Raw genomic sequence first — 144179 nt, forward strand, 5'->3', positions numbered from 1 at the left:
TAATACAGGATGTAACTCAGGATCAGTACAGGATAAGTAATGTAATGTATGTACACAGTGACTCCACCAGCAGAATAGTGAGTGCAGATCTGGAGTATAATACAGGATGTAACTCAGGATCAGTACAGGATAAGTAATGTAATGTATGTACACAGTGACTCCACCAGCAGAATAGTGAGTGCAGCTCTGGAGTATAATACATGATATAACTCAGGATCAGTACAGGATAAGTAATGTAATGTATGTACACAGTGACTCCACCAGCAGAATAGTGAGTGCAGATCTGGAGTATAATACATGATGTCACTCAGGATCAGTACAGGATAAGTAATGTAATATATGTACACAGTGACTCCACCAGCAGAATAGTGAGTGCAGCTGTGGAGTATAATACAGGAGGTAACTCAGGTTCAGTACAGGATAAGTAATGTAATGTACACAGTGACCCCCACCAGCAGAATAGTGAGTGCAGCTCTGGAGTATAATACAGGATATAACTCAGGATCAGTACAGGATAAGTAATGTAATGTATGTACACAGTGACTCCTCCAGCAGAATAGTGAGTGCAGCTCTGGAGAATAATACAGTATGTAACTCAGGATCAGTACAAGATAAGTAATGTATGTACATTGTGACTCCACCAGCAGAATAGTGAATGCAGCTCTGGGGTATACTGTATACATCTTATATTTCTAAAGGTAAACTCCTTTAGATAAAACTAAACTCTGCTTCTGCCCTTGAACCCCTGCCTGTATCTGCCTGCATTAAATTACTTCCCTCTTCACAACTCTAAAGATTATAACACTAGGTTGGTCAGCTGAGCATGTCACATAGTCATTATAGTGTCAATTTGCCCCAATTGTGATGGTGACCAATACCCACCTTGACCCTGGGTCTTCCCATGTTCCTCTTAGTCTGGTGTCGACAATCCAGTGCTGTGAAGAAAGTTTTTGTTGGATTTATTGTTTTTTGAGACTGTGGAGACAGATGAGATGTCAAAACTGGTGTCAAGACTCCTTTATCTAGTCTTAAAGGCCTTTTTTCAATTTTAATTCCAATTTCATACTTCCTTCACTATATCTCTGCTCATTCTCGGCTTCACAACTGTTGCCCACGACAAGATATAGTTTTCAGTTACACCTGAGGGATCTCAGTACATGAAAATACACATTTTCTAATAAAATGAAGAGTTTATGTCAGAAGAGGAGAGGGGGTTAGACGGCTGAATGACACTACTGGAATTGTCTTCTTGTCTTGACTGGTGCCGAAGACGAATGTTGGCTTTAAGTAGAATGGACAAGCCATTTCTCATAAGGTAAACAGAGACCTTCAAGGAGAATATATTTCTTATCTGTCGCAGGTGTATGTCATGTATACAGTGCTCTGCTGATAAGCGTGGCATCTACAGTAACATATGTCTTCTTCAGTATTAGTCGATTCTCTCTATGTATCACAACCGTCAATTTTCCAAGCCATTTCTACAGATATTTTATGCCGGAACGGTAATCTACAAACTTCTTCAGCAGCTGCAAAACTTGTATTATTTTATCATTTTCACAGTAAGAAAGAAAACAATGATTGACTTTCTGAAGGCCACAGATTGGTTTGCAACTAAGACGCTCAAGGCAAAACTGAGGAAATCCTCATATGTTTACCCACATTGAGAATCAGCAATGAGTGAGGAGGAGGAGGGAGCGACGTGGAGAAGAACTGACTGAAGTGATCAATAGGGGCAGAATTAAACTTTTACTGTGTACTCTGAATAAGAATTTTAATAACTCCTTACAAAAACTCCAGATGTTTCACATTTAAGGGTATAGTTTTGTGTGTTCAGCTCTTATGCAGACCTATGTGTCTCCATGGTTACAGACTACAAGCACACCTGTGTAGTCTGATCCAGACATCCCATCCATCTGCTTCATCTTCTCCATACTGTAGGTTCTCAAGTAGAGGGGGTCGAGGGAATAGCACCGTAACCAACCACAGTCCTAACTGTGACAATTGTCACTATAACAGAGATCTCCTCTGTACCTTGATAGTGACCACGTTGGGAGTACAACAAATGAAAAATGTATAGCTATTAAATTCATTTACTAAAAATTGATCAACTGTGTCTGGTACTAAAGCCCAAAATGTCCTGGAACTGATGTGGTTAAAGTTCAGCTTTGATTTGGAGCCCCTAGCTATTGCAGTCGATGGTGTCCTTTTTTGATGCTTGAGACCCCATCAGATGCTGAAAGGAAGAGGAAGAATCTCTTGGCTGAATGATTTGCCCCTTTAGCTCCCAAATGGCATTTCAGACCCTAAATGATTCAAACTTCTGATAGGTCTTTAGGGTGAGGAAGTCTGGGTGGATTGTTTTGTTTTCAGTGTATATTTATGTGTGTATTGAGTCCATATTTTGTCAGTAAGAAGAGCAAGAATAAGAGCAGGAAGATGAAAAATACGGTAGGAGGAGAAAAAAAAGATGAAGATGAATGAAGCGGAAGAGTAGGAAAAGGAATATGAGGAAGAGGAAGTAAAATAAGAGAAAAATAAAGAAGAATAGGAAGAAGTAAAAGAGGGATAAGATGAGAAATATGAGTTGGAAAAAGAAGAGAAGGAAGAAGATAAAGAGGAAATAGAAGAGTAGGAAAGTGTAGAGAAAGAAGAAGAAGAGGCTGCTGAAGAAGAGGAAGAAGAGAAGGAAGATGAAGAGGAAGAACAGAAGGAAGATGAAGAGCAAGAACAAGAGGAAGAATATAGGGAGGAGGAAGCGGGGGAGAAAGATGAAGAGAAAAAGGAGTAGGAAGAGAGACATAAGGAAGAGGAAGACAACAATGAAAAGAAGGAGGAAGCTAAAGAGGAAGAATAATATCATGAAGAGGAAGGAGTAGAGGAAGAATAAGATGAGAAATATGACTTGTAAAAAGATAAAGAAGAAGAGAAGGAGAATGAAGAGGAAGGAGAAGAAGAGGAAGATGAACAGGAAATAGATGTGGAAGATAGAGCAGAGGAGGTAGATGATAGGAAGAAGAATAGGAGAAAGAGGAAGCAGAAGGAGAGGAGAAAGAAGTGCAGGAAGAAAAGGAAGAATAAACGAAGTAATTTGAAGAGGAGGATTAAGAATAGAATTAAAGTAACATGAAAAGGAAGTAGAACAGGAGGAAGATGAGCTGAAAGAAGAAGAAATGGAAGAAGATGTAGAGGAAGAAGGAGAAGCAGGAGAAGAAGATCGGAAAAAAAGGAGAGGAAAAAGAAGAGGACGAAGAAGCGGAAGATGATGAATCTGTAGAGTAAACAGAAGAGGAAGGAACAGGACAACGAGAAGGGGATACTTGCTGCGGTGCTGACTTCCCCTGTTGTCTTCTCTTACTGTTGACTCTATGTCTCCGCTTTGGAGTAATAGATTTTAAATCACCACCTTCTCCTTATGTTCATGAACCTGATAAACACAATGGCCTCTGGGTAATGCAACATTTGTAGATAATTATTAAGGAGCCGGTAATAACACCGTATCTATCAGACTGGAAAAGAGCAAAAGCCTAAACCATAACTTTTATTATTAACAATTAAAAGACGATTTAGTAAATGGATGTGTGAAGCCGCTGTAATGTGGATACAATGGAAATGTCATCAGACGGTAATTCCTAGGTAAATAAGATACAAGTATCCCGGGTTATAAATGAGGATGACGAGAGTGGAGTCGCTCGTGCTGCTGTCTCCTCTCCTCGCTGATTAGAGAATAACCTACAGCAGTGTTTCTTAATGTATCTAAGCCAAGTCAGATAGGTGCCCCCAAGGCTATATAATCCGTCATGATTTTGAGATGCTTCAGCTTTAAGATGGTGAGGGAAATGTCTTACTTCACAAACTTACTTAGCATAACATAGCCACAGTGCCTCCATAACAATGACAGCTACAGATGTCCACCTAACAGAACCAGACCATAGTTACCATTACAGTGACAGTGCCCCCATAACAATGACAGCCATATATGTCCCCATATCAGAACCAGATCAGAGTTACAATTACAGTGCCTTTCATAACAGAGACAGAATAGAGCCCCCATAACACAGTAAGAGACACAGTACCCCTATAACAGTGATGCCAGTGTCCATATAACAATGACAGCCCCGTATGTCCCCTTAACAGAACCAGACCAAAGTTACAATAACAGAGACAGTGCCTCCCATAACAGAGACGAAATAGAGCCCACATAGCATAGTGACATCTACAAAAGTCCTCATAACAGTGTCAGCCACAGTGCCCCATAACAGTGTGTCAGCGACAGATGGTCTGCATTACAGTGTGTCAGCCACAGTCCCCCCATAATAGTGTATCACCCAAAGAGATCTTATAACAGTGAAAACTACAGACCCCCCACAACAATCAATTTGTACTGGCATTTGTTATTTTGTATTCCGTCCCTTTGAAATCCCCTGAATGATGAAGAAATTTGCAATCTAGGGGTTATGGGCTCCATTTATATTTACAAAGAATCTAACATTTCTAAAAGCAGGTTCCATAGACCTGGACTATACGGGACCTAGAAGGTATGTGTACCATAGAGGCTGCTAATGAGCTTGCTATGGGGCCCCTGAAGAAGAGGTTGACCGCATGGGTGGTCAGAACCTGCACAGGGATCCCCTTACCACAAGTCCTACAACATTAGCAGACAAGAGTCTGGGGAATTCATCTCATGGCCATGGAGAGGAAACGCGCATCAAGTCCTCCTGACGCAGGAGGTGTGGGATGTGGTGCTGTTCATCAGTATCAGAGAGGGGTCCCCTTTAATCATTGCTATGGTGCCCCCCTGATCTCTGTGTTGGACAATCATATGGGTGTCCCATCCCTGTATTTGACCACAGACCTCAGTGCTGAGCTCATGTTTCTATATAGAATGAATACTAGCATTTATAGACGCAGCAATCTTCTGTAATTCAATAATAATATACAGTGTTTTCTGCAGTAATCACCGAATTCAGCTGCAAAGCAATGTCTGCCGTGCACTATGGATTTTGTATCAAACAGTACATTTTTTCAGCTGGCACGTTCAATGCTCCGACTAGAACTTCCCATTAGATCAGGCAGCCAAGGGTGGAAGTCTCAATATATTATACAAAAACGTTAAACACTCATCGCACGCTGATCCGGTGGTGGGGGTGACACGCTGCAAAACAAGGCTGGTTTTAAGGGATGGCAAACTAGACAAGAGCCGAGGGCCCCGATATACTAGAAGGGCCCTAAGGACAGGAATACTAGAAGCAAAACATTCAGCATTATTTAGCACTGTATAGTGGTATTATTTGGGAAATTAACTGCAGTATTATATGGCAGTATTATGTGGGTACTATATGGCAGTATTATGTGGGTACTATATGGCAGTATTATGTGGGTACTATTTGTTAGTATTAATTGGCTTCTATACGACAGCATTATGTTGGTACTATATATAGCAGTATTGTGTGATTACTATAAGGCAGTATTATGTGGGTACTATATGGCAGTATTATGTGGGTACTATATGGCAGTATTATGTGGGTACTATATGGCAGTATTATGTGGGTACTATATGGCAGTATTGTGTGGGTACTATATGGCAGTATTATGTGGGTACTATATGGCAGTATTATGTTGGTTCTATATGGCAGTATTATGTAGGTACTATATAGCAGTATTATCTGGGTACTATATGGCAGCATTATTTGAGTACTATATGTCAGTATTATGTGGGTACTATATGGCAGTATTAATTGGGTTCTATACGACAGCATTATGTTGGTACTATATATAGCAGTATTGTGTGATTACTATAAGGCAGTATTATGTGGGTACTATATGGCAGTATTATGTGGGTACTATATGGCAGTATTATGTGGGTACTATATGGCAGTATTATGTGGGTACTATATGGCAGTATTATGTTGGTTCTATATGGCAGTATTATGTAGGTACTATATAGCAGTATTATGTGGGTACTATATGGCAGCATTATGTGAGTACTATATGGCAGTATTATGTGGGTACTATATGGCAGTATTATGTGGGTACTATATGGCAGTATTATGTTGGTTCTATATGGCAGTATTATGTAGGTACTATATAGCAGTATTATGTGGGTACTATATGGCAGCATTATGTGAGTACTATATGGCAGTATTATGTTGGTTCTATATGGCAGTATTATGTGGGTTCTATATGGCAGTATTATGTGAGTACTATATGTCCGTATTATGTGGGTACTATATGACAGTATTATGTTGGTACTATATGGCAGTATTATGTTGGTTCTATATGGCAGTATTATGTAGGTACTATATAGCAGTATTATGTGGGTACTATATGGCAGCATTATGTGAGTACTATATGTCAGTATTATGTGGGTACTATATGGCAGTATTATGTTGGTACTATATGGCAGTATTATGTGGGTACTATATAGCAGTATTATGTGCATTCTATATGTCAGTATTATGTGGGTACTATATGGCAGTATTTTGTGGGTACTATATGGCAGTATTATGTTGGCTCTTTAAGGGATTATGTAGGGATACTGCATATTAGTTAGGTACTATATTGTTGTATTATATGGGTACTATATAGCAGTATTATAAGGGTACTATATGGCAGTATTATGTGAGTACTATAGGGCAGTATTATGTTGGTACTATATGGCAGTATTTTGTGGGTACTATATGGCAGTATTATATTAGCTCTTTAAGGAATTATGTAGGGATACTGCATATTATTTAGGCACTATACGGCAGTATTATGTGGGTACTATATGGCAGTATTATGTGGGTACTATATGGCAGTATTATGTTGGTACTATATGGCAGTATTATGTGGGTACTATATAGCAGTATTATGTGCATTCTATATGGCAGTATTATGTGGGTACTATATGACATTATTTTGTGAGTACTATATGTCAGTATTATGTGGGTACTATATGGCAGTATTTTGTGGGTACTATATGGCAGTATTATGTTGGCTCTTTAAGGGATTATGTAGGGATACTGCATATTAGTTAGGTACTATATTGTTGTATTATATGGGTACTATATAGCAGTATTATAAGGGTACTATATGGCAGTATTATGTGAGTACTATAGGGCAGTATTATGTGTGTATTATATGGCAGTATTTTGTGGGTACTATATGGCAGTATTATATTAGCTCTTTAAGGAATTATGTAGGGATACTGCATATTATTTAGGCACTATACGGCAGTATTATGTGGGTACTATATGGCAGTATTATGTGGGTATTATATGGCAGTATTATGTAGGCTCCTTAAGGGAGTATTATATGGATGCTACATATTCTTTAGTCACTATATGGTGGTATTATGTGGGCTGTATATGGCGGTATGATCTTAGCACTATATGGTGTCACGTTGGGTGCGTGGACCCACTGGGCCATACTGCCTTGATGGTATAGCAGCTGGCAAACAGGGTACAAGTCAAAGTCAATAGTTCAGATAGGTGTACCTGTGGTAACCTCTGACAGTAGCAAAGACAGGCTCGGATGGGACCTTGGCAGCAGGCTAACACCAGGCGTGGTGTAACCAGGAAGGCATAGTACACAACACAACTCGACTCCAACTCTAAACGACGCTTGATCCAGGATAGCGCGGGACACGGGATACATGTAGCAGGAACGGAAACACTGGGAACTAGGAAACACTTAAGGTACCATTTGCAGAGACGAACATAGGTAAATGACAACAACGCTCATGCAATGCAGGAAGGGGCAGGGCCCGCCTTATAGTCCAGGGTGCCCATAGGCTAATTTGGTTCTTTAATTCAGGTGCGCGTGCTGGCCCTTTAAGAGCGGGCAAGAGCATGCGCGCGCACCCTGCGGGATACAGCAAAGTGAAGCGGGAGTGAGCGCTGGCGTCTCCTGAGGAGGAGATGCGGGCCAGCGCTCACTGATCCATGGCTGCGGCCATCGGGAGGTGAGTAAACCTGACGGCCCGCGGCCATGGGTATTACAGTATCCCCCCTCTTATGCCCCCTCCTCTTGGGACCAGAGCGAGAGAGAAACTTATTCAGGAGTAAGGAGCATTGAGGTTCTCCTCTGGCTCCCAGGACCTCTCTTCAAGACCAAATCCCCTCCAATCGACCAAATAAAAGGTTCTTCCACCCACTCTCTTTATGTCCATGATCTCCTTAACCTCAAATGTATCTGATGAACTGCTGGGAGCCACTGCAGGGCTAGGTATCTTGGTGTAGAGGTTCAGGACCACAGGCTTCAGGAGAGAGACATGGAAGGAGTTGGGGATCTTGGGGGTAGGAGGCAGCCGAAGCTTGTAGGAGACAGGGTTGATCTGTTGCAAGATCTCGAAGGGTCCGAGGAACCTGGGAGCAAATTTGTATGATGGCACCCTCAGCCGGATATTTCTGGAAGACAGCCAGATTATGGTACCTAGAAGAAACTGGGGAAGTGTTGTTCTCCTTGTGTCTGCGTTACGTTTCATGCGGTCGACCGGCAGCAGAATGGATGATCGGGTCTGCTGCCAGATCTGCAAGAAGTCCCTAAAAGCAGAATCAGCTGTGGGCACCTCGGACATAACGGATACCGGGAGAGGAATTAGTGGGTGTTGGCTGTAGACAATGAAGAATGGTGTAGTTCTTATGGACTTGCTTGTATGATTATTGTACGAGAACTCGGCCCAAGGAAGAAGCTGCACCCAGTCATCATGCTGCTTGGAAATGAAGTGTCGTAGGTAGCTCTCCATGATCTGATTGATCCCCTCGACTTGACCATTGGACTGGGGATGGTAGGCTGAGGAAAAGTCCATCTTTACATTGAGAAGTTTATAGAGGGCTCTTCAGAACCTTGAGGTGAACTGAACCCCCCCCCCCCCCGATCAGACACGATATGCCGAGGTAAGCCGTGCAGGCGGAAGATGTGTTGGATGAAGAGGATGGCCAGTGGTGCAGCAGAACATAGACCGGTCAACGGAACAAAGTGAGCCATCTTCGAAAATCGGTCCACCACCACCCAGATCGTACTGCATCCCGCAGAGGGAGGCAGATCAGTAACAAAGTCCATTGCGATATGCTGCCAGGGAATATCGGGCACAGGCAGCGGCTGGAGCAGGCCAGCAGGTTTGGAGTGAGCAACCTTGTTAGCTGCGCACACTGAGCAGGACAAAACAAAGTCCATGATGTCCTTGGGCAGAGTGGGCCACCAGAAATGACGGGCAATGAGGTCTCGGGTCTTATGGGTACCCGGCTGACCTGCCAGTCTGGAGGATTCTCCCTCTGCCAGGCGCACAAAAGTCCTCCCCGGAGGGATGTCTCTAACTTGCAGGGGGTTGACAGAGACAATGCAAGACGGATCAATAATATTTTGTGGAGACTCCATGGTGTCCTCTGTCTCGAACGACCTGGATAAGGCATCGTCCTACACATTCTTGTCGGCTGGACGGTAGTGGAGCTCAAACTGGAACCGAGCAAAGAAAAGCGACCATCTGGCCTGACGAGGGTTCAGCCGTTGGGCTGTCTGGAGATAGGTGAGATTCTTGTGGTCAGTAAATAGCAGGATGGGATGAACTGCGCCCTCTAGGGCCTCCACTCCTCCAGGGCCAATTTGATGGCCAGTAAATCCTGTTCCCCAATCGAGTAGTTGCGTTCTGCGGAAGAGAAGAGTTTAGAGTAATAGCCACATACCACTGCCTTGCCCTTGGAACCTCTTTGGAACAGAAGTGCACCGGCACCAACAGAGGAGGCGTCCACCTCCAACTAAAACTGTCGAGATACATCTGGATGATGGAGGATAGTGGCTGACGTGAAGGCACTCTTCAGGCTATTAAATGCGGATTCCGCTTCTGGAGTCGAGACCTTGGTGTTCATGCCTTTTTTGGTAAGGGTAGAGATAGGAGATATCAGTGAGGAGAAGTTTGAAATGAACTGACTGTAGAAATTGGCGAATCTCAGGAAACGCTGTATGGACCACAAGCCTTGAGGATGTGGCTATTCCAGGATGGCCTTTACCTTCTCAGGATCCATTTTGAGGCCTTGATCCGAGATGATGTAGCCCAGAAAGGGTAGAGCATTTCTTTCAAACACGCACTTCTCCAACTTGGTGTACAGGCGATTCTCCCTTAATCGCAGCAAAACTTAAGAAGTCATCAAGATAGACTACTACACAAACATAGAGAAGGTCACGGAAGATGTCATTAACGAACTCTTGGAAGACCACGGGAGCATTACACAGGCCGAAGAGCATTACTAGGTATTCATAATGTCCGTCACGGGTGTTAAATACTGTCTTCCATTTGTCACCCCGGCGAATCCGGATTAGGTTATAAGCCCCCCACAGATCTAGCTCTAAAATTTCGGGCTCCTGATATGCGATCAAACAGTTCTGAAATCAATGGCAACGGATATCTATTTTTTACCGTGATCTGGTTGAGACCCCGGTAGTCGATGAAGGGTCGCAGAGAACAATCCTTTTTCTTGACGTCGAAGAACCCGTCTCCTGCCGGGTAGGAGGACTTCCGTATGAAGCCCCTCTCCAGATTCTCCTTAATATAGGCGGACATGGACTGAGTCTCTTGCAAGGATAGAGGATATACCCTTCCACGGGGAAGGGATGCACCAGGAATCAGCTCGATAGGACAGTCATATGCCCGGTGTGGGGGAAGCGTCTCCGGGCGCTCACTGATCCATGGCTGTGGCCATCAGGAGGTGAGTAAACCTGACGGCCCACGTCCATGGGTATTACTGTATTCCCCCTCTTATGTCTAAAAAATAACAAGTTGGGGAGGATGTTTACTTTTTCTGTTACCCAGAGCTTCACTTTCTATAAAACTGTTAAATATTCATCATGTTTGTAAGTTGGCAGGATCAGAGTTTCAGGATGAATTGAGGATTTACTTTTATCTCTTATTATATAGAATTACAATAAAACCATGCCGCTACAATGGTTCCCTTGAAGAAAGCTGAAGGTTTGTTACAATTGTATCCAGTCAAGACAATCCTCTGTGAGCTTAATATATCAGCAGCACAAATCCCTCTCTGGTTCGAATAGCTTGTTACAAGGTATCAGACGACATGATTGAAACAAAACCTCAGCTGTGAGAAGTATTAGGTCAGGGAGGGTTTTTAGCCTCCGGGTGATACATTTCATACGTTTAACAGGGAGGAATATAACATGTATTTCAGATAAGGATACAGCCCCTTCAGAAGATTATGCTGATCTTTATCGGATTATTATAATTCAACGTAACCTGTATGAATGTTTGTGAATCTCAAGAGTATGCAGCCCCTGCTGCTGCTCAGGATAGACCGGGTCACTCTGGAACCATCACCTATGGGAGGCGTGAAATTACGCAGGGAGACCTCTCTCTCCACAAACTTCTCGATGTACCAACAAGGCAGCGACACAAAAGGTTAAGCTGCCCTTCTCTTCTACAGGGGGTGTAGGATTGGGTGGGATGGACAGATGTTGGGACCTTCCTCCCCCAGGCATGGATGTTGCGGTGGCATGATCCAGGAAGGGGCTTCATTCTCATTTTTGGTATGGGCTCCCCCAAATACTGTGTAAGTCGATTCTCTGCACATGTGTTGAGTACACCATAGATTTCTCTGCCTCATCATGTACACGGCCCTCATTCTACTCCTACATTTCCAAGAATGACAATATCAATATATAAAATAAAAAACAACATGTGATTAACCCAAATCTCAAAATTGGTTTGTTGTGACCATCTATTGAGGTCCATGCTCATATCATTGTTTCATTAGATCCAAGGTCGGGATGAGGGGTAGGCAGAGTAGGGATCTGCCTAGGATGCCATTAAAGGGGGTTGGGTGCAGAATTTATGGATTGGTGGGGAATGGGGGGTCTAGCTGACAACTATCCTATTGAACTTCAGGGGCCATGGGCAGGGGGTGCATCCTAAAATCCCTTGCCTTGTTCCGCTCCTGTCTGGATCCATCAACAACTATGACAATGGCTTCCTGCTTTTAACTCCATCCACAAAGAGAAGGCTGGATATGTCAATGTCCTTCTCATCTGCTGCTTACACAATAGGCTCCTCAGACCTAGAAACTTCTATGGAGCATTCAGAAACCTCCGTTCACTCCGAAAGGTTCGATCCTGTTAATTAAAGAGTGAAATGAAAAGTTATCTCCACTTTCCTAACAGCTCATATATAATATGTAAATAGCCCGAAACGCGTTAGTTTGTTGTTATCTCCTCTCCTACAAAACTGCACCAATTAAAAAGTTGAAACAGGGAGAAGGTGGCTGCGAACAAGTCTGAACATTACGGCTCTCTATCAGCAGCATAATGTCATGCAAATTACAGGGAAGATAGAGAGCGGGTTATTGTCCCAGCTGGCAGTGCAGCTTCAGTCGCCGTCTCCACCGCTCGCCTCTATTATGTTAATAGAATATTAACGGAATATTTCACTTTTTGCTGTGCTGATCCATTAAAAGTTTGTGAGACCTACAAATAATTCATTTCTTCTCCGGGAACAATGGAGCAATTAACAGTCTCCCGTGTTAAGTAGATAGAAATCAAACGCTGCAAAATATCTCCCGAAAGAAGGAGGCGGCGGCGGCCCTAATATCCAGAATATCATCACTGAATACAGCCTATATCCTGCAGGGGGGGGGGGGGGTAACTGTATGGCACTGTATGGGGGAATCTGTGGCAATGTACGGGGCGGGCATCTATTGCACTTCAAAGGGGAATCCGTGGCACTGAGACATCACCGGCACTTTAAAGGGGCATCTTTTGAACTTTATGGAGGCATCTCTGGCATTTTCAGGAGGAATCTCTGGCACAGCATGGGGCATCTCTGGCACTGTATGGGAGCATCTCTGGTACTGTATGGGGGCATCCCTCTCACTGTATGGGGGCATTAATTGCACTGCATGGGAGCATCTCTGATAATGTACGGGGGCATCTCTGGCATTGCATTAGGGCATTTCTTGCAAAGTATAGGGGCATCACTGGCACTTTAAAGGGCATTTCTGGCACTGTATGGGGGTTTCTCTAGCACTTTAATTGGGTATTTTTTACATTGTATGGGGCAGGCATCACTGGCACAGAATGTGGGCATCTCTGGCATTATAAGGTGGCACCTCTGGCACGGCATAGCGTCATCTCTGGCACTTTAAGTGAGCATCACTAGTACTCTGTGGGTATATCACTGGCACTGTATGGAAGCATCTCTGGCACTGTATGGAAGCATCTCTGGCACTTTAAGAGGACATCACTAAAACTGTGTTGGTGCACCTCCGGCACTTTGGGGGGCATCACTAGTACTCTGTAGGTGTATCTCTGGCACAGTAAAGGGCATCACTAGAGCTGTGTGGGTGCATATTAGCCACGGTAAGGGATCATCTCTGGCATTCTTTTGGAGTACCTATGTGGCATCAATGACTCTGTATAGGGGCATATCTGGCATTTTATTTATGTAGACTCTAATACACAATGAGACATGTCATACCATATTGAGAAGGACAACTGTGCATCTAGTGTAAAACATTACTTGCTTATCCTCTACTGGTCGCTGTTGTTTTGTCCTGATGTTTACAGTGTCAGCAGCTGAATGTGGGAGGTTCTGCAGTGTGATTGACAGTAGCAATGGCCTTTGATCTATGGCCTCAGCCCCTCCCCCCACACTTTTTCTGATACCTTTTTCCCCAATTGTCAAAAAAGCTGCCGTGGCATTCAAGTCGCACTGTGTAGGACTGATTTACATAAGTTACCAGCATTTTTCGTGCCAGTAACATCCAGGTGTAGTTCAGTTACTTCACTGATATGTGTAAAGGTGTACATAAAGGAGAAGGAGCCCTATAACAAACTTAAAATAGCGCCCCATCTGGTACTGGCTGACGTCACCACACACCTAATCACCATAGACATCAGTCATCTGATTATCATCAGAGGCAGGATTACACTGACAGATAACACCACTATCATAAAGCTGGGAGTAGATGACATAGGATCCACCATTAACAATAGGTAATGAAGACAGTTCACCTCCCTGCACAATAACCTCAGTATACGACTCTAAGCATGCCCACTACACTCTCCCATAAAGGTAAATAGGTGATGGTGACAGCTCACCTCCTCCTCCCCCCTGCACAGTGACCTTTGCATATGACGTAGAACATGCCCACTACACTCTCCCATAGAAGAAAATAGATAATAGTGACAGCTTACCTCCTCCTTACCCCTCCTGCACAGTGACCTCTGTACATGACACAGAGCATGCCCCCTACACTCTACTATAGAAATAAATATCGTTGATGACAGCTCACCTCCTCCTTTCCCCTCCTGCACAGTGACCTCTGCACATGACAACGAGCATGCCCCCTACACTCTACTATAGAAGTAAATAGGCGATGATGACAGCTCACCCCCTCCTTCCCCCTCCTGCACAGTGACCTCTGGACATGACACAGAGCATGCCCCCTACACTCTACTATAGAAGTAAATAGGCGATGATGACAGCTCACCTCCTCCTTTCCCCTCCTGCACAGTGACCTCTGCACATGACAACGAGCATGCCCCCTACACTCTACTATAGAAGTAAATAGGCGATGATGACAGCTCATCCCCTCCTTCCCCCTCCTGCACAGTGACCTCTGCACATGACACAGAGCATGCCCCCTACACTCTACTATAGAAGTAAATAGGCGATGATGACAGCTCACCCCCTCCTTCCCCCTCCTGCACAGTGACCTCTGGACATGACACAGAGCATGCCCCCTACACTCTACTATAGAAGTAAATAGGCGATGATGACAGCTCACCCCCTCCTTCCCCCTCCTGCACAGTGACCTCTGGACATGACACAGAGCATGCCCCCTACACTCTACTATAGAAGTAAATAGGCGATGATGACAGCTCACCTCCTCCTTTCCCCTCCTGCACAGTGACCTCTGCACATGACAACGAGCATGCCCCCTACACTCTACTATAGAAGTAAATAGGCGATGATGACAGCTCATCCCCTCCTTCCCCCTCCTGCACAGTGACCTCTGCACATGACACAGAGCATGCCCCCTACACTCTACTATAGAAGTAAATAGGCGATGATGACAGCTCACCCCCTCCTTCCCCCTCCTGCACAGTGACCTCTGGACATGACACAGAGCATGCCCCCTACACTCTACTATAGAAGTAAATAGGCGATGATGACAGCTCACCTCCTCCTTTCCCCTCCTGCACAGTGACCTCTGCACATGACAACGAGCATGCCCCCTACACTCTACTATAGAAGTAAATAGGCGATGATGACAGCTCATCCCCTCCTTCCCCCTCCTGCACAGTGACCTCTGCACATGACACAGAGCATGCCCCCTATACTCTCCTATAGAAGTAAATAGGCGATGGTGACAGCTCACCTCCTCCTTCCCCTTTCTGCACAGTGACCTCTGGACATGACACAGAGCATGCCCACTACATTATAGATGTCAATATGTAATTGGGACAGCTCTGCTCCCCCTTCCTTCACAGTGATCTTCACAAAGCATGTTCACTACACTTTCCCATAGATGTCAATAGGTGATAGGATCAGTGCAGGTTCTTCCTCCTTCCCTGCATAGTAATCTCTGCACTATGTCTGATGTTTCCCTTTTTATTTCCTGAGTATTACATTTTATTTGCTAATAAACAGAAAACTTTTTGCAAAATACACAAAAAAGTCTTGAATTACCTTCAAGATAATAGGACATCAGACTCTTCTCTGCTGGACTATTGGAATTGCCAGATTATCAGAAAGAAGTGTCCTGGAGGAAGAATGTATTTCTATTGTAGTAGATTTAGTAGCCTGACAGAATGACACATGGCAGCATCTCTTCATCTTCCTGTGTCACTTGCATTCTCAAGGCTGGAAACATCCCAAGAAGTCCATTTACCCTGAAGAACAATGGAGGAGCGTCCTCATCGATCAGCCCTGAGAGACATTATTTTGTTGGTGCTCTGACTTCATGCCAGGGTGTTATATGTATACAGAGATGAGTGATCGATCTATCAGGAAGACCTATGATGGGCTCAGATATTGGCAGACACCATGTACCAGTCATAGATTACATCGTCTGCCTCTCACATCTGGAAAAAAAGCCTGAAGATGAATTGTCTTCATATTAAATATCGAAATATGAGACAACAGAATCGGCTGAAGTATCAGCATCATTAATAATTTCCTGTAAGACGCAAGATTCCTATATATTTGTTTTTTTATATTTTTTCATTGCCGACCTAAAAGTATATATATGTATAGTACAGTATAGGAGGTCGTTTCGGTCATTTTTTTTTATATGTATTTTATTAAATAAAATTTTATTTATGTTTTTTTTTTTTTTTTTGTACTTTATATATAAAAGAAAGAATTATGTTTTTTTTTGTCCTATATAGAAATGTTCACTTTCCGGTTATAGACCATGCAGCTGCTATGGGGCCCTTGGGGAGAGGGGGCCCTGTCCGGTTGGCCTATCACCTCTCCAGAGGAACGACATTGTTAGTATAGGGGGTGAGGAATTGGGCCAAGGGTCATGGAAACATCTCTGCCCTGGGTGGTTAAACCAAGCATCATAATTGGGGTCCCCTATTTGAGCTTTGCTATGGGCCCCTTTCTTCTATGTGGCTGGGGGTAAAGTTTAGTAAAAGTGTATAGTGATGATTACTGAGGATGATGAGGATGATGATGAGGACTGGTGATTTCTGTCGCTGTTTTATGTTTTAAGATTATTCATTATTTATACAGTAAATTCCATTAATCTGGCATCAATGGGACCTGATAGGTGCAGGATCGTCCGGTATTCTGGATTATTGGACGGTCATAGAAAAGTATATGAAACTCAACTGTAATTGTGAGGAATATTAAATAAAATATTAACACACACACAATGTGCTGCTAGACTTGTCCCCCTAGCGCCGGATTATCAGACTTTCTGGATTATCAAATGCGGAATTACAGGAATCACAATTTGAATATTATTCTCATCCCACATTTGGTAGACACCAGATTTCCTGTCATAATTAACCCCTTGAGGTGCCGCAGTCTCTTGTCCTCATCAGTAGACGTCTTGTTGGATGCAGGTTCCTCTAGGCAGCTCTGGGCGTCCTCTGATTATATAAAGAGCGGCTTCTTCTCTACAAGTCTGATTGTCTGTCGCCCGCGGGGGTCTCATACCCTGCAGCCATTCGCAGCAATGATTACTCCATGTCATCAGGTGTGATATGGAGTCGCTTCAAGGATCTGTTCCTATTAGGGTATGTTCACACGCTGAGTCAAAAACGTCTGAAATTACGGAGCTGTTTTCAGGCGAAAACAGCTCTTGATTTTCAGACGTTTTTATAGCAACTCGCGTTTTTCGCTGCGTATTTTACGGACGTTATTGGAGCTGTTTTTCCAATGGAGTCAATGAAAAACGGCTCCAAAAACATCCCAAGAAGTGTCCTGCACTTATTTTTTGCGGCCGTTTTTAAGAACGGCTGCACGAAAAAACGGCCTGTCGGAACAGAACGCCGTTTTTCCCATTGCAATCAATGGGCAGATGTTTGGAGGCGCTCTGCTTCCGATTTTTCTTCCGTTTTTCTGGCGTTTACGGCCCGAAAAACGTCCGTAAATAGGCCGTGTGAACATACCCTTAGAGGATGAGATGGAGCAGAGACGCTCTACACAAGGAGGTTGGGACCGTGGGGAGGGGGGCACATAGTTTACCTGTAGGTGACCCGGGACTAATGCCAATAGATGGACAGTTTGAGTGGCAGAGGTGTGAAGTGCCCCTGAAGTGGTGACCCTGTGGGCACCCAAAAATCACTTCTTATTTCACCCTTTATTTTAGCCTGGACCTTATGGTTGGGCTTCAATATGAAGAATTTTTCTAATTTTAGTCAGAGGGCTGAACCTCCTAGTTTATTTAGTTTTTGTATTTCTCAGGGTGCGGTGCCCTTAGGGTAAGCCCACATGGAGCTGCACTGACCCGACCGCGATGCGGCCAACGACCTCACCGGCACCATGTTTGTCGTTGTAGTCAAATAGTCTTCTAATGGCCACGTGTTATTGTGGGTAAAACGGCCCTTTACCTGCATTATTGTGCGTCCATAAAGGGTGTATACATTAATGGCTGCACGATTTTACAGGTAACAACGTGCGGCCATTGACAGGCTATTTGACAGCCGCGCCGAACATGCTGCCACATCGCGACCGGGTCAGTGTTGCTCCGTGTGGCCTTACCCTTATGGGTGCCCCTTCTGAAGGTATAGGGTGTGTGTGGCCTTTAGGTTCCTCACCCCCTGCAACCCTGGCGGAGCCCAACCAAGCTCTGGGGATTCTTGGGTAACGGCCTAGACAGACAACCGTGGCCCAGTCTGGACAATGCTCTGTGAGCTAAATATAGGAGCAGCACAAATCTCTCTCCTTTCCTGGTAATTTGTTACAATGTTACAGTGCATGTGAAACGATCAGGACAGGAGAGAGATTTGTGCTGCTGTTTTGCTTGTCCAGAATGGATACAACTGTAACAAACCCTCAGCTGTGAGAAGTATTCGATTAGGAGGGGTTGTCTGCCCTCGGATATAAAAAATAATGTTTCTATTACCCGAAAGCAAGCAGACATCTTGAAAATATTTTCGAAAATTGCAGAACTGTCCATTATATAATAAATGAGCGTTAATAAGTTCATGCAGTGCTGCGAATGTCGCTGTGGAGCCCCGGCCTTAACTGTTTCATTCCCGTGTTGTTGCAGAATAACAATGTTTCCGTAGCTTGGTTGCGCTCTGGCAGTGAAGGGGTGGTGGAGCTGCGTTTGTCCAGATGGGAGTCGGTCGTCTGTATATTTCGCCGTCTCTTCTGCGAGAATTCTGCTGGCGGGAGCTTTTCATCATATCATCAAAGTTCTGTATCTGTTAACATCTCACTCGCTCACAAGGTGAGAGGCTTTTGTGGCGTTGGCAGCGGAGCGTACTTGCCGTTAGCTGTCATTCGCAGATGTTCCTGACCTGCATTTTTATTTCCACCTGGGTTTTTAATATTTTCTCATTGAAATGGCGGCAGATTCTCGACTGTCAGACGACGACGCAGGTTTCATCTCTGGAGTCTTTCAACAGTTCCCCAAACTATTGTGATCACTGTTCTGCGCCTCGCTGCAACTTTATCACTCTTCGCCTGGAGTTCTGTACAAAAACAGTTCTATGAGCGAGTACTTGATAATAATAGTGGTCTGGTGTCTGTGGCCCTTGATATCAGGTGTCAAGGGCCCATATTGAGTCATAGGGATTACGGGACCCGTCATAACATCTGAATAAAATGTAATGAAAAATAAAGATGCTCAAGGTTGTAGAACTGATCTGGAGTCAGGGGCCAGGTAGGCTGCCGGTTGGGGACGAGACAGGTCCCCTTATTTACGTTGAACCCCATTAAGTGCTCCTCCACCCCAATTATAAACCTTCCAGTCTTATACATGTTCCTTTAGTCTTAGTCTGGACAGAATTTCATCCTTCAGAGCAGCTTCTTGTGCCCCAGATATCATCTTTCTTCTGTAGCTGGAGACAGGAAATAGCAACCACAATCGGCCATCTTGGAGGCCATAGAGAACGGACTTCTGTCACCTGGTCACCCATCCAGTATATATGCAAGCATTACCCTGCACAGGCCGTCCCAACCAAATCCTTCCTGCTACTTCTCCCGCATCTGTTTTATCATGTTTTATCCCTTTTGTAGGGATTGAACAGTGACATACATAACGTTCAAGGGTGGCCCATACCAAAATCTAAATGGCGTCCCCCTTATGATGCTTGTTCATGTCACCAAATAATTAGGGGAAATAAAGTTTGCATCAATCTGTCGCACCACAATGTGCCCCATTTTCCCTTCTATGGGCCATTTCCACCTGGTCCCTTCCCCCCCCCGGTCCCTTTCCTCGTGGTCCCTTTCCCCCACATCCCTTTCCCCGATCCCTTTCCCCCAGGTCCTCTTTACCGCTTTCCTCTGCTTTTTCTGTTCATACTGTGAAATAAGAATAAATATAAATTACTTAAATTTTTTTCACTAAAAGGGAATTTTGTGAGTTGGTTTATTTAACTCCACATCAATCGAGCGTCTTCACCTGCGAATCCTTCTCTGAAGAGACTCTAATCATCATAAGATATGGTGGATGGGCCGGGGAGATGAAAGCACCAGAGAGCTCTTGTATCTGACTGAAAGGCACCACAAGGATCCCGGGGACATTATACAATTACCCAGAGGCCTTTACTTCTGAGGAATACGTCATCTGTGTAGCGTACGTGCCCAGGTGGGGGCCGGCGGTTGCTCTGATGGATCTGAGGGCATTAATAAAATGAAAGGTTTCACAGTAAATACAGGATAAGAGCTGTGTGCTGAGTAGCAGGAAATAACCTCATCTGAACAGCGTCTTACAGTCTCCTGACACGAGATCTCAGCCGGTGCAAGACAACCCAACTTCTAATCCTCCGGGTGCAAGACAACCCAACTTCTAACCCTTCTGATGCAAGAAACCCCAACTTCTAATCCTTCCGGTGCAAGACACCCCAACTTCTAATCTTTCCGGTGCAAGACACCCCAACTTCTAATCCTCCCGATTCAAGATAACCCAACTTCTAATCCTCCGGGTGCAAGACAACCCAACTTCTAATCCTCCCGGTGCAAGACGCCCCAACTTCTAATCCTCCCGGTGCAAGACAACCCAACTTCTAACCCTCCCGGTGCAAGACACCCCAACTTCTAATCCTCCCAGTGCAAGACACCCCACCTTCTAACCCTCCCAGTGCAAGACACCCCAACTTCTAACCCTCCCAGTGCAAGACACCTCAACTTCTAATCCTCCCAGTGCAAGACACCCCAACTTCTAACCCTCCCATTGCAAGACACCCCAACTTCTAACCCTCCCGGTGCAAGACACCCCAACTTCTAACCCTCCCGGTGCAAGACACCCCAACTTCTAATCCTCCCGGTGCAAGACACCCCAACTTCTAATCCTCCCGGTGCAAGACAGCCCAGCTTCTAATCCACCCGGTGCAAGACACCCCAACTTCTAACCCTTCCGATGTAAAACAACCTAACTTCTAATCCTCCCGGTGCAAGACACCCCAACTTCTAATCCTTCCGATGTAAGACAACCTAACTTCTAATCCTCCCGGTGCAAGACACCCCAACTTCTAATCCTTCCGATGTAAGACAACCTAACTTCTAATCCTCCCGGTGCAAGACAACCCAACTTCTAATCCTTCCGATGTAAGACAACCCAACTTCTAACCCTCCCGATACAAGAAACCCCAACTTCTAATCCTCCCGGTGCAAGACAACCCAACTTCTAATCCTCCGGGTGCAAGACAACCCAACTTCTAACCCTTCTGATGCAAGAAACCCCAACTTCTAATCCTTCCGGTGCAAGACACCCCAACTTCTAATCTTTCCGGTGCAAGACACCCCAACTTCTAATCCTCCCGATTCAAGATAACCCAACTTCTAATCCTCCGGGTGCAAGACAACCCAACTTCTAATCCTCCCAGTGCAAGACAACCCACCTTCTAATCCTCCCGGTTCAAGACACCCCAACTTCTAATCCTCCCAGTGCAAGACACCCCACCTTCTAACCCTCCCAGTGCAAGACACCCCAACTTCTAATCCTCCCAGTGCAAGACACCCCAACTTCTAACCCTCCCATTGCAAGACAACCCAACTTCTAACCCTCCCGGTGCAAGACACCCCAACTTCTAATCCTCCCAGTGCAAGACACCCCAACTTCTAATCCTCCCGGTGCAAGACAGCCCAGCTTCTAATCCACCCGGTGCAAGACACCCCAACTTCTAACCCTTCCGATGTAAAACAACCTAACTTCTAATCCTCCCAGTGCAAGACACCCCAACTTCTAATCCTTCCGATGTAAGACAACCTAACTTCTAATCCTCCCGGTGCAAGACAACCCAACTTCTAATCCTTCCGATGTAAGACAACCTAACTTCTAATCCTTCCGATGTAAGACAACCTAACTTCTAATCCTCCCGGTGCAAGACAACCCAACTTCTAATCCTCCCGGTGCAAGACACCCCAACTTATAACCCTCTCGGTGCAAGACAAACCCAACTTCTAATCCTCCCGATGCAAGACACCCCAACTTCTAATCCTCCAGGTGCAAGACACCCCAACTTCTAATCCTTCCGGCCCACATACAGCAAAGTTTATCTTATCACCCTAAGTTTTATATGAATGCATGGGAAACGCTCACCAACCGTATGTGTGATTTCCATATTTAATGCTGATTGAGTATATCTAAGCCTAATATGTGTGATACTGTCGGCAGAGCTATTGTACCTAATCCTATCATGTGTGATGCTGTCTGCTGCACCGCTGCATCTAAGCCTATCATGTATGATACTGTCGGCTGAGCTATTGTATCTAAGCCTATTATGATACTGTCTACAGAGCAAGTGTATATAAGCCTATCGTGTGTAATACGGTCTGCTGAACTGTGTATCTAATCCTATTAAGTGTGATACTGTTTTCTGAGCTACTATATCTAATCCTGTCATGTATGATACGGTCTACTGAGCTGTGTATCTAATCTCATCATGTGTAATACTGTATGCTGAGCTGTATATCTAATCTTATCATGTGTGATACTGTCTGCTGAGCCTCTGTATCTAATCCTATCATGTGCGATACTGACTGCTGAGTTTCTATATCTAATCCTATCACGTATGATACTGTCTGCTTAGCCTCTGTATCTAATTCTATCATGTGTGATACTTTCTGCTGAACTGCTGTATCTAATCCTATCATGTGTGATACTGTCTGCTGAGCCACTGTATCTAATCCTATCATGTGTGATACTGTCTGCTGAGCCATGTATCATGAACACAATATGGAGAATTAAGATTACCCCTGGAGCACACCCTCCTATTCCTTGGGTTGGGACCAGTGGCGTAACTACCACTGTAGCAGCCGTAGCGGCTGCTACGGGGCCCGCGGCATGAGGGGGCCCGTGTCGCCCGCCGGCACGGGCCCCCAACATGGCCGGAGGCTCCGCTAGCAGCCGCTATGGCTGCTACAGCGCGACGCCACTGAACACTACGGCAGAGCAGGGAGGTATCTCCCCGCTCTGCCATTAAACAAAAGACATGTATCCCCTATCCACAAGATAGGGGATACATGTGTGATCGCTGGCAGCGATAGGGAGAACGGGGGACTGAAAGTCCCCCTAAGTTCTCCATGACTAACCTCTGACTTCTGGGGTCTGTGTCGGCAGCTCCGGAGAAATGAATGGAGAGTTGGTCGCGCTTGTGCGCATGCGTGACCAGCACTCCTTTCATTCTTATTGAAGTCCGAGGTTTGTCATGGAGAACTTCAGGGGACTTTCAGTCCCCCGTTCTCCCTATCGCTGCCAGCGATCACACATGTATCCCCTATCCTGTGGATAGGGGATACATGTCTTTTGTAGGACACACTGTAGGTCACATTTTTTTGGGAGGGGGACGCTGTATGACGGTCCCCACGGGGGGGGGGGGGGCTGTATGCGTTCCCTACAGAGGGGGCTGTATGGAGTTATCTACAGGGGGGACTGTATGGCGTTCCCTACAGAGGGGGCTGTATGGCGTTCCCTACAGGGGGAGGGCTCTATGGCGTTCTCTACAGAGGGGGGCTGTATGGCGTTCTCTACAGGGGGGGCTGTATGGCGTTCGCGCCATACAGCCCCTTCTGATGATAACGCCATACAGCTCCCCATGTAGATAACACCATGCAGCCTCCCCTGTAGGGAACTCCATACAGCCCCCTCTGTAGATAACGCCATACAGCCCCCTCTGTAGATAACGCCATACAGTCCCCTCTGTAGATAACGCCATACAGCCCCCTTTGTATTTAACTCCATACAGCCCCCTCTGTAGATAACGCCATACAGCCCCCTCTGTAGATAACGCCATACAGACCCCTCTGTAGATAACGCCATACAGCCCCCACTGTAGATAACGCCATACAGCCCCCTCTGTAGATAGCGCCATACAGACCCCCCTGTAGGGAACACCATACAGTCCCCCCTGTAGATAACTCCATACAGCCCCCTCTGTAGATAACGCCATACAGCCCCCTCTGTAGATAACTCCATACAGCCCCCTCTGTAGATAACGCCATACAGACCCCTCTGTAGATAACGCCATACAGCCCCTCTGTAACGGCAGGGGGTAGGGAGACGGACAAGTGAGCCCTAATCTACCCGCCACTCTGTCCCTGCCTACTTGCAACGACCCGCCCTAGGCGACGGGGTACAACTGGGCGGCGGTCCCTGCGCTCAGTAAGTGCACGACAAACACGACAAACATACAAGGAACACAAGCAAGGAAAAGGGGCCGTTGCCCACGGCAACACCGTGAGCAACCAGAGTGGTGAACGAGCCGAGTCAAGCCAGGAGTGTGCGAGGTACAAAACGAAAAGCAGAAGAGTAGTCGGTAAGCCAGGGTCGGTATGGAGCAGGATCAAAAATAGCAGGAGCTGTAGCTGGGCCAGGAACCACAAGGAAGGAAACAAAAGCAATAACAAGCACCGAGGGACAGGAAGTGCAGGCTTAAATAGACCGAGGGCGGGAGCTAGCTGAGTCTGGTCAGGTTACGATAGGCTCTCCCACTCCTAAGCCTGCCAGCCTGAATGGTGGAAGCAGGAGTCAGTCTCAGGGATGTATTCTCAGGTGCTGACTGATTAGTTCTGGGAGTTAACCCCGCAGTGCCTGGCAGATCCTTTACAGTACCCCCCCTTTTATGAGGGGCCACCGGACCCTTTCTAAGTGGACCTGGCTTACTGGGGAAACGCAGGTGGAACCTCCTGACCAATACCCCAGCGTGAACATCCCGGGCGGGTACCCAAGTCCTCTCCTCGGGCCCGTATCCTCTCCAATGGACCAGGTACTGGAGGGAGCCTTGGACCATCTTGCTGTCCACAATCCTGGCCACCTCGAATTCCACCCCCTCCGGGGTGAGGATGGGAACAGGAGGTCTCCTCGAGGGAGCCAAGGACGGGGAGCAGCGTTTGAGGAGGGAGGCATGAAACACGTCGTGTATCCGAAAAGACGGGGGTAACTCCAGCCGGAAGGAGACAGGATTGAGGACCTCAATGACCTTATACGGCCCAATAAACCGGGGAGCAAACTTCTTGGACGGAACCTTGAGACGCAAGTTCCTAGACGACAACCACACCAGATCCCCGACCATAAACAGGGGGTTAGCAGAACGTTTTTTATCAGCCTGAGTTTTTTGTACGCTCTGGGACACCTCTAGGTTTTTCTGAACCTGGGCCCAGACTGTGCACAGTTCCCGATGAACGACCTCTACCTCAGGATTGTTGGAACTACCAGGTGAAACGGAGGAGAACCGTGGATTAAACCCAAAATTACAAAAAAAAGGAGAGACCCCAGACGAGTTACTGACCCGGTTATTAAGGGAAAATTCGGCGAGGGGAATGAAAGAGACCCAATCAAATTGACAGTCAGAGACAAAACACCTTAAGTATTGTTCTAGAGACTGATTAGTCCTCTCCGTTTGGCCATTGGTTTCAGGATGGAAGGCAGAGGAGAAGGACAGATCAATCCCCAACTTCATACAGAAGGCTCTCCAAAACAATGAAACAAATTGTACCCCTCTGTCCGAAACAATATTGACAGGGACCCCATGGAGACGCAGGATGTGTTTGACAAACAAGGTAGCCAACGTTTTGGCGTTGGGTAGTTTCTTGAGGGGCACAAAGTGGCACATCTTACTGAAGCGGTCCACCACCACCCACACCACCGACTTGCCTTGGGATGGAGGCAAATCGGTGATAAAATCCATGGAGATATGTGTCCAAGGTCTCTGGGGAATGGGCAACGAACGCAGTAAGCCCGCTGGTCGGGACCTGGGAGTCTTGGACCTAGCACAAACCTCACAAGCGGCGACGTAGGCCTTAACGTCTTTAGGCAACCCAGGCCACCAATAATTTCTGGTAATGAGGTGTTTGGTACCCAGGATGCCTGGATGGCCAGATAGTGCGGAGTCATGATTTTCCCTAAGTACCCTTAGCCGGAATTGCAGGGGAACAAACAGCTTGTTCTCAGGAAGGTTCCCGGGAGCTGCACCTTGATCAGCAGCAATTTCAGAGACTAAATCAGAATCGATCGAGGAAATGATTATACCTGGAGGCAAAATACAAGCAGGATCTTCCTCCGAAGGAGGGCTGGCCATGAAGCTACGCGACAGTGCATCAGCCTTAATATTTTTAGACCCAGCCCTATAGGTAACCAAAAAATTGAATCTGGTAAAAAATAACGCCCATCGAGCTTGTCTCGGGTTTAGCCTCCGGGCAGATTCTAGGAACACCAGATTCTTGTGGTCGGTAAGGACCGTTACCTGGTGCCTAGCCCCCTCCAGGAAGTGGCGCCACTCTTCAAATGCCCATTTAATGGCTAAGAGTTCGCGGTTGCCAATATCATAGTTACTTTCAGTTGGCGAAAACTTCCTGGAGAAGTAGGCACAGGGGCGGAGATGGGTGAGGGACCTGGTACCCTGGGACAAGACAGCCCCCACTCCCACCTCAGATGCGTCAACTTCCACGATAAATGGCTCCATTTGGTTGGGCTGAACCAGCACCGGGGCCGAGACAAAGCACTTCTTAAGGACCTCAAAAGCCTGGACAGCCTCAGGAGGCCAGTGGAGGAGATCAGCACCTTTGCGAGTGAGGTCCGTAAGGGGCTTAGCGATGACCGAGAAGTTAGCAATAAATCTCCTGTAATAATTAGCAAACCCCAAAAAACACTGTAACGCCTTCAGGGAGGCAGGTTGGACCCATTCCGCCACAGCCTGAACCTTGGCTGGGTCCATGCGGAATTCATGAGGAGTGAGGATTTGACCCAAAAATGGAATCTCCTGTACCCCAAACACACATTTTTCGGTTTTGGCAAACAGTTTATTTTCCCGAAGGACCTGGAGCACCTTCCTGACATGCTCCACGTGGGAGGACCAGTCCTTGGAAAACACCAGTATGTCATCAAGGTACACTACCAGAAAAATCCCCAGGTAATTTCTCAAAATCTCATTTATGAAATTCTGGAAGACCGCAGGGGCATTACACAACCCAAAGGGCATGACGAGGTATTCGAAATGGCCTTCGGGCGTGTTAAACGCAGTCTTCCACTCATCCCCCTCTTTGATGCGAATAAGGTTATACGCCCCCCGTAGATCCAATTTAGAGAACCATTGGGCCCCCTGAACCTGATTAAAGAGATCAGCAATCAAAGGAAGGGGATACTGGTTCCTTACCGTGACCTTATTCAGGCTACGGTAGTCAATGCATGGCCTAAGACCACCATCCTTCTTCCCCACGAAGAAGAAGCCAGCACCTACCGGAGAAGAAGAGGGACGAATGTAACCCTTGGCCAGGGATTCCTGGATATACACTCTCATAGCTTCACGTTCGGGACAAGAAAGATTAAATATCCTACCCTTAGGAAGCTTAGCTCCTGGTACCAATTCGATAGCGCAATCGTATTCTCTATGAGGAGGTAACACTTCGGAGGCCTCCCTAGAGAAAACATCAGCGAAGTCCTGAACAAACTCGGGTAGCGTATTCGCCTCCTTAGGGGGAGAAATAGAATTAACAGAAAAACATGACGTACAACATTCATTACCCCATTTGGTTAGCTCCCCAGTATTCCAGTCAAACGTAGGATTATGCAACTGCAACCAGGGAAGACCTAGCACCAAATCGTACGATAATCCCTGCATCAACAGTACAGAGCATTGCTCCAAATGTATGGAGCCAACAAGGAGTTCAAAAACAGGGGTATGCTGTGTAAAATAACCATTAGCAAGAGGAGTGGCGTCGATACCCACTACCGGGACAGGTTTAGGCAAATCAATAAGAGGCATAGCAAGGGACATAGCAAATTCCACAGACATGATATTAGTAGAGGACCCTGAATCCACGAAAGCACTGCCGGTAGCAGACCTACCACCAAAAGAGACCTGAAAGGGAAGCAAGATCTTAGTACGTTTCATATTTACGGGAAATACCTGTGCGCCCAAGTGACCTCCCCGATGATCACTTAGACGCGGAAGTTCTCTGGCTGCAACCTTACGCTTAGGACAGTTGTTCACTTGATGCTTGTCGTCCCCACAGTAGAAGCAGAGACCATTCTTCCTGCGGAATTCTCTACGTTGTTGGGGGGACACGGAGGCCCCGAGTTGCATAGGTATCTCTGAATCTTTCGGGGAGGAACGAAGCAACGGAGCTTCGGGAGGCATCATGGGGGAGTCGGAGGAGAAAACACATAAACGTTCACGTTGTCGTTCCCTGAGACGTCGGTCAAGTCCTATGTAACGGCAGGGGGTAGGGAGACGGACAAGTGAGCCCTAATCTACCCGCCACTCTGTCCCTGCCTACTTGCAACGACCCGCCCTAGGCGACGGGGTACAACTGGGCGGCGGTCCCTGCGCTCAGTAAGTGCACGACAAACACGACAAACATACAAGGAACACAAGCAAGGAAAAGGGGCCGTTGCCCACGGCAACACCGTGAGCAACCAGAGTGGTGAACGAGCCGAGTCAAGCCAGGAGTGTGCGAGGTACAAAACGAAAAGCAGAAGAGTAGTCGGTAAGCCAGGGTCGGTATGGAGCAGGATCAAAAATAGCAGGAGCTGTAGCTGGGCCAGGAACCACAAGGAAGGAAACAAAAGCAATAACAAGCACCGAGGGACAGGAAGTGCAGGCTTAAATAGACCGAGGGCGGGAGCTAGCTGAGTCTGGTCAGGTTACGATAGGCTCTCCCACTCCTAAGCCTGCCAGCCTGAATGGTGGAAGCAGGAGTCAGTCTCAGGGATGTATTCTCAGGTGCTGACTGATTAGTTCTGGGAGTTAACCCCGCAGTGCCTGGCAGATCCTTTACACCCTCTGTAGATAACTCCATACAGCCCCCTCTGTATATAACACCATACAGCCCCCTCTGTAGATAACGCCATACAGCCCCTCTGTAGATAACGCCATACAGTCCCCCCTGTAGATAACGCCATACAGCCCCCCTGTAGATAACGCCATACAGTCCCCCCTGTAGATAACACCATACAGCCCCCTCTGTAGATAACGCCATACAGCCCCTCTGTAGATGACACCATACAGCCCCCCCTGTAGATAACGCCATACAGCCCCCCTGTAGATAACGCCATACAGTCCCCCCTGTAGATAACTCCATACAGCCCCCTCTGTAGATAACTCCATACAGCCCCCTCTGTAGATAACGCCATACAGCCCCCTCTGTAGATATCTACAGTGGGGGCTGTATGGCGTTATCTACAGGGGGGGCTGTATGGCGTTATCTACAAGGGGGGGTTGTGTGACACCCAGGGGAGGGGGGGCCCCAGTCAAAAGTTTGCTATGGGGCCCAGTCTTTCCTAGTTACGCCCCTGGTTGGGACACTGAGCTCAAGGTACTTGTTAAAGGCGATGTTCATTTTCATAACCACACTTTTTTCTAATGTCCCAATGCATCTAAAAAGAAAAATGGAGCAACTTTCCAATAGATCTTTATAAAGATCTTTATATTGTTTGTTTTCCACAGCTCCCATGCAAACCTATGTGTCTCCGTGACAACAGACTACAAACAAGCTCATCCTGCAGTCACACTCCATTCCATCTGTCCTCTACTTCTTCCTAGCCTACCGAATGTACAGTATATTAGCAAAAAGTAGAAAACGGATGGAATGCAATATGACTGTAGAATCCGTCTACACAGAGTTTCTTTGTTGTCTGTTACCATGGAGACACATAACTCTGCATAGGAGCCGTAGACGCAAAACTTTTGGAAAATATTATTTTCGACCTATTGCAAAGTTTCTTTATTTTAATTTTAGCTGATTTGGAACAATAAAAACCATGTGGTTGCCTTTACCATTGTTACTTTGTTTCATGTTGTTCATTGTTTGTAGATCTTTAGAATCTATGACTTTTCGGGGAGTTTTTGTATCCGGCTGTTGGTCGAGCTCCATATTAGTAGAACTCCGCACATAAATCTCCTCCTAACCACCGCCTCTGACACATCTATCTTGTGTGAGGAAGCTCTCTGGTCCATTTGTGAGGAGCATTGCTGGCTCATATTTCCTCAGTCCACGGTCAATATCTCTGACATTTCTCATGGAGACCTATCGATCGCCCATCGTACGGAACAGATTGGTTATTTTTATATTCCAGCATCAGGCGAGCAAAAAATAACTTCATTCATCAAATCTCTGAATGAAAAACATCTCAGACTGAAGCAGGCGGCTCCCATAGCAATACTGGACTGTTAATGTATCACCTGCTGGACCGCGCGGTAATGGACTCTCTGAGCATGAAATAATGTTTGCTTTTAGCCTGGAGACGCACAACCGCCACTACACACTGCAGAGATAAATCTGCTACATCTAGAACAGGAACAGGCTCATCCATTACTGTGCAGCGTAAAGAGCTACTACTAATGTATAATGAACTGCTGAGCTGTGATATTATAGACCTCTCCACTGCTGCAGAGCAACCCTCAATTCTGAGAGCACTGTCACCTATATCTACTGCTGCAGAGCAACTCTCAATACTGCAGAGCACTGTCACCTATATCCACTACTGCAGAGCAACTCTCAATACTGCAGAGCACTGTCACCTATATCTACTGCTGCAGAGCAACTCTCAATACTGCAGAGCACTGTCACCTATATCCACTACTGCAGAGCAACTCTCAATACTGCAGAGCACTGTCACCTATATCCACTACTGCAGAGCAACTCTCAATACTGAAGAGCACAGTCACCTATATCCACTGCTGCAGAGCAACCCTCAATACTGCAGAGCACTGTCACCTATATCTACTGCTGCAGAGCAACTCTCAATACTGCAGAGCACTGTCACCTATATCCACTACTGCAGAGCAACGCTCAATACTGAAGAGCACTGTCACCTATATCCACTGCTGCAGAGCAACCCTCAATACTGCAGAGCACTGTCACCTATATCTACTGCTGCAGAGCAACTCTCAATACTGCAGAGCACTGTCACCTATGTCCACTACTGCAGAGCAACTCTCAATACTGCAGAGCACTGTCACCTATATCCACTGCTGCAGAGCAACCCTCAATACTGCAGAGCACTGTCACCTATATCTACTGCTGCAGAGCAACTCTCAATACTGCAGAGCACTGTCACCTATATCCACTACTGCAGAGCAACTCTCAATACTGCAGAGCACTGTCACCTATATCCACTACTGCAGAGCAACTCTCAATACTAAAGAGCACTGTCACCTATATCCACTGCTGCAGAGCAACCCTCAATACTGCAGAGCACTGTCACCTATATCCACTGCTGCAGAGCAACCCTCAATACTTTAGAGCACTGTCACCTATATCCACTGCTGCAGAGCAACTCTCAATACTGCAGAGCACTGTCACCTATATCCACTACTGCAGAGCAACTCTCAATACTGCAGAGCACTGTCACCTATATCCACTGCTGCAGAGCAACCCTCAATACTTTATAGCACTGTCACCTATAGCCACTGCTGCAGAGCAACCCTCAATACTGCAGAGCACTGTCACCTATATCCACTGCTGCAGAGCAACCCTCAATACTGCAGAGCACTGTCATCTATATCCACTGCTGCAGAGCAACCCTCAATACTTTAGAGCACTGTCACCTATATCCACTGCTGCAGAGCAACCCTCAATACTGCAGAGCACTGTCACCTATATCCACTGCTGCAGCGCAACCCTCAATACTGCAGAGCACTGTCACCTATATCCACTGCTGCAGAGCAACCCTCAATACATTAGAGCACTGTCACCTATATCCACTGCTGCAGAGCAACCCTCAATACTGCAGAGCACTGTCACCTATGTCCACAGCTGCAGAGCAACCCTCAATACTGCAGAGCACTGTCACCTATATCCACAGCTGCAGAGCAACCCTCAATACTGCAGAGCACTGTCACCTATATCCACTGCTGCAGAGCAACCCTCAATATTTTAGAGCACTGTCACCTATATCCACTGCTGCAGAGCAACCCTCAATACTGCAGAGCACTGTCACCTATATCCACTGCTGCAGAGAAACTCTCAATACTGCAGAGCACTGTCACCTATATCCACTGCTGCAGAGCAACCCTCAATACTGCAGAGCACTGTCACCTATATCCACTGCTGCAGAGCAACCCTCAATACTGCAGAGCACTGTCACCTATATCCACTGCTGCAGAGCAACTCTCAAAACTGCAGAGCACTGTCACCTATATCCACTACTGCAAAGCAACTCTCAATACTGCAGAGCACTGTCACCTATATCCACTGCTGCAGAGCAACCCTCAATACTGCAGAGCACTGTCACCTATATCCACTGCTGCAGAGCAACCCTCAATACTTTAGAGCACTGTCACCTATATCCACTGCTGCAGAGCAACCCTCATTACTGCAGAGCACTGTCACCTATATCCACAGCTGCAGAGCAACTCCCAATACTGCAGAGCACTGTCACCTATATCCACTACTGCAGAGCAACTCTCAATACTGCAGAGCACTGTCACCTATATCCATTGCTGCAGAGCAACCCTCAATACTGCAGAGCACTGTCACCTATATCCACTGCTGCAGAGCAACCCTCAATACTGCAGAGCACTGTCACCTATATCCACTACAGCAGAGCAACTCTCAATACTGCAGAGCACTGTCACCTATATCCACTGCTGCAGAGCAACTCTCAATACTGCAGAACACTTTCACCTATATCCACTATGGCAGAGCAACCCTCAATACTTTAGAGCACTGTCACCTATATCCACTACTGCAGAGCAACTCTCAATACTGCAGAGCACTGTAACCTATATCCACTGCTGCAGAGCAACTCTCAATACAGCAGAGCACTGTCATCTATATCCACTGCTGCAGAGCAACTCTCAACACTGCATAGCACTGTCATCTATATCCACTGCTGCAGAGCAACTCTCAATACTGCAGAGCACTGTCACCTATATCCACTGCTGCAGAGCAACTATCAATACTGCAGAGAACTGTCACCTATATCCACTGCTGCAGAGCAACCCTCAATACTGCAGAGCACTGTTACCTATGTCCACTGCTGCGGAGCAACCCTCAATACTTTAGAGCACTGTCACCTATATCCACAACTGCAGAGCAACTCTCAATACTGCAGAGCACTGTCACCTATATCCACTGCTGCAGAGCAACTCTCAATACTGCAGAGCACTGTCATCTACATCCACTGCTGCAGAGCAACCCTCATTATTGCAGAGCACTGTCACCTATATCTACAGCTGCAGAGCAACTCCCAATAATGCAGAGAACTGTCACCTATATCCACTGCTGCAGAGCAACCCTCAATACTTTAGAGCACTGTCATCTACATCCACTGCTGCAGAGCAACTCTCAATACTGCAGAGCACTGCCAACTACATCCACTGCTGCAGAGCAACTCTCAATACTGCAGAGGACTGTCAACTATATCCACTGCTGCAGAGCAACCCTCAATTCTACAGAGCATTGTCACCTGTATCCACTGCTGCAGAGCAACTCTCAATACTGCAGAGCACTGTCACCTATATCCACTACGGCAGAGCAACTCTCAATACTGCAGAGCACTGTCACCTATATCCACTGCTGCAGAGCAACTCTCAATACTGCAGATCGCTGTCACCTATATCCACTGCTGCAGAGCAACCCTCAATACTGCAGAGCACTGTCACCTATATCCACTGCTGCAGAGCAACCCTCAATACTTTAGAGCACTGTCACCTATATCCACTACTGCAGAACAACTCTCAATACTGCAGAGAACTGTAACCTATATCCACTGCTGCAGAGCAACTCTCAATACTGCAGAGCACTGTCATCTACATCCACGGCTGCAAAGCAACCGTCATTACTGCAGAGCACTGTCACCTATATCCACAGCTGCAGAGCAACTTCCAATACTGCAGAGAACTGTCACCTATATCCACTGCTGCAGAGCAACCCTCAATACTTTAGAGCACTGTCATCTACATCCACTGCTGCAGAGCAACCCTCATTACTGCAGAGCACTGTCACCTATATCCACAGCTGCAGAGCAACTCCCAATACTGCAAAGCACTGTCACCTATATCCACTACTGCAGAGCAACTCTCAATAATGCAGAGCACTGTCACCTATATCCACTGCTGCAGAGCAACTCTCAATACTGCAGAGCACTGTCACCTACATCCACTCCTGCAGAGCAACCCTCAATACTTTAGAGCACTGTCAACTATATCCACTGCTGCAGAACAACTCTCAATTCTGCGAGCACTGTCACCTATATCCACTGCTGCAGAGCAACTCTCAATACTGCAGAGCACTGTCACCTATATCCACTACTGCAGAACAACCCTCAATACTGCAGAGCACTGTCACCTATATCCACTGCTGCAGAGCAGCTCTCAATACTGCAGAGCACTGTCACCTATATCCACTGCTGCAGAGCAACCCTCAATTCTGCAGAGCATTGTCACCTATATCCACTGCTGCAGAGCAACTCTCAATACTGCAGAGCACTGTCACCTATATCCACTATGGCAGAGCAACTCTCAATACTGCAGAGCACTGTCAACTATATCCACTGCTGCAGAGAAACTCTCAATACTGAAGAGCACTGTCACCTATATCCACTGCTGCAGAGCAACTCTCAATACTGCAGAGCACTGTCAGCTATATCCACTGCTGCAGAGCAACTCTCAACACTGCAGAGCACTGTCATCTATATCCACTGCTGCAGAGCAACTCTCAATACTGCAGAGAACTGTCACCTATATCCACTGCTACAGAGCAACCCTCAATACTGCAGAGCACTGTCACCTATATCCACTGCTGCAGAGCAACTCTCAATACTGCAGAGTACTGTCACCTATATCCACTGCTGCAGAGCAACCCTCAATACTGCAGAGCACTGTCATCTATATCCACTGCTGCAGAGCAACTCTCAATACTGCAGAGCACTGTCACCTATATCCACTACTGCAGAGAAACTCTTAATACTGCAGAGCACTGTCAACTATATCCACTGCTGCAGAGCAACTCTCAATACTGCAGAGCACTGTCAACTATATCCACTGCTGCAGAGCAACCCTCAATACTGCAGAGCACTGTCAACTATATCCACTGCTGCAGAGAAACTCTCAATACTGCAGAGCACTGTGATCTATATCCACTGCTGCAGAGCAACCCTCAATACTGCAGTGCACTGTCACCTATATCCCCCGCTGCAGAACAATCCTCAATACTGCAGAGCACTGTCACCTATATACTCTACTGCAGAGCAACCCTCAATACTGCAGAGCACTGTCACCTATATCCACTGCTGCAGAGCAACCCTCAATACATTAGAGCACTGTCACCTATATCCACTGCTGCAGAGCAACCCTCAATACTGCAGAGCACTGTCACCTATGTCCACAGCTGCAGAGCAACCCTCAATACTGCAGAGCACTGTCACCTATATCCACAGCTGCAGAGCAACCCTCAATACTGCAGAGCACTGTCACCTATATCCACTGCTGCAGAGCAACCCTCAATATTTTAGAGCACTGTCACCTATATCCACTGCTGCAGAGCAACCCTCAATACTGCAGAGCACTGTCACCTATATCCACTGCTGCAGAGAAACTCTCAATACTGCAGAGCACTGTCACCTATATCCACTGCTGCAGAGCAACCCTCAATACTGCAGAGCACTGTCACCTATATCCACTGCTGCAGAGCAACCCTCAATACTGCAGAGCACTGTCACCTATATCCACTGCTGCAGAGCAACTCTCAAAACTGCAGAGCACTGTCACCTATATCCACTACTGCAAAGCAACTCTCAATACTGCAGAGCACTGTCACCTATATCCACTGCTGTAGAGCAACCCTCAATACTGCAGAGCACTGTCACCTATATCCACTGCTGCAGAGCAACCCTCAATACTTTAGAGCACTGTCACCTATATCCACTGCTGCAGAGCAACCCTCATTACTGCAGAGCACTGTCACCTATATCCACAGCTGCAGAGCAACTCCCAATACTGCAGAGCACTGTCACCTATATCCACTACTGCAGAGCAACTCTCAATACTGCAGAGCACTGTCACCTATATCCATTGCTGCAGAGCAACCCTCAATACTGCAGAGCACTGTCACCTATATCCACTGCTGCAGAGCAACCCTCAATACTGCAGAGCACTGTCACCTATATCCACTACAGCAGAGCAACTCTCAATACTGCAGAGCACTGTCACCTATATCCACTGCTGCAGAGCAACTCTCAATACTGCAGAACACTTTCACCTATATCCACTATGGCAGAGCAACCCTCAATACTTTAGAGCACTGTCACCTATATCCACTACTGCAGAGCAACTCTCAATACTGCAGAGCACTGTAACCTATATCCACTGCTGCAGAGCAACTCTCAATACAGCAGAGCACTGTCATCTATATCCACTGCTGCAGAGCAACTCTCAACACTGCATAGCACTGTCATCTATATCCACTGCTGCAGAGCAACTCTCAATACTGCAGAGCACTGTCACCTATATCCACTGCTGCAGAGCAACTATCAATACTGCAGAGAACTGTCACCTATATCCACTGCTGCAGAGCAACCCTCAATACTGCAGAGCACTGTTACCTATGTCCACTGCTGCGGAGCAACCCTCAATACTTTAGAGCACTGTCACCTATATCCACAACTGCAGAGCAACTCTCAATACTGCAGAGCACTGTCACCTATAGCCACTGCTGCAGAGCAACTCTCAATACTGCAGAGCACTGTCATCTACATCCACTGCTGCAGAGCAACCCTCATTATTGCAGAGCACTGTCACCTATATCTACAGCTGCAGAGCAACTCCCAATAATGCAGAGAACTGTCACCTATATCCACTGCTGCAGAGCAACCCTCAATACTTTAGAGCACTGTCATCTACATCCACTGCTGCAGAGCAACTCTCAATACTGCAGAGCACTGCCAACTACATCCACTGCTGCAGAGCAACTCTCAATACTGCAGAGGACTGTCAACTATATCCACTGCTGCAGAGCAACCCTCAATTCTACAGAGCATTGTCACCTGTATCCACTGCTGCAGAGCAACTCTCAATACTGCAGAGCACTGTCACCTATATCCACTACGGCAGAGCAACTCTCAATACTGCAGAGCACTGTCACCTATATCCACTGCTGCAGAGCAACTCTCAATACTGCAGATCGCTGTCACCTATATCCACTGCTGCAGAGCAACCCTCAATACTGCAGAGCACTGTCACCTATATCCACTGCTGCAGAGCAACCCTCAATACTTTAGAGCACTGTCACCTATATCCACTACTGCAGAACAACTCTCAATACTGCAGAGAACTGTAACCTATATCCACTGCTGCAGAGCAACTCTCAATACTGCAGAGCACTGTCATCTACATCCACGGCTGCAAAGCAACCGTCATTACTGCAGAGCACTGTCACCTATATCCACAGCTGCAGAGCAACTTCCAATACTGCAGAGAACTGTCACCTATATCCACTGCTGCAGAGCAACCCTCAATACTTTAGAGCACTGTCATCTACATCCACTGCTGCAGAGCAACCCTCATTACTGCAGAGCACTGTCACCTATATCCACAGCTGCAGAGCAACTCCCAATACTGCAAAGCACTGTCACCTATATCCACTACTGCAGAGCAACTCTCAATAATGCAGAGCACTGTCACCTATATCCACTGCTGCAGAGCAACTCTCAATACTGCAGAGCACTGTCACCTACATCCACTCCTGCAGAGCAACCCTCAATACTTTAGAGCACTGTCAACTATATCCACTGCTGCAGAACAACTCTCAATTCTGCGAGCACTGTCACCTATATCCACTGCTGCAGAGCAACTCTCAATACTGCAGAGCACTGTCACCTATATCCACTACTGCAGAACAACCCTCAATACTGCAGAGCACTGTCACCTATATCCACTGCTGCAGAGCAGCTCTCAATACTGCAGAGCACTGTCACCTATATCCACTGCTGCAGAGCAACCCTCAATTCTGCAGAGCATTGTCACCTATATCCACTGCTGCAGAGCAACTCTCAATACTGCAGAGCACTGTCACCTATATCCACTATGGCAGAGCAACTCTCAATACTGCAGAGCACTGTCAACTATATCCACTGCTGCAGAGAAACTCTCAATACTGAAGAGCACTGTCACCTATATCCACTGCTGCAGAGCAACTCTCAATACTGCAGAGCACTGTCAGCTATATCCACTGCTGCAGAGCAACTCTCAACACTGCAGAGCACTGTCATCTATATCCACTGCTGCAGAGCAACTCTCAATACTGCAGAGAACTGTCACCTATATCCACTGCTACAGAGCAACCCTCAATACTGCAGAGCACTGTCACCTATATCCACTGCTGCAGAGCAACTCTCAATACTGCAGAGTACTGTCACCTATATCCACTGCTGCAGAGCAACCCTCAATACTGCAGAGCACTGTCATCTATATCCACTGCTGCAGAGCAACTCTCAATACTGCAGAGCACTGTCACCTATATCCACTACTGCAGAGAAACTCTTAATACTGCAGAGCACTGTCAACTATATCCACTGCTGCAGAGCAACTCTCAATACTGCAGAGCACTGTCAACTATATCCACTGCTGCAGAGCAACCCTCAATACTGCAGAGCACTGTCAACTATATCCACTGCTGCAGAGAAACTCTCAATACTGCAGAGCACTGTGATCTATATCCACTGCTGCAGAGCAACCCTCAATACTGCAGTGCACTGTCACCTATATCCCCCGCTGCAGAACAATCCTCAATACTGCAGAGCACTGTCACCTATATACTCTACTGCAGAGCAACCCTCAATACTGCAGAGCACTGTCACCTATATCCCCTGCTGCAGAGCAACACTCAATACTGCAGAGCACTGTCACCTATATACACTACTGCAAAGCAACCCTCAATACTGCAGACACTGTCACCTATATACACTACTGCAGAGCAACTCTCAATAATGCAGAGCACTGTCACCTATATCCACTGCTGCAGAGCAACTCTCAATACTGCAGAGCACTGTCACCCATATCCACTGCTGCAGAGCAACTCTCAATACTGCAGAGCACTGTCACCTATATCCACTGCTGCAGAGCAACTCTCAATACTCCAGAGCACTGTCATCTATATCCACTGCTGCAGAGCAACTCTCAATACTGCAGAGCACTGTCATCTATATCCACTGCTGCAGAGCAACTCTCAATACTGCAGAGCACTGTCACCAATATCCACTGCTGCGGAGCAACTATCAATACAGCAGAGCACTGTCACCTATATCCACTGCTGCAGAGCAACCCTCAATACTGCAGAGCACTGTCACCTATGCCCACTGCTGTGGAGCAAGCCTCAATACTTTAGAGCACTGTCACCTATATCCACTACTGCAGAGCAACTCTCAATACTGCAGAGCACTGTCACCTGTATCCCCTGCTGCAGAGCAACCCTCAATACTGCAGAGCACTGTCACCTATATACACTACTGCAGAGCAACCCTCAATACTGCAGAGCACTGTCACCTATATCCCCTGCTGCAGAGCAACCCTCAATACTGCAGAACACTGTTACCTATATACACGACTGCAGAGCAACCCTCAATACTGCAGAGCACTGTCACCTATATACACTACTGCAGAGCAACTCTCAATAATGCAGAGCACTGTCACCTATATCCACTGCTGCAGAGCAATCCTCAATACTGCAGAGCACTGTCACCTATATCCACTGCTGCAGAGAAACTCTCAATACTGCAGAGCACTGTCACCTATATCCACTGCTGCAGAGCAACCCTCAAAACGGCAGAGCACTGTCACCTATATCCACTGCTGCAGATCAACTCTCAATACTGCAGAGCACTGTCACCTATATCCACTGCTGCAGAGCAACTATCAATACTGCAGAGAACTGTCACCTATATCCACTGCTGCAGAGCAACCCTCAATACTGCAGAGCACTGTCACCTATGTCCACTGCTGCGGAGCAACCCTCAATACTTTAGAGCACTGTCACCTATATCCACAACTGCAGAGCAACTCTCAATACTGCAGAGCACTGTCACCTATATCCACTGCTGCAGAGCAACTCTCAATACTGCAGAGCACTGTCATCTACATCCACTGCTGCAGAGCAACCCTCATTATTGCAGAGCACTGTCACCTATATCCACAGCTGCAGAGCAACTCCCAATACTGCAGAGAACTGTCACCTATATCCACTGCTGCAGAGCAACCCACAATACTTTAGAGCACTGTCACCTATATCCACTACTGCAGAGCAACTCTCAATACTGCAGAGCACTGTAACCTATATCCACTGCTGCAGAGCAACTCTCAATACTGCAGAGCACTGTCATCTACATCCACTGCTGCAGAGCAACCGTCATTACTGCAGAGCACTGTCAACTATATCCACAGCTGCAGAGCAACTCCCAATAATGCAGAGAACTGTCACCTATATCCACTGCTGCAGAGCAACCCTCAATACTTTAGAGCACTGTCATCTACATCCACTGCTGCAGAGCAACCCTCAAAACTGCAGAGCACTGTCACCTATATCCACTGCTGCAGAGCAACCCTCAATACTTTAGAGCACTGTCAACTATATCCACTGCTGCAGAGCAACCCTCAATACTGCAGAGCACTGTCACCTATATCCACTGCTGCAGCGCAACCCTCAATACTGCAGAGCACTGTCACCTATATCCACTGCTGCAGAGCAACCCTCAGTACTTTAGAGCACTGTCACCTATATCCACTGCTGCAGAGCAACCCTCAATACTGCAGAGCACTGTCACCTATGTCCACAGCTGCAGAGCAACCCTCAATACTGCAGAGCACTGTCACCTATATCCACAGCTGCAGAGCAACCCTCAATACTGCAGAGCACTGTCACCTATATCCACTGCTGCAGAGCAACCCTCAATATTTTAGAGCACTGTCACCTATATCCACTGCTGCAGAGCAACCCTCAATACTGCAGAGCACTGTCACCTATATCCACTGCTGCAGAGATACTCTCAATACTGCAGAGCACTGTCACCTATATCCACTGCTGCAGAGCAACCCTCAATACTGCAGAGCACTGTCACCTATATCCACTGCTGCAGAGCAACTCTCAAAACTGCAGAGCACTGTCACCTATATCCACTACTGCAAAGCAACTCTCAATACTGCAGAGCACTGTCACCTATATCCACTGCTGCAGAGCAACCCTCAATACTGCAGAGCACTGTCACCTATATCCACTGCTGCAGAGCAACCCTCAATACTTTAGAGCACTGTCACCTATATCCACTGCTGCAGAGCAACCCTCATTACTGCAGAGCACTGTCACCTATATCCACAGCTGCAGAGCAACTCCCAATACTGCAGAGCACTGTCACCTATATCCACTACTGCAGAGCAACTCTCAATACTGCAGAGCACTGTCACCTATATCCATTGCTGCAGAGCAACCCTCAATACTGCAGAGCACTGTCACCTATATCCACTGCTGCAGAGCAACCCTCAATACTGCAGAGCACTGTCACCTATATCCACTACAGCAGAGCAACTCTCAATACTGCAGAGCACTGTCACCTATATCCACTGCTGCAGAGCAACTCTCAATACTGCAGAACACTTTCACCTATATCCACTATGGCAGAGCAACCCTCAATACTTTAGAGCACTGTCACCTATATCCACTACTGCAGAGCAACTCTCAATACTGCAGAGCACTGTAACCTATATCCACTGCTGCAGAGCAACTCTCAATACAGCAGAGCACTGTCATCTATATCCACTGCTGCAGAGCAACTCTCAACACTGCATAGCACTGTCATCTATATCCACTGCTGCAGAGCAACTCTCAATACTGCAGAGCACTGTCACCTATATCCACTGCTGCAGAGCAACTATCAATACTGCAGAGAACTGTCACCTATATCCACTGCTGCAGAGCAACCCTCAATACTGCAGAGCACTGTTACCTATGTCCACTGCTGCGGAGCAACCCTCAATACTTTAGAGCACTGTCACCTATATCCACAACTGCAGAGCAACTCTCAATACTGCAGAGCACTGTCACCTATATCCACTGCTGCAGAGCAACTCTCAATACTGCAGAGCACTGTCATCTACATCCACTGCTGCAAAGCAACCCTCATTATTGCAGAGCACTGTCACCTATATCTACAGCTGCAGAGCAACTCCCAATACTGCAGAGAACTGTCACCTATATCCACTGCTGCAGAGCAACCCACAATACTTTAGAGCACTGTCACCTATATCCACTACTGCAGAGCAACTCTCAATACTGCAGAGCACTGTAACCTATATCCACTGCTGCAGAGCAACTCTCAATACTGCAGAGCACTGTCATCTACATCCACTGCTGCAGAGCAACCGTCATTACTGCAGAGCACTGTCAACTATATCCACAGCTGCAGAGCAACTCCCAATAATGCAGAGCACTGTCACCTATATCCACTGCTGCAGATCAACCCTCAATACTTTAGAGCACTGTCATCTACATCCAATGCTGCAGAGCAACCCTCATTACTGCAGAGCACTGTCACCTATATCCACAGCTGCAGAGCAACTCCCAATACTGCAGAGAACTGTCACCTATATCCACTGCTGCAGAGCAACCCTCAATACTTTAGAGCACTGTCATCTACATCCACTGCTGCAGAGCAACTCTCAATACTGCAGAGCACTGCCAACTACATCCACTGCTGCAGAGCAACTCTCAATACTGCCGATCATTGTCAACTATATCCACTGCTGCAGAGCAACCCTCAATTCTGCAGAGCATTTTCACCTGTATCCACTGCTGCAGAGCAACTCTCAATACTGCAGAGCACTGTCACCTATATCCACTACGGCAGAGCAACTCTCAATACTGCAGAGCACTGTCACCTATATCCACTGCTGCAGAGCAACTCTCAATATTGCAGATCGCTGTCACCTATATCCACTGCTGCAGAGCAACCCTCAATACTGCAGAGCACTGTCACCTATATCCACTACTGCAGAACAACTCTCAATACTGCAGAGCACTGTAACCTATATCCACTGCTGCAGAGCAACTCTCAATACTGCAGAGCACTGTCATCTACATCCACGGCTGCAGAGCAACCGTCATTACTGCAGAGCACTGTCACCTATATCCACAGCTGCAGAGCAACTTCCAATACTGCAGAGAACTGTCACCTATATCCACTGCTGCAGAGCAACCCTCAATACTTTAGAGCACTGTCATCTACATCCACTGCTGCAGAGCAACCCTTATTACTGCAGAGCACTGTCACCTATATCCACAGCTGCAGAGCAACTCCCAATACTGCAAAGCACTGTCACCTATATCCACTACTGCAGAGCAACTCTCAATAATGCAGAGCACTGTCACCTATATCCACTGCTACAGAGCAACTCTCAATACTGCAGAGCACTGTCACCTATATCCACTGCTGCAGAGCAACCCTCAATACTTTAGAGCACTGTCAACTATATCCACTGCTGCAGAACAACTCTCAATTCTGCGAGCACTGTCACCTATATCCACTGCTGCAGAGCAACTCTCAATACTGCAGAGCACTGTCACCTATATCCACTACTGCAGAACAACCCTCAATACTGCAGAGCACTGTCACCTATATCCACTACTGCAGAGCAACTCTCATTACTGCAGAGCACTGTCACCTATATCCACTGCTGCAGAGCAACTCTCAATACTGCAGAGCACTGTCAGCTATATACACTGCTGCAGAGCAACTCTCAACACTGCAGAGCACTGTCATCTATATCCACTGCTGCAGAGCAACTCTCAATACTGCAGAGAACTGTCACCTATATCCACTACTGCAGAACAACTCTCAATACTGCAGAGCACTGTCACCTATATCCACTGCTGCAGATCAACCCTCAATACTGCAGAGCACTGTCATCTATATCCACTGCTGCAGAGCAACTCTCAATACTGCAGAGCACTGTCACCTATATCCACTACTGCAGAGAAACTCTTAATACTGCAGAGCACTGTCAACTATATCCACTGCTGCAGAGCAACTCTCAATACTGCAGAGCACTGTCAACTATATCCACTGCTGCAGAGCAACCCTCAATACTGCAGAGCACTGTCAACTATATCCACTGCTGCAGAGATACTCTCAATACTGCAGAGCACTGTCACCTATATCCACTGCTGCAGAGCAACCCTCAATACTGCAGAGCACTGTCACCTATATCCACTGCTGCAGAGCAACTCTCAAAACTGCAGAGCACTGTCACCTATATCCACTACTGCAAAGCAACTCTCAATACTGCAGAGCACTGTCACCTATATCCACTGCTGCAGAGCAACCCTCAATACTGCAGAGCACTGTCACCTATATCCACTGCTGCAGAGCAACCCTCAATACTTTAGAGCACTGTCACCTATATCCACTGCTGCAGAGCAACCCTCATTACTGCAGAGCACTGTCACCTATATCCACAGCTGCAGAGCAACTCCCAATACTGCAGAGCACTGTCACCTATATCCACTACTGCAGAGCAACTCTCAATACTGCAGAGCACTGTCACCTATATCCATTGCTGCAGAGCAACCCTCAATACTGCAGAGCACTGTCACCTATATCCACTGCTGCAGAGCAACCCTCAATACTGCAGAGCACTGTCACCTATATCCACTACAGCAGAGCAACTCTCAATACTGCAGAGCACTGTCACCTATATCCACTGCTGCAGAGCAACTCTCAATACTGCAGAACACTTTCACCTATATCCACTATGGCAGAGCAACCCTCAATACTTTAGAGCACTGTCACCTATATCCACTACTGCAGAGCAACTCTCAATACTGCAGAGCACTGTAACCTATATCCACTGCTGCAGAGCAACTCTCAATACAGCAGAGCACTGTCATCTATATCCACTGCTGCAGAGCAACTCTCAACACTGCATAGCACTGTCATCTATATCCACTGCTGCAGAGCAACTCTCAATACTGCAGAGCACTGTCACCTATATCCACTGCTGCAGAGCAACTATCAATACTGCAGAGAACTGTCACCTATATCCACTGCTGCAGAGCAACCCTCAATACTGCAGAGCACTGTTACCTATGTCCACTGCTGCGGAGCAACCCTCAATACTTTAGAGCACTGTCACCTATATCCACAACTGCAGAGCAACTCTCAATACTGCAGAGCACTGTCACCTATATCCACTGCTGCAGAGCAACTCTCAATACTGCAGAGCACTGTCATCTACATCCACTGCTGCAGAGCAACCCTCATTATTGCAGAGCACTGTCACCTATATCTACAGCTGCAGAGCAACTCCCAATACTGCAGAGAACTGTCACCTATATCCACTGCTGCAGAGCAACCCACAATACTTTAGAGCACTGTCACCTATATCCACTACTGCAGAGCAACTCTCAATACTGCAGAGCACTGTCACCTATATCCACTGCTGCAGAGCAACTCTCAATACTGCAGATCGCTGTCACCTATATCCACTGCTGCAGAGCAACCCTCAATACTGCAGAGCACTGTCACCTATATCCACAACTGCAGAGCAACTCTCAATACTGCAGAGCACTGTCACCTATATCCACTGCTGCAGAGCAACTCTCAATACTGCAGAGCACTGTCATCTACATCCACTGCTGCAGAGCAACCCTCATTACTGCAGAGCACTGTCACCTATATCCACAGCTGCAGAGCAACTCCCAATACTGCAAAGCACTGTCACCTATATCCACTACTGCAGAGCAACTCTCAATAATGCAGAGCACTGTCACCTATATCCACTGCTGCAGAGCAACTCTCAATACTGCAGAGCACTGTCACCTATATCCACTGCTGCAGAGCAACCCTCAATACTTTAGAGCACTGTCAACTATATCCACTGCTGCAGAGCAACTCTCAATTCTGCGAGCACTGTCACCTATATCCACTGCTGCAGAGCAACTCTCATTACTGCAGAGCACTGTCACCTATATCCACTGCTGCAGAGCAACTCTCAATACTGCAGAGCACTGTCATCTATATCCACTGCTGCAGAGCAACTCTCAATACTGCAGAGCACTGTCACCTATATCCACTGCTGCAGAGCAACTATCAATACTGCAGAGAACTGTCAACTATATCCACTGCTGCAGAGAAACTCTCAATACTGAACAGCACTGTCACCTATATCCACTGCTGCAGAGCAATTCTCAATACTGCAGAGCACTGTCAGCTATATACACTGCTGCAGAGCAACTCTCAACACTGCAGAGCACTGTCATCTATATCCACTGCTGCAGAGCAACTCTCAATACTGCAGAGAACTGTCACCTATATCCACTGCTACAGAGCAACCCTCAATACTGCAGAGCACTGTCACCTATATCCACTGCTGCAGAACAACTCTCAATACTGCAGAGCACTGTCACCTATATCCACTGCTGCAGAGCAACCCTCAATACTGCAGAGCACTGTCATCTATATCCACTGCTGCAGAGCAACTCTCAATACTGCAGAGCACTGTCACCTATATCCACTACTGCAGAGAAACTCTTAATACTGCAGAGCACTGTCAACTATATCCACTGCTGCAGAGCAACTCTCAATACTGCAGAGCACTGTCAACTATATCCACTGCTGCAGAGCAACCCTCAATACTGCAGAGCACTGTCAACTATATCCACTGCTGCAGAGAAACTCTCAATACTGCAGAGCACTGTGATCTATATCCACTGCTGCAGAGCAACCCTCAATACTGCAGTGCACTGTCACCTATATCCCCCGCTGCAGAACAATCCTCAATACTGCAGAGCACTGTCACCTATATACTCTACTGCAGAGCAACCCTCAATACTGCAGAGCACTGTCACCTATATCCCCTGCTGCAGAGCAACACTCAATACTGCAGAGCACTGTCACCTATATACACTACTGCAAAGCAACCCTCAATACTGCAGACACTGTCACCTATATACACTACTGCAGAGCAACTCTCAATAATGCAGAGCACTGTCACCTATATCCACTGCTGCAGAGCAATCCTCAATACTGCAGAGCACTGTCACCTATATCCACTGCTGCAGAGAAACTCTCAATACTGCAGAGTACTGTCACCTATATCCACTGCTGCAGAGCAACCCTCAAAACGGCAGAGCACTGTCACCTATATCCACTGCTGCAGATCAACCCTCAATACTGCAGAGCACTGTCACCTATATCCACTACTGCAGAGCAACTCTCAATACTGCAGAGCACTGTCATCTATATCCACTGCTGCAGAGCAACTCTCAATACTGCAGAGCACTGTCACCTATATCCACTGCTGCAGAGCAACTATCAATAATGCAGAGAACTGTCACCTATATCCACTGCTGCAGAGCAACCCTCAATACTGCAGAGCACTGTCACCTATGTCCACTGCTGCGGAGCAACCCTCAATACTTTAGAGCACTGTCACCTATATCCACAACTGCAGAGCAACTCTCAATACTGCAGAGCACTGTCACCTATATCCACTGCTGCAGAGCAACTCTCAATACTGTAGAGAACTGTCATCTACATCCACTGCTGCAGAGCAACCCTCATTATTGCAGAGCACTGTCACCTATATCCACAGCTGCAGAGCAACTCCCAATACTGCAGAGAACTGTCACCTATATCCACTGCTGCAGAGCAACCCACAATACTTTAGAGCACTGTCACCTATATCCACTACTGCAGAGCAACTCTCAATACTGCAGAGCACTGTAACCTATATCCACTGCTGCAGAGCAACTCTCAATACTGCAGAGCACTGTCATCTACATCCACTGCTGCAGAGCAACCGTCATTACTGCAGAGCACTGTCATCTACATCCACTGCTGGAGAGCAACCGTCATTACTGCAGAGCACTGTCAACTATATCCACAGCTGCAGAGCAACTCCCAATAATGCAGAGAACTGTCACCTATATCCACTTCTGCAGAGCAACCCTCAATACTTTAGAGCACTGTCATCTACATCCACTGCTGCAGAGCAACCCTCAAAACTGCAGAGCACTGTCACCTATATCCACTGCTGCAGAGCAACCCTCAATACTTTAGAGCACTGTCAACTATATCCACTGCTGCAGAGCAACTCTCAATACTGCAGAGCACTGTCAACTATATCCACTGCTGCAGAACAACTCTCAATTCTGCGAGCACTGTCACCTATATCCACTGCTGCAGAGCAACTCTCAATACTGCAGAGCACTGTCACCTATATCCACTACTGCAGAACAACTCTCAATACTGCAGAGCACTGTCACCTATATCCACTGCTGCAGAGCAGCTCTCAATACTGCAGAGCACTGTCACCTATATCCACTGCTGCTGAGCAACCCTCAATTCTGCAGAGCATTGTCACCTATATCCACTGCTGCAGAGCAACTCTCAATAATGCAGAACACTGTCACCTATATCCACTACGGCAGAGCAACTCTCAATACTGCAGAGCACTGTCACCTATATCCACTGCTGCAGAGCAACCCTCAATACTGCAGAGCACTGTCACCTATATCCACTGCTGCAGAGCAACTCTCAATACTGGAGAGCACTGTCACCTATATCCACTACTGCAGAGAAACTCTCAATACTGCAGAGCACTGTCAACTATATCCACTGCTGCAGAGCAACTCTCAATACTGCAGAGCACTGTGATCTATATCCACTGCTGCAGAGCAACCCTCAATACTGCAGAGCATTGTCACCTATATCCCGTTCTGCAGAGAAACCCTCAATACTGCAGAGCACTGTCACCTATATACACTACTGCAGAGCAACTCTCAATACTGCAGAGCACTGTCAACTATATCCACTGCTGCAGAGCAACTCTCAATACTTCAGAGCACTGTCAACTATATCCACTGCTGCAGAGCAACCCTCAATACTGCAGAGCACTGTCAACTATATCCACTGCTGCAGAGAAACTCTCAATACTGCAGAGCACTGTGATCTATATCCACTGCTGCAGAGCAACCCTCAATACTGCAGAGCACTGCCACCTATATCCCCCGCTGCAGAGCAACCCTCAATACTGCAGAGCACTGTCACCTATATACACTACCGCAGAGCAACCCTCAATACTGCAGAGCACTGTCACCTATATCCCCTGCTGCAGAGCAACCGTCATTACTGCAGAGCACTGTCACCTATATCCACAGCTGCAGAGCAACTCCCAATACTGCAGAGAACTGTCACCTATATCCACTGCTGCAGAGCAACCCTCAATACTGCAGAGCACTGTCACCTATATCCACTACTGCAGAGCAACTCTCATTACTGCAGAGCACTGTCACCTATATCCACTGCTGCAGAGCAACTCTCAATACTGCAGAGCACTGTCATCTATATCCACTGCTGCAGAGCAACTCTCAATACTGCAGAGCACTGTCACCTATATCCACTGCTGCAGAGCAACTATCAATACTGCAGAGAACTGTCACCTATATCCACTGCTGCAGAGCAACCCTCAATACTGCAGAGCACTGTTACCTATGTCCACTGCTGCGGAGCAACCCTCAATACTTTAGAGCACTGTCACCTATATCCACAACTGCAGAGCAACTCTCAATACTGCAGAGCACTGTCACCTATATCCACTGCTGCAGAGCAACTCTCAATACTGCAGAGCACTGTCATCTACATCCACTGCTGCAGAGCAACCCTCATTATTGCAGAGCACTGTCACCTATATCTACAGCTGCAGAGCAACTCCCAATACTGCAGAGAACTGTCACCTATATCCACTGCTGCAGAGCAACCCACAATACTTTAGAGCACTGTCACCTATATCCACTACTGCAGAGCAACTCTCAATACTGCAGAGCACTGTAACCTATATCCACTGCTGCAGAGCAACTCTCAATACTGCAGAGCACTGTCATCTACATCCACTGCTGCAGAGCAACCGTCATTACTGCAGAGCACTGTCAACTATATCCACAGCTGCAGAGCAACTCCCAATAATGCAGAGAACTGTCACCTATATCCACTGCTGCAGATCAACCCTCAATACTTTAGAGCACTGTCATCTACATCCACTGCTGCAGAGCAACCCTCATTACTGCAGAGCACTGTCACCTATATCCACAGCTGCAGAGCAACTCCCAATACTGCAGAGAACTGTCACCTATATCCACTGCTGCAGAGCAACCCTCAATACTTTAGAGCACTGTCATCTACATCCACTGCTGCAGAGCAACTCTCAATACTGCAGAGCACTGCCAACTACATCCACTGCTGCAGAGCAACTCTCAATACTGCAGAGCACTGTCAACTATATCCACTGCTGCAAAGCAACCCTCAATTCTGCAGAGCATTGTCACCTGTATCCACTGCTGCAGAGCAACTCTCAATACTGCAGAGCACTGTCACCTATATCCACTACGGCAGAGCAACTCTCAATACTGCAGAGCACTGTCACCTATATCCACTGCTGCAGAGCAACTCTCAATACTGCAGATCGCTGTCACCTATATCCACTGCTGCAGAGCAACCCTCAATACTGCAGAGCACTGTCACCTATATCCACTACTGCAGAACAACTCTCAATACTGCAGAGCACTGTAACCTATATCCACTGCTGCAGAGCAACTCTCAATACTGCAGAGCACTGTCATCTACATCCACGGCTGCAGAGCAACCGTCGTTACTGCAGAGCACTGTCACCTATATCCACAGCTGCAGAGCAACTTCCAATACTGCAGAGAACTGTCACCTATATCCACTGCTGCAGAGCAACCCTCAATACTTTAGAGCACTGTCATCTACATCCACTGCTGCAGAGCAACCCTCATTACTGCAGAGCACTGTCACCTATATCCACAGCTGCAGAGCAACTCCCAATACTGCAAAGCACTGTCACCTATATCCACTACTGCAGAGCAACTCTCAATAATGCAGAGCACTGTCACCTATATCCACTGCTGCAGAGCAACTCTCAATACTGCAGAGCACTGTCACCTATATCCACTGCTGCAGAGCAACCCTCAATACTTTAGAGCACTGTCAACTATATCCACTGCTGCAGAGCAACTCTCAATACTGCAGAGCACTGTCACCTATATCCACTACTGCAGAACAACCCTCAATACTGCAGAGCACTGTCACCTATATCCACTACTGCAGAACAACCCTCAATACTGCAGAGCACTGTCACCTATATCCACTGCTGCAGAGCAACTCTCAATACTGCAGAGCACTGTCACCTATATCCACTACTGCAGAACAACCCTCAATACTGCAGAGCACTGTCACCTATATCCACTACTGCAGAGCAACTCTCATTACTGCAGAGCACTGTCACCTATATCCACTGCTGCAGAGCAACTCTCAATACTGCAGAGCACTGTCATCTATATCCACTGCTGCAGAGCAACTCTCAATACTGCAGAGCACTGTCACCTATATCCACTGCTGAAGAGCAACTATCAATACTGCAGAGAACTGTCAACTATATCCACTGCTGCAGAGAAACTCTCAATACTGAAGAGCACTGTCACCTATATCCACTGCTGCAGAGCAATTCTCAATACTGCAGAGCACTGTCAGCTATATCCACTGCTGCAGAGCAACTCTCAACACTGCAGAGCACTGTCATCTATATCCACTGCTGCAGAGCAACTCTCAATACTGCAGAGAACTGTCACCTATATCCACTGCTACAGAGCAACCCTCAATACTGCAGAGCACTGTCACCTATATCCACTGCTGCAGAGCAACTCTCAATACTGCAGAGCACTGTCACCTATATCCACTGCTGCAGAGCAACCCTCAATACTGCAGAGCACTGTCATCTATATCCACTGCTGCAGAGCAACTCTCAATACTGCAGAGCACTGTCACCTATATCCACTACTGCAGAGAAACTCTTAATACTGCAGAGCACTGTCAACTATAGCCACTGCTGCAGAGCAACTCTCAATACTGCAGAGCACTGTCAACTATATCCACTGCTGCAGAGAAACTCTCAATACTGCAGAGCACTGTGATCTATATCCACTGCTGCAGAGCAACCCTCAATACTGCAGTGCACTGTCACCTATATCCCCCGCTGCAGAACAATCCTCAATACTGCAGAGCACTGTCACCTATATACTCTACTGCAGAGCAACCCTCAATACTGCAGAGCACTGTCACCTATATCCCCTGCTGCAGAGCAACACTCAATACTGCAGAGCACTGTCACCTATATACACTACTGCAAAGCAACCCTCAATACTGCAGACACTGTCACCTATATACACTACTGCAGAGCAACTCTCAATAATGCAGAGCACTGTCACCTATATCCACTGCTGCAGAGCAATCCTCAATACTGCAGAGCACTGTCACCTATATCCACTGCTGCAGAGAAACTCTCAATACTGCAGAGTACTGTCACCTATATCCACTGCTGCAGAGCAACCCTCAAAACGGCAGAGCACTGTCACCTATATCCACTGCTGCAGATCAACCCTTAATACTGCAGAGCACTGTCACCTATATCCACTACTGCAGAGCAACTCTCAATACTGCAGAGCACTGTCATCTATATCCACTGCTGCAGAGCAACTCTCAATACTGCAGAGCACTGTCACCTATATCCACTGCTTCAGAGCAACTATCAATACTGCAGAGAACTGTCACCTATATCCACTGCTGCAGAGCAACCCTCAATACTGCAGAGCACTGTCACCTATGTCCACTGCTGCGGAGCAACCCTCAATACTTTAGAGCACTGTCACCTATATCCACAACTGCAGAGCAACTCTCAATACTGCAGAGCACTGTCACCTATATCCACTGCTGCAGAGCAACTCTCAATACTGCAGAGCACTGTCATCTACATCCACTGCTGCAGAGCAACCCTCATTATTGCAGAGCACTGTCACCTATATCCACAGCTGCAGAGCAACTCCCAATACTGCAGAGAACTGTCACCTATATCCACTGCTGCAGAGCAACCCACAATACTTTAGAGCACTGTCACCTATATCCACTACTGCAGAGCAACTCTCAATACTGCAGAGCACTGTAACCTATATCCACTGCTGCAGAGCAACTCTCAATACTGCAGAGCACTGTCATCTACATCCACTGCTGCAGAGCAACCGTCATTACTGCAGAGCACTGTCAACTATATCCACAGCTGCAGAGCAACTCCCAATAATGCAGAGAACTGTCACCTATATCCACTGCTGCAGAGCAACCCTCAATACTTTAGAGCACTGTCATCTACATCCACTGCTGCAGAGCAACCCTCAAAACTGCAGAGCACTGTCACCTATATCCACTGCTGCAGAGCAACCCTCAATACTTTAGAGCACTGTCAACTATATCCACTGCTGCAGAGCAACTCTCAATACTGCAGAGCACTGTCAACTATATCCACTGCTGCAGAACAACTCTCAATTCTGCGAGCACTGTCACCTATATCCACTGCTGCAGAGCAACTCTCAATACTGCAGAGCACTGTCACCTATATACTCTACTGCAGAGCAACCCTCAATACTGCAGAGCACTGTCACCTATATCCCCTGCTGCAGAGCAACACTCAATACTGCAGAGCACTGTCACCTATATACACTACTGCAAAGCAACCCTCAATACTGCAGACACTGTCACCTATATACACTACTGCAGAGCAACTCTCAATAATGCAGAGCACTGTCACCTATATCCACTGCTGCAGAGCAATCCTCAATACTGCAGAGCACTGTCACCTATATCCACTGCTGCAGAGAAACTCTCAATACTGCAGAGTACTGTCACCTATATCCACTGCTGCAGAGCAACCCTCAAAACGGCAGAGCACTGTCACCTATATCCACTGCTGCAGATCAACCCTTAATACTGCAGAGCACTGTCACCTATATCCACTACTGCAGAGCAACTCTCAATACTGCAGAGCACTGTCATCTATATCCACTGCTGCAGAGCAACTCTCAATACTGCAGAGCACTGTCACCTATATCCACTGCTTCAGAGCAACTATCAATACTGCAGAGAACTGTCACCTATATCCACTGCTGCAGAGCAACCCTCAATACTGCAGAGCACTGTCACCTATGTCCACTGCTGCGGAGCAACCCTCAATACTTTAGAGCACTGTCACCTATATCCACAACTGCAGAGCAACTCTCAATACTGCAGAGCACTGTCACCTATATCCACTGCTGCAGAGCAACTCTCAATACTGCAGAGCACTGTCATCTACATCCACTGCTGCAGAGCAACCCTCATTATTGCAGAGCACTGTCACCTATATCCACAGCTGCAGAGCAACTCCCAATACTGCAGAGAACTGTCACCTATATCCACTGCTGCAGAGCAACCCACAATACTTTAGAGCACTGTCACCTATATCCACTACTGCAGAGCAACTCTCAATACTGCAGAGCACTGTAACCTATATCCACTGCTGCAGAGCAACTCTCAATACTGCAGAGCACTGTCATCTACATCCACTGCTGCAGAGCAACCGTCATTACTGCAGAGCACTGTCAACTATATCCACAGCTGCAGAGCAACTCCCAATAATGCAGAGAACTGTCACCTATATCCACTGCTGCAGAGCAACCCTCAATACTTTAGAGCACTGTCATCTACATCCACTGCTGCAGAGCAACCCTCAAAACTGCAGAGCACTGTCACCTATATCCACTGCTGCAGAGCAACCCTCAATACTTTAGAGCACTGTCAACTATATCCACTGCTGCAGAGCAACTCTCAATACTGCAGAGCACTGTCAACTATATCCACTGCTGCAGAACAACTCTCAATTCTGCGAGCACTGTCACCTATATCCACTGCTGCAGAGCAACTCTCAATACTGCAGAGCACTGTCACCTATATCCACTACTGCAGAACAACTCTCAATACTGCAGAGCACTGTCATCTATATCCACTGCTGCAGAGCAGCTCTCAATACTGCAGAGCACTGTCACCTATATCCACTGCTGCTGAGCAACCCTCAATTCTGCAGAGCATTGTCACCTATATCCACTGCTGCAGAGCAACTCTCAATAATGCAGAACACTGTCACCTATATCCACTACGGCAGAGCAACTCTCAATACTGCAGAGCACTGTCACCTATATCCACTGCTGCAGAGCAACCCTCAATACTGCAGAACACTGTCACCTATATCCACTGCTGCAGAGCAACTCTCAATACTGGAGAGCACTGTCACCTATATCCACTACTGCAGAGAAACTCTCAATTCTGCAGAGCACTGTCAACTATATCCACTGCTGCAGAGCAACTCTCAATACTGCAGAGCACTGTGATCTATATCCACTGCTGCAGAGCAACCCTCAATACTGCAGAGCATTGTCACCTATATCCCGTTCTGCAGAGAAACCCTCAATACTGCAGAGCACTGTCACCTATATACACTACTGCAGAGCAACTCTCAATACTGCAGAGCACTGTCAACTATATCCACTGCTGCAGAGCAACTCTCAATACTTCAGAGCACTGTCAACTATATCCACTGCTGCAGAGCAACCCTCAATACTGCAGAGCACTGTCAACTATATCCACTGCTGCAGAGAAACTCTCAATACTGCAGAGCACTGTGATCTATATCCACTGCTGCAGAGCAACCCTCAATACTGCAGAGCACTGCCACCTATATCCCCCGCTGCAGAGCAACCCTCAATACTGCAGAGCACTGTCACCTATATACACTACCGCAGAGCAACCCTCAATACTGCAGAGCACTGTCACCTATATCCCCTGCTGCAGAGCAACCATCATTACTGCAGAGCACTGTCACCTATATCCACAGCTGCAGAGCAACTCCCAATACTGCAGAGAACTGTCACCTATATCCACTGCTGCAGAGCAACCCTCAATACTGCAGAGCACTGTCACCTATATCCACTACTGCAGAGCAACTCTCATTACTGCAGAGCACTGTCACCTATATCCACTGCTGCAGAGCAACACTCAATACTGCAGAGCACTGTCATCTATATCCACTGCTGCAGAGCAACTCTCAATACTGCAGAGCACTGTCACCTATATCCACTGCTGCAGAGCAACTATCAATACTGCAGAGAACTGTCACCTATATCCACTGCTGCAGAGCAACCCTCAATACTGCAGAGCACTGTCACCTATGTCCACTGCTGCAGAGCAACTCTCAACACTGCAGAGCACTGTCATCTATATCCACTGCTGCCGAGCAACCCTCAATACTTTAGAGCACTGTCTCCTATATCCACTACTGCAGAGCAACTCTCAATACTGCAGAGCACTGTCACCTATATCCACTGCTGCAGAGCAACCCTCAATACTTTAGAGCACTGTCACCTATATCCACTACTGCAGAGCAACTCTCAATACTGCAGAGCACTGTCATCTACATCTACTGCTGCAGAGCAACCCTCATTACTGCAGAGCACTGTCACCTATATCCACAGCTGCAGAGCAACTCCCAATACTGCAGAGAACTGTCACCTATATCCACTGCTGCAGAGCAACCCTCATTACTGCAGAGCACTTTTTTACCTATATACACTGCTGCAGAGCAATCCTCAATATTGCAGAACAATGTCCTCAACATCCACTGCTGCAGAGCAACCTTCAATACTGCAGAGCACTGTCATCAACATCCACTGCTGCAGAGCAACCTTCAATTCTGCAGAGCACTGTCATCAACATCCACTGCTGCAGAGCAACTCTCAATACTGCAGAGCACTGTCACCTATATCCACTGCTGCAGAACAACCCTCAATACTGCAGAGCACTGTCACCTATATACACTGCTGCAGAGCAACATTAATTACTGCAGAGCACTGTCATCTATATCAACTGCTGCAGAGCAGCCCTCAATACTGCAGAGCATTTTCACCTATATACACTCCTGCAGAGCAACCCCCAATACTGCAGAGAACTGTCAGCTATATCCACTGCTGCAGTGATACACTTATATATTGTGGTTCTAATTCTATTTGTCGCTGTCAGAACGTTGGAGGGTAAACGGCCGCACATTTTTTCTCGTTGCAATTCATGTATTTTCGCCAAATGTTGCAATTAAGATTGTAATCTATGCTAAAATTTTCCTATTATGCTCCTCCCATTTATATAGGGCACGCCCCCAAATGCTGGTATTTAAATAATATGCATATGACCCTTTTCATCACACCCGAAAATGTATACGGACCGCAGACCATTTCCCTAGATACAGACCCCAAACCAGACACTCTAAATAATCACAGATATATATAACATAGTGTGCCCATCTATTGGGAGGTCACAGACTGAGAATAAAATAGGGGAAGGAGCAGGTCTTCAGCAGCACAGAATATTACAGGAGGGAAGTGTGCAAATCTTGTAGTGGGTGGGGGCTGCAGTTTATTAACTTTTTTCTTTTTTATCATGGTATAAGTCCCACTGTACAGCCCATAACTCAGCTACGCCCTGGATTTGCTCTTCTGTTATCTGCCAGTGAGAGTAAGGGAATAATTGTGACTGGTTACAATGTGTCAGAATGTGACAATTCGTGGTAACAATTCTCAGATTTGATATAGAAACACATAACTGTGACTGCTCGGCCTGGGTGCGCAGTAAATGTCAGCCTCATTTCTTCTTTGTTAGAACTTACGTCCAAATAAAAAGCAGCCGACAGGTCGGACATAGCAGGAAAAACTGGGGGTACAGGGGGCATAAATCTACTTTACTGCTCTATGAAACTGGATCATCCCTGAGTATAGGCAGAGCTGTAACCCCTGCATTGCTGCTGTGGAGCATATCTATATCCACACTACTGTGCAAAAGAGTTAGATCCCTTGGATGTTCATCTAAATCTGTATTAGTGCAACACAAAAAAAATGTGTAAATATTTATGCATTAAACTCTTCAGGGCGCAAATAATTTTTTTGTTTTGGCTTTCTCGCATCGTGACTTTTTCATTGCTTTTTTAACAAATTGGTGTGCCCAGAGCAAAGGGTTTCATGAATGCTACCCCCTCCTGAATATTTCAAATTGTCTTACAATTCTATCTATTTAGAGACGATTATTAGACACCTTAATGGGAAGGTTGTGACTTACAGGAGACATCTTCTCTGATTGTAGTCATTTTCCCTTTTCTTCTCTATCCATCCTAGACCGTCATGAAGACTGCTTCCAGCCACTATAGTGACCCAAATAGTAATAGTGCCACAGACTGTAACAGTGCGCTACAGAGTAAAAGTACCACACATTAATAATGCCCCCTGTAAGACCCCACACAGTAACATTGCCCCCTTTGTGCCCCACACAACATTGATAATGCTCGCTTTTTGGGCCTCCAATTTGCAGTGGCTGGGGCATCACGTTGTCAGCATGGCACGATGATGTCACTGCATTGTGCCACCTGCATCGGCCACCTACGTCTTGTGCTCTCAGGGGCTCATTGCAAGAGGCACAATGCCATTCCTGCATTGCACCACCTGTCCCGGGTTTAGAAGCCTGGGCTTACTACAGAGAATGTCGCAGCAGGGAGCTGATGGCTCCCTGCTCCACCATAGTTTTCAACTGTATCTGCTTCCTGTGGATGCGGATACAGTTGAAGTTGTTGCTGCTGCCCTATGGTTAAAGCAGCCTGATGTAGGAGGCCTTGTCATTTAGCGGGATGAGTTGTAGTTGTAGGAGTCTTTATTGACCCAGCCAATTGCTAGGGTACCACATTAGGCATTCTAGAAAGACAGCCCTGAAGTCCTTATAAAGACCCCTGACTACCTGCCCTTCTATATAGCAATGCCCCTGACTGCATCAGAATTGGATAGGTTTCTATAAACTTTGCACATGTGGACGCTTCAATTTTACCCTTTCTTATTTGCAGACAGAAGGTTCAACATGTGCATCATCCAAATGAAAAACGCGATGATGAGGACCACCCTGAGATCTGCCATGAAGCCCAATCCAGCAGATGAGAGACACACCATACTGAGGGACTTTACTGTTGGTATTAGTCCAGCACCACCTGCAGCCATAAACTCCCAGAAACCCCTGAAACCCAAGTGCAGAGAAGTCTTGTTGAAGTCGTCTTCATGGATACCACAAAGCCCAAATGCACAAGTACTGGGAAGGTGATCAGTGGCTGTGGAGGATCTGGACTGACAAATTAAAGATTAAAGTGTAGCTAAACATTTGACAAACTTCTGACATGTCATAGTGACATGTCAGAAGTTTGGATTAGTGGGGGTCCGAGCACTGAGACCACCACCAATCGCTAGAACGAAGCAACTGAAGCACTCGTGGGAGCGCTCAGCCGCTTCGTATCTGTTTGGCTTTTTCCGGAAATAAATGTATCGGTGTACGGACTCAATAGAAAGTCTATGAGCCCGTACTCCGATACATCGGCTTTCCGGAAAAAGCCGTACAGACATGAAGCTGCTGAGCGTTCACATAAATGCTTCAGCTGCTTCGTTCTAGCGATTGGTGGGGGTCTCAATGCTCACACCCCGCCAATCCAAACTTCTGACATGTGAGAAGTTTGTCAAACGTTTAGCTACACTTTAAAGACTTTGTCTCAGACAAGAGACTTTTCATAAGAGCTGGAGAAGAAGACATGGATGAAGTAACAAAAACCTAATGTTCGGAGTCTGACACACCAAAATAGTTTTAAAACGAAAATTTATTTATTAAATACATCTAAAAATGCAACAAAAGTTAAAACAGAGATGATTTCCACAGTACAGAAAGACAACCAGATTAATTGTATATGATAAATCCAGATATATGGGTAAAGGGCAACACTGTTTAAATACAGGAATACATCCACAGTGGGTTACAATTGTATAATGTCATATACATATTCTGATACATTAACCAGCAAGAGAAGCTGTTCAGCAAAAAGGCAAATCTCCCACGTATGTATCTCTCTCACACACATTTAAAGTATGATTTAAATGAACATAAGTGAATGAGTGTACAACAGTATAAATACCCCTGAATAGAGCCAGATGCAAAAATCAGTAGTAATGCTAGTACTATGCACAAGTAAAATACATGGCTCAAGCCTTCGTCCGGGCCGAAACGCGCGTCGGGGTTGACGCCAGAGACGGTGACCTGTTACAATGGGTATGAGCTCCGCTTCCAGCATATGCCTTTTTTCCAGCAAAAGTTTCTTCCTATTACATTAAACCTAATGGGTATTGAGTGTCTGCAACTGGGGCTGACAATACAGCTATTGCCCTGCTCCTATTTTATGTGTCTGTTTTCACCTGTTTAAATTGAGCCATGTATTTTACTTGTGCATAGTACTAGCATTACTACTGATTTTTGCATCTGGCTCTATTCAGGGGTATTTATACTGTTGTACACTCATTCACTTATGTTCATTTAAATCATACTTTAAATGTGTGTGAGAGAGATACATACGTGGGAGATTTGCCTTTTTGCTGAACAGCTTCTCTTGCTGGTTAATGTATCAGAATATGTATATGACATTATACAATTGTAACCCACTGTGGATGTATTCCTGTATTTAAACAGTGTTGCCCTTTACCCATATATCTGGATTTATCATATACAATTAATCTGGTTGTCTTTCTGTACTGTGGAAATCATCTCTGTTTTAACTTTTGTTGCATTTTTAGATGTATTTAATAAATAAATTTTCGTTTTAAAACTATTTTGGTGTGTCAGACTCCGAACTTTAGGTTTTTGTTACTAATCAGCGGGTTCACCGTTATTACCATGCATCTTTCTCCATAAGCTATTATGTTTTAAAGAGGCTCTGTCACCAGATTTTGCAACCCCTATCTGCTATTGCAGCAGATCGGCGCTGCAATGTTGATTACAGTAACGTTTTTATTTTTTAAAAACGAGCATTTTTGGCCAAGTTATGACCATTTTTGTATTTATGCAAATGAGGCTTGCAAAAGTCCAAGTGGGCGTGTATTATGTGCGTACATCGGGGCGTTTTTAATACTTTTACTAGCTGGGCGTTCTGACGAGAAGTATCATCCACTTCTCTTCACAACGCCCAGCTTCTGGCAGATCACGCTGTGACGTCACTTCCCCAGGTCCTGCATCGTGTCAGACGAGCGAGGACACATCGGCACCAGATGATTCTGCAGCAGCATCGGCGTTTGCAGGTAAATCGATGTAGCTACTTACCTGCTAACGCTGATGCTGCTGCAGAATCAACTGAAGCCTCTGGTGCCGATGTGGCCGACACGATGCAGGACCTGTGAGTGACGTCACAGCGTGATCTGGCAGAAGCTGGGCGTTCTGAAGAGAAGTGGATGATACATCTCATGAGAACGCCCAGCTAGTAAAAGAAGTAAAAACGCCCCGATGTAACACACATAATACACGCCCAGTTGGACTTTTACTTTAAACACGCCCAGTTGTACTTTTGCAAGCCTCATTTGCATAAATACAAAAATGGCCATAACTTGGCCAAAAATGCTCGTTTTTTAAAAATAAAAACGTTACTGTAATCTACATTGCAGCGCCTATCTGCTGCAATAGGAGATAGGGGTTGCAAAATCTGGTGACAGAGCCTCTATAAGTCAGATTTGTGACTACAATAAATGTATCTGTGGAATATTTTTCATGGTGTTCTTCATGTAGGTATACTAAGAAGACATGGATGAAGGTCTGAAGTGAAGCACCATGGATGTTTTCGGAGGTCGGGGTTGTATTTCTGACTTTAAAGTTAGGGATTTGGTCAAGATTAATGGACTTCTCAATTCTGATAAGGACAAGTAGGTTCTCATCCCTCCTAGTCTGATCAGTCTAGCTTACTCTACAGCAATGACCACCAACACATAGTCTAGGCCATAACATCTTCAGAGAAAAGAAAAACATAGAGTCTTGTAGGAGATGGTGCATGACCTCCACTGTCTCACCATCATGGCAGATCCCTGGGATGACCTTCAGAGACAGCAGCAAGCAAAACCAAAGTTGTAGAAGAAACTTGGAAATTTTTCCAAGATGTACTCAGCTCTTCTGTATTTACCAAATTTTTCGGACAAGAAGCACTTTTTAGCTCATTGTATTCAACTTATTGACAGGACACAACACTGAAGTCTGGGGAGGTGATTAAACCACCAAGTATAAACCCTGCATTTACCCTAGGCCACCAGGAAAAAACATACAAACCCCCTATAGACCCAAGATCACAGGTATGACCTCCCACTTTTACCTTGGACCACTGGGGATTAACATATTTACCCCTCTCCTACACCAGACCACCACGTATTTACCCTCTCTACTATTTTAGACCACTAGGGAATAAAGTATGAACCACCTTTTCTACCCTAGACCACCAGGTATTAACCCCCTCTTCTAACTTAGACCACTAGGGAATAAACTAAGAACCCCTCTTCTTCTACCCTAGACCACCAAAAAAGGGGGCACTACCCTAGACCATCAAGAAAGGGGGCACTACCCTAACTAGTTTTAATTCGCAATAAATATTTTTTGTTTCTATTGTGCGTGTCCTGTAGTCTGAAAAATATGGTACTTTAAATACAAGTAATTGTTTTATTTGTTCCTGGAGCTGGGATGTTCTATAAAGTGCAAGAGAAGATTTATTTGCAATCACTGGTGTCATTTACAATTTTAATTTCATTAGAGAGACAGCATGGGGCTCTCAGGAACTCTCCTAATTCTAAATCACATCCCTAAAATGTGTCCAGAGACACCCATCCCCCTCTAATTGCAGAATTGAGCACGCCTGCCCTTCCCAGACTTCATGCTTTGCTCATTACTAATTTGAATTTACTATTATCTATGGTTTTTCTATTTTTCATATAATGTAATTGTCAGAAGGACCAGATCTACATGTCAGGAGCCCATGGGCGTAGAATGCTTGGTGCATTAGGCTTTGACCATTATTCTACATAAAACAAACCACTGCTACTGGATTTGTGAGCCCCCCCACCTCTCCTTATTAATATAATGTCCCCCAACAGTAATCAGCATTGTCCCCCATGCCACAATCATTCCAGCATTGTTCCCCTCTGTCCTCCCAGTAACTAGTATTAATAGCAGTGCCCTCCTTCCCAAAAGTCACAGGATGGCCTTTCCAACATTCTCTCAGTAGTCAGAGCCGTGTATTCCCCCCTCAGTATTCACAGCCATGCATCTTCCCTCAGTAGTCACAGCAGTGCATCCCCCCTCAGTAATTACAGCCGTGCATCCCCCCTCAGTAGTAACAGCCGTGCATCCCCCCTCAGTAGTAACAGCCGTGCATCCCCCCTCAGTAATTACAGCAGTGCATCCCCCCTCAGTAATTACAGCCGTGCATCCCCCCTCAGTAATTACAGCCATGCATCCCCCCTCAGTAGTAACAGCCGTGCATCCCCCCTCAGTAATTACAGCCGTGCATCCCCCTCAGTAGTTACAGCTGTGCATCCCGCTCAGTAGTTACAGCCGTGCATCCCCCCTCAGTAGTTACAGCCGTGCATCCCTCTCAGTAGTGACAGCCGTGCATCCCCCCTCAGTAGTTACAGCCGTGCATCCCTCTCAGTAGTTACAGCTGTGCATCCCCCTCAGTAGTTACAGCCGTGCATCCCCCCTCAGTAGTTACAGCCGTGCATCCCCCCTCAGTAGTTACAGCCGTGCATCCCTCTCAGTAGTTACAGCTGTGCATCCCCCTCAGTAGTTACAGCCGTGCATCCCCCCTCAGTAGTTACAGCCGTGCATCCCCCCTCAGTAGTTACAGCCGTGCATCCCCCCTCAGTAGTTACAGCCGTGCATCCCCCCTCAGTAGTTACAGCCGTGCATCCCCCCTCAGTAGTTACAGCCGTGCATCCCTCTCAGTAGTTACAGCCGTGCATCCCCCCTCAGTAGTTACAGCCGTGCATCCCCCTCAGTAGTTACAGCCGTGCATCCCTCTCAGTAGTTACAGCCATGCATCCCCCCTCAGTAGTTACAGCCGTGCATCCCCCCTCAGTAGTTACAGCCGTGCATCCCTCTCAGTAGTTACAGCCGTGCATCCCCCCTCAGTAGTTACAGCCGTGCATCCCCCCTCAGTAGTTACAGCAGTGCATCCCCTCTCAGTAGTCACAGAAGTGCATCCCCCTCAGTAGTTACAGCAGTGCATCCCTCTCAGTAGTTACAGCCGTGCATCCCCCCTCAGTAGTTACAGCCGTGCATCCCCCCTCAGTAGTTACAGCCGTGCATCCCTCTCAGTAGTTACAGCCGTGCATCCCCCCTCAGTAGTTACAGCTGTGCATCCCCCCTCAGTAGTTACAGCAGTGCATCCCCTCTCAGTAGTCACAGAAGTGCATCCCCCTCAGTAGTTACAGCAGTGCACCCCCCCTCAGTAGTTATAGCCATGCATCCCCCTCAGTAGTTACAGCCATGCATCCCCCCTCAGTAGTAACAGCAGTGCACCCCCCCTCAGTAGTTACAGCCATGCATCCCCCCTCAGTAGTTACAGCCGTGCATCCCCCCTCAGTAGTTACAGCCGTGCATCCCCACTCAGTAGTCAGAGAAGTGCATCCCCCTCAGTAGTTACAGCAGTGCACCCCCCCTCAGTAGTTACAGCCGTGCATCCCCCTCAGTAGTAACAGCTGTGCATCCCCCCTCAGTAGTTACAGCCGTGCATCCCCCCTCAGTAGTTACAGCAGTGCATCCCTTCTCAGTAGTCACAGAAGTGCATCCCCCTCAGTAGTTACAGCAGTGCATCCCCCCTCAGTAGTTACAGCCATGCATCCCCCCTCAGTAGTAACAGCAGTGCATCCCCCCTCAGTAGTTACAGCCGTGCATCCCCCCTCAGTAGTTACAGCCGTCCGTGCATCCCTCTCAGTAGTTACAGCCGTGCATCCCCCCTCAGTAGTTACAGCCGTGCATCCCCCCTCAGTAGTTACAGCCGTGCATCCCTCTCAGTAGTTACAGCCGTGCATCCCCCCTCAGTAGTTACAGCCGTGCATCCCCCCTCAGTAGTTACAGCAGTGCATCCCCTCTCAGTAGTCACAGAAATGCATCCCCCCTCAGTAGTTACAGCAGTGCACCCCCCCTCAGTAGTTATAGCCATGCATCCCCCTCAGTAGTTACAGCCATGCATCCCCCCTCAGTAGTAACAGCAGTGCATCCCCCCTCAGTAGTTACAGCCATGCATCCCCCCTCAGTAGTTACAGCCGTGCATCCCCCCTCAGTAGTTACAGCCGTGCATCCCTACTCAGTAGTCACAGAAGTGCATCCCCCTCAGTAGTTACAGCAGTGCATCCCCCCTCAGTAGTTACAGCCGTGCATCCCCCCTCAGTAGTTACAGCAGTGCATCCCTTCTCAGTAGTCACAGAAGTGCATCCCCCTCAGTAGTTACAGCAGTGCATCCCCCCTCAGTAGTTACAGCCATGCATCCCCCCTCAGTAGTAACAGCAGTGCATCCCCCCTCAGTAGTTACAGCCATGCATCCCCCCTCAGTAGTTACAGGCATGCACCCCCCCTCAGTAGTTATAGTCATGCATCCCCCTCAGTAGTTACAGCAGTGCATCACCCCCTCAGTAGTAACAGCAGTGCATCCCCCTCAGTAGTTACAGCCATGCATCCCCCCCTCAATAGTTACAGGCGTGCATCCCCCTTTACATCACTAGTCACAGCATTGAATTCCTTCTCAGTCATCCTCCTTTCCATCAGTAGTCACAGCAATGCATTCCCCTTAACTTCAAAGGTCACATGAGTGCATCCTCATTTCCCACAGTAGTCACAGCAGTGCATCCTCATTTCCCACAGTAGTCACAGCAGTGCATCCCCTTTTCCCTTAGTAGTCACAGCAGTGCATCCCCTTTTCCTCAGTAGTCACAACAGTGCACCCCCCCTCAGTAGTCACAGCAATGCATCCCCCCTCAGTAGTCACAGCAGTGCATTCCCCCTCAGTAGTCACAGCAGTTCATCCTCCTTTTCCACAGTATTCCCAGGAGCGCATCCCCGTTCCCTTAGTAGTCACAGTAGTGCATTCCCCCTTACCCTCAGTGATCACATGAATGAATCCCCATTTCCCACAGTGGTGACAGCAGTGAATCCCCATTTACATCAGTAGTCACAGCAGTTCATCCTCCTTTCACTCAATAGTCACAGCAGTGCATCCTCCTTCAATAGTTATGGCAGTGCATCACCCTTTCCCTTAGTAGTCACAGCAGTGCATTCCCCGTACCCTTAGTAGTCACAGCAGCGCATTCCCCTAACTCTCAGTGGTCACATGAGTGCATCTCCATTTCCCTCAGTAGTCACAGCAGTGCATCCCCCTTTCCCTTTGTAGTCACAGTAGCGCATTCCACTTATCCTCAGTGGTCACATGAGTGCATCTCCATTTCACTCAGTAGTCACAGCAGTGAATCCCCCTTTCCCTTAGTAGTCACAGCAGCGCTCTCCCCTTACCCTCAGTGGTCACATGAGTGCATCTCCATTTCACTCAGTAGTCACAGCAGTGCATCCCACTTTCCCTTAGTAGTCACAGCAGCGCTCTCCCCTTACCCTCAGTGGTCACATGAGTGCATCCTCATTTCTCACAGTAGTCACAGCAGTGCATCCTCATTTCCCACAGTAGTCACAACAGTGCATCCCCTTTTCCCTTAGTAGTCACAGCAGTGCATCCCCTTCTCCTCAGTAGTCACAACAGTGCACCCCCCCCTCAGTAGTCACAGCAATGCATCCCCCCTCAGTAGTCACAGCAGTGCATTCCCCCTCAGTAGTCACAGCAGTTCATCCTCCTTTTCCACAGTATTCCCAGGAGCGCATCCCCGTTCCCTTAGTAGTCACAGTAGTGCATTCCCCCTTACCCTCAGTGATCACATGAATGAATCCCCATTTCCCACAGTGGTGACAGCAGTGAATCCCCATTTACATCAGTAGTCACAGCAGTTCATCCTCCTTTCACTCAATAGTCACAGCAGTGCATCCTCCCTCAAGAGTTATGGCAGTGCATCACCCTTTCCCTTAGTAGTCACAGCAGTGCATTCCCCGTACCCTCAGTGGTCAGATGAGTGCACCTGCATTTCCCTCAGTAGTCACAGCAGTGCATCACCCTTTCCCTTAGTAGTCACAGCAGCACATTCCCCTCACTCTCAGTGGTCACATGGGTGCATCTCCATTTCCCTCAGTAGTCACAGCAGTGCATCCCCCTTTCCCTTTGTAGTCACAGCAGCGCATTCCACTTATCCTCAGTGGTCACATGTGTGCATCTCCATTTCACTCAATAGTCACAGCAGTGAATCCCCCTTTCCCTTAGTAGACACAGCAGCGCTCTCCCCTTACCCTCAGTGGTCACATGAGTGCATCTCCATTTCACTCAGTAGTCACAGCAGTGCATCCCACTTTCCCTTAGTAGTCACAGCAGCGCTCTCCCCTTACCCTCAGTGGTCACATGAGTGCATCCTCATTTCTCACAGTAGTCACAGCAGTGCATCCTCATTTCCCACAGTAGTCACAACAGTGCATCCCCTTTTCCCTTAGTAGTCACAGCAGTGCATCCCCTTCTCCTCAGTAGTCACAACAGTGCACCCCCCCTCAGTAGTCACAGCAATGCATCCCCCCTCAGTAGTCACAGCAGTGCATTCCCCCTCAGTAGTCACAGCAGTTCATCCTCCTTTTCCACAGTATTCCCAGGAGCGCATCCCCGTTCCCTTAGTAGTCACAGTAGTGCATTTCCCCTTACCCTCAGTGATCACATGAATGAATCCCCATTTCCCACAGTGGTGACAGCAGTGAATCCCCATTTACATCAGTAGTCACAGCAGTTCATCCTCCTTTCACTCAATAGTCACAGCAGTGCATCCTCCCTCAAGAGTTATGGCAGTGCATCACCCTTTCCCTTAGTAGTCACAGCAGTGCATTCCCCATACCCTCAGTGGTCAGATGAGTGCACCTGCATTTCCCTCAGTAGTCACAGCAGTGCATCACCCTTTCCCTTAGTAGTCACAGCAGCACATTCCCCTCACTCTCAGTGGTCACATGGGTGCATCTCCATTTCCCTCAGTAGTCACAGCAGTGCATCCCCCTTTCCCTTTGTAGTCACAGCAGCGCATTCCACTTATCCTCAGTGGTCACATGTGTGCATCTCCATTTCACTCAGTAGTCACAGCAGTGAATCCCCCTTTCCCTTAGTAGACACAGCAGCGCTCTCCCCTTACCCTCAGTGGTCACATGAGTGCATCTCCATTTCACTCAGTAGTCACAGCAGTGCATCCCACTTTCCCTTAGTAGTCACAGCAGCGCTCTCCCCTTACCCTCAGTGGTCACATGAGTGCATCCTCATTTCTCACAGTAGTCACAGCAGTGCATCCTCATTTCCCACAGTAGTCACAGCAGTGCATCCCCTTTTCCCTTAGTAGTCACAGCAGTGCATCCCCTTTTCCTCAGTAGTCACAACAGTGCACCCCCCCCTCAGTAGTCACAGCAATGCATCCCCCCTCAGTAGTCACAGCAGTGCATTCCCCCTCAGTAGTCACAGCAGTTCATCCTCCTTTTCCACAGTATTTCCAGGAGCGCATCCCCGTTCCCTTAGTAGTCACAGTAGTACATTCCCCCTTACCCTCAGTGATCACATGAATGAATCCCCATTTCCCACAGTGGTGACAGCAGTGAATCCCCATTTACATCAGTAGTCACAGCAGTTCATCCTCCTTTCACTCAATAGTCACAGCAGTGCATCCTCCCTCAAGAGTTATGGCAGTGCATCACCCTTTCCCTTAGTAGTCACAGCAGTGCATTCCCCGTACCCTCAGTGGTCAGATGAGTGCACCTGCATTTCCCTAAGTAGTCACAGCAGTGCATCCCCCTTTCCCTTAGTAGTCACAGCAGCGCATTCCCCTCACTCTCAGTGGTCACATGGGTGCATCTCTATTTCCCTCAGTAGTCACAGCAGTGCATCCCCCTTTCCCTTTGTAGTCACAGCAGCGCATTCCACTTATCCTCAGTGGTCACATGAGTGCATCTCCATTTCACTCAGTAATCACATCAGTGCATCCCACTTTCCCTTATTAGTCACAGCAGCGCATTCCCCTTACCCTCAGTGGTCACATGAGTGCATCTCCATTTCCCTCAGTAGTCACAGCAGTGCATCCACCTTTCCCTTAGTAGTCACAGCAGCGCATTCTCTTTACCCTCAGTGGTCACATGAGTGCATCTCCATTTCCCTCAGTAGTCACCGCAGTGCTTCCTCCTATCCTGACACATGCAAAAAAAAAAAAAAAGTTGATTCAGCGTGAAGGCTTTTATTTACACCAGAAAATCTGTATAATTAAATAAATAAATATATGCCCCATGTGTGCATTTAGAGGGAGAGGGGGGTATTGAATATACATGTGAGCCTAAGCGGAAATACATTACATTTACATTCTCCTCCCACGAGCTCTGTCACTTCTGATTCATACATGTAATAATAATAATTAGAATATGTCTTCAATAAAGTCACAACAGGAGTCACCATTCTATACTCAGAGTACACAATCTGCAGTTAATATGATAGGAACTGAATATTATCTGATACATTATTACCTGTTATATTATCATCTGTTATATTATTATCTGTTCTATTATCTGAAACATTATAATCTGTTATATTATTATCTGTATTATTATATGTTACATTCTTATCTGTTATATTATCTGATACATTATAATCTGTTATATTACTATTATCTGATACACTATTATCGGTATTATTATCTGTTATATTATTAACTGTTATATTATCTGATACATTATATTGTTTTATTATTATTATTATTATCATCATCTGCTATATTATCTGATACATTATTATCTGTTATATTATTGTCTGTTATATTAAATTTTATTGTTGTATTATTATTTGTTATATTACCTGATACATTATTATCTGTATTATTATTATTATTATTATTATTATTATTATTATTATTATTATTATTATTATTATTATTATTATCTGTTATATTATTATCTGATACATTATTATCTGTATTATTATAATCTGATATATTATTATCTGATACATTATATTTTATTGCCATATTATTATCTGTTATATTATTATCTGTTATATTATCTGATACATTATATTATATTTTTATAATATTATCAGTTATATTATTATTTTATACATTATCTGTTATATTATTATATGTTATATTAATACCAGTTATATTATATTATTATCTGATACATTATCTGTTCTATTATTATCTGATGCATTCTATTTCATTGTTTTTAAACTCGTTTTATTAAGAACTGTTACAGTAACAAGTATAAAATCAGTCACACATCACTAATTACAATATATGGCATGTTGGATCAAGGAGATGTACAAATAGCAAGTCAAGTAATGAGTACATATAAGGGCATGACCACACGTGGCGGATTTCCTCCGCAACTGTCCGCATCAATGCCGCACAGAATCTGCGTTGCAGATTCTGCTGCGGATCTGCACAAAATGTGCAGTAAATTGATGCGGACTAGCTGCTGCGGACTGCGGTAAAAGTACTTCCCTTCTCCCTATCAGTGCAGGATAGAGAGAAGGGACAGCACTTTCCCTTGTGAAAGTCAAAGAAATTCATACTTACCGCCCGTTGTCTTGGTGACGCGTCCCTCCTTCGGCATCCAGCCCGACCTCCCTGGATGACGCGGCAGTCCATGTGACCGCTGCAGCCTGTTATTAGCCTGTGATTGGCTGCAGCCGTCACTTAGACTGAAACGTCATCCTGGTGTAATGGCCGGAAGGAGGTGAAGGGAAAGTGAGCCCTAATCTACCCACCGCCCTGTCCCTGCCTACTTGCAACGACTCGCCCTAGGCGACGAGGTACAACTGGGCGGCGGTCCCTACGCTGTCTAAGTGCACAGGAAAACAAACAGGGAACATGCAAGGGAAGGGGCAGTAGCCACGGAACGCCACGAGGAAACGGAGCGGCGAACGGACAGTCAGGACCAGGACGAAGTGAGTACACCCAAGCGGGCAAGGAGACAGAAGCAAGCCAGGGGCAAAGCAAAGCAGGTCAAGCAGAACTGCAGCAAGGCAGAAGCACGGCAGAAGCAGGCTGGAGCAAGCAGCAGTGGGGCCAGGAATCCAAAAGAATTACAAGCACTGAGGGAGAGAACAGGGCAGGTAATAAAGGACAGGGGGCGGAGCTAACTCCGACAGACCAGGCCGCGATAGGCTCTCCCACTCCTGAGCCTGCCACCCTGGTTGGTGGGAGATGGTGTCAGTCGAACAGGTCTGGCCTCAGGTGTGGATTGATTAATCCCAGGAGTATACCTAGATGAAGTACCTGGCAGATCCCTAACAGTACTCCCCCTTTTATGAGGGGCCACCGGACCCTTACTAAGGGGACCCGGTTTAGTGGGGAAGAGAAGGTGGAACCTCCTGATCAATACCCCAGCGTGAACATCACGGGCAGGTACCCAAGTCCTCTCCTCCGGCCCGTATCCTCTCCAATGGACCAGGTACTGGAGGGAGCCCTGGACCATCCTACTGTCCATAATCTTGGCCACCTCGAATTCCACCCCCTCAGGGGTGAGAACGGGAACAGGAGGTATCCTCGAGGGGGACCAGGACGGGGAGCAGCGTTTAAGGAGGAAGGCATGGAAGACGTCATGTATGCGAAATGATGGAGGGAGCTCCAGACGGAAGGATACAGGGTTGAGGACTTCAATGATCTTATAAGGTCCAATAAATCGGGGAGCAAACTTCCTGGACGGGACCTTAAGGCGCAAGTTCCTGGACGACAACCAGACTAAATCCCCGACGACAAACCGGGGGTTAGCAGAACGTCTACTATCCGCCTGAATCTTTTGTGCGCTCTGGGACGCCTCTAGGTTCTTCTGAACCTGGGCCCAGACGGTGCACAGTTCCCGATGAACATCCTCTACCTCAGGATTATTGGAACAACCAGGGGAGACGGAGGAGAATCTTGGGTTAAACCCGAAATTACAGAAAAACGGGGAGACCCCTGACGAGTTACTGACCCGGTTATTCAAGGAAAATTCAGCAAGGGGAAGGAATGAGACCCAATCGAATTGACAGTCAGAGATGAAACACCTTAAATATTGTTCCAGGGATTGGTTGGTCCTTTCCGTTTGGCCATTAGTTTCGGGATGGAAGGCGGAGGAGAAGGACAGATCAATCTCCAACTTTTTACAAAAAGCTCTCCAAAATAAGGAAACAAATTGTACCCCTCTGTCAGAAACGATATTGACTGGGGCCCACATGGAGACGCAGGATGTGTTTCACAAACAAAGAAGCTAACGTCTTGGCGTTAGGTAGCTTCTTAAGGGGCACAAAGTGGCACATCTTGCTGAAGCGGTCGACTACCACCCACACCACCGACTTGCCCTGAGATGGAGGCAAATCGGTGATAAAATCCATGGAGATATGGGTCCAAGGTCTCTGGGGAATGGGCAAGGAACGTAGTAGGCCCGCAGGTCGGGACCTAGGGGTTTTGGACCTAGCGCAAACCTCACAAGCGGCGACGTAAGCCCTAACGTCTTTAGGCAACCCAGGCCACCAATAGTTTCTGGTAATGAGGTGTTTGGTGCCCAAGATGCCAGGATGACCAGATAGAGCGGAGTCATGGTTTTCCCTGAGTACCCTCAGCCGGTATTGCAGGGGAACAAACAGTTTGTCCCCAGGGACGTTCCCGGGAGCTGCACTCTGATCAGCCGCGATATCAGAAGCTAAATCAGAATCCGTGGCAGAGACGATTATACCAGGGGGTAAAATACAAGCAGGATCCTTCTCAGAAGGAGGATTGGCCATGAAACTACGTGACAGAGCATCAGCCTTAATATTCTTGGACCCAGCCCTATAGGTAACCAAAAAATTAAATCTGGTAAAGAATAGTGCCCACCGAGCTTGTCTAGGATTAAGCCTCCGGGCCGATTCTAGGAAAACCAGATTCTTGTGATCCGTAAGGACCGTTACCTGGTGTCTGGCCCCCTCCAGGAAGTGCCGCCACTCCTCAAAAGCCCATTTAATGGCTAGAAGTTCGCGGTTGCCAATATCATAGTTACTCTCCGTGGGCGAAAACTTCCTAGAGAAGTAAGCACAGGGGCGGAGATGGGTGAGGGAGCTGGTACCCTGGGACAAGACGGCCCCCACTCCCACCTCGGAAGCATCAACCTCCACAATAAATGGCTCCTCTTGGTTGGGCTGAATCAGCACGGGGGCCGAGATAAAGCACTTCTTGAGGGTCTCAAAGGCCTGGACGGCCTCAGGGGGCCAATGGAGGACATCAGCACCCTTGCGGGTAAGGTCCGTAAGAGGCTTAGCGACGACCGAGAAGTTGGCAATAAATCTCCTGTAATAGTTGGCGAACCCTAAAAAACACTGTAACGCCTTAAGGGAGGCAGGTTGGACCCATTCCGCCACAGCCTGAACCTTGGCAGGGTCCATGCGGAATTCATGAGGAGTGAGGATTTGCCCTAAAAATGGTATCTCCTGTACCCCAAAGACACATTTTTCAGTCTTAGCAAACAGATTATTCTCCCGAAGGACCTGGAGCACCTTCCTGACATGCTCCACGTGGGAGGACCAGTCCTTGGAAAACACCAGTATGTCATCAAGGTACACAACAAGAAAATTACCCAGGTACTCTCTCAGGATTTCATTAATAAAATTCTGGAAGACAGCGGGGGCATTACACAACCCAAAGGGCATGACCAGGTATTCGAAATGACCCTCGGGTGTGTTGAACGCAGTTTTCCACTCATCCCCCTCTTTGATGCGGATAAGGTTATATGCCCCCCGTAGATCGAACTTAGAAAACCATTGGGCTCCCTGAACCTGATTAAAAAGATCCGGAATCAAAGGAAGTGGGTACTGGTTCCTTACGGTGACCTTATTCAGGTTACGATAATCAATGCACGGCCTAAGACCACCATCCTTCTTCCCCACGAAGAAGAAGCCAGCACCTACAGGAGAAGTCGAGGGGCGAATGAAACCCTTGGCCAGGCATTCTTGGACATATTCCCTCATAGCTTTACGTTCAGGACATGAAAGATTAAATATCCTCCCCTTAGGAAGCTTGGCACCAGGCACCAAATCGATAGCGCAATCGTAATCTCTATGGGGGGGCAACACCTCGGAGGCCTCCTTAGAAAACACATCGGCGAAGTCCTGAACAAACTCAGGAAGCGTGTTTACCTCCTCCCGGGGAGAAATAGAGTTAACAGAAAGACATGACATAAGACATTCATTACCCCATTTGGTGAGATCCCCAGTATTCCAATCAAACGTGGGATTATGCAACTGCAACCAGGGAAGGCCTAAAACCAGATCAGACGATAATCCCTGCATCACCAGTACAGAGCACTGCTCCAAATGCATGGAGCCAACAAGGAGTTCAAAAACAGGAGTATGCTGAGTAAAATAACCATTAGCAAGGGGAGTTGAGTCGATTCCTACTACAGGGATAGGATAAGGTAAATCAATACAAGGCATCTTTAGAGACAGCAAATTCCGCAGACATGATATTAGCAGATGACCCTGAATCCACGAAAGCACTGCCCGTGGCAGCCCGGCCAGCAAACGAGACCTGAAAGGGAAGCAAAATTTTATTGCGTTTCACATTAACGGGAAATACCTGTGCGCCCAAGTGACCTCCCCGATGATCACTTAGGCGCGGAAGTTTTCCGGCTTCTTATTCTTGCGCCTGGGACAGGTGTTCAGTAGATGCTTGTCGTCCCCACAGTAGAAGCAGAGACCATTCATTCTGCGAAACTCCCTACGTTGTCGAGGGGACATGGAGGCCCCGAGTTGCATAGGTACCTCCGAGTCCTCCGTGGAGGGGCGAGGAGACGGGACCTCGGGGGGGATCGCAGAAAAGTCAGAGGGGAGCACACTGAAGCATTCTAGCTGACGTTCCCTGAGACGTCGGTCAAGTCGTACTGCTAGGGCCATAACCTGGTCAAGGGAGTCAGACGAGGGGTAGCTAACCAGCAGATCCTTCAGGGCGTCAGATAATCCTAACCTAAACTGGCACCTTAGGGCCGGATCGTTCCACTGAGAAGCTACGCACCACTTCCTAAAATCAGAACAGTATTCCTCAACCGGTCTCCTACCCTGACGTAAGGTCACCAGCTGACTCTCGGCTAAGGCAGTCCTGTCAGTCTCGTCGTAAATGAGTCCGAGGGCAGAGAAAAAACGATCAACAGAGGAAAGTTCAGGGGCGTCAGGAGCCAAGGAGAAGGCCCACTCTTGGGGCCCTTCCTGGAGTCGGGATATGATGATAACCACCCGCTGGTTCTCGGAACCTGAGGAGTGGGGCTTTAGGCGGAAATACAGTCTGCAACTCTCCCGGAAGGAGAGAAACGTCTTACGGTCCCCTGAGAACCGGTCAGGTAACTTGAGGTCGGGTTCTAGAGGTGAGGTGAGGGGTACTACTAAAGCAGCGTCACCCTGATTGACCCTTTGGGCCAGGGCCTGGACCTGTAGGGAGAGGCCCTGCATCTGCTGGGCCAGGGTCTCAAGGGGGTCCATGATAGCGTCAGCGTAGGAGAAATGGTAGACTAGGTAAAGGCTTGTAATTATGTAATGGCCGGAAGGAGGTGAAGGGAAAGTGAGCCCTAATCTACCCACCGCCCTGTCCCTGCCTACTTGCAACGACTCGCCCTAGGCGACGAGGTACAACTGGGCGGCGGTCCCTACGCTGTCTAAGTGCACAGGAAAACAAACAGGGAACATGCAAGGGAAGGGGCAGTAGCCACGGAACGCCACGAGGAAACGGAGCGGCGAACGGACAGTCAGGACCAGGACGAAGTGAGTACACCCAAGCGGGCAAGGAGACAGAAGCAAGCCAGGGGCAAAGCAAAGCAGGTCAAGCAGAACTGCAGCAAGGCAGAAGCACGGCAGAAGCAGGCTGGAGCAAGCAGCAGTGGGGCCAGGAATCCAAAAGAATTACAAGCACTGAGGGAGAGAACAGGGCAGGTAATAAAGGACAGGGGGCGGAGCTAACTCCGACAGACCAGGCCGCGATAGGCTCTCCCACTCCTGAGCCTGCCACCCTGGTTGGTGGGAGATGGTGTCAGTCGAACAGGTCTGGCCTCAGGTGTGGATTGATTAATCCCAGGAGTATACCTAGATGAAGTACCTGGCAGATCCTAACACCTGGGAGGCCGGACTGGAGACAGAAGCAGGGAGTTCTCGGTAAGTATGAACTTCATTTTTTTTTACAGATAGATGTATATTGGGATCGGTAGTCCACTGTCCCGGGTGCAGAAACAGTTACTGCCGATCGCTTAACTCTTTCAGCACCCTGGACAGTGACTATTTACTGACGTCTCCTAGCAACGCTCCCGTCATTACGGGAGCCCCATTGACTTCCTCAGTCTGGCTGTAGACCTAGAAATACATAGGTCCAGCCAGAATGAAGAAATGCCAAGTTAAAAAAGCAAGACGGATCCGCAGCACACATAACATGTGCATGACAGCTGCGGACTTCATTGCGGAAATTAGAATCTCCATTGAAGTCAATGGAGAAATTCCGCCATGAGTCCGCCACTGCTCCGCAACAGACAGAGCATGCTGCGGACACCAAATTCCGCTCCGCAGCCTATGCTCCGCAGCGGAATTTTACGCCTCGTCTAAACGAACACTGCTAAATTAAAGTGTAAGTCAATGGACAAACGGCTCCGCTGCGGATTAACGCTGCGGAGTGTCCGCAGCGGAATTTAAGTGAAATTCCGCCACGTGTGAACCCAGCCTAAAGCATTTCAAAAAGATGATTTTCCACAAATAATGGCGCTTAGACTGGTTTGCTAGGACGTATGTATGACAATTGCTATAAAAGGACACAAACCAAAAACAGATATAAAGGAAAACAAAACAACCTAGGACCCATGTTACCCACGAGCAACTGATAGATCTGGTACAGCAAGTTCATGGAGATACATAATAAAAATTTGTGGGTCATCTATATTCCTATCTCACAGTATCTGGTGAACCAGCGGCGGGGTTGACTGTCAGAGGGGAGTTATTCCAAATATCCCAAACCTTAGAAAATGTAGTACTACAACCACGATTCAGAAATACAACTTTCTCAAAAGGTATTACAGAATTTACCAATCCTTTCCAATAACCAATGGATGGAGGTCGATCATTCATCCAATGTTGTGCTATTGTTTTCCGTGCTAGAAACAGAGTTTCTCTCAAAAAAATTCTAGTGTGGTGATTCCATGTCTCCCCATCCAGTATACCAAACAAACACTGGCATAGCTATAGGGGTCGCAGCGGTCGCAATTGCGACCGGGCCCCGAAGCCAGGGGGGCCCGCAGCCCCCCCGCACCGCATCAATATAAAGTTACTATAGTAACTCGGGCCACGGGCCACTGTTACTATAGTAACAGACTGTACATACCTTCCTGGTTCCGTATCGCAGCGGAGGTCCTGACGTCAAGCGCTGTGCTCAGCGCATGACGTCACAGCGCTATGCGCCGCGCACAGCATCGAGACGACAGAACTACCGCCGCGGCTGAAGAGGAAGGTAAGATTACCCTGACTGGCGGGGTCCGACTCCCGGGACACGCCAATCAGCTGTTTTGAAGGGGCCGCAGCACTCGTACGAGAGCTGCTCCCCTTCATTCCGGTCACTTTATTCCGGTCACACTGTGAATCGGTGTCGGCGATTCACAGTGTGAGCGAGTAGTGAAATGAAGGGGAAGCAGCTCTCGTACGAGTGCTGCGGCCCCTTCAAAACAGCTGATTTGCGGGTCCCGGGAGACAGACCCCGACACATCAGCTATTGATGGCCTATGCTGTGGATAGGCCATCAATGTTTAGGGACTGCACAAGCCCTAAGCCTACGATGTAGCAGGCTTAGGGGGCCCATGAGACAGGATCACAGATTGTGTGATGCTGTCTGCTGGGCCCTGTATCTAAGCCAATCACATGGTAGACTTAGATACAGGGCCCATGTGTGATCCTGTCTGCTGGGCCCTGTATCTAAGCCAATCACATGGTAGGCTTAGATACATGGCCCAGCACACAGTAATCTTATACTGTATAAGATTACTGTCTGCTGGACCCTGTATCTAAGCCTACGTTGTGGTAGGCTTAGATACAGGGTCCCACAGACAGTATCACACATGGGCCCTGTATCTAAGCCTAACACACGTGTTACTAATCATTTTTTGTGTGTTTTCTTACAGGTTCGGTCTTTGGATTACGTCGGATTCCAGGACTACTTCGATGACGGCTTTTTTTTTATTATCAATAAAATGGTTAATGAGGGCTGTGTGGGTTTTTTTTTTATTTCAATAAAATATTCTTTCTATGTCTTTGTTTTTTTTTTTAAACTATATTACTACCGCCTTAGTAATGGCCGCCGGCTGATTGAAAGCATCCATTGCTAAGGCGGGGCTTAGTGTTAGCCGGTGCAGAGGCTAACACTAACCCCCATTATTACCCTGGTACCCACCGCCACCAGGGGTGCTGGGAAGAGCCGGGTACGATCCAGTACCTGACCATCTGTAGTGATGGTCGGCCACTGGGGCGGCCGCAGGCTGGTAGCATCAGGAGGGGAAAGGCCAGATGCAGTGGCCCTTCCCACCCTGGTAATGCTAGGCTGCTACTGCTTTATTATATCTGGCTGGTTATGAAAAATGGGGGGGACCCCAAGTCATTTAAAAAAAATAAAAATTGGAAAGAACGATGTGGAGTCACCCCCAATTTTCATAACCAGCCAGATACAACACAGCAGCAGCAGGCAGCATTACCAGGGTGGGAAGGGCCAGTGTTTTTGGCCTTCCCTAGCCTAATACTACCAGCCTGCGGCCGCCCTGGTGTCTGACCGTCACTACAGATGGTCGGGTACTGGTTCGTACCCGTCTCTTCCCAGCACCCCTGGTGGCGGTGGGTACCGGGGTAATAATGGGGGTTAGTGTTGGCCTCTGCACCTGCTAACATTAAGCCCTGCCTTAGTAATTGAGGTTGTCAATCAGCCAGCGGCCATTACTAAGGCGGTGATAATAAAGTTTAAAAAGATACAAGCACATAGAAAAAATATTTTATTGAAATAAAAAACACAACCCCCATTAACCATTTTATTGACAATAAAAAAAACGCCGTCATTGAAATCCTCGTATCCGAAGTCCAACAACCGAACCTGTAAAAAAACACAAACACACAAAAATAATCAGTAACACATAAAGAAGCAAAATTATTATTCTTACATTTCCTGGGTCCAGCGCTGGAGCCGCAATGTCATCGAGCTGAGCCCTGTATCTAATCCAATCATGTGTGATACTATCTGCTGGGCCCTGTATCTAATCGTATCATGTGTGATACTGTCTGCTGGGCCCTATATCTAATCCTATCATGTGTGATACAGTCTGCTGGGCCACTGTATCTAATCCTATCATGTGTGATACTGTCTGCTGGGCCCTATATCTAATCCAATCATGTGTGATACTGTCTGCTGAGCCAAAGTATCTAATCCTATCATGTGTGATACTGTCTGCTGAGCCACTGTATCTAATCCTATCATGTGTGATACTGTCTGCTGGGCACTATATCTAATCCAATCATGTGTGATACTGTCTGCTGAGCCACTGTATCTAATCCTATCATGTGTGATACTGTCTGCTGAGCCACTGTATCTAATCCTATCATGTGTGATACTGTCTGCTGGGCCCTATATCTAATCCAATCATGTGTGATACTGTCTGCTGAGCCACTGTATCTAATCCTATCATGTGTGATACTGTCTGCTGAGCCACTGTATCTAATCCTATCATGTGTGATACTGTCTGCTGGGCCCTATATCTAATCCTATCATGTGTGATACTGTCTGCTGAGCCACTGTATCTAATCCTATCATGTGTGATACTGTCTGCTGAGCCACTGTATCTAATCCTATCATGTGTGATACTGTCTGCTGGGCCCTATATCTAATCCTATCATGTGTGATACTGTCTGCTGAGCCACTGTATCTAATCCTATCATGTGTGATACTGTCTGCTGGGCCCTATATCTAATCCAATCATGTGTGATACTGTCTGCTGAGCCACTGTATCTAATCCTATCATGTGTGATACTGTCTGCTGGGCCCTGTATCTAAGCCAATCACATGGTAGGCTTAGATACATGGCCCAGCACACAGTAATCTTATACTGTATAAGATTACTGTCTGCTGGACCCTGTATCTAAGCCTACGTTGTGGTAGGCTTAGATACAGGGTCCCACAGACAGTATCACACATGGGCCCTGTATCTAAGCCTAACACACGTGTTACTAATCATTTTTTGTGTGTTTTCTTACAGGTTCGGTCGTTGGACTTCGGCGGATTCCAGGACTACTTCGATGACGGCTTTTTTTTTATTATCAATAAAATGGTTAATGTGGGTTGTGTGGGTTTTTTTTTATTTCAATAAAATATTCTTTCTATGTCTTTGTTTTCTTTTTAAACTATATTACTACTGCCTTAGTAATGGCCGCCGGCTGATTGACAGCATCCATTGCTAAGGCGGGGCTTAGTGTTAGCCGGTGCAGAAGCTAACACTAACCCCCATTATTACCCTGGTACCCACCGCCACCAGGGGTGCTGGGAAGAGCCGGGTACGATCCAGTACCTGACCATCTGTAGTGATGGTCGGCCACTGGGGCGGCCGCAGGCTGGTAGCATCAGGAGGGGAAAGGCCAAAAACAGTGGCCCTTCCCATCCTGGTAATGCTAGGCTGCTGCTGCTTTATTGTATCTGGCTGGTTATGAAAAATGGGGGGGACCCCAAGTCATTTAAAAAAAATAAAAATTGGAAAGAACGATGTGGAGTCACCCCCAATTTTCATAACCAGCCAGATACAACACAGCAGCAGCAGGCTAGCATTACCAGGTTGGGAAGGGCCAGTGTTTTTGGCCTTCCCTAGCCTAATACTGTCTGCTGAGCCACTGTATCTAATCCAATCATGTGTGATACTGTCTGCTGGGCCCAATATCTAATCCTATCATGTGTGATACTGCCTTCCGAGCCACTGTATCTAATCCGATCATGTGTGGTACTGTCTTGCTGAGCCACTGTATCTAATCCCATCATGTGTGATACTGTCTGCTGTGCTGCTGTATCTAATCCTATCATGTGTGATACTGTCTGCTGAGCCACTGTATCTAATCCTATCATGTGTGATACTGTCTGCTGAGCCACTGTATCTAATCCTATCCATAGTTTATAGGGTTGTAGTGCTATAGATATGCTATGCTGTCTCATATACACACTTTTTTTTGGGCGGACACATATGTATTGGGGCTATTTCCCCTGACATTTTAAGCCCTGAGGGTATGTTCACACGGCAGCGTCCGTTACGGCTGAAATTATGGGGATGTTTTCAGGAGAAAACAGCACCGTAATTTCAGCCGTAAACGCATGTGCAGGCGTCTTTTTCGCTGCGTCCATTACGGACGTAATTGGAGCTGTTTTTCTATGGAGTCCATGGAAAACAGCTCCATTTACGTCTGAAGACGTGACAGGCACTTCTTTGACGCGGGCGTCTTTTTTACGCGTCGCCTTTTGACAGCGGCGCGTAAAAAAAATGACCGTCGACACAGAACATCGTAAGACCCATTCAAATGAATGGGCATATGTTTGCCAACGCTTTTGAGCCGCATTTTCAGACGTAATTCAATGCTAAAACGCCCGAATTACGTCCGTAAATAGGGTGTGTGAACCCAGCCTTAGTGACGCCCCGGCTGCTAGTGCTGCATTGTTGGGTCACTTAGGAGACCCAGCGATGCTGCTGAAAGCTGCGGACCGTCGGCCATGAGAAGTTTGCGGGCGGGGGGGCCCAATAAGAACTTTTGCATCGGGGCCCATGAGCCTTTAGCTACGCCCCTGCAAACAATCATATCTTAGGACATAAAGGAATGCCTACATGCAATAAGGACGATAGCAGGGATAGTATGTAGTTCCAGAAGTCCCTTATGACAGTGCATGACCATATCATATGCCAAAAATCTGCCTCCGGGACATGGCATCTCAGACATTCTGAAGAAGGCAAACGTCCCATTTTGTGTATCCTAACCGGGGTCAAGTATACCTGGTGTATTATATATAGCTGGATCATTTTATTGTTTGCGGATGGGGAAACCTGAAGATGAGACTCCAAAATATCATCCCAATCATCTGTCTGAATGGTAGAAATCCATCGTTTCCATCTACTCTCTATAGCTAGTGGAGTGGAATTCACCGTGACGGATAACAAATGGGTATATAGAGAGGATATCAGGCCTCGTGGACCCTGGGAGTTAAGAATCCCTATCAGTGGAAAGGAAGAGATTGTTAAGTTATTTCATTATATTTCATTGATTATATTATTATATGTTATATTATCTGTTATATTATATCTGATTGTTATATTATCTGTTATATTATTATCTGTTATATTATATCTGATTGTTATATTATCTGTTATATTATTATCTGTTATATTATCTGTTATACTATATTTTATTGTTATATTATTTGTTATATTGTCTATTACATTATTATCAGTTATATTATTATCTGATGCATTATATTTTATTGTTATATTATTATCTGTTGTATTATCATTTGATGCATTATTATCTGTTAGGGCCGGTTCACAGTCGACTACGCTATTGATTCCGTCTAAAAAAACTGAAACCTGCCGGAACGGTGACAAACGGAAACCATTAGCAATGTTTCCGTCACCATTTATATCAATGGTGATGCAAACGGAAGCTGTGGTTTCCGTTTCACTTTCCGTTGCGGGGTTCCACGACGGAAACCCCTGACGGAACCCCTCAACGGAAAGCGAACTCTGATGTGAACAGGCCCTAACTTTACAATGAACCCAGGTTATAATTAGCAAAATATTCTGCTTAGTCTAGGGAGCAACATCAAACAAAACACAACCTAGAGGTTTCGGGATGTCCGGGCCACCTCCCTGGTCCCTGGCAAGTAGAAGAGGAGGAAAAGTTCTACTCTGTAATGCCCCATACACACAACCATAGATTTTGTCTGTAATTACGGACCCATTTGTTTCTATGGCTGGCGGACACCTTCCTGTATATTTACGGGAAGGTGTCCAGGCCGTAGAAACCTTCCGCATCTATGGGCATGGTCGCGTGCATGGGACCTTAATCCTTAATTGTAGAGATAAATATGAGATCTTTTATTACTACAGAAGATATTGTTATAACAGGTAGTGATACACTCACCATATAATCCCTGGTGGTCTAGTGACTGTATAATACTTGGTGGCACAGTAGTTATTAGTGGGCCAGTGCCTATAGAGCCCTAGTTCTCCAATGGTCTTGATATCTGGACAGTCTAGTGGCTTTGTAATTCAGCGTTATTTAGTGGCCTGATGATCCCTGGTGGGCTAGTGATCTGTCCCAATATAGTATTCCAATAATTAAACAGGGAGATTCAAGAACCAGAAAATTCAGGTATTTATTGAATCACAAAACTTCAGAGCGAACGGATCATGATAACCCCGATTGGCAGGAGGCGTCTGTATTGTCATTTTTATCATATCACCGAGGTGACCGTCTATATGATGTGAGCAATGACATGAAGCATTAAAGAGCAATTAGCTTGTGTTTCCGAGACAGCTGAATGACAACCAATATGGCCAATAGTCAAATTCCCACAGGGGTTTACACTCAGCTAAATAGCTTTGGATGACTCAATGACTGATGGAAATCTGACCCAAACTATGAGTGGGTCAATGCATGGGTACATTGTAACTCACTGCTAGAGTGCCTTCTTTGCCTTTTAGATCGCCCCCTTGTGGTAGATTTTTAGATGTATGTCTATGGGACACAGGGGAAATTACAACAGAACATTTTAAATGTAATACCAGAAACAACCATGAATAAGAGTGGCGCTGTTTCTAAGAAGAAGAAAAAAAAGGAGACTTTTCCTTGTGATCTCATACAACCGAGCGAGACGATGATTTATTCCGTTTGCAGAACAGCCCCTTAAAATATTTTTCTTCTATGTAACAATATCATTTATCTGGGGAAAGTGTCATCGTTGGAGCCAAACTCCGGATTGAGGGATAAATTCTGTAAATCCGCTCAGTCTGTAGATGCTTCTTCCTAGGCTCGTTGGACACCTGGACGTACATGAACAATCTGTAAAGAGGCAGACCATGCGGCTTTTATGGGGCCCATGGGGCGAGGGGGCTCAGTGCATGTTGGCCCCATTCCCTTTACATTTAGGTGGCAAAAACCTGTGGATTCCCCTTTTCTTTTTACAGGAATTGGCCCAATGATCATTTATTGGGGGGAAGGAACACTGGACCCTTCTGACTTGGTTGGTAGCATTAGTCAACTACTTTGATCTTTGCTATGAGCCCCCTCTCTGGTATGTATGGCACTGCAGAATAGCTGAAAAGTAGAGGATGAGGGACCAGGACGTGTTGTGAAAAGCCCCTGCTGGGGGCGCTCTATTATTTAGGTTTGTTTTTTCGCCACCAGGCGATCCCCTACACCGCTTGGGGTTCCTATCCATCTCCTTGGCTTTTATTCAAGTCAATTAAAGGCAGACATAATTGATGTGGTGATGCGCGGCGCGGCTTTGCATATGGTCCGGACTTGCTTCACTGGCTGGATACAAATGTTTGCACTTTGACAATTTGACTTGCATTTTCGGGACTTTACTTTGTGAGTTTGACATATTATCAGTGCTGAGCAGAAACAGACTGATACACATCTCCCCCCCTCCCCCGCTCCGATCCCTCACTTCAATTTAAAGAACTGTCGGCTGTGAGTTATGTTTCGCTCCCTCATTTCGTATGCAGGCGTCATGGGAATCGGCGGCTTATCAGGTGCAAGATGAAAAGGACTGAGAAAAATGATTCCTTTATTATTCCCGGGAACAGGTGGAGCAGAGTCTTGTGAAGTCAAATCCTCCCCCCCAGCCCTATAATGCCGACGCTATTAATTCAGCTACTTTGTTTGTTCCACCAAATGATCGCGCGCGTGATCAAAATGATTCGGAGCAAGTGGCACCGACACCTTAACTCTTTCTGTCCTCATGTCTTGTTTACTCTGTGTAAAGCTGGAGCGATGCATTATGAATGTTGGATTTATTTATTAAAGGGGTTTTCCACCTGCTGACAAATGATGACCTATCCACCGGATAGTTCATCAGTACATGATCTGTGGGGGTCCGACACCCGAACCCTGCACAGATCAGCTGCTCAGGCTGCCTCCGGGCACTGGACGTACAAGCCGGAAGCAGTTAGCTCCGGCGACGGAATAGCGGCTGAGCTGCAGAACTGTTCCAGTGAATAGGAGCAGACCTGCAGTTCTGCAGTACGGCCACTATGCTATGTACGGAGCCATCTGCTTCCGGGCTCCGTACATAGCATTATGTGCCATAACCAGGCACATAACGGTGCGGGGACCGGGTGTCAGACCCGCACCGATAATATACTGATGACCTATCCGGTGGATAGGTCATCAGTTGTCAGAAGGTGGAAAACCCCTTTAAGAGGTCCTTTTGGCCTCTATCGAGCTGCTATACGTCAGAATTACCGCGTGGTATAAGTTTTTTTAACATGGAAAACTAAAGATGACGTATGCCACTGTATGGCATACGTATACGTTATGGGCTTTTAATAGTTTTTCATGATGGGTTACCACTACAGTCTATGGTGATGGATGCTACTATTAAGTCACAGCCTACGTCTAACATATACGTAAAGAACTTTTCCCGTCGTGTATGTCAAACATACTGCAGGCCTTTTAATGTAATGTGAACTCGGCCTAAAACTGATCTGGAGTGGTATTACATGTAAAACTTCTCAATGATTTTATCCACATAACAGCACACCATGTGGTGAAGAGTGGTATTACATGTCAACTTATCAATATTTTTTTTATCTATGTAACAACACACCCCGTGGTCAGGAGTGCTATTACAAGTAAAACTTCTCAATAGTTTTATCCACATAGCAGCGCAACATGTGGTCAGGAGTGGTATTACAAATAAAACTTCTCAATGTTTTTTTTCCACATAACATAACAACACTGCATGTTGTCAGGACTCAGGAGTGGTAACGAAGATAAAACGTTTTAATGTTTTTATCCACATAACAGCACACCGTGTGTTCAGGAGTGGTGTTGCAAATAAAATTTCTCAATGGTTTTATGCGCATAATAGCACACCACGTGGTCAGGAGTGGTAATACAAGTAAAACGTATTAATGGATTTATCCACATAACAGCACACCATGTGGTCAGGAGTGGTATTACAAGTAAAACTTCTCAATGGCTTTATCAACATAATAGCACACTGTATGCTCAGGAGTGGTATTATTACATGTACAACTTCTCAATTGTTTTATTCACGAAGCAGCACATCATGTGGTCAGGAGTGGTATTACAAATAAAACTTTTCCATAGTTTTATTCACATAATAGCACACCCTTTGTTCAGGCGTGGTATTACAAATACAACTTCTCAATGTTTTTTTTCCACATAACAACACAGCATGTTGTCAGGACTCAGGAGTGGTAACACAGATAAAACGTTTTAATGTTTTTATCCACATAACAGCACACCGTGTGTTCAGGAGTGGTATTGCAAATAAAACTTCTCAATGGTTTTATGCGCATAATAGCACACCACGTGGTCAGGAGTGGTAATACAAGTAAAACGTATTAAAGAGGCTCTGTCACCAGATTTTGCAACCCCTATCTGCTATTGCAGCAGATAGGCGCTGCAATGTAGATTACAGTAACGTTTTTATTTTTAAAAAACGAGCATTTTTGGCCAAGTTATGACCATTTTTGTAGCTATGCAAATGAGGCTTGCAAAAGTCCAAGTGGGTGTGTTTAAAAGTAAAAGTCCAAGTGGGCATGTATTATGTGCGTACATCGGGGCGTTTTTACTACTTTTACTAGCTGGGCGTTCTGATAAGAAGTATCATCCACTTCTCTTCAGAACGCCCAGCTTCTGACAGTGCAGACACAGCCGTGTTCTCGAGAGATCACGCTGTGTCGTCACTCACAGGTCCTGCATCGTGTCAGACGAGCGAGGACACATCGGCACCAGAAGCTACAGATGATTCTGCAGCAGCATCGGCGTTTGCAGGTAAGTCGATGTAGCTACTTACCTGCAAACGCTGATGCTGCTGCAGAATCAACTGTAGCCTCTGGTGCCGGTGTCCTCGCTCGTCTGACACGATGCAGGACCTGTGAGTGACGTCACAGCGTGATCTCTCGAGAACACGCTGTGTGTCTGCACTGCCAGAAGCTGGGCGTTCTGAAGAGAAGTGGATGATACTTCTCATCAGAGCGCCCAGCTAGTAAAAGTATTAAAAACGGCCCGATGTACGCACCTAATACACGCCCACTTGGACTTTTACTTTTAAACACACCCACTTGGACTTTTGCAAGCCTCATTTGCATAACTACAAAAATGGTCATAACTTGGCCAAAAATGCTCGTTTTTTAAAAATAAAAACGTTACTGTAATCTACATTGCAGCGCCGATCTGCTGCAATAGCAGATAGGGGTTGCAAAATCTGGTGACTGAGCCTCTTTAATGGATTTATCCACATAACAGCACACCATGTGGTCAGGAGTTGTATTACAAGTAAAACTTCTCAATGCTTTTATCAACATAATAGCACACTGTATGCTCAGGAGTGGTATTATTACATGTAAAACTTCTCAATGGTTTTATTCACAAAGCAGCACACCATGTGGTCAGGAGTGGTATTACAAATAAAACTTTTCCATAGTTTTATTCACATAATAGCACACCCTTTGTTCAGGCGTGGTATTACAAATAAAACTTCTCAATGTTTTTTTTCCACATAACAACACAGCATGTTGTCAGGACTCAGGAGTGGTAACACAGATAAAACGTTTTAATGTTTTTATCCACATAACAGCACACCGTGTGTTCAGGAGTGGTATTGCAAATAAAACTTCTCAATGGTTTTATGCGCATAATAGCACACCACGTGGTCAGGAGTGGTAATACAAGTAAAACGTATTAATGGATTTATCCACATAACAGCACACCATGTGGTCTGGAGTGGTATTACAAGTAAAACTTCTCAATGGTTTTATCAACATAATAGCACACTGTATGCTCAGGAGTGGTATTATTACATGTAAAACTTCTCAATGGTTTTATTCACGAAGCAGCACACCATGTGGTCAGGAGTGGTATTACAAATAAAACTTTTCCATAGTTTTATTCACATAATAGCACACCCTTTGTTCAGGCGTGGTATTACAAATAAAACTTCTCAATGGCACATAACCACCCACATAACAGCACACCATGTGTTTAAGACTCAGGAATAGTATTACAGGTAAAACTTCTCAATGGTTTCTATAGACATAATAGCACACCATGTGGTCAGGAGTGGTATTACAAGTAAAACTTCTCAATCTTTTTATCTACATGACATCACATTATGTGGTCAGAAATGGTGTTACGTGTAAACTTATCCCTTTTTTTTCTCTAAATAACAGCACACCATTTGGTCAGGGCTGGTATTACAGGTAGTGCTTCTTAGGGTACGTTCACATGCTTACTAAAAAATGTCTGAAAATACAAGGGAAAACAGCTCCTGATTTTCAGCCGTTTTTTTAGCCACTCGAGTTTTTCACAGCGTTTTTTTACAGCCATTTTTGGAGTTGTTTTTCTATAGAGTCAATGAAAAACGGCCCCAAAAACGGCTCAAGAAGTGACATGCACTTCTTTTTCACGGGCGTTTCTTAACGCAGCCGTTTTTCAAAACGGCGGCGTAAAAAAACGCCCCGTCGGAACAGAACGCCGTTTACGGCCCAAAAACGGACGAAGATAAGCCATGCGAACATACCCTTAAAGTTTTTTTTCTACACAATAGGACACACTGTGGTTTTTTAAGTTGTACTTGAAAATATTCCCCCGCGGTGGACGACTCAATGAATAACCCTGCATTGTTCCACATAAATGCACACGGCTTTCTTCATTGTCTGTCCAGATTTTTATGAAGTTTTATATTTTGATCGAGGTAGAGAATCTACAAGTGGAGTCTGTCCAGTACAACCTGTGTGATTAGATGAGTCACTGGGGATTGGGCCGATTCGCTGGTTGCTCGAGCTTCTGTTAGTCATGCAGATCAGATTTTAATTAGCACTTATCTTTATATTAACCAGAGGATGATTTCCCAGCACATAATGACTCTCTGGTCCAGAGAACCTGCAGATCTTATGAGATAGACTAGAAAGCAATCCAATTTTAATTGGTAGAGATTGTTTTCTCCTTAAACTGGGGAATATGAAAAATTTATTTTTAACCCCGTCACTGATTAACTTAATTACACTGCAATAAATCTGTCATGTCAGGACGTCTCACAGGCACAGGAATGACTGAGTGCCCTGTATAATAAGACATCCCGGCCGCTATCTATGGATCTCATATTAGTCTATCTATCTATCTATCTATCTATCTATCTATCTATCTATCTATCTATCTATCTATCTATCTATCTATCTATCTATCTATCTATCTATCTCATATCTATCTATCTATCTATCTATCTATCTATCTATCTATCTATCTATCTATCTATCTATCTATCTATCTATCTATCTATCTATCTATCTATCTATCTATCTATCTATCTATCTCATATCTATCTATCTATCTATCTATCTCATATCTATCTATCTATCTATCTATCTATCTATCTATCTATCTATCTATCTATCTATCTATCTATCTATCTATCTATCTATCTATCTATCTATCTATCTATCTATCTATCTCATATCTATCTATCTATCTATCTATCTATCTATCTATCTATCTATCTATCTATCTATCTATCTATCTATCTATCTATCTATCTATCTATCTATCTATCTATCTATCTATCTATCTCATATCTATCTATCTATCTCATATCTATCTATCTATCTATCTATCTATCTATCTATCTATCTATCTATCTATCTATCTATCTATCTATCTATCTATCTATCTATCTATCTATCTATCTCATATCTATCTATCTATCTATCTATCTATCTATCTATCTATCTATCTATCTATCTATCTATCTATCTATCTATCTATCTATCTATCTATCTATCTATCTCATATCTATCTATCTATCTATCTATCTATCTATCTATCTATCTATCTATCTATCTATCTATCTATCTATCTATCTATCTATCTATCTATCATCTATCTATCTATCTATCTATCTATCTATCTATCTATCTATCTATCTATCTATCTATCTATCTATCTATCTATCTATCTATCTATCTATCTATCTATCTATCTATCTATCTATCTGTAAAGGATCTGCCAGGCACAACTTCTGTGTATACGCCCATGGGTAATCAGTCTGCACCTGGTTCTATGTCTCTGAGACTGACTCCATCTTCCACCACTCAGGATGGCAGGCTTAGGAGTGGGAGAGCCTATCACAGCCTGGCCAGACGGAGCTAGCTCCCGCCCTCTGTCTATTTATACCTGCCTTTCCTGTTCCTCCTTTGCTTGTGATTCTTCTCGTGTGGTTTCCTGGCCTTGCTGCAGCTCCCAGCTATTTGACCTTGCTTCATACTGACCCCGGCTTACTGACTACTCTCCTGCTCTGCGTTTGGTACCTCGTACACTCCTGGTTTGACTCGGCTCGTTCACCTCTCTTGTTGCTCACGGTGTTGCCGTGGGCAACTGCCCCATTTCCCTTTGCTTGTGTCCCCTTGTCTGTTTGTCTGTCGTGCACTTACTGAGCGTAGGGACCGTCGCCCAGTTGTACCCCGTCGCCTAGGGCGGGTCGTTGCAAGTAGGCAGGGACTGAGTGGTGGGTAGATTAGGGCTCACTGTCTGTTTCCCTACCCCCCTGCCATTACACTATCTATCTATCTATCTATCTATCTATCTATCTATCTATCTATCTATCTATCTATCTATCTATCTATCTATCTATCTATCTATCTATCTATCTATCTATCTACACAGCAGACATTAGAATAAATGTATACATACAATATTTTCATTATATTAAATGACAACACCACTATATTTACTGTAACTTCGCCTTTTGTAATGCACTTTTGGGGGTGGTGATTTTTGGGCAGTATAGAGAAAAATGATATGTTGTCTGCTATGGTTTTGGGAACTCTCTCATGTATGTAACCATTAACCCATCAATCGCCGTAGACTACCAAGGATGCCCCATTAACCCCTTCACTGCCCTTGACCACTAAGGATGTTGAGATTACCCACTTTATCACACTAGACCAGCAGGCATGTTTCTATTAACCCTTTACCTTTACTTCTGTCTCACGTGTCCACGCTATTACTCTTCTTCATTGATGACAGAAATCAAGATCTTATTAATCGATCCCTGCAAAGGATTGTCTCTGATTATGGCCAGCAGGTGAGACACGCCCACTTGTATTAAGCCACACCCACTTTGTGGACCGCTACGGTTTCACCCTTAAAGCCTGTGTCTTCCATTGACTCCTCTGCATTATGTTTACTGTTAGGTCTGTGATTAAATATTGGGGCACATTTTTAGGAACTTCTTAAAGAAAATGTAGAAAAAATGTCAACCAGACCGGCCTCGTCGTGATCTCTGGATATCCGTGATGTGACATCGTCCCGGGCAGTGAGGAGTTAATGATCACCGGGGTGAGCTGCCTATTTTTAGCGTTGTGTAGGAGGCAGGGGGTGATGGGAGAAGCGGTGACAGCGGGAGAGCAGCACAAGTGGCTTTTAGTAAGTGCGGGATCAAAACAGGAAACGGTTCTTCATCAAAGTCCCCTCGCTGGGCGACACGTGGAGTCTGCTGGTGGCTCAGCGGGACCATCAACAAAGAGGAAACCGAGAGAGAAAAACATCCGTTCATCAACAGCAAGAGCTCACAGAACCGGATAGGGACAATTGGGGACTGGGGAGCGGACTAGGGACAGAATATTAATAAAAACCTCTGATCGGGGGAGGGGCAGGATCCTGTCGTCTTAGTTCCAAATACGTTAATGCTGAATCTGAAGAAAAGTCCCACCGTTTTAAGGTTTATTTCTGGAACTATCTGTCCATACAAGATTACCCAACACCCATCCATCCGATGCACACCGAGCACGTTTTATAGAGATTAGTGATGACTCTCAGTATCACACGTGAAAGGATTAGATACAGCGGCTCAGCAGACAGTATCATAGTATGATAGGATTAGATACACGGCTCAGCAGACAGTATCACATATGATAGAATTAGATACAGCGGCTCAGCAGACAGTATCACACATGATAGGATTAGATACACTAGGTCAGCAAACAGTATCACACATGATAGGATTAGATACAGCGGCTCAGCAGACAGTATCACAATATGATAGGATTAGATACAGCGGCTCAGCAGACAGTATCACACATGATAGGATTAGATACAGCGGCTCAGCAGACAGTATCACATATGATAGGATTAGATACAGCAGCTCAGCAGACAGTATCACACATGATAGGATTAGATACAGCAGCACAGCAGGCAGTATCACACATGATAGGATTAGATACAGCAGCACAGCAGACAGTATCACAGTACGATAGGATTAGATACAGCAGCTCAGCAGACAGTATCACACATGATAGGATTAGATACAGTGGCTCAGCAGACAGTATCACACATGATAAAATTAGATACAGCAGCTCAGCATAAAGTATCACACATGATAGGGTCAGATACACAGCTCAGCAGACAGTATCACACATGATAGGATTAGATACACTAGGTCAGCAGACAGTATCACACATGATAGGATTAGATACACTAGGTCAGCAGACTATCACACATAATAGGATTAGATACACTAGGTCAGCAGACAGTATCACACATGATAGGATTAGATACACTAGGTCAGCAGACTATCACACATAATAGGATTAGATACACTAGGTCAGCAGACAGTATCACACATGATAGGATTAGATACACAGCTTAGCAGACAGTATCACACATGATATGATTAGATACACAGCTCAGCAGACAGTATCACACATGATAAAATTAGATACAGCAGCTCAGCATAAAGTATCACACATGATAGGATCAGATACACAGCTCAGCAGACAGTATCACACATGATAGGATTAGATACACTAGGTCAGCAGACAGTATCACACATGATAGGATTAGATACACTAGGTCAGCAAACAGTATCACACATGATAGGATTAGATACACTAGGTCAGCAGACTATCACACATGATAGGATTAGATACACTAGGTCAGCAGACTATCACACATAATAGGATTAGATACACTAGGTCAGCAGGCAGTATCACACATGATAGGATTAGATACACTAGGTCAGCAGACAGTATCACACATGATAGGGTTAGATACACTAGGTCAGCAGACAGTATAACACATGATAGGATTAGATACACAGTTTAGCAGACAGTATCACACATGATAGGATTAGATACAATGACTTGTTACACTATTTAATTCCATGCATTGAGAGAGAAGTATGCCGGAGCCCGGGCTGTTGCGGGGCACGACTATTAGACGCGGCTTCCGCTTGCTTGGGCTCCTCTGATGGTACTCGATGAATAATGGCTGCACTGATATTTATTGTAATTAGTCTTGTCATGCATTTGACTTCAGTCTCGAGCTTGGTTACGTTTCAGACACAAACATGAACTGCTATTCTGAGCCTGAACTTTTCTTGACGCTCCAAAATTTCTGTAGTGGCTGGTCGAGCTGCCTGGTCTGTGCCAATGTCTGATTATCTTCTCTAGTACTGAGTGGTCGCATGCTAAAGGTACTGTACATGAGCTAAAAACAGCGCCACACCTGTTGGCAGGTTCTGTGTGGTATTGCAGCTTATCTCCATTTCCGTGTACACAACCCATGGACAGGTGTGGCGCTGTTTCTGGAAGAAAGCAGACAGATTTTCTAATCCTCTACACCTTTAAAGTGAAGAAACAAATGAAGTTGGTTATATCACATCTTTAATGTAGTAAGTTTGTCAGACTAAAGCTCATTTGTAGCTGCATCCACCCTCCTATCCAGTTTCATCACCAGTGGCGGATTAAGTGTACCATGGGCCCTGGACTGTTGATACAACTTGGGCCCCCTCCTTCTCCCTTACACGAAATTCAACCCCCCCCAACAGACTGACACAGTACCCGTCAGTGCCACTAACCTGACGGATACAGGGTTTAGCACTAGATACAGCTGCTCTTGTATACAGGATATAAAGCAGCTGTATCGCAAAAAGTAAAAATCATTTTTAATATAAGGTATTTATAAAGTTGTACGAAACACACTGATACACTGTTTTATTAACCCCTAGGCACACCACGATGCAACTGTACGTGCTGGTGGCCATTGTCTTAGCGCACGAGGATGTACAGTTACTAAGCAGTTCCCGGTGCACACTGTGCATCGGGAACCGGGAGGCCAGCTGTCCAAGACAGCTGACACTCCACTGTTGCCGATCAGTGGCCCATTGTCGCTGATTTTGGCAATTAACCCCTTAAATGCGGCGATCGATTGCGATCGCCGAATTTAGGGGGTTTGTAGCACATCGCAGCCCCCATGAAATTGTGGGGGTTGCCGATGGCTTTGATGGCATCTGTAGGCCAGACAACGGACTCCGGGTCTGCCATGTACGGAAGCTTATGAGGACCAGCCTCAGGCTGGTCCTCGTAGACATAATGTGAGAGTGACTGTGACGTCACACTGACAGTTAGAATACATTACACTACTAGGGGATCACAGGGACCTTTATTAGTCTATGGGGCCGTGCAGACAGGTGCAAGATTTTCACGCAGCGTATGTCCGCTGCGTAAAAGTCACGACATGTCCGTTCTTTGAGCGTTTTGTCGAGCATCACGCACCCATTGAAGTCAATGGGTGCGCGAAAACCACGCATGTCACACAGAAGCACTTCCGTGGGACGCGCGTGATTCGCGCAACAGCAGTGAAAAGGATGAATGAAAACAGAACACCACCACGTGCTTTTCTGTTTACAAACATCCAAACTGAGTTTCATAATGATGGCGGCTGCGTGAAAAGCACGCAGCCGTGCATCGTATGCTGATGACACACGGAGCTGTTAAGTGCCTTTTGCGCACGCAAACGCCACATTTTTTGCGTTTCTGCGCAAAAGGCACTTAACAGCTCTGTGTGTCAGCCCCGTATGATGCGCGGCTGCGTGCTTTTCGCGCAGCCGCCATCATTATGACACTCCGTTTGGATGTTTGTAAACAGAAAAGCACGTGGTGCTTTTCTGTTTTCATTCATTCTTTTCACTGCTGTTGCGCGAATCCCGCGCGTCCCACGGAAGTGCTTCCGTGAGACATGCGTGGTTTTCACACACCCATTGACTTCAATTGGTGCATTATGCGCGAAAAACGCTCAAAGAACGGACATGTCGTGACTTTTACGCAGCGGGCTAACGCTGCGTAAAAATCCCGCAACTGTCTGCACGGCCCCATAGACTAATAAAGGTCCGTGCAACGCGCGTGAAAATCACGCGCATTGCACGGACGTATATCCCGTTCATCTGAATAAGCCCTAAGGGTAAGGCCAAACACAATGTTTACAGCTGAAAAATCGGAAGCAGAACGCCTACAAGCATCTGCCCATTGGTTTCAATGGGAAATACGGCGTTCTGTTACGACAGGGCGTTTTTTACGTGGTCGTTTTCCAAAACCGGCACGTAAAAAGACGCCCACCAAAATTAAGTGCACATCACTTCTTGGGACGTGTTTGGAGCCGTTTTTCATTGACTTTATAGAAAACCAGCTCCAAAAACGGCCGTTAAAAAACGCGAGTTTGATAAAAAAATGGCTGAAAATCAGGATCTGGTTTCCCTTTGTTTAGTAAGTATGTGAACATACACTTAGCCTTTTGGTGTGTCCTATAACTTCTGCCAGCTGCAGAATCACACCCAAAATGGCTGCCGGACAATGCTTAGAAATTTGAAGACACCTTTTCCTGGCTTGTGGGAGGGGGGGGGGTGAGATTCCCTCCCATATTTACAGCAGCTGTGAGTCAGATTGCTTTGCCTTATTCACCTTGCTGTAATTCTGGGAAGTGCTCCCTCTGGTGGCCAACATAGGAAAACATGTCAAATTATTATTTAATTATTAATACTTTCCACCATATGGAAGAAAAAAAAAATACAGCAAAAAAACGTAAAAAAATCTAATAGAAATAAGTAACGACACTTAAAAAAAAGGTTTAATTTGCGACACATTCCCTTTAACCCCTTAATGACCAGCCTATTTTAGACCTTAATGACCAAGCTATTTTTTACGTTTTTCCATCGTCACATTCCAAGAGCTATAACTTTTTTATTTTTGCGTCGACATAGCTGTATAAGGTCTTGTTTTTTGCGGGACAAGTTGTATTTTTTAATAGCACCATTTTGAGGTACATATTATTTATTGATTAACTTTTATTAACTTTTTTTTGGGGGGGAATAGAAAAAAATCGGAAATTTCGCCACTCTTTTTTGCATCCTAAATCTACGCCGTTTACCGTGTTGTATAAATAAAACAATAACTTTATTCAGCGGGTTGTTATGATTGCAACGATGACAAATTTGTATGGTTTTTGTATGTTTTACTACTTTTACACCGTAAAAACGCTTTTTTTTCAAAATTATTTGTTTTTGTGTCTCCATATTTGAAGAGCCGTAACGTTTTTATTTTTTCGCCGATGCAGTTGTATGAGGGCTTTTTTTTTGCGGGACGACTTGTAGTTTTTATTGGTACCATTTTGGAGTAGATGCGACTTTTTGATCAATTTTTAATCACATTTTTTTAAAGTCAGGATTCACAGAAAACAGCAATTTTTCAGTCGTTTTTTATTTAATTTTTTACGGCGTTCACCGTGCGGGTTAAGTAATGTAATAGCTTTATAGTCGGGGTCGTTACGGACGCGCCGATACCAAATATGTGTAACTTTTTTACTTTATTTTGGTTTTTTAATAGTAAAGCAGTTTGTAAGGGGAAAAAGTGGGTTTTTCATTTTTTTTTCTATTAACTTTATTAAACTTTTTTTTTCACTTTTTTACTAGTCCCACTAGGGGACTTTAATATGTGATTCCCCGATCACTATTATAATACACTGCAATACTTCTGTAATGCAGTGTATTACTGCCTGTCCATTTAAAACGGAGAGGCATCTGCTAGGTCATGCCTGCGGCATGATCTAGCAGGCATTCATTAGAGGCAGACCTGGGGGCCTTTATTAGGCCCCCGGCTGCCATCGGAGACACTGACACTCGGCGATCTTATCGCTGGGTGTCAGTGGGATAAGAGGGAGCTCCCTCCCTCTCTCCAAAACCACTCAGATGCGGTGCTCGCTATTGAGCACCGCATCTGAGGGGTTAAATGGGTGAGATCGATACTAATATCGATCTCACCCGGCAGAGCAGGGACGCCCCCAGCCCTCAGCTGCCTCTGGCAGCTGAGAGCAGGGAGATTTGACAGCTCCCTGCTCGGTTTACTTATTCCGATGCCGCAACGTAAAAAGTCTATGGCATCGGAATAAGGCCCGTTAGTGGCCGACGTAAAAACACTATGGGCCGGTCACTAACGGGTTAATCTAAAGGGGGCCCGTAAAAGAGGACCTGCGACAGAGGTGTTAGCCAGGCCAGTTAGCCCTAAAAGTCTAGGAATATAAAACACATTGTGTGCTGGCATTGTCAAGGCCTGGGCTATATGGCTGCCAATTGTTCCATAGTGGATGAGGCTATGGAGTGTGATAGTGGGTGGAGACCATCGCTGTTTGCTACTCTGCCTTGTTCTGTCCAAACACAGAGCGACAAACTTGCCAGTTGATGATAGAGGGACACTCTGTGGAGGATCTGTTAGACTCTGGTAGTCTGGTGACTCTTGTCCATTCCGGTTTGGTGGACACCCGAAAACTGCAAAACAGGCGGATGAGAGTGGTCTGCATACATGGAGATAGAAAGGATTATCCCACTGCTGTGGTGTCTTTTGAAACTCCATGTGGAAATGTAACCCATGAAGTAGGGGTTGTAAAAGCATTAATGCATAATACAATCGTGGGATGTGACTTTCCTTTGTTTTGGCAAATGTGGGAAAGGATTGAAAAATGTTTGACCAATATGAATGTGAATGTGGTTGAGCCTATCCCAGTAGGAGAGCCTGACAAGGAGATGTTGAGGAAGACCCTGCTGAAATTGGTCTCCCTGACTTGCCAGTCTCCAGAGATAACTTTGGCACTGCTCAACTCAGAGACCCTACATTAACCCATTCCAGGGAAAATGTAATAAATGGGGTACCCCAAGACCCCGGGGCTGAGAAAATATTTCCCCATTTTGCCCTGGAAAGGGACCTACTATATAGAGTCAGTGAAGTAGGGGCCCAAGTGGTAGAACAATTGGTAGTGCCTAAGACTCATCGCCAAAATGTGTTAGATCTAGCTCACTCACATGTGCTAGGGGGACATCTGGCCTATGACAAAACAAAAGACCGTATCTTGCAAAGGTTTTATTGGCCAGGGGTACATGAAGAGGTAAAAAGATATTGTGAATCCTGCCAACAGTGTCAATTACATAACCCTGTAGCAAATTTTAAGAGCCCTTTCGTGCCTCTACCGATTATTGAAACCCCCTTTGAGAGGATTGCAATGGATCTGGTAGGACCTCTGGTGAAGTCCGCCCGGGGACACCAGCATATTCTGGTGATCCTTGATTATGCTACCCACTATTCAGAGGCTATCCCACTAAGGAAGGTGTCCGATAAGACCATTGCCAAAGAGTTGTTCTCTATGTTTACCTGGACAGGGATTCCCAAAGAGATACTCACAGACCAAGGGACAGCCTTCATGTCAAAAGTTACAAAAGAGTTATGTAAATTGTTGAAAATCACGCACTTGCGTACTTGCTTAGAAAAGTGGTGGCCCAGGATGGAAAGGACTGGGATTGTCTTTTACTTTACCTTATGTTTGCTGCCCGGGAGGCACCCCAAGCGTCTACAGGGTTTTCCCCTTTCGAGTTAGTTTATGGCAGACACCCCCGTGGTCTGTTAGATATTGCCAAAGAGACTTGGGAGCATGAACCTACCCCATGCAAAAGTGTGATTGAACACATTGCGCAGATGCAGGACCGGATCAAAAAAGTAATGCCCCTGGTAAGGGAACTCAGCAGGCCCAGTAGAGTCAGTCCCGGGTTTATAATAGGGCCGCTAAGATAAGGAGCTTCAGCCCTGGGGACAGGGTCTTGATACTAGTCCCCACCGTGGAAAGTAAATTCCTGGCAAAATGGCAAGGGCCTTATGCAATTGTAGAGAAGGTGAGAGAGGTAAATTATCGGGTGCATCAACCAGATAAACACAAACCCTACCAAATTTATCATGTTAATTAATTAAATCATGGAAGGACCGTGAAGTGTTGGTGGCCACCAACAGTATGGATAAAGTGATTCAGGTCTCTGGGATACCAGAGGTAAAAATTCCAAAAACCCTGTCAGGTTCTCAAATCCAAGAGGCCAGGGAGTTTGTACAGAGCAACAGAGATGTATTTTCTGAGCTACCCGGTCAAACTAAAGTAATTAAGCATGATATAATAACCGAACCAGGTGTCAGGGTAAACCAAAAGCCTTACAGGATGCCCGAGGCTAGACGTAAGGCAATAGCCGAAGAAGTGCAAATGAAGCTAAAACTGGCAGTGATAGAGGAGTCACATAGTGATTGGTCCAATACGATAGTCTTAATCCCAAAACCTGACGGCAGCTTACGCTTTTGTAATGACTACAGGAAGCTGAATGCTGAATCCAAGTTTGATGCTTATCCAATGCCACGGGTGGATGAGCTAACGGATAGGCTGGGTAATGCCAGGTATTTCACAATCTTAGACCTTACCAAAGGCTACTGGAAAGTGCCATTGACCGATTTGGCCAAAGAAAAAACAGCCTTTAGCACCTCTGAGGGACACTTTCACTATGTGGTCCTTCCCTTTGGTCTGCATGGGGCTCCATGTATATATATATATATACATACACACAGCACCAGAACCAAGCTCAGTACATAAATACAGCACCAGAACCAAGCTCAGTACATATATAGAGCACCAGAACCAAGCTCAGTACATATATTCAACCCCAGAACCAAGCTCAGTACAAATATACAACACCAGAACCAAGCTCAGAACATATATAGAGCACAAGAACCAAGTTCAGTACATATATTTAGCCCCAGAACTAACCTCAGTACATAAATACAGCACCAGAACAAAGCTCAGTTCATAAATTCAACAGCCAGAACCAAGCTCTGACATATATACAGCACAAGAACCAAGCTCACTACATAAATACAACACCAGCACAAATACAGCTCAATTTAGTGAAACCCCTGCCCTATACGTGTAAAACTACAGCTCCCAGCATGACCCGAACAATGGTAAGGATATGCTGGGAGTTGCTGTTCCCCCCCAAAAAATATCATACCACCCATCATCTCACTGCAGATCATACAGTGACTACAGTACTGATTAGAGGTAGAATAAACATTTACATTAAGTGACTCACTGGTGACTTTATCTCAAATTCTGGTTGTTCTTTTTCTCTTTTCTTCTCCATCCGGTCCAGATCTCTATGATGACTTCTCCCGGCCACGACCCATTTCTGCAGTTTGCCGCTCAGATGTCTTCAGCTTCTCACTTTTCAAATTTCTGCACCTATAAACAAAGATAAAATTCTCATAGTGCCTCACACTACGTCCCTAAACATAATAGTTCCCTACACCATACAATGTGTCCCTGATTATAATAGCACCATACACTATGTCCCTGATTATAATAGCACAATACACTGCACCTCTAATTATAATAGCACTATGCACTGTGTCCCTGATCATAATAGCACCATACACTGTGTCCCTGATTATAATAGCACCATACACTGTGTCCCCGAATATAATAGTACCATACACTGCATCCCTGATTATAATAGCACCATACACTGTGCCCCTGATTATAATAGTACTATATACTATGTCTCTGATTATAATAGCACAATACACTGCACCTCTAATTATAATAGCACTATGCACTGTGTCCCTGATCATAATAGCACCATTCACTGTGTCCCTGATTATAATAGCACCTTTCCCTGTGTCCCTAATTATAATAGCACCATACACTGTGCCCCCCCCCACACACACACACACACACACACAGTTCTCCCTGTAGATAGTGCCCCCATAGAGCCACCTATACACCGTGTTCCAAATTATTATGCACATTGGATTTAAGTGTCATAAACATTTAATTATTCGTTTTTCAATTAAACTCATGGATGGTATTGTGTCTTAGGGCTCTTTGGATCATTGTAATCAATCTCAGACACCTGTAATAATTAGTTTGCCAGGTGTGCCCAATCAAAGGAAAACTACTTAAGAAGGACGTTCCACATTATTAAGCAGACCACAGGTTTCAAGCAATAAGGGAAAGAAAAAGGATCTCTATGCTGCCGAAAAGCGTGAAATAGTGCAATACCTTGGACAAGGTATGAAAACATTGAATATTTCAAGAAAACTTAAGTGTGATCATCGTACTGTGAAAAGATTTGTGGCCGATACAGAGCACAGACGGGTTCGTTCATATAAAGGCATAATGAGGAAGCTTTCTGCCAGACAAATTAATAGGATTAGGAGAGCAGCTGCTTAAATGCCATTGCAAAGCAGCAAACAGGTATTTGAAGCCGCTGGTGCCTCTGGAGTCCCGCAAACCTCAAGGTGTAGGATCCTCCAGAGGTTTGCAAGTGTGCATAAAGCTATTATTCGGCCACCCCTAAACAATGCTCACAAGCAGAAACGGTTGCTGTGGGCTCAGAAATATATGAAGACTAATTTTCAAACCGTTTTGTTTACTGATGAGTGCCATGCAACCCTGGATGGTCCAGATGGATGGAGTAGTGGATGGTTGGTGAATGGCCACCATGTCCCAACAAGGCTGCGACGTCAGCAACGAGGTGGCGGAGTCATGTTTTGGGCTGGAATCATTGGGAGAGAGCTGGTAGGCCCCTTTAGGGTCCCTGATGGTGTGAAAATGACCTCTGCAAAGTATGTAGAGTTTATGACTGACCACTTTCTTCCGTGGTACAAAAAGAAGAACCGTACCTTCCCTAGAAAAATTATCTTCATGCATGACAATGCACTATCTCATACTGCAAAGAATACCTCTGTGTCATTGGCTGCTATGGGCATAAAAGGAGAGAAACTCATGGTGTGGCCCCCATGTTCCCCCGACCTCAACCCTATTGAGAACCTTTGGAGCATCCTCAATCAAAATATCTATGAGGGTGGGAGGCTATTCACATCAAAACAGAAGCTCTGGGAGGCTATTCTGACATCCTGCAAAGATATTGTAATGGTGGGGGTAAGGAAACAGACAAGTGAGCCCTAATCTACCCGCCACTCTGTCCCTGCCTACTTGCAACGACCAGTCCTAGGCGACGGGGTACAACTGGGCGACGGTCCCTACGCTCAATAAGTACACGACAGACAAACAGACAAGGGTACACAAGCAAGGGAAAAGGGGCAGTTGCCAACGGCAACACCGTGAGCAACAAGAGTGGTGAACGAGCCGAGTCAAACCAGGAGTGTACGAGGTACCAAACGCAGAGCAGGAGAGTAGTGAACAAGTCGAGTCAAACCAGGAGTGTACGAGGTACCAAACGCAGAGCAGGAGAGTAGTCAGTAAGCCAGGGTCAATATGAAGCAGGGTCAAATGGTACAAGAAGCTGCAGCAGAGCCGGGAAACAAAACGAGAAGAATCACAAGCAAGGAGGAACAGGAAAGGCAGGTATAAATAGACAGAGGGCGGGAGCTAGCTCCGTCTGGCCAGGCTGTGATAGGCTCTCCCACTCCTAAGCCTGCCATCCTGAGTGGATGAAGATGGAGTCAGTCTCACAGACATAGAAGCAGGTGCAGACTGATTACCTATGGGCGTAGACACAGAAGCTGAGCCTGGCAGATCCTTAACAGATATTCAAGCAGAAACTGTCCAAATACTCACAAATTCAATGGATGCAAGAATTGTGAAGGTGATATCAAAGAAGGGGTCCTATGTTAACATGTAACTTGGCCTGTTAAGTTTTTTTTGATTGAAAGAGCTTTTGATTTCTGTAAATATGACTTCCTGTTGCTGCAAATTCAACAAATGACCATTTTAGTTCTCTTTACAACCTTTAAAATGTTTTGATCTCTGTTGTGCATAATAATGTGAAACAGTGCATTTTTAGTTTTTTACTTAAAAAAAAAAATCTGTTATCATTAGGAGATTTGTTCAATAAAATTTGCATTATACTCCAACGGTTGATGGCTTGAAGATTATACTGACTCTCATTTGCATCGACTATTTAGGAAAATCAGCGAAAAATAACATTTGCATAATAATTTGGAATGCGGTGTAGATAGCGCTCTACATATAGCACCCCCTGCATATAATGCCCTACATATATTCCCCCTGTAGATTGTGTCCCACATAAAACCTCCCCTGTAGTTTATGCCCCAGATATAGCCCCCCTGTAGATAGCGATCTACATATAGCTCCCCTTGTTTATAGTGCCCCACATATAGCCGCCCTGTAGATAGCGCTCTACATATAGCCCCCTGTAGATAGCGCTCTACATATAGCGCCCCCTGTATATAGTGCCCTACATATAGTCCCCCTGTAGATTGTGCCCCACATATAGCTCCCCCCTCCTGTAGCTAATGCCACTCACACTTTTAAGTGAACAAAAATAAACTTTACATACTCACCGTGATCCTGTTCCCGCGCCGTCCTGCGTCAATGCAGGCCTGCTCTCTTCTCAGCAGGTCTGCTGGGGCTGAATGACGCATGCGGCACAATGACTTTTGCATCGTTGAAAGGCGCTGATTGGCAGGGCAGAATGACTTGCCCCTTCAATCAGCGCCTTTCAACAATGGAAGGTGTCGTTGAAAGGTGCTGATTGGCGGGACAACGCATTCTGCCCTGACAATAAGCATCATTATAAGGCGCTGAATGCTCGGGCATGGAACGTACCTTGCCATTCAGCGCTTATGCATGTAATTGTACCTTTGTTCTATAGACGCAGGTAAAATTAGTGCAGGAGGGGGTGGCGGCGGCTGGTTTCAGTTGCGACGCCGCCCCCTCAGAGAGGCAGCAGGCCGGACGATATGGCCCTGCCCTCCCCATAAGCGGCGCTAGCACACTGCAAGGCTGATTTTTTTAAATGATGTGCGTTTCGGGCGGCATTTTCCTTTCATATAATGTCATGAAATACGGAATTTTGGTCAGTGGTCATGTGACTATTTGCTGTAACTTCAGCTGTGTAGGAGTAGATCAGTAGAAAATTACCTAAGAGATCGGAGCTCACGGATTATAAGTGACATTTGGCTGCCAGTATTGTATATGTATCGCCGCTCCGAAATGTACAAATATTTCCATCGTGAAATGACATAATTGCTTAGAAAATGGGTTTTATTATCCAGAGAACAAGGTGAAGGTTTTGTTCCATCTGTTATGATGACAATTATGTGAAAATCTGTCTAATAACGGCAGAGTTAACAGGTCAGGGACAGTCCCATCACTTCTCTATGGAGGATTTCTAGCGCTGATAGTGGGTAAAGGCCGGGACAATATACAGATTGACGGATCATACAGGAAGGTCTTGAGAATGTACTTAAAAAATGTCAGCCAGTGGGTGATTTGAATAACTCTTTTTTTTTTTTTTATATTCCAGAGTAGAAGAAATTTACTGATTTATCATCTGTACAATATTTTTTTTGTCCGGGAAATGATATGGTGCCAGTGGCGGATTAAGAAGACCATGGGCCCTGGGCTGTTACCCAAACTTGGGCCCCCCTTCTCCACCACCACCCTGCCGCGCCGTAACTATTGCTAACACTACCTAAACACTAGTACACAAAGTAGGCACATTATGCACAAAGTAGGCACATTATGCACAAAGTACCACATTATGCACAAAGTACGCACATTATGCACAAAGTACGCACATTATGCACAAAGTAGGCACATTATGCACAAAGTATGCACAGTACACAAAGTACCACATTATGCACAAAGTACGCACATTATGCACAAAGTACACAAAGTAGGCACATTATGCACAAAGTACACAAAGTAGGCACATTATGCACAAAGTACGCACATTATGCACAAAGTACACAAAGTAGGCACATTATGCACAAAGTACGCACAGTACACAAAGTACCACATTATGCACAAAGTACGCACATTATGCACAAAGTACGCACAAAGTACGCACAGTACACACATTATGCACAAAGTACGCACAGTACACAAAGTACCACATTATGCATAAAGTACGCACATTATGCACAAAGTACCACATTATGCATAAAGTACGCACATTATGCACAAAGTAGGCACATTATGCACAAAGTACGCACATTATGCACAAAGTAGGCACATTATGCACAAAGTATGCACAGTACACAAAGTACCACATTATGCATAAAGTACGCACATTATGCACAAAGTACCACATTATGCACAAAGTACGCACATTATGCACAAAGTAGGCACATTATGCACAAAGTATGCACAGTACACAAAGTACGCACAAAGTACGCACATTATGCACAAAGTACGCACAGTACACACATTATGCACAAAGTACGCACAGTACAAAGTACGCACATTATGCACAAAGTACGCACAGTACACAAAGTACACACATTATGCACAAAGTACACAAAGTAGGCACATTATACACAAAGTATGTATAGTACACAAAGTACACACGAGTATGCACATTATACACAAAGTAGGCACATTATACACAAAGTATGTATAGTACACAAAGTACACACGAGTATGCACATTATACACAAAGTAGGCACATTATACACGAGTATGCACATTATACACAAAGTACACCTTGTAAACACATGAATATGAACATTAAACACATGAATATGGACATTAAACATACATTAATATGGATATTAAACATACATGAATATGGACATTAAACACACATGCACTTACCTTTTATGTCTTCACTGCAGCTCTTCTGCTCACAGCACGACACAGAGCCCGCCGACAGTCTCCCCTCCCCCATGTCCCGACAGCTAGCAGCAGAGGAGAGATGTTTAGAGCAGGGAAGGGGGGCTGGAGGGGGAGCTTCTAAAGCAGCACAGACCACGGCTGCTAAGTAGAAGCGAAGCTCCCCTCGCCTGACAGGTGCGGTCCTGGCACCGGGGCTCCCTCCGGTGCTAGCGACGCCACTGGGCATGAAGGGGTTCGGGCGGTCATAGGCCCCCTGGGAGCCTTGGGCCCCCCGGCAGCCTTGGGCCCCGGGCGACCGCCCGAAACGCCCTAATGATAATCCGCCACTGTATGGTGCGACAATTATCCACCCCCATTTCAAGGACATTGTCCAATAATGTGAATTTTGTGGGTACTGAAGCAAATATTACCTCCTTTTACTTATCACGGGACACCAGGGAATTTACCTCCTCTCCATTCTTCCTACAGGATACCATCAAATGTAATGTCTCTCCTCACGCCTCACTATACACTGTTGAATTTCCCCCTTCCACTTTCCTCAGGAAACCAGGGAATTCGATCTCTTCTCTACTTCTCACAGAACATCTGAGAATTTTCCCCCTTCCCTTGAAATACCAGAAAATTCCCCCACTCTACTCCCTACAGTACATCAGTGAATTAATCCCACTCTCTACTCCCTAATGGACACCAGGGAATTTAACCCTCTCCCATACAGGACATTAATAAATCAACCCCACTCTCTGCTCCCCACTAGACATCAGCAAATATTACCTCCTTTTACTTATCACGGGACACCAGGGAATTTATTACCTCCTCTCTACTCTCCATAGGATATCAGGGAATTTATTCTCCTTCTACTTCCATAGGACACCCGGGAATTTACCCCCTCTTTACATAGGATACCAGGGAATTTATTCTGTTTTTACTTCCACATGACTTCCAGGAATTTACCCACTCTTTACTCTACATAGGATACCACAGAATTTACCCCCTCTTTACGCTACATAGAAAACCATAGAATTTACCCACCTCTACTCTACATAGGACACCAGGGAATTTACCCCCTCTACTCTACATTGGACACCAGGAAATGTATTCTCCTTTAACTTCCACAGCACACCCAGGAATTTACCCCCTCTCCACTCTACATAAGATACCACAGAATTTATCCCCTCTCTACTCTAACCAGAGAATTTACTCTTCTCTACTCTACGTAGGATACCAGGGAATTTACTTATCTGTACTTTCCACAGGACACCCAGGCATTTACCCCTTCTTTACTCGACATAAGATTCCAGGGAATGTATTCTCCTTTTACTTCCGCAGGACACCCGGGAATTTATCCCCTCTTTATTCTACATAGGATACCACGGAATTTACCCCCTCTCTACTCTACATAGAAGTAAATACCAGAGTATTTACTCGTCTATGTAGGACACCAGGGAATTTACTTCTCTGTACTTTCCACAGGACACGTGGGAATTTACCCAGTCTTTACTCTACATAGGACACCTGGGAATTTACTCCTTTCTACTCTACATAAGACACCAGGAAATTTACACACTCTCTACTCTACGTAGAACACCAGGGAATTCACTTCTCTGTACTCTCTGCAGGATACCAGAGAATTAACTCTTCTCCACTCTACATAGAACACCAGAGAATTTACTCATCTCTACTCTACATAGGACATCAAAGAATTTACTCCTCTCTACTCTACATAGGACATCAGAGAATTTACTTCTCTCTACTCTACGTAGAAGACCAGGGAATTCACTTCTCTGTACTCTCTGCAGGATACCAGGGAATCTACCCCTTCTCCACTCTACATAGGACACCAGAGAATTTACTCCTCTCTACTCTACATAGGACATCAGAGAATTTACTCCTCTCTACTCTGCATAGGACACTAAGGAATTTACCCACTCACTACTCTACATAGGACACCAGGGGATTTACTGTCTCTCTACTCTACGTAGGATACCAGGGAATTTACTTGTCTGTACTCTCCATGGGACACCAGGGAATTTATCCCTTCTCTACTCTACATAGATACCAGGGAATTTACCCTCTCTCTACTCTACATAGGACACCAGGGAATTGACTCTTTCTTTACTCTACATAGATACCGGGAAATTTATTCCTCTCTACTCTACATAGGGCATCAGGGAATTTAGTCCTTGCTACTCTCCACAGGTCACATAGGATACAAGGGGATTTACTCATCTTCTACTTTATAACTAGATACCTGGGAATTTACCCTCTCTATACTCTCCATAGGATACCAGGGAATTTACCCCTCCTCTACTTCTTACAGGAAAACAGGAATTTTTTGACCTATTAAATAACTTAACTAAATCTTTCATTCTTTGCTTCGCTGAGTTCTGAAAAGATCTGAACCCGCTTCAAATAATATTCACAGCAGAGGAACCGTAAATGCGGCAGATTATAATGACCCCGGTTCTGTTGAGTGCTAATTGCAGAGCACATTAAAATTCCTCTGTAAGAAAGGGCGATAATGAACACGTCAAGAATCGTTCTTCACCGCTCTTGAACAGGAACCCCTTAGTTACACACCCCATGATTTCCATACTATAATAACCAGCGCATATCAATGAGGACTCAAGGAGCTGGCTGAACGTCCTTCTGGGAAGAGATGGTTTTGTTTGTCTTCTACACAGACATTGTCCTGTTTATTCGTCTCTCATTAAAGCTTCGCATTCTAATTACACATTTCTTAGATGTACAGTATTAATTAGGAGCCGCTGACTACACTCACTGTCTGACTTTGAACAATGTAAAGATGGGAGCAGTGAGGTTCATCAGACTTCCTTCATGAAATTGCTCCTGATAGCACCTGCGATACAATGTATTCATTTACTTTTTTGTCCTTTAGTAGATCGAATGTTTTTGGCTGATTAAAGTGGAACAGTCACAGGCGACCACTTTGTAAATTTTGTCAATGTTCCAGAGAAAAAACATTGTAAATAGGAAGGACTCTCATCATTGCTGGGTTCTTGTAAATTTTAAATTAGGACCCTGAGACCTACACACCTAAGCGTTTGAAATGGACCATAGTGATAGCTGCGGAACCTTAAGATTTTTTTAAAGTAAAAGAAAAAAATAATGATTCTTTCCCTTACCAAACACTTCTCATCCCTTCCTAACTTGATACATGTGGTGAACTCCTTCTCCGTGGTCTCAGGCTTTAGGGTATGATCACATGGAGGAAATTTTGCCACGAAATTTGCCTCCCATTCTTTCAATGATTTTTTCAGCTAGCGGGGAAAAAGAAGCGTCCTGCTCGATCTTCGGGCAGATTCTGCCCCCGAAACTCCCATTGATGTCAATGGGAGGGAGGAATATTCCTTACGATGGCAGGCATAGTTCCGTGGCAGATTTTGCGGCGGGACCAGCCACGCAAAATCCGCCATGTGTCCAGAGCCTTATACTATAAAATTCTTCCACATTCACAAAAACATATAGATCTAAATTTTGGGTTCCAAACTAAGAAACAGTTTTTGTCTTACTTAGGTGTATCGAATTACGCCTGAAAAAACTATTCCATTACGCCTACAAACATCTGCCCATTGCTTGCAATGGGTTTCACGGTGTTCTGTTCCCACGAGGTGTAATTTTACATGTCGCTGTCAAAATACGACATGTAAAAGCACGCCCGCGAAAAAGAAGTGCATGTCACTTCTTGGGACGTTTTTGGAGCCGTTTTTCATTGACTCCATTGCTACAAAAACTTCTGAAAATCAGGAGCTGTTTTCGCCTGAAAACAGCTCCGTATTTTCAGACGTTTTTGGTCACTGTGTGTGAACATACCCTTACCCATTCCCTTGATACCCTGTACAAAAAATTGTTATGCTCCTATGTTTAAATCTATACGTGAAGATCTCCTTAAATGGGACAAATTACCACTGTCTTGGATGGGTAGAATTCACACTATTAATATGGTTACCTTTCCCCGACTCCTATATTTATTTAGATCCCTTCCTATCCCTGTTCCACTCAAGGATTTACAGGCCTTTCAAAGGGACATCTTTCGGTTTCGGTAAGAAGCCACGGATTTCAAGGAGCACTATGTATTTCCATAAACGAGCAGGGGGTTTATCTGTCCCGAACCTTGTCACATATTACAAAGTTGCTAGAGTAGACCAGTTCCTATTACCACGACTCCCACCTTCTTAAGCGCCTCTGTGGGTCTCCTTTGAATCTGACTTATTTGCTCCTTTTTCTTGGGAAACCTTGATTTGGATGCCCTCAAAGTTACCTAATGCTTTGAGAAATCTATCCATTTTGTCCCATTTCTCCTTGTACTTCTGGTGAACAGTGCGCTTCAAACAAGGTTTACAATCCAGCATTTCCCCGGCCACCCCTATATATGGTAATCCAATGTTCCCTCCGGGGATGGTTAAGACTACATATAGCTGGTGGCTCACACAAAAAATCACTAAGATCCATGATTTTCTACTACAAGGTAGACTGATGCCCAATTTATTTCTGCTTCCATCCACCATCTTCAGAAGATATTGCCATAAACCAGATTTTCTCTTTCCTATAATCATCGATCCCATCTAATGACATAGTGACTATGGAAAGGTTCATTATCTATTCCCCTTCCAGACCAGGATTCCTTTCCACTTTGTATGGCTTGCTTAATGCCACAATTGGAGGAGGACATGGTTTCTAGCCTTTCTACTGATATGTGCCAACAGCGTTGTGAAACTATCAGCAAGGGTCGCTGGCAGTTTTCCTTAGCTGAGACCTCAATCTACATAGAACCTACTTGGTTCCTGTTTGCTTGCACTCTATGTATCCTGATGTCTCCCCCTGTTATTTCAGGGGATGCAATGCTGAAGGGACTATGTATCATATATGGTGGTTGTGCCCGTAAGTAGCAACCCTTCGGGCTCGAATATGTACATTAATTTCTGATATTTGCCAGCTTATGGTACCTATTTGGTTATCCATTTGCCTATTGGGAGAAACAAAACGCTTAGGATGCCTTTTGCTAAATTAATATTTTTAGCCCATCGGGCCTTTGTTTCCCATTTCCTTCCCTTTCCTTTCCTTTTATCTTCTAACTCCATTCCCCACTATGTGGGGTTTGATGCTGTATTATTGCAGTATTACATTCTGTTTTTAGATTTTTTATAATTCCAATAAATACCTTTTGAAACTTAAAAAGACTAATGGATTTGACCCCTAGAGATGACTGCTGGCTGTCAAAATTGTTTTAAACTAAGCATGGAGTATTGTTGTTCCATAGCACAGAGCCCACAAACATATTTTAAAATATACGTTTTTTTAAATTATTTTTGTGGTTATCCATCTAAAAATGTATTGAAATATTTAAGTTTTCGCACTGACCACTAGAGCAGTCGCAATAGGCAAAATAAGTGATTCTGTAGCGTACATGTACAGGGTCAGAAGTGTTATCTCATTATGATTAGAGGGTGGAGTAAGCAGAGTCATCTCAGTATCTGTCACGGTGCGGGGTGTGGACGCACTGATGCCGTACCACGTAGCGGGATGGCAGCTGGCCAAACAGGTAAGTATACAGTTCAATTAGTTCAGCGAGGGTACCTGAGGCAATCGTAGGCAGTAGCGAGGCAGGCACGTCCAGGACAAGGCGGTGGGAAGTCGTCAGGTGAGGCGTAGCAGATCAGCGTAGGCTGTAGCACAGCACGGCAAATAGCACAGCACGGCAATATCACTAGGTAGCACGGAAACAGGATATGGGATACGGGATACAGGTGCAAGGTACACTGGGAAGCTGGAAGACACTGGGAGACCATAAGCACGACAAACAATGGGTAACGAACAACGCTCTGGCAAAGAGCAAGGGGGCAGAGTCTTTTTTATAGCCCAGGGTATCCTGGGCCAGATTGCAGAGTTACTGCAAAAATGTGCGCACTGGCCCTTTAAGGCCGTGCACGCGCGGGCGCGAGTGCCCGCCGGAGACACTCAGAATCCGGAAGTGAGTGCCGGCGCCTGACAGGGGGACGACGCTGCAATGAGGTAAGCTGTCTATGGCCACGGCCGTCGAGGTTAACAACCAAACGACGGACCGTGGCCATAGACGTTACAGTATAATTTAGATAATTATTATAATGAGATAATTATTAGACAATTCTCATTAACCCCTTCACGACGGCCTTATGGCTATATAGATTCCAACTGCCGATGCCCCTTGCAGTTGTCACATATATAAACGTTGGCAGGCTGGAACGAGGTTTAATGAGTGCAGTGCTGCTTCAGTGTGAGCAGCGCTGCACTCTCATATCTGCCGGTGCTTTAATAGCTCCGGAATTACCCCCCCTGTAGATAGCACCACACACACAACCCCCTGTAGTTAGCGCAAAACCCCAAGTAGATAGCGCCATGCCCGACCATTCAGCACCTTACAATGACGCTGATTGGCGGGGCAAAATGATCCCGTTCCCACGCTGTCCAGTGGCAATGCAGAACTGCTCTTTTCTGAGTAGGTTTGCTGGGGCTTAACGACGCAAGCTGCGCGATCATGTCATCGCGCCGCTAGCATCGTTGAAAGGCGCTGATTGGCAGGGCAGAATAACTTGCCCCGCCAACCAGCGCCTTTCAATGACGCTAGCGGCGCGATGTTGTCATCGCTCCGCTTCCATTGTTAAAAGGCGCTGATTGACGGGGCAAGTTAAGCCCCAGCAGACCTGCTCAGAAAAGAGCAGTCCTGCATTGCCACCGGACGGCATGGGAATGGGATCATGTGAGTATGTAAAGTTTTTTTGTTTTTTTTCTAATAAAACTGTGAGCAGCATTATCTACCAGGGGGCTCTATGTGGAGATGTGGAGTACTATATACAGGGGGAGCTATATGTTGGGCATTCCCTACAGGGTGGGCTATATGTGGGACACTATATAAAGGGGTGGGCTATATGTGGAGCACTAATTATGGGGGGGAGCTATTTGTAGGGCACTATCTACAGGGGTGGGGTATATGTGGGACGCTATATACACGGGTGGTTTGCCTGTGGGAGACTATCTACAGGGGTCTATATGTAGGGCACTGTCTACAGGGTTGGGCTATATGTGGGACACTATATACAGGGGTGGATTACCTGTGGGGGACTATCTACAGTGGGTCTATATGTAGGGCACTGTCTACAGGTGTGGGCTATATGTGGGACACTATATACTGGGGTCGGCTATATGTGGGGCACTATCTACAAGGGGTATATATGTAAGGCACTGTCTAAAGGGGTGGGCTATATGTGGGACACTATATACTGGGGTGGGCTATATGTGGGGCACTATCTACAGGGGGTCTATATGTAAGGCACTGCCTACAGGGGTGGGCTATATGTGGGACACTATATACAGGGGGAGCTATATGTGAGGCACTATATACAGGGGTGGGCTATATGTGGGGCAGCAAGGTGGCTCAGTGGTTAGCACTATTGCCTTGCAGCTCTGGAGTCTATATGTGGGCACTATCTACAGGGGGCTGTATGTGGGGCACTATCTACAGTGGCTCTATTGTGGTCACTATCTACAGGGGGCTATGGGGGCACTATCTACAAGGGGCACGGTGTGTGTGTGTGTGTGTGTGTGTGTGTGTATGTGTGTGTGTGTGTGTGTATGGGGGGCACAGTGTATGGTACTATTATAATCAGGGAAACAGTTTATAGTGCTATTATAATTAGAGGTGCAGTGTATGGTGCTATTATAATCAGGGACGCAGTGTATGGTGCTATTATAATCAGGGACACAGTGTATGGTGCTATTATAATCAGGGACACAGTTAATGGTGCTATTATAATTAGAAGTGCAGTATATGGAAGTATTATATTTAGGGGTGTTGAGAATTTTATCTTCGTTTATAGGTGCAGAAATGTTTTAAAAGTGTGAAGCTGAAGACTTCTGAGGGGAAACCTGTAGAAATGGGCTGTGGCCGGTCGAAATCATCATCGGAGGGAGAAGAAAAGAGAAAAAGAACTAGAATCCGAGATGTTACCGGTGAGTCACTTAATGTAAATGTTTATTCTGTCTCTAATCAGTACTGTAGTCACTGTTTGATTATGATATGATTTTTTTTTGTGTGAAACAGCATATCCCAGCATATCCTTACCATTGTTCGGGCCATGCTGTCGTTTTACGTCGTACAAACCTATACGGCAGGGGTTGCACTAAATTGAGCTGTATTTGTTCTGGTGCTGTATATATGTACTGAGCCTGTTTCTGGGACTGTATGTATGTACTGAGCTTGGTTCTGGTGCTGTATTTATGTACTGAGCTTTGTTCTGGTGCTGTATATATGTACTGAGCTTTGTTCTGGTGCTGTATTTATGCACTGAGCTTTGTTCTAGTGTTGTATACATGTATGAGCTTGGCTCTGGTGCTGTATTTATGTATGAGCTTGGTTCTGTTGCTGTGTATATAGATATTGAGCTTAGTTCTGGTGCTGTATTTATGTACTGAGCTTGGTTCTGATGCTGTATATATGTACTAAGCTTTGTTCTGGTGCTGTATTTGTGTACTGAGCTTTGTTCTGGTGCTATATTTATGTACAGAGCTTGGGTCTGGTGCTGTTTTTAAGTACTGTGCTTTGTTCTAGTGCTGTATATATACTAAGCTTTGTTCTGGTGCTGTATATATGTACTGAACTTTTTTCTGGTGTTCTATATGTGTACTGAGCTTTGTTCTGGGGCTGTATATATCTATTGAGCTTTGTGCTGGTTCTGTATTTATGTACTGAGCTTGGTTCTGGGGCTGTATTTATGTACTAAGCTGGGTTCTGTCGTATATATGTACTGATCTTGTTTCTGGTACTGTATTTATGTACTGGGCTTGGTTCTAGTGCTGTATATATGTCAGAGCTTGTTTCTAGTGTTGTATTTATGTACTGAGCTTTGTTCCGGTGCTGTATATATATGTACTGAACATGGTTCTGGTTCTGTAATTATATATGATATATTTCTAATAACAAAATTACAGGGCAGATGGGATTGTTTTCAATTCATTGTATATTTAATGGGAACCTGTCAGGTAGTTTTAACCCCATGAAACGCTACCATGCGGTAATATATGAACTGACAATATTTCAAATGTATGTTTTTTTCAGATGCAGCAAAATCTATAAAATCCACTTTTAAAACGGCGCACACTATATGCTAATTACTCATTAAAGGATCACGGGGCGGTGCCGCTATCCGGAAGAGTCACATCATCCTGCATCCAAACCCAGCTTTCCATGTTTGATTAACATCCCCCGGCTGATACAACTTTCTCGGATGCACCATTGCCTTGTACTACTTGGGCATGCACCGTGCAGCTAGGTGTACTCTGCCCGGCTTCATCACTGCACCACAGTGCCAGGGGAGTACAAGGCAACGGCGCATCCGCAAGAGTTTGTGGAGGCTGGTAGGGATGTAGAACAGCCAGGGAGATTGAATTTTCGCCTCAGGCAGCAGAAAAGCTAGTATTGGCGCTGAGGCTGCAGGCCACTTTAGGATTGCAGCTTTTAAGGTGCTGGGTAGACTCCCTGCGCAGGCCGGCGTAATGACGTCACTGCATTACGCTTGTCTGCGCATGTGTCCTGACCAGAGCCTGTGCAGGGGGGGGGCTGTGTGGCACTATATACAAGGGGAAGGGGAGCAGGGTGGCACTATATTCAATGGGGGGAGCAGGGTGGCACTATATTCAATGGGGGGAGCCGGGTGGCACTATATACAAGGGGGGGAGCAGGGTAGCCCTTTATACAATGGGGAGCAGGGTGGCACTATATACAAGGGGGGAGCAAGGTGGCACTATATACAAGGGAGGGAGCAGGGTGGCACTATATACAAGGGGGAGCAGGGTGGCACTACATACTAGGGGAGCTTTGTGGCACTATATACAGGGGGCTGTGTGGCACTATGCAGGGGGGCTGTAGAACTTTACACAAGGGGGAGATGGGTGGCACTATATACAAGGGGCTGTGTGGCACTACTAGGGGGGCTGTGTGGCACTCTAATAAGGGGCTGTGTGGCACTATTTACAAGGGGAGGGCTGTGGCTCTATCTAAAAGGGTCTGTGTGTGGTGCAATCTACAAGGGTCTGTGTGTGGCAATATCTACTAAGGGGGGCTGTGTGGCACTATCTACTAAGGGGGGGGCTTTGTGGCACAATATACAAGGAAGGGGGGCTTTGTGGCACTATATACAGGGGGAGCTGTATGGCACTATATACAGGGGGGCTTAATGGCGATATCTACAGGGGTGGCTGTATGGCACTATCTACAAGGGGAGGTGGGACCACTGTCTACAGGGGGGTCTGTATAGCACTGTCTACAGGGGGCTGTATTGCACAATCTACACGGGGCACTATCTATAAGGGGGGCTGCTTCTAGCACCTGGGGGGCCCCAGTCAAAAGTTTGCTATGGGACCCAGTCTTTCCTAGTTACGTCCCAGCTCAGTGTGTCCAAATCGGCTTTTAATTTATGAACATCTTCCATAGACTGATTCTACTGTACATAGCTTGGTGTGATCTGCAAAAATAGAAATAGTGCTATTAATCCCGTCCTCTATATCATTAATAAATAAATGAAATAGACAAGGGAACCCATGAACCGATTCCAAACTGAAACAAACAGAAACCAAAGGTTTCCGTTTACATCACCATTGATTTCAATAGTGACGGATCCAGTGCAAATGGTTTCCGTTTGTCACCATTGTGTAAGGGTTCCGTCTTTCCGCCTAAATTTATACACTATACACACAGATAAGGCTCTGTCACTCCCTGGTCTCTGGGGGAGGAAGTGTGCACCATCACTTCCTGGATATTGGAAAAGTCTAGGAAATTTCTCTGTTAATCAATTCACATTCATTGCAGCTGCCATAAAGCATACACACCCTGCTGCACTGACTATACATACAATACAGGAAGGAAGTTTATACCTCCAACATGGCCGCCGCCAGGGAAGTTTTTAAAAATTAAAACACATATATTTTCTTCTAAAGTTTTCAATCAAATTAATGACCCCAAAATGAAATGCCTGATACATTTCGATTTGCGTTAATTAAAAATAGGCAAAATAAATTTAACTCCTCTTTTCTCTTAAACAAATTCAGAGCTGATAATAGAATGACGATCAGTCCTGAATTTGTTTAAGAGAAAATAGCAGTAAAATTTATTTTGCCTTTTTTTAATTAACTCAAATCGCAATGTATCAGGCATTTCATTTTGTTGTCATTAATTTGATTGAAATCTGTAGAAGAAAATCAATCAGGCCCTATCTGTGTCTCAAATCAGAATCCACAAGTAAAATGTTGTATGATTAGTTATTTACAGCAGTAAAATTATGCTTACATTTGCTACTCAGTATAGACTGTGGATGCAGCATTTAATTAACCTTAGCCGCAGCTGCCTGACACTGAGTGCTCTATTTCAGCTTATTGTTATCTTAGTGCAATCTTCATAGATAAAGACTATAGATGTGTATTCTAATGATCCATACTTCCCACAGGATACCAAGAAATGTAATATCTAGCCTAATTTTTTTTTTTTAAATATTTGCATTTTGAACAAGTTTCCTATTCTACAAATTCCCTAAGGCCGGCACACTTGCAGGTTGTGGTTTCCAATCTACAGCTCCTTAAGGACCGTACATAAACATTATTAGTGTATTTTGATAGATCGCCCACTGTAATAAATTCTTACTGCTGCAGACAAAGAGCCTCCTAGGACCAAAGGCCGCGACATAAGAGGAAATATTGGTGGGTGAATAAACGACAAATGAATAGATTTCTGGCTCATTGTTTTCTAGGAAAGCCCCTTTAACCCCTTCAGGACAGCCTGTTTTGGCCTTGTGGACACAGCCGATTTTTTTCAAATCTGACATTTGTCACTTTATGTGGTAATAACTTGGGAATGCCTTTACCTATCCAAGCATTTCTGAGATTGTTTTCTCAGGACATATTGTACTTTATGTCAGTGGAAAAATTTGGTCCATAAATTCAGTATTCATTTGTGAAAATCATCAAAATTCAGAGAAAATGTGCAAAAATTTGCATTTTTCTAAATTTGAATCTATCTGCTTGTAAAACAGATAGTAATACCACACAAAATAGTTACTAATTAACATTTCCCATATGTTTACTTTATGTTGGCATCATTCTTTGAACATCATTTTATTTTTCCAGGACGTTACAAGGCTTAGAACCTTACCAGCAATTTCTCACATTTTGAGGAAAATTTCCAAAACCTACTTTTTTTGTAAAAGTTCAGTTCTGGAGTGGCTTTAAGGGCCATATACAGTATATTAGAAAGTCTCATAAATCACCCAATTTTAAAAACTGCACCCTCAAAGTTTTCAAAACAGCATTTAGAAAGTTTCTTAACCCCTTAGGTGTTTTCCAGGAATTACACCAAAGTGGAGTAGAAATGTAAAGATTTCATTTTTAAATTTTTTTCGAAAATCCATTTCAATAATTTTTTTTCTGTAACACTAAAGGTTTTACCAGAGAAACGCAACTCAATATTTATTGCAACCTATTTGTACATCCAGGGAAAATATATTTTGCCTATAATATTAGTCAGTCATGTTTCAAAAGAGATTAAAGTACAACTAAGTAGAGACTTGGTGCATTGACCTATTAAATTATACATATAACCTATACATGAGGTTAATTAACACTAAATATTTTTAGAAAAATACAAAAATATACTTTATTGTTACATATATTGAACAAACAGATTAAAACTGAATCATACAGTGCAATACCAAGGTGTCTGTCAGGGCAAGAAGCATATGGATATAAAAAAATATGGTATGTGACCACAGGGTATATGTCAAGATACATGCAAAATTATTATGAGCAAAATCCCCATGCATGTATTAAAAAAGACCAGGGACAAGTATTAAAATATTGTAAAAGATAACAGATTATCTGAATAGCGTAAAATAACCCCCTGGTAAATATGCTGTTGCATTAGAAGAGTAATCTGACATAACAAAGTGGGGATGTGGACAATTGAACCTACGTCCTGCACCGTGGAGACACGAAACCCGACACGCGTTTCGGCAGGATGCCTTCGTTCGGGGGTGGTGCCTCTCCAGCGGAGGTCTCTATTTATGTGACATCCATCCAATCATGTGAGGGAAGTGGGGAAATTCTAGTGAAAAAAGGGGCCTCTATGCCGGGTGTGGAGGTGTCCATCGAAGTACTTCCGGTGTCACGTCATCAGGAGGGGCCATAGAGAGAGAGCAACGAGGACGTCACTCCAACTCCGCCCATCTCGATAGAGACACAAGACCACAACACTACTCGGACACTCCCCCCGATGCATAAGCACTCGGCTCATCCCTGAATTATCAGCTGTGAAGGATACAACACATGATCGGGCGGATGTGACAATGGCAGCATCGGATGAAGAATCGACTTACATAACAAGTAAGCATAATAGACACGTTAAGATGGGATCGTACCAAGGATGATAATGTGACTAAAAATAAATAACAATGAAGTGTGAAAATAATAGTGACGTGCCAAGAATGTGTAGGTATATGAATTAGACAGAATAATGTGTGGTTGACGTTCAATAGTGAAATACAAAAAGGAATAAGAAACAAAATATGCATGTGCATGTATACAATAATGTACACATGGATATGCAGATTTGTGTGAAAACATATATATACTGTATATATAAAGTGATAATAATTAGAGTTGGTCAAGGAAAGTAAGAGAAATAAGGAAGAACACAAAATAACAAAAATAGTGAAAAGTAATAAAATTGTGAGCAATTACATTTAAGAGAGAATCCAAACGTCTCCTATATCACAAATATATTATATATTAGTGTTACATAGAAAAAATAGTGGTATAAGGTGGATGAATAAGACATCATTGGTAGTCCATTTTTATCCAAAAACGGATCTTCTCTTCGGATTTTATTTTCGTATTATGCAAACCCGTCATTTAAACCATAGAGTTGAATCTCGACTCCATCTATATGTAATAAATTTACAAAAATGGAGACCTGTTAAAAACACATAAAGAAAAACGATATAAACATATATTTAAAAATAATGTTAAAAAAGGAGTACCCGCTGGAGATCCATGGTCAAATAAAAGGAGCGAACCTGAGAACTTCATTCAATCCATATGGGCGCATGGTATTGAGAGTCCAAAACCATTTTGATTCACATTGTTACAATTTTTGGCGTATATCACCTCTCCGAATACCAACTTTAATACAGTCAATACCCCTTACCATCAGTTTCGTAGGATCACATGCATGATGAGTCTTAAAATGCCAAGCTATCGAGCAAACACCGTAAAACATAAAAAAATGATATACATATGGTATCGCCGTAATCGCATCGACCCACAGAATAAATTAAATATGTAATTTATAGCGCACAGTGAACACCGTAAAAAAAAAAAATAATAAAAAACAATAGAAGTTTTCACGGCCTAATTCCACTACTGTTTTGGTATCTCAGGGGCTTTGCAAATGTGACATGGGACCCGAAAACCATTCCAGCAAACTTGAGCTTCGAAAGCCAAATGCTGCTTCTTCCTTTCTGAGCTCTGCCGTGTGTCCAATCAGCAGTTTATTACCACATATAAGGTATTGCCGTAATCAAGAGAAATTGCTTTACAAATGTTGGGGTTTTTTGTCTCTTTTATGCCTTGTAAAAATGTATAATTTCTACGATTTATTGGAAAAAATTTAGATTTTAATTTTCACGGTCTAATTTCACTAAGTTCAGCAAAAAAACCTGGGGGGTAAAGATGCCCAATATACCCCTAGATAAATTCCTTGAGGGGTGTAGTTTGCCAAATGGTCACTTTTGGGGGTTTCCACTGTTTTGGCACCACAGGTATTGACTGTATTAAAGTTGGTATTCGGAGGGGTGACATACGCCAAAAATTGGTACAACGTGAATCAAAATGGATTTGGACTCTCAATACCATGCACCCATATGGGTTGAATGAAGTTCTCAGTTTCGCTCCTTTTCCTTGACCATGGATCTCCAGCAGGTACTGCATATGTATTGCCTAATCACCTTTTGTAGATGGCAGACCCGGAGGCTTTTGTTAGGCTTTCGGTTGCCATGTCATGCCTGTGCGCTCCGTTAGGAGCACAAGTAGATTAATGGTCTGCAGGAACAAGGACCAGCGCTGCAGCCCGTTAATCTACGTGGGGTGGTCGGGAAGGGGTTAAAGCAGGGGCGTAGCTAGGGGGGGCAGGCGGGGCATGTGCCCCGGGCGCAGTTTAGAGGGGGGCGCCAGCTCCACCTCCTCCTGCACTATAATTGTACCTGTGTCGCAAGGACACAGGTATAACTAGAAGCAATGAATGACCGGGCACGTTCCGTGCCCGGCCAATCAGCGCCTTTCCACGTATGAAGCGACTGGTACCTTTTGTACCAGTGACGCTTCCGTCGATGAATGGCGCTGACTGACTGACAGGGAAAGTCATCCTGCCCAGCCAATCAGCGCCTTTCATAGACGCCGAGTTCAACCCCCAGGAGACCTGCGCAGAAGAGAGTAGGTCTCCATGGCTGCCGGACAGCGTGGGAGCGGGAATAAGGTGAGTTTGAATTATTTTTTTTTTTAATTGTAATAAAAGTGTGCGGCTGTATCTACAGGGGGAACAACTTTGTCTACAGGGGGGACTTTATCTACGGGGGGGACTTTTTCTTCACGGGGGGGGCCTTCATCTACAAGGGGGACTTTATCTACGGGGGGCTTTATCTACACGTGGGGGGCTTTATCTACGGGGGGGGGGTGTCTATCGCCAGGGGGGCTATATACTGGGGTGGGCTATCTATGGAGCACCATATACAGGGGTGGGCTATAGCAACAGGGGGGGCTATATAGTATATAGCCCACCCCTGTAGATATAGCCCACCCCTGTAGATATAGCCCCCCTGTAGATATAGTCCCCCTGTAGATATAGTCCCCCTGTAGATATAGTCCCCATGTATATAGCCCACCCCTGTATATAGCCCACCCCTGTAGATATAGTCCCCCTGTAGATATAGTCCCCCTGTAGATATAGCCCACCCCTGTATATAGTATCCCACAAATATCTCCCCTATAGTGCTCCACAGAAAGCTCACCCCTGTATATAGCCCCCTTGTACATATAGTCCACCCCTGTATATAGTGCTCCACAGATAGCCCACCCCTGTATATAGTATATACAGGGGTGGGCTATCTGTGGAGCACTATATACAGGGGTGGACTATCTAGTGGAGCACTATATACAGGGGTGGACTATATGTACAGGGGGGCTATATACAAGGTGTGGGCTATATGTGGAGCAGTATATACAGGGGTGGGCTATATGTGGAGCACTATATACAGGGGTGGGCTATATCTACAGGGGGCTATATACAGGGTTGGGCTATACGTGGAGCACTATATACAGGGCTGGGCTATATCTACAGGGGGCTATATACAGGGGTGGGCTATCTGTAGAGCACTATAGGGGGAGTTATTTGTGGGACACTATATACAGGGGTGGGCTATATGGGGGCACTATCTACAGGGGGCTCTATGGCAGGCACTATCTACAGGGGGCACAGTGTGTGTGTGGGACATGGTGTATGGTGCTATTATAATTAGAGGTGCAGTGTATGGCGCTATTATATTTAGGGGCGTAGTGTGTGGTATAATGATAACTTTATCTTTATGTTTATAGGTGTAGAAATGTTGGTAAACTGAGAAGCTGAAGACATGTGAGCGGCAAACTGCAGAAATGGTCTGTGACCGGGAGAAGTCATCATAGAGGTCTGGACCGGATGGAGAAAAAGAACTAGAATCTGAGACGTCACCGGTGAGTCACTTAATGTAAATGTTTATTCTGCCTCTAATCAGCACTGTAGTCACTGTATGATCTGCAGTGAGATGATTATGATAGGATTTATTTTTGTGAAACAGCATCTCCCAGCATATCCTCGCCATTGTTCCGGCCATGCTGGGAGCTGTAGTTTTACGCCGTACACACCTATATGGCAGGGGTTGCACTAAATTGAGCTGTATTTGTGCTGGTGTTTTATTTATGTACTGAGCTTGGTTCTGGTGTTGTGTATAGAACCATATTGCTTGTAAGATGTACAAATGTGTTACATAAAAAGCAATGACATGTCGATTGGTAGAGAAAACAAACACGGCGAGGGGGAAGGAGATGTCGGGAAAGAGGTTGGGGGGGGGGGGGGGGGCGCCAAGCTGAATCTTTGCCCCGGGTGCTGGAGAACCTAGCTACGCCTCTGGGTTAAAGGGGCCATAGCCATTTATATATTTGTCAGCTCTCCTGCTGCATATAAACTAATATCTATAGGGCAGCCACATCATTGCTGACATCTAATTTTGGAGGTTGAGGGATTGGTTTCGTGTCTGATTCTTCTTGCTCCATGACAAGCAGATCTATCTTTCCCAGCTCCATACAATTGAAATGCTATTGGGGAATTGACATATTAATGGGGAAACTGACATTTTAATGGGGGAATTGACATCATAATTGTTGGCCTGGAAGATCTTTTGGCTGACAATTATTGAATCCCCTCGGGCCGCTTTTCTTTCCAAGTGTATTAATAATTGTAAGGATAGGGCCAGAGCCAGATTCTGATATCTGAGGAATTCATAGCCCTGTGTGTCTAAAATATCATCTGTTTCTCATCTTATAGGGTGTTGTCTGCCCTCGTACATGCAGATTTCTTACTAATCCACATACAGTCTTTGGTATTGGACAATAAGAAAGATGAATTCCCATCCAGGTCATTGCCAAGATGTTGTTTGCAATTTACTTGATCCTGAGAAATATTCTGACGGCCTGGGCACAATTAACTCCGTATAATGCGGTGCCAGACATTATTCCATACTGGATAAGTTCTTGATATTATGTTTTGCTGTTCTGAATATCCTAGATACAGTAAGGAAACATGATAAATAGTGCATGGCTTATTATCACGGTTTTTACATGTGCTGACATCTAGTGGCCAAAAAGATTACACTACAGACTGGTCCAGAAAAAACATCTCGTTTTACAGCCTACAGTGAAGAAGAATGCTATTACCTCATTATTTGTAGTAGGTAGCGGATTAGCGACAGGTCTATTGTACTTGAAGTGCAGAAACAAAATAATTTATCTTCTGGACTGCGCGCCCCGTCAAAGTGATAGTACTCCAGATGTTGAATCAATATATATATTTCTTGAATCAATATATATATTTTTACATTTCTAATTGTTCAGACAAGATGGAGACATCTAGGACAACTGCAGCACCTCTATATACAGTATATACCCTGATAGCTGGTATGCCTTTTGCATAACCGAAGAAGGTGAGCAGATAAGCTATTGTACTGTGGTATCAGCCAACCCTATACAGACAGACTACCTTATGAAGTGCTTTGTTCCTGTTTTTTTTGTCCAAGCTATCAGTCTTCTGTACTGTCTCAGAAAAAAACAAAAAATGAAGAGGATAGACGGCAGGCACATAGCAGTAGTGGCATTATCTATGGAGGGCTATTGATGTCACAGGGTGAAGAGGTGGTGTTATGTGCGGAGGGCTGGTTGTTCACAAAGTGAGGGTGTTATCTGGGTAAAGCGGATGTCACAGAGTAAGGGGTGGAGCTATCTTGTATAGTGCTGATGACGTCACAGTCAAGTAGTGATTTTATCTTGGGGAAGGCTTCTGATGACACAGTGTGAGGGGGCAGGGTTATTTGGATAGGGTTAGTGATGTCACGAAGTAAGGGCTCTATCTGGGGAAGGCTGGTGATGTCACAGAGTAAGAGGTGGAGCTATTTTAGATGGGGCTGGTGATCTCACAGTGTGAAGGAGTGAAGGGCAAACTTATTTAGGATGGGTATAGTGATATCAAAAAGTGAGAGAGGTTATCTGGGAAGAGCTGGTGATGTCACTGTTTATTGCAAGCTCAAGACTCTGTTGGCTGTAAAGAATCGTTCTCCTGCTGGTCTAGGGGAGGGGGGGGGGGGGGGGGTGGGCAGCTCCATGTAAAATGACTAAATTGAAAGAAAAATAGGAAAACAATACATTTTTTCAAATAAGCTTAAAATAATTTAGCGAGCAAGTCACACTACAGCAATCATTAACATCCCAGAGTCCCCCCTTCCTGTTCCCTTCACATGTCCCACCATGGACTCATTTTGGGGGGAATCAGTCGTCCAGACTTTATAGCGTAACACCCATTCGTTTGACTCCTATACATTTAGGCAAAGGAACTACAAATAGAGAAAACGTCCACAGTGAAGTCATCCTTCCCCTAAAGCTTTTTACCCTTTACTCAGCGGCCTATCCTCCATGATGACTTATTCAGAGGTTGCCAGTATTTCCCCAGTAGAGAATATTGAATTGATTTTGCAACAAATGTCCTTTCTTATTGAAAAAGTTCCCATCTTAGGCCTCATGCACACGACTGTGGTTTTGCCTCCGCAATTCCACCGCAAATCCACGGGTTAATTGCGGACCCATTCATTTCTATGTGGCCATACCCACTATCCGTGTTTTCACGGCTCTCCGCATGTCCGCACATCCGTGCCGCAGAAACTCAGGACATGTCTTATTACGGGCCGCAAATGTGCTGCGGACATGCCAATAGAAGTCAATGGGCCCGTGGAAATTGCGGATACACCGCCGTGTGTCATCCGCAGTTTGCGGATTTGCGGAAGTGTTGCTAGGCGACGACCGGGAATTACTTCTGTCGTCGTGAAGTCTGGAGACAGTGCATGAAAGCAGCAGAGAGCAGCAGAGAGCAGCATGGCTTCAATGATGAGCGTGGAGAAGCTAATCATCCTGGTCCAGCACAAGCCCTGTCTGTGGGATAAGCGGGTGGAAGAATATGCAGACAGGAATCTGAAAGATCTTGCCTGGCAGGAGGTCTGCAGTGAGGTGCATCTTACCGAGTGGGAGAAGGCAACTAAAGTGCAAAAGAAGCGCATGGGTAAGTTTCACACCTTGATGCGGTTTCTGAGTACTCCTGTCATGTCATAATGACATGCCTGACGTTTTGATTGGTGGCGGTTGGATCACTGAAACACCCACCAATCGCTGAAATGAAGCTGCAGAAGTGCACGTGAGATTGTGGGGGTCTCATGGCTCTGAACAGCACCGATCAAAACGTGACATGTCACTATGAGGGTATGTTCCCACACACTAATTACGGACGTAATTCGGGGGTGTTTGACCTCTATTACGCCCGCTAAATACGCCGCAATAGCGTTGACAAACATCTGCCCAGTGAAAGCAATGGGCTGACGTTTGTGTGTTCAAGCGGCGTGTATATTTACGCGTCAATAGACGCCCGCGTCAAAGAAGTGACCTGTCACTTCTTGTGCCGTAATTGGAGCCGTTATTCATGGGCTCCTATGAAAATCAATTACGTCCGTAATGGACGCGGCATTAAAGCGCCAGCACATGCCTTTACGGCTGAAATTACGGGTGATGTTTTCTCCTGAAAACAGCAACGTCATTTCAGCCGTTACGGACGCTGTCGTGTGGGCACATGGAAAACGTGGCAAGTCCGCTGTAGTTTCTGCAACGTCGGAATTACCTGTCAAATATGCAAATGTAGGTGCAGATTTGTTGCGTAAACAACAAAAATTTGCAGCATCATTTCCATATAATAAACAACATTTCCTAATATCTAGTAATGTACTCTTCTAAAATGTTGATCTGTGATTGGTTTATTTTATATCATAGTCGAAAACGTGAAAACACGCTGGAACACGTGCCGAGACCAATTAAAGCGTGAGATGAATGACAAGGAGAAGAGCGGAGACGGACGTCTGAAAAAAAGGCCATACATGTACACCAAACAACTTTCGTTTCTTCTGGATGGAATGCAGGTTGGCCCGTAAGTATTGCTTATATACTTTGATCATTGTAGTCTGCCCATGTAGTCAGTGGCGTAAGTACCGCTGTAGCAGCCGTAGCGGCTGCTACGGGGACCGCGGCATGAGGGGACTCCACCATGTCCGGAGGCTCCGCTAGCAGCCGCTATGACTGCTACAGCGGGACGCAACTGAACACTACGGCTGAGCAGGGAGGTATCTCCCCGCTCTGACATTAAACAACAGACATGTATCCCCTAACCACTGAATCGGGGATACATGTGTGATCGCTGGCATTGACAGGGAGAACGGGGGACAGAAAGTACCCTGAACTTCTCCATCCCAAACCTCGTACTTTCGCCAGCTCCGTAAAAATGAATGGAGCCAAAGTCGTGCTTGTGCGCATACATAACCAGCGCTCCTTTCAATTTTTTGGAGCTGTGCAGACGGCAGAACTTAAGGGGACTTTCAGTCCCCCCTTCACCCTATCGCTGCCAGCGATAACGCATGTATTTGTAGGACACACTATAGGTGGAATTTGTCCGGGGGGCGGGGAGGGGGGCCTGTATGGCGTTAGCGGCATACAGCCCCCTCACTAGATAACGCCGTACAGTCCCCCTATAGATAACGCCATATAGTCCCCCGGTAGATAATGCCATACAGTGTACAGTGTGGGGCTGTATGGCGTTATCTACAGGGGTGGGGGGGCAGCAAAAAAGGCACTATCTACAAGGGGGGGGGGGTGACACCCAGTGGAGGGATGGCCCCAGTCAAAAGTTTGCTATGCGGCCCTGTCTTTCCTAGTTAGGGCTCTGCATGTAGTGATGCATGTTAGTATGTTCCAACAGTACGTATTGGTATTGCCTATTATAAGATATATTCAAGCACATTATTCCCTCTAGGCAGCCCATAGGATACGCTGCATAGGTTTACATAGTCTATTTGCCCAGCTGTAGACATGACGTTAAATTACTACAAAAATTCCCTAACATTATGTTTTCATTTTCAAACAGAACCAAGGATAATCTGGAGGAAGAAGAAGACTCTGATGAGACTCAAATTGAAGAGCCTGACGTAGCTTTGGGGACTGCTAGGTCCACTTCCACTCCTGTGACAGCGGAACCAACAACAGTGGATAATACAGTCTGTGCCGCGGACGAAGAAATTATACCCCGAGGTAAACGTCGACGTTCTGCCAAAGGTCCAACACGTACAGAGCCAAGGCAGGACGTCGACTTGCGTGTATTAGAACACCTGGAGAAAAGAGCTACTGAAACTGAAGAGGGCACCTTCTGTCGCGCTCTCTCTAATATTCTTAAAAGAGTGCCAATTTCCAGACAGATAAGGTGCCAAACAGCACTAATGGAAGTCGTGGAAATATTTGCAACACATCCTGACCCACGTGCAATGCATCAGGCCATCGAGTTTCATAGACGGGGGTGTGATGCAAGCACCTTCCACTCTGTCCCTCCAGCACCTGCAGCAACCGCGCAAGGCATCCAGCAGCCGTCATATGAAGACTCAATGCCGCTATTCAGTGACGATCGTCCAGTGTATGGCATGCCAGGACCTTCTCAACACCAGTATCGGCACATGCAGCAGGGGGAGGCAGTTCCACGACCACATCATGAACCTGCACCTTCGCAATCCTTTTACAATTTATAATTTAGTTATATAACATAGTTTTGGTTATGTTTGTTGACACTATTTTATGCAAGAAATATAATAAGTTTATAGATAATTATGTGTTTGTCTTTATTATTATTGCAAAACATAATGAGGTATTGGTTTGCATTTCTGCCAAATGCAAATAATCGCATTTTTTTTAAAAAAAAATTAATAAAGAATTTTAAAAAAAAACAACAGAAATACATTAGCTCGCAACCCGCGTCAAGGGTCCTCATTCTCTTGCGAGTCCCTACTCTACTACTGCAACTTTAACTACTAACATTTGTAACATAAACAGGAAATACAACAGTCCCTCTAAAATTTTAATTTGGCAGACAAAGCACATCCCTTTGCCAATGAACTGCTCCCTCAGGTGATACAAAATAGTCTGTATACAAATTACGGACTGCCAGTCCAGACACTCCAGGTCTTCCATGTGGTGTTTAGTCCAAAGGGATGGAATTAGTTGGGAAATGGTTCAGCTCTGCGTCCACTGCCGACTCATGAATCCTCAGAAAATTGTGGAGGACAACACACGCTTGTATAACCTTTGTCACATTTTCAGGATTCATCTGAATGGAGCTCTGGAACACACGCCACTTGCTGCTTAGAATTCCGAAGGCGCACTCCACATACCGTCTTGCACGGGTAAGGCGGTAGTTAAAAATGCGCCTCCGTTCATCTAAGCCACGCCTAGGGAATGGACGCATCAGGTGAGGGGACAGTCCGAAACCTTCATCACCCACAATGACAAAGGGTGCTGGTGGTCCTGTAGATCCTGGAAGCTGTCTAGGTTCCGGAAGGTCGAGCTGGTTAGATGCTAGACGTTCACCCATTCTGGAAGCCCTGAAGATGCCAGCATCCGCAGAGCTTCCATAGGCACCAATATCGACAATTATAAACCGATAGTCACTGTCAGCCAAGGCCAACAGCACCACCGAGAAAAACTGCTTATAATTGAAATACTGAGACCCTGAGTGAGCAGGCTTTTTTACGCGGATGTGCTTACCATCTAGCGCACCAACACAGTTGGGAAACTGTGCTGATTGTAAGAAGCCATCGGCAATCCGAATCCAGTCCTCAGGCTTGGGCTTTGGCATAACTGCTGCTCGAAGTTGCTGCCAGATGACTTCGCAGGTAAGCTTGACAATCTTCGAAATAGTGGAGCACCCCAGCAGAAAATGGAAATGTAGCGATGCAAAGGAGTTGCCGGTAGCAAGAAATCTGTAAAAAAATATATATATATATATGAAAATATGCACAGACAGGAAAAATATCTGCAGCACGGTGGCAAGGCGGCAATATGAACAGGGGACAAGTATGCTATATTGTTTGCAGGGTAGAGACATGTCGTAGAAGGGGATTGAGGTTTTCTTACCTCAGAGTGACGATCAGGCGTTCCTCTGGAGAAATGCAACGTCTCATGGTGGTGTCCTGGAAGATGAGTCCAGGACGAAGGTCCGCCAGCAGACAGTCAAAAGTTTGCACGGACATACGGCAGTAGCTGAGGAACTTGTCCGGGTGCTGCCGCAGGTCTGAGTACAGCATGTTAAAATGCCCCTTCCTAAGCCGTTGTGAGATAATGGGGTGAACACAATATCTCCTCCTCCTCCTCGGTTCTTCGTCCAGCATTGGTGGTTGCTGTCCAAATCGCCTGGAGAGGAGCCAGTGCAGGAGTACATCATCCACATCATCAGAAGACATGTTCGCAGTGAGTAACTGACAAAAACCACAGCTATATCAGCAGCGCAATCTCACTGAACTCGCACAAAGCAAAGATCAGGAAAAATGCAGCAGGAAATGGCTCCAGAGCGATCATGTGACCTTCTAAAGGGGTTTGACCAAGCTTTTGGCATCCTGTTTAAAAGTACTTTTTTTTTTTTTTTTTTTTTCATCCGCATTTTTGCGGATTACATACGGATGAACTGCGGATTACATACGGATGAACTGCGGATGACATTCCACGGAACACGGTCCTGGAATTTGCGGACCAGAAAAACACCACGGTCGTGTGCATGAGGCCTTACAGTCCATCTCCAGCACAATACACTCACATTCTCATGCTGAAACAAGGTTGTGCACATTCATACGGTCTTATTTGTGATTTCTGTTAGGTCTATAAGCATGTTCCCTAAAATAGGAGCAGATTCTATCCAACATTACTAAACCTATTCCTACTATTATCAGATAATATCTGCTCCTATTTTTGGCTGGACAAACCTACCCCATGAATACTCCCTTAACCTAACTATTACAGCGCAGGAACTTCTTAGCGAATCTCCAGCATTTCCAAGGGCTGCAACTCTTCTCCTCATGTCCTCGGGTCCTCCCATGATTTTGATTTATTGCCACATAACAAATTTGTAAGAATTTTTGGGCAAATCCGGATAATAAGCGACTGTATGTGATTGAGCTGTAGAGTTAACAAATGCTTTACCTTACGGTGGTTGGCCCTGTACCGGAAAAAAGGTCTCCAAAATTTTTTATCAGGGAGAAGAGAAGCTGGAGATGGCTCCACATGGCCTCCCCCATATTAGTGATATATGAGCCGTTACCTCCTGCCGGAAGCTATTGACCTGAGTGGAGATTTATGGGCTTTTTGGATTCATGCGACTGGTGAACCATAAACTGTGGAGTCTTCCTGCAGAGACTTGAGCCTCTGCCGGCCCAGCCTATTAATACACTTTTTAATAAAATAAAAATACATTCCTGAGTGGAGAGAACATGACTAGAACGGCTGCAGATTTAAAAAGTAATAATAATATTTTATTATGGAAATGTTTCCGGCTCACACAGTGCGAATCTTTGGAAACAGGATTAAAATTATGTATCTCAGCAAGACAATATTCTTTTCTGAAATATTAACGTCTCCTCTCGATGCAATAATTTCACCCACAATGTAATAAGCGTAGATCAACCAATTTTCATTAAATTTGTTTCTAAGGAAACCCTGTCTATCCAGGCCTACGGAGCCAAGCGGCTATGATCTTATATTACATGTGGTGAAGACGTAGATATAATAATAATGATGTGTGTGATCACTGTAGAGTTAGTATCTTACTTCTAAAACTTTTGTTGAGCCGGAAATGAATGCCAGTCATGGGTGGCATGACAGATAGTATGATACTACAATATCAGGGGTTATCAGATGATGATATCAGAGCCTGATAAGGGGTCTTTAAGGACTAGGCTTCCATTATACTGGCAGTAGACCAATGTCAGTAGAATTTGTCACATAGGGCCTTTTCCTCCTGGAATCAAAGCATACATCTGAATGACCCTTTATTGCACAAAACCTACCTCCAAATTACGTATGTGTATCCAATTAGGACCCAAACATAACTACTGTAACGTCCACAGCCGCGGACCGTCGTTCTGACTTACCCCTCGACGGCCGCGGCCATGGACGTGTGAGTGCTGGGCGGCATCTCCCTCCTGAGAGACGCCGGCACTCACTTCTGCTTCGTTATGCTGGTTCCCTTAGGGTCGCACGCGTGCTCGCGCCCAGCCTTAAAAGGCCAGTGCGCGCACATGTAAAAAAATCACTAATTAGCCCATCATCACCCTGGACTATAAAAAGGGCTCTGCCATTTCATTCATTGCCTGAGCATTGTTGTGTTTATCCATATTAGTCTTAGCAAATGGTCCCTTAGTGTTATCCTGTTTCCGTTGTTCCCGTACCCTGCTACCTGTATCCTGTATCCCGTCATATATTTGTTCCTGTGCTTTAGAGTGTTGGAGTCGTGTTGTGCCACCGATCACACCTGCTGTCCAACACCAGATCTGGTGTCATCTGTCTTCAAGTTCACCTGTGCCTAGTCTCTGCTACTGACTCGACTATCAAAGGTACTCTTGTATTAGGACTGTTGTTTGGCCAGCTGCTACTCCGCTACGGCGGTGCGGCCTAGTGGGTCCACATACCCACGGATTGTGACAGTACGCTCCGGCTATGGACCCCGCTGGTCAACCCAAGACCATGACGACGTCACAAGCCATGCAGGCAGACCTGCGAGACCATCGGTCACGACAGGACCAACTCCTATTGGCGGTAAACGCCATTGCACATATCGGCTGGATGCGCAAGCTGCCATCATCACAGCACCTGTTCTGGTTGCTCTGGCTGTTCCTCCTGCTACACCTCCTGTCAGTACTGGTGCCGACTCACGATTCACGCTGCCACTTCCTCCTCGCTACGATGGAGACGCGAGGATCTGCAGGGGATTTCTGAACCAGTGCCTGATCCATTTCAGTCTACATGCCAGAGCATTCCCTTCCGATGGCGCAAGGATCGGTTTTTATAGTCTCTCTCCTTACTGGCAAGGCCCTAGCATGGGCAAATCCTATCTGGGAATGTCAGGGACCAGAGATCCATGACTTCCAGTGTTTCCTACAGACTTTTCGAACGGTATTTGAGGATCCTGGACGAGTCTCGTCAGTAGCTGCATCTCTGCTGACCCTTCGCCAGGAAGACATCTCCGTGGGCTAGTATGTCATTCAGTTCCGCACCCTGGCGGCAGAGCTGTCCTGGAACAATGAGGCCTTGGTGGCTACATTCTGGCAGGGACTGTCTTCTGAGATTAAAGATGATTGTGATCTTGCCACTCGTGATCTGCCACCTACCCTGGATGACCTCATTCTTCTAGCCACCCGAATTGACATGAGGATCTGGGAGCGATCCCAAGAGGTTCGTCAGGAGGGAAGATTCCCCAGGTTTGCTCATACTTTCGAGCAATCCCTGTTGCCCTCACCAGTTGTTCCACCAGGGGAGCCTATGCAGGTGGACCGGCTCAAATTGTCAGCCCAGGAGAAACAACGCAGACGCACTTCGGGACTTTGTCTGTATTGCGGCTTCGGAGGCCATGTTGTGCGTTTTTGTCCCCAGAAGCTAAAAAACTCCAATGCCTAAGATTGGTTGGAGAGACAACCCAAAGCGGAATGGCGCTAAATAAAAAATTATCTTCTAAACTGTCCATCCCCGCGACCATAGTGTCAAGCGAAAAGACGCACCGTGTCTCTGCCTATTTGGACTCAGGGTCCACGGCAAATTTCATCCAACAAGACCTAGTGGATGATCTCCAGTTGCCCACAGTCCCTCTGGAGACGTCTTTGGCTGTTGCCTCGGTAAATGGACTGCCTCTGCCCGATCCAATCGTATCTGAGACCAAGCCACTAAAACTCCAAGTTGGAGCCGTCCATACTGAACTGATTTTGTTTCTTGTTTTACCAAAAGCTGTCAATCCTGTCATACTGGGCCTGCCTTGGCTCCAATTACATGCCCCAGTCCTGGACTGGAATTCCGGAGAAGTTCTCCAATGGGCCTCCAAATGTTGCCACCGCTGTGTGTTACAGATCCATCCTGTCCAGTCTCCTCTGCCTCAGTCATTAGCAGGATTATCTCCCCATTTCTCTCAGTTTGCAGACGTCTTCAGCAATAAGGAGGCTGAGATGCTTCCTCTACACCTGTCTTATGACTGTTCAATTGAACTGGTTCCAAATGTTTCCCCTTCCCGTGTATGGGTATATCCTCTCTCCTTCCCAGAGACTCTCCATGTTGGCCTATATCAAGGAGAATCTGGAGAGGGGTTTCATATATGAAAATCCTCCTCCCCGGCCGGGGCCGGGTTCCTCTTCATAATGAAAAAAGACAGATCTCTTTGACCTTGCATTGACTACCGTGGTCTCAACCAGATCACGGTCAAGAACAAATATCCGTTGCCACTAATTTCTGAACTATTTGACCGCATACGAGGAGCCAGGATTTTTTCTAAGCTAGGCTTTCGTGGGGCTTACAATTTGATCTGAATCCATTAGGGTGACGAATGGAAGACGGCATTCAACACTCGAGATGGGCACTACGAATTCCTGGTGATACCCTTCGGTCTGTGTAACGCTCCCGCGGTCTTCCAGGAATTCATCAATGATATCTTCCAAGATCTCCTCTATATCTGTGTTGTGGTCTATCTCAATGATATTTTGATGTTCTCTCCAGATCCGACGACTCATCGGAGGCATGTCCGTCATGTTCTGCTGCGATTAAGGGAGAATCACCTGTGTGCCGAGCTGGAGAAGTGCACTTTTGAAAATAATTCCCTGCCTGTCCTGGGCTACATCATCTCGGATCAAGGCCTCAAGATGGATCCGGAGGAAGTAAAGTTCGTCCTGGAATGGCCATGTCCTCAGGGTCTGCTGTCCATACAGCGTTTTTTGGGATTTGCCAACTTCTACCAGCAGTTTATCCTAAACTTCTCTTCAATGACGGCTCCCATCCCTATCCTTTCCAAGAAGGGTATGATGCCAAGGTGTGGACTCCGGAGGCAGAATCAGCATTTAATAGCCTTAAGAGTACCTTCACTTCAGCCTCCATCCTACATCATCCTGACATGTTTCGACAGTTCTCGTTGGAGGTGGATGCTTCCTCTGTTTGTGCAGGTGCTCTTCTGTTACAGAGAAGCTTCAAAGGAAAGGTAGTAGTGTGTGGCTATTACTTTAGACTTTTTTCTCCCATTGAGTGCAATTACTCCATTGGGGATTGGGAGTTACTGGCGATCAAATTGGCTCTGGAGGAGTAGAGACATCTACTAGAGGGCGCAACTCACCCTATCCTGATATATACCGATCACAAGAAGATCACCTATCTTCAGTCGACTCAGCGGCTGAACCACCGCCAAGCCAGGTGGTCTATGTTCTTCACCCTGTTCCAATTTGTGCTCCACTACTGTCCCGCTGACAAAATTGTGAGGGCTGATGCCCTGTCCAGGTCATTTGAAACAGAGGACACTGTGGACTCCCCTCAATGTATCATAGACCCTCCTGCATTATTTTTGCTAATCCGTTGCAGGTTAGAGATATTCCCCCGGGGAGAACCTTTGTGCGGTTGGCAGACAGGAGGAGAATCCTTCGCTGGGGACACAGTTCCAAACTGGCTGGGAACGCGGGTGTTAGTAAGACTCGAGATCTGATTGCTCGTCATTTCTGGTGGCCCACGCTGCCCAAAGATATTGTGGACTTTGTCTCTTCCTGCACTGTGTGTGCCTCCATATAGCAATGGACTTTGTCACCGATCTTCCCTCCTCAGCAGGATGCAAAACGGTCTGGGGGGTGGTGGATCGGTTCTCGAAGATGGCACATTTTGTTCCACTGAACGGCCTCCCTTCCGCCTCTTGACTGGCCAATCTCCTTATCCAGCACATCTTCCGCCTGCATGGCTTGCCACTTCACACTGTGTCTGATCTGGGGGTTCAGTTCACCTCGAAATTCTAGAGAGCCCTCTGTAAATTTCTAGATGTGTGATTGCCTACCATCCCCAGTCCAATAGCCAAGTCAAGGGGGTTAACCAAATCATGGAGAACTATCTTCGCCACTTCATCTCCATGCAACATGATGACTGGATACAGCTTCTTCCATGGGCCGAGTTATCATACAACAACCACACAAGTGAGTCCACTGCTTCCACACCATTCTTCACTGTCTACGGGCAACATCCACGAATCTCTCTTCCTGTTTCGGCTACATCCAAGGTACCCGCAGCTGACTCTGCATTTGGGAACTTTCTACAGATCTGGCAGCAGACTCTGTCCTCCATTCTGCTGGCATTCGAACGCATGAAGCGAAAAGCGGATACAAGAATAAGAGAGTTGCCTCAGTATCTTCCAGGTACCAAAGTCTGGCTGTTCTCAAGGAATATCCGGCTGAAGGTGCCTTCATACAAATTTGCTCCCAGGTTCCTATTACCTTTTGAGATCCTGCAGCAAATTAACCCTGTCTCTTATAAGCTTCGGCTGCCTCCTACCCTCAAGAACCCCAACTCCTTTCATGTGTCCCTCCTGAAGCCTGTAGTCCTGATCCGCTACACTAAAACTCCTAACCCTGCAGTTGCTCCCAGCGGTTCTGCCGATGTGTTCGAGGTTAAGGAGATCCTGGACTTCAAGAAAGTAGGAGGAAGAACTTTTTATTTGGTAGATTGGAAGGGGTTTGGTCCAGAGGTGAGGTCTTGGGAGCCAGAACAGAACCTCAATGCCCCTACCCTCATTAAGAAGTTCCTCTCTCACTCTGGCCCCACGAAGAGGGAGCCGCGGACCGTCGTTCTGACTTTCCCCCTTGATGGCCACAGCCATGGACGTGTGAGTGCTGGATGGCATCTCCCACCTGAGAGACGCTGGCACTCACTTCCGCTTCGCTAAGTTCGTTCCCGTAGGTTGCGCGCGCGTTCCCGGTCTTAAAGGGCCAGAGCGCGCACATATAAAAAAATCACTTATTAGCCCATGATCACCCTGGACTATAAAAAGAGCACTGCCCTTTCACTCATTGCCTGAGCGTTGTTTTGTTTACCCATGTTAGTCTTAGTAATGGTCCCTTAGTGTTATCTTGTTCCCGTTGTTCCCCTGCCCTGCTACCTGTATCCTGTATCCCGTGCTATATTTGTTCCTGTGCCTTAGAGTGTTGGAGTCGTGTTGTGCCACCTGTCACGCCTGCTGTTCCACACCACATCTGGTGTCATCTGTCTTCAAGTTCATTTGTGCCTAGTCTCTGCTACTGCCTGGACTATCAAAGGTACTGTTGCACTAGGATTGTTGTTTGGCCAGCTGCTACTCCGCTACCGAGGTGCGGCCTAGTGGGTCCACATACCCACGGATCGTGATGACTACAAATGTAATAGACGCTTCAGTGTACCTTGCTAGCAAAAGTCTTTCCAACTACTGTCAATCATTGTCCATGAGATGCCCATAGACTTACAATAGATGTCGGCCGAATGAGCGTTTGGCCGACAGCTATTTCTCCCGACACTTGTCAAGCTGAGCAGGCATGTATTTTCATTGGGCAGCGGCTTATCTTCTATGGGAATAAATAATCGGGCATATTGCAATCTATCAGGGCAGAGTCGAGACACCCTCATACACGTTAGCTAGTCAGCTGGCCAGGTTCAGCCGACTTTCATCTATAGTGCATGGGCACCTTTAGGAAGCAGAAAACTTCCAGTCACCATGGAAGTGGCATTCTCCAGGCCAACTAGGTACAGATGTTGGGGTGAGGTGACAATTTATCACCCATCCCATTAATATTCTCTTCTTTGCATTTTTTTCTTGTCAGAAGTAGAGGGGGGATTCCCACAAAATTTCTCAATACTGACCCAAATATAGACTAAAATTATTTGCAAGTTAATCTCTAAATTTAATATGCTTTATATGATGGGGCATTCTACAACAAGAAAATCTGCCAACCCATGTCTAAATGGTGGCATAACCTTTATACGGCTTCCATATTCACACAGTGATTTAGGGTCAGGAATGTTTGACTAAATGATCCTCAGGTGAGGTTACTTTTTTACATAGTGTGACAAAAAATCTAATAGTGCTTATTGATTATATGAAATACACATGCACGATGGGCCTTTGGAATTATTGCCTTGGTGGGACCAATGTTTTCCAAGCCAACACTGGTGTCAACCAACTTTGAGGACCATCCATGGCATTTAAGAAGAACTGTCTTCTGGTAGGACAATATATTCAGCCTCCAGACCACTACTAAGATGGGTTCTTATTCAGACTACAAAGACTTTTAAGGTTTATGTTGAAAAAATTATGTGTAAAATTTCAAAAAGAGGAGTTGTGTTCCACTAATCTGGTCTGAATTACTGGCTTACTTTTATCCATTTGCAAAGTTAGAGTTGGGCTGACATTGACTTTAAAGAGGCTCTGTCACCAGATTTTGCAACCCCTATCTGCTATTGCAGCAGATAGGCGCTGCAATGTAGATTACAGTAACGTTTTTATTTTTAAAAAACGAGCATTTTTGGCCAAGTTATGACCATTTTTGTATTTATGCAAATGAGGCTTGCAAAAGTACAACTGGGCGTGTTGAAAAGTAAAAGTACAACTGGGCGTGTATTATGTGTGTTACATCGGGGCGTTTTTACTTCTTTTACTGGCTGGGCGTTGTGTATAGAAGTATCATCCACTTCTCTTCAGAACGCCAAGCTTCTGCCACATCATAAGGCGATGACGTCACTCACAGGTCCTGCATCGTGTCAGACGAGCGAGGACACATCGGCACCAGAGGCTTCAGTTGATTCTGCAGCAGCATCAGCGTTTGCAGGTAAGTCGATGTAGCTACTTACCTGCAAACGCTGATGCTGCTGCAGAATCAACTGTAGCCTCTGGTGCCGATGTGTCCGGACTTGGGGAAGTGACGTCACAGCGTGATCTGCCAGAAGCTGGGCGTTCTGAAGTGAAGTGGATGATACTTCTCATCAGAACGCCCAGCTAGTAAAAGAAGTAAAAACGGCCCGATGTACGCACATAATACACGCCCAGTTGTACTTTTACTTTTCAACACGCCCAGTTGTACTTTTGCAAGCCTCATTTGCATAACTACAAAAATGGTCATAACTTGGCCAAAAATGCTCGTTTTTTAAAAATAAAAACGTTACTGTAATCTACATTGCAGCGCCGATCTGCTGCAATAGCAGATAGGGGTTGCAAAATCTGGTGACAGAGCCTCTTTAAATGGTATGTGAATAACAATGGTAACAAAGTAGTATATAAATAAATACACATCATTCACCAAAATGTGGACGTCTTCTTGACTATGTGTGGCTAAAACAGGGTGAGGAATCTAAGGTGACATCTTATTCTCCACCCTTAAAGGGAACCTGTCACCAGCATTTCACCTATTGAACTCTCCTCACCCCTCGCTGGCCGCTGCTGTGAAAAGTTCATTGCCATTAGCCCCGCTCCTAAATTCTTCCTCCGACTGTAAATAATGGTCTGCAAACATTTCGCTCATTTTATTGTAATAATACGGCAGTCTCATTCGTTCCTCTTCTTATGACCGCCGACCTGTGAAAACTGGCCCGTCCTGAATGCCAAAAACTCATCTGAGATAGCGCGCATTCGCCCGTCATGTATGGTCTGACACCCTTCCCTGCTTCGTCCGCACCTCAAATCTAGTTACTCCGCGTGGGCCGTTATGGTGTCCCATTGTGTGCACGCACCAGAACAGGACATCGATGCGCAAGCGCAGGATTTCGTATGTTCTGGGGGGAGGCGAGGAGCTGCCAATCAAATGTAAGGAGATGGGTTAACTTGGAAAAGCTTGAGGAATGAAGATATGACTCTTTTCGAACTAAGATATGACTCTTTTATGCTCATTAGCATACAGCACGGGAACACTTAAAAAAATGGAATACTAAAGGTACAGAGCCTGCTTAGAAGATAATTATAGGTTACATAAAAATGATTTTTCACCCACTTCCACCAGGTACTACTTGTTTATTAGGTGAAATACTGGTGACAGGTTCCCTTTAAACCCTGAAGGGTGATATGGACATTTCCAGTTGGGTGCCTTGATATAAACCCCTGAATTGGGCCCCCATGGGCAGAAACCTTTGTGATACCTATTGAAACTGATGATATTCTTTGTAAGATCTGCTTCTTCACTCACTCCTGGGCTGGATAAGATGACTATATTCTAAGTTTCGCTGAATGAAAGATTTATGTGGTGTTCAGAGGAATGGATGCTTGATGGAAGAGCGTCTGTCGCCCAACTCCCTCTCTTGCCCCTGTTTTTTTTTTTTTTTTGCACTGTATGGGGTCATTATGTATTGTTGGGGCTTCTGATTGATGCTGGGATAAACATACCATGTGTTTAACCTGCGGAGTGGCGCAGAAACCTAGTAGGTAAGGGCGTCCCCTGTCGACTCTATGATAAGCTATTGGAGAGCCAAGGGCCCAAAGCTGTTTTTGTAAAGGGGCCCTCTGCTCTCTGTGTCCATTGGATTGATGGGTGCACATTGAGATGGGGAAGAATGCTTTGGTCAGAGAGGGGGACTGTGATTTCAAGTGTTGACATGGCTGATGAACACCCACCACTGGAGGGGCCCCCTCAATCTGCTTGGCCCTCTTTCCTTAATCCTCAGTCATTTCTCATCCTCTTCACTCATAATTTGGCAAGTATTTCAGAAGTTCTGTATCTGCCTAACTTTGGCTTTTTATGCATGCACCAGTACAAGTTAAATGTCAATGATAAATATAGACGGAGCTCGTACAGAAGTATGAAGTCTTTCCTTTAGGGGTTTCCTACTTTGAGCATTTCCTTTAAATCACAGCGACTCGCTCCAAGGCCTGGTTTCAAATACAGCCCTACAGGGCCGAACTAGACATGTAATTTTGTCGATGTGCAATACTGATTTCATGAACGGGAGATGCCAGGATTACATTGGGGTCTTCATATATCTGGCTGACACTAGATTAACACAATAAGATAAGCACATAACTCAGGCCTATTATTGGACACACCGGGCCTACTTGTCAACCAAATTCTATCTCGTCAAAAGGTAATCTAATTTTTTTTTGTATCTTGTAACATATCCATTTATTTTACGAGAATTTCATAGAGATATATAGGAAAATAAAACAACTGGCGTTCTGTCAGACTGAAGCAGGCATCGCAATGTTCAGGAGGCGAATAATATCACTGCATAAAAGTATGATATATGGCAGCGATGCAAGGCTGAACCCTATCAACACTTCATGTTCCTAAATCCGGGAACTGCACTAAAATGAACTATTAAAGAGGAATTCCAACCAATATTAAGCGCTCTCAGGCAATTCCTCTCATAGAAATTGTGTAGCAGTTTAGTGTGAATGCTCGGCCAAAGCTGGAATAATCCTTTAACAAAAGTCTTGTTGCTTTGGTAAAATATTAATAGTAAATAACCATTTTATTATGTACATCTGGAAATAATCCATGTGTATCCTGATATATAATGTACATCGTGCTGATTGTCTGTTACATCACATCTTATTGCCAATAATCATCTAGAGCTGCACTGAGAAATCTGGTTCTGAGCTCTTCAGGACCAAGCTCATTTTGGCCTTCAGGACCAAGACCCATTTTTTCAAATCTGACATATTTCACTTTATGTGGTAATAACTCCGGAATGCTTTTACCTATCAAAGCGATTCTGAGATTGTTTTCTCGTGAGACATTGGACTTTATGATAGTGGAAAAATTTGGTCGATAAATTCAATATTTATCAGTGAAAAACTGCAAAATTTTGTGAAAAATTGCAAAAATTAGCATTTTTCTAAATGTAAATGTATCTGCTTGTAAGACAGGCAGTTATACCACACAAAATTGTTGCTAATTAACATCAACCATATGTCTACTTTAGATTGGCATCGTTTTTTTAAACGTCCTTTTATTTTTCTATGACCTCACAAGGCTCAGAACTTTAGCAGCAATTTCTCACATTTCCAAGAAAATTTCAAAAGGCTATTTTTACAGGGGCCAGTTCAGTTGTGAAGCGGCTTTTAGGGCCTTATATATTATAAACCGCCAAAAAGTCACCCCATTTTAAAATCTTCACCCATCAAAGTATTCAAAACAGCATTTAGAAAGCTTCTTAACCCTTTAAACGTTTCACAGGAATTAAATCAACGTAGAGGTGAAATTTTCAAATTTCATTTTGTTTTTGCAGAAATTCATTTTTAATCTATTTTTTCTGTAACACAGAAAGTTTTTACCAGAGAAATGCAACTCAATATTTATTGCCCAGATTCTGCAGTTTTTAGAAATATCCCACATGTGGCCCTAGTGTGGTAATGGACTGAAGCACAGGCCTCAGCAGCAAAGGAACACATAGTGGATTTTGGGCCTCCTTTTTATTAGAAAATATTTTAGGCACCATGTCAGGTTTGCAGGGCTCTTTCGGTGCCAAAGCAGTGGAAATCCACCAAAAGTGACCACATTTGGGAAACTACACCCCTTGAGGAAATTATCTAGGGGTATAGTGAGCATTTTAACCCCGCAGGTTTTTTGCAGAAATTATTGGAAGTAGGCCGTGAAAATTAAAATCTACATTCCTTCAAAGAAAATGTAAGTTTAGCTAATTTTTTCTAATTTCCACAAGGACTAAAGGAGAAAAAGCACCGCAACATTTGTAAAGCAATTTCTCCCGAGTAAAACAATACCCCACATGTGGTAATAAACGGCTGTTTGGAAACACGGCAGGGCTTAGAATGGAAAGAGCGCTATTTGGCTTTTGGAGCTCAAATTTAGCAGGATTGGTTTGCGGAGGCCATGTCGCATTTGCAAAGCCCCTAAGGGACCAAAACAGTGAAAACGCCAAAAAAGTGATTCCATTGAGAAAACTACATCCCTTGAGGAATCCATCTAGGGGTGTAGTGAGCATTTTGACCCCACAGGTGTTTCATAGATTTTATTAGAATTGGGCAGTGAAAATAAAAAAAATCCTTTTTCTTCAATAAGACATAGCTTTAGCTCCAAATTTTTAATTTTCTCAACAAATAAAGGAAAAAAAGAACCCCAGCATTTGTAAAGCAACTTCTCTGGAGTACGGCAATACCCCACACGTGGTCATAAACTGCTGTTTGGGCACACGGCAGGGCTCAGAAGGGAAGGTGCGCCATTTGCTTTTGGTGTACAGATTTTGCTGCATTTGGTTTCTGGTCGCTATGTTGCATTTGCAAAGTCCCTGTGGAACCAAAACAGTGGATCCCCCCCAGAAGTGACCCCATTTTGGAAACAACACCCTCAAGGTATTCACCTAGGGGTGTAGTGAGCATGTTAACCCCACAGGTGTTTTGCAGAAAATAGTGTGCACTCGATGTTGCAGAGTGAAAATGGGAATTTTTCCTTAGATACGCCAATATGTGGTGCCCAGCTTGTGCCACCATAACAAGACAGCTCTCAATTATTATGCGGTGTCTCCCGGTTTTAGAAACACCCTACGTGAGGCCCTAATCTTTTGCCTGGACATTCGACAGGGCTCAGGAGTGAAAGAGTACCATGTAAAATTGAGGCCTACTTTGGCGACATATAAAGTATTGGTTCACAATTGCAGAGGCTTTGATGTGAAATAGAAAAAAAAAACCCTGAGAAGTGACCCCATTTTGGAAACTGCACCCTCAAGGCATTTATTAAGGGGTGTAGTGAGCATTTTCACCCCACGTGTCTTTTCCATAAATGATTGCGCTGCCGAAGGTACAAATTAAAATTTTTCCCTAGATATGCCAATTCAGTGTCAAATATGTTGTGCCCAGCTTATGCCACTGGGGACACATACCTCAAAAATTGTTAAAAGGGTTCTCCTGGGTATGACGATGCCATATATGTGGACGTAAACTGCTGTTTGGGCACACTGTAGGGCTCAGATGGGTGGGAGCGCCATTTGGCTTTTGGAGCGTCAAATTTGCTTGGTAATAGTTTTGTTTGGAGTCTTACTGGTGTTTCTGTTTATAATGTGGGGCATATGTGAGCTGGGCAGAGTACATCAGGGTCACAGTCAGGTGGTATAATAATGGGGTAAAAAAAATAATAAAATGATCCATAGATGTGTGTTACGCTGTGATCGATCCTTTCTGCACAGGCCGGAGTCGCACTGATAAATGTCCTTCCTTATCCTTTTGGTCCACACTCCGCACCTTTGCAGTTTGGGGAATTTTGCCGGGACACTGCATTGTCCTGGTCTAATACGGGCGCCCTCACTTCCAGCAGATATGTTTGGGCCCTCCCCTTCCTGGTTCCCTAATTTTAGTGCCTTGATACATCGCCTTTTGAAACAGAAGAAATGTTCCCCTCGGGCCGGCACAACTGGATATTTTTCTTTCCTGACTTACTGGAGCCTTAACTTATTTTATTTTTTCATAGACGTAG

At 45.6% G+C, this 144179-nt stretch overlaps 1 long non-coding RNA gene across 1 annotated transcript; it reads left to right on the top strand.

The window, feature by feature from the left end:
- The first annotated feature begins 18713 nt into the window (after positions 1–18713).
- On the top strand, positions 18714–61704 carry LOC142747944 (uncharacterized). Its single transcript, XR_012882100.1, has 3 exons — positions 18714–18893; positions 58900–59146; positions 61641–61704. It is a non-coding gene; the product is annotated as an uncharacterized LOC142747944 (long non-coding RNA).
- The last annotated feature ends 82475 nt before the right edge of the window (positions 61705–144179 follow it).

The sequence above is a fragment of the Rhinoderma darwinii genome, chromosome 1, assembly GCF_050947455.1.
Source record: "Rhinoderma darwinii isolate aRhiDar2 chromosome 1, aRhiDar2.hap1, whole genome shotgun sequence".
Taxonomy (NCBI): domain Eukaryota; kingdom Metazoa; phylum Chordata; class Amphibia; order Anura; family Rhinodermatidae; genus Rhinoderma; species Rhinoderma darwinii.